The sequence below is a fragment of the Phacochoerus africanus genome, chromosome 3, assembly GCF_016906955.1.
Source record: "Phacochoerus africanus isolate WHEZ1 chromosome 3, ROS_Pafr_v1, whole genome shotgun sequence".
NCBI classification, from domain to species: Eukaryota; Metazoa; Chordata; class Mammalia; order Artiodactyla; family Suidae; genus Phacochoerus; species Phacochoerus africanus.
In genome coordinates this window covers 1,491,460-1,627,166 of record NC_062546.1, presented here as the reverse complement: position 1 = coordinate 1,627,166, position 135,707 = coordinate 1,491,460, and the positions used below count along the sequence as shown (strand labels likewise).

At 60.3% G+C, this 135,707-nt stretch overlaps 7 protein-coding genes across 18 annotated transcripts in view; 4 read left to right on the top strand and 3 right to left on the bottom strand.

Annotated features, from left to right (window-relative positions):
- Positions 1–24,479, bottom strand: part of TAF4 (TATA-box binding protein associated factor 4) — a 64,987-nt gene extending 40,508 nt beyond the window's left edge. Inside the window, 2 exon segments of the mRNA XM_047770729.1 lie at positions 23,114–23,735; positions 23,737–24,479. Coding sequence (XP_047626685.1) covers positions 23,114–23,735; positions 23,737–24,405 — 1,291 coding nt within the window. The 5' untranslated portion in view covers positions 24,406–24,479.
- A 15,540-nt stretch (positions 24,480–40,019) lies between these two features.
- Positions 40,020–48,150, top strand: LOC125122424 (uncharacterized). The gene is made up of 2 exons (XM_047770728.1): positions 40,020–41,097; positions 47,332–48,150. Exons 1-2 carry the CDS (start codon positions 40,696–40,698, stop codon positions 47,641–47,643), a joined length of 714 nt encoding a protein of 237 aa, XP_047626684.1. The 5' UTR covers positions 40,020–40,695; the 3' UTR covers positions 47,644–48,150.
- Positions 48,151–48,575: 425 nt separating this feature from the next.
- LSM14B (LSM family member 14B) lies at positions 48,576–59,062 on the top strand. Of its 8 annotated transcripts, XM_047770721.1 has the most exons (10): positions 48,629–48,830; positions 50,631–50,794; positions 51,772–51,907; positions 52,659–52,832; positions 54,545–54,712; positions 54,917–54,994; positions 55,184–55,345; positions 55,673–55,823; positions 57,338–57,523; positions 57,967–59,062. In XM_047770721.1, exons 1-9 carry the CDS (start codon positions 48,704–48,706, stop codon positions 57,507–57,509), a joined length of 1,332 nt encoding a protein of 443 aa, XP_047626677.1. In that variant the 5' UTR covers positions 48,629–48,703; the 3' UTR covers positions 57,510–57,523; positions 57,967–59,062. The 8 variants fall into 8 exon arrangements, with proteins under 8 accessions (XP_047626674.1, XP_047626676.1, XP_047626675.1 ...); XM_047770724.1 differs by lacking the exon at positions 52,659–52,832 and having other exon boundaries at positions 48,630–48,830; XM_047770718.1 differs by lacking the exon at positions 57,967–59,062 and having other exon boundaries at positions 48,576–48,830; positions 55,673–57,478.
- Positions 59,063–61,018: 1,956 nt separating this feature from the next.
- PSMA7 (proteasome 20S subunit alpha 7) lies at positions 61,019–66,159 on the bottom strand. The gene is made up of 7 exons (XM_047770717.1): positions 65,919–66,159; positions 64,104–64,230; positions 63,416–63,540; positions 62,734–62,856; positions 62,241–62,360; positions 61,820–61,882; positions 61,019–61,243 (listed from the first exon to the last, which is right to left on the bottom strand). The coding sequence occupies exons 1-7, from the start codon at positions 66,012–66,014 to the stop codon at positions 61,151–61,153; spliced, it is 747 nt and encodes a 248-aa protein (XP_047626673.1). The 5' UTR covers positions 66,015–66,159; the 3' UTR covers positions 61,019–61,150.
- A 181-nt stretch (positions 66,160–66,340) lies between these two features.
- SS18L1 (SS18L1 subunit of BAF chromatin remodeling complex) lies at positions 66,341–92,921 on the top strand. Of its 3 annotated transcripts, XM_047770716.1 has the most exons (11): positions 66,341–66,581; positions 74,865–74,941; positions 75,412–75,496; positions 76,165–76,309; positions 76,782–76,979; positions 77,748–77,909; positions 78,192–78,296; positions 79,185–79,277; positions 86,577–86,696; positions 87,875–88,002; positions 90,206–92,921. In XM_047770716.1, exons 1-11 carry the CDS (start codon positions 66,513–66,515, stop codon positions 90,230–90,232), a joined length of 1,209 nt encoding a protein of 402 aa, XP_047626672.1. In that variant the 5' UTR covers positions 66,341–66,512; the 3' UTR covers positions 90,233–92,921. The 3 variants fall into 3 exon arrangements, with proteins under 3 accessions (XP_047626672.1, XP_047626671.1, XP_047626670.1); XM_047770715.1 differs by lacking the exon at positions 90,206–92,921 and having other exon boundaries at positions 87,875–89,190; XM_047770714.1 differs by lacking the exons at positions 86,577–86,696; positions 87,875–88,002; positions 90,206–92,921 and adding an exon at positions 80,745–81,392.
- A 170-nt stretch (positions 92,922–93,091) lies between these two features.
- MTG2 (mitochondrial ribosome associated GTPase 2) lies at positions 93,092–110,149 on the top strand. 3 transcript variants are annotated; one of them, XM_047770710.1, is made up of 7 exons: positions 93,092–93,156; positions 103,778–103,987; positions 105,353–105,500; positions 106,875–106,990; positions 107,415–107,633; positions 107,798–107,936; positions 108,650–110,149. In XM_047770710.1, exons 2-7 carry the CDS (start codon positions 103,784–103,786, stop codon positions 109,042–109,044), a joined length of 1,221 nt encoding a protein of 406 aa, XP_047626666.1. In that variant the 5' UTR covers positions 93,092–93,156; positions 103,778–103,783; the 3' UTR covers positions 109,045–110,149. The 3 variants fall into 3 exon arrangements, with proteins under 3 accessions (XP_047626666.1, XP_047626668.1, XP_047626667.1); XM_047770711.1 differs by lacking the exon at positions 93,092–93,156 and adding an exon at positions 93,197–93,627; XM_047770712.1 differs by lacking the exon at positions 107,415–107,633 and having other exon boundaries at positions 93,096–93,156.
- Positions 110,150–118,534: 8,385 nt separating this feature from the next.
- HRH3 (histamine receptor H3) lies at positions 118,535–122,933 on the bottom strand. Its single transcript, XM_047770283.1, has 3 exons — positions 122,660–122,933; positions 121,471–121,637; positions 118,535–120,513 (listed from the first exon to the last, which is right to left on the bottom strand). Exons 1-3 carry the CDS (start codon positions 122,928–122,930, stop codon positions 119,587–119,589), a joined length of 1,365 nt encoding a protein of 454 aa, XP_047626239.1. The 5' UTR covers positions 122,931–122,933; the 3' UTR covers positions 118,535–119,586.
- Between the last annotated feature and the right edge of the window lie 12,774 nt (positions 122,934–135,707).

The following is a 135,707-nucleotide window of genomic DNA, read 5'->3' as shown; positions in this document are numbered from 1 at the left end:
GACGTGAGGGGATTAACAGAAAGAAATAACACAAAAGAAAACTGAGAATCCAGAAACACACCCCAATAATATGAAACGAAGTGCTACAGAAGGGGACAGTGCCAGGAAAACCATCGATGCCAAGGGTGGGGAGGAAACGGGAACTCGCGGCGCGGCGCCACCCGCGAGTCTGCGCCCGGGAGGAGTGAAGATGTGAAAATGGAAGCAAACACGAAAATTTTCGAAGAACATACAGGAGACAACCCCTACGACCTCGGAACTAGAAAGAACTTCTTAAACATGAATGAGAAAGGGATCTGCCATAAAGAAAAAGAGGCACCTGCTGCGGGGCAGTGGGTAAGAATTCGACCACAGCGGCTCGGGCGGCTGAGGGGGGCGCGGGTTTGATCCCTGGTCCCACACAGTGGGTTAAAGGGTCAGGTGTTGCTGCAGCTCTGGCTCGGATTCAACCCCTGGCCAGAGACCTTCCACGCGCCGCAGGTGTGGCCACCAAAAAAAAGAGAAGAAAAAGACAAAGAAAGAAAGAAGAGAAAAAGAAAAAAAACCGATGCAACTACAATAAAATCAAAACGTCCTACTCCTCAGAAGACACCTTTATAAAGCGAAGGCCCAGCCATGAGCGGAAAGAGCGCACTGGTCACACGCCTGACCCGCAAAGGACCTGTAAGCGGAACATGGACAGGAGTCCCACAAACGCATGAGAAAATTCAAGAGAACGCCAGGCGGAAAGACGTGAGCACCTCACGGGACACCGCGGGCAGCAGGAAGCGCGCTGCGGGATGCGGGCTTGCTCGGCGCCGGAGGAAGGGAAAGGAAAACGCCAACGACCCCTTGCTCGTCTTTCACACACACACGAGGTCTGAAGAATCGAGAGGCCTGACGACGCCACGTGCCGTCGGGGCTGAGGACAGCAGTGCTGGTGGAGGAGCAGGCGGGAAGATGGCAGCCTCGCCCACAGCCAAGGCCAGACAGCACCCACAAGAGACCACCGCCAACAGCCCTCGAAAGACGCCCACAGAACATTCAGCATCTCAAATGGAACAGACATGAAATGATACCGCTTCCTGGCCACGTGGGGTTTATCCTAGGAATGCACCACGGTTTAGCATTCAAAGTCAAATCCACGCAACACCTTGGTAACAGCCTGCACAGGAAAACCCAGGAGCATCGCGATACACAAAGAAGCACGTCTGACATGTCAAGACATCCATTCAAAAGCTCTCACCAGACCAGGAACAAGGGAACTCCTCAACCGAATAAAGAAGTCTATTGAATTCCCATCGTGGCTCAGCAGTTAATGAATCCGACTAGGAACCATGAGGTTGCGGGTTCAATCCCTGGCCTTGCTCCGTGGGTTAAGGATCCGGCATTGCCGTGAGCTGTGGTGTAGGTTACAGACGTAGCTCGGATCCCGTGTTGCTGTGGCTCTGGCGTAGGCCAGTGGCTACAGCTCCGATTGGACCCCTAGCCTGGGAACCTCCACATGCCACGGGAGCAACCCAAGAAATGGCAAAAAGACCCCCCCCCAAAAAAAAAAAGCTCTCACCAAACCAGGAACAGAAGGGAAGAAGGGAACTCCTCAGCTGAATAAAGAACATCTATCGAGTTCCCGTCGTGGCTCAGCGGTTAGCGAGCCCGACGAACATCCGTGAGGACGCAGGTTCAACCCCTGGCCTTGCTCAGTGGGTTACGGGTCCGGTGCTGCCGTGAGCTGTCGGGTACGTCGCAACGCAGCTCGGATCTGGCGTTGCTGTAGCTCTGGTCCTGGCCCTGGCGTAGGCTGGCAGTTACAGTTACATTTGGACCCCTAGCTTGGGATCCTCCATATGCCATAGGGTGTGGCCCTAAAAAGACAAAAAAGACCAAAAAAAAAGAAGAAGAAGAACATCTATAAAAAAATCCCACAGCTGATACACACTTAATGGAAAAAGTCTGAATCCAATCCCCCTGAAATCAGAAACAAGGCAAAAACTCCCCTCCCGCTGCTCCCATTTAGCACCGTACCGGAGGTTCCGCTGGTGCGACAGAGCAAAAAGAAAAAGAAAAGGTGCACAGATCAGAGAGAAAGAAGGAAGCCTCTCTACCTGCAGACAATACGGCTGTCTTTGTAGAAAAGCCTAAGGAATCTACAAAACTGCTACAAGAACTAATGTTTGAATTAATGAGCAAGATCGCAGGATATAAGGTCAATACTTAAAAAACGATTATATCTCTAAATACTAGCAAAAAATAATCGGAAGTTGTAAAAAAAAAAAAGTACCATTACATGGCATAAAAATATGAATACTTAAAGATACGTTTGTTTAACGAAATATGTTACGGACATAAACACTGAAAACTATAAAAACGACGCCGAGAGGAATGTTGAAAGACCTAAATAAACAGCAAGGCATACCATGTTCATAGATCGGAACCACCGTTAACATGTCGGTCACCACGAATCTGATTCGCAGAGTCCACATAACCCAGGCAAGATGCCAGAAGACTTTTTTGTAGAAAATGACAAGCTGACTCTAAAACTTAGATCGAAATGCAAAAGACCCAAGTAGCCCAAAACATTTTTGAGAAAGAGGAACAGTCAGAGTTCAAGACTTACGATCGATTAGCAATGAGATCCTGGGGAGCAGCGCAGGAACTACAACCAATCGCTTGCGACGGAACAGGATGGCGGGCAGGGCGAGGCAAAGAATGCACTGTGGGTGTGTGACTGGGTCACTCTGCTGCACAGCAGAGGCTGCCAGGACGCTGCCCGTCAGCCATAGCGGAAAACTTAAAACAAACCACTTCGACGGAGCTGCGCCAATCGAGCACTGCCCTGCTGCGTGAGGGACAGAAGGCAACACGCAAAGTCCATACACACGCGGCCAGTGGATTTCCACGAGAAGCAGCAGGATAACCAACAGAGAAAGGAAGATTTTTTTTTTTTAACTTTATGGCCGCACCCACGGCATACGGAAGTCCAGGACTGAATCCAAGCCACAGTGCACCGGGCCAGGGATCAAACCCACACCTCCCAGTGACACGAGCTGCTGCTGCAGTCAGGCTCTTAACCCAATGCATCACAGCAGGAACTCCAAGACATTTCCATCAGATGGGACTGTGACAACTGGATGGTCTATGAGGAAAAAATGAATCTCAACCCCCTACCTTACAATTATCCCAAAATTAACTTGAACCGGATCAAGAGCTACAACCACAAAAACTCTATAAGAATATATGGGAATGGAATTCCCGTCGTGGCGCAGTGGTTAACGAATCCGACTAGGAACCATGAGGTTGCGGGTTCGGTTCCTGCCCTTGCTCAGTGGGTGAAGGATCCGACGGTGCCATGAGCTGTGGTGTAGGTTGCAGACGCGGCTCGGATCTGCTGTTGCTGTGGCTGTGGTGTAGGCCAGAGGCGATAGCTCCGATTCGACCCCAAACCTGGGAACCTCCATATACCGATGGTGCAGCCCTAAAAAAACCAAAAAAAAAAAAGGACATAATGGGAACACTGAAAGAAAGAAATTGATAAGCTGGACTTCATTACAATTGAAAACCTGGAGTTCCCTGGTGGCTCAGTAGGTTAAGGACCCAGCATTGTTCACTGCTATGGCTCAGGTTCAATCCCTGGCCCAGGAACGTCCCCATGCCACAGGCACAGCCAAACAAACAAACCCAATTAAAAAAAAGCACACACACAGATGAGAGATTTGAACAGACACTACAGGAAAGCTATGCAAATGATAAATAAGCCCATGAAAGGATGCTTGACAACATTAGTCATCGGGAAACACAGATTAAAACCATAATGCGACAGCATTACACACCCATGGAAACAGCTACAATTTAAAACACTGACCATATTTACTTTTGGCAAGGATTTGAAACACCCGTCACACACACTGCTGCTGGGAATGTAAAGCAGCACAGCCACTTTGGCGACCAGCTCGGCAGATTAAAAAGTTAAACATTCACTCACACACCCAACAAGCCCACTCCTATAGGGACCTGTCCAAAAGCAATTAAACCTTAGGTCATACGGAGACTCACAGGGAAAGGCTTTAAAAGCACTATTCTATTTTTTTTTTTTTAATTTCACAATATTCTGTCAGTTTCAGTTATAAAGCTTCAGAGAAGTACTACTCTTAACAGTCAAAAGCTGGAAAACAACCCAAGTATCCATCAACTGGTAACCAGACGAATAAAAAGCGGCAAATGCTCACAGCGGGGAGCGCTGCTCTGCAAGGAAAAGGCACGGACGATACATGCAACGGCTACGAACATTTCAGAAGTATTCTGCTAAGTGAAAGAAGCCAGACAGCAAAGTCTACTATGGTATCGTTTCATTTCTGAAAAATTCTAGAAACGGCAGAAGCAGGGAGACAGGGCAGTTCACTGATGCGGGAGTGGGGGCGGGGCGAGAGGAAAGCTGCGGGCTCTGCAAGGACTGTATCTTGACTGCGGTGCATGTTTGCTAAACTCCCAGAATCATACGCTGAAAGAGGCACATTTCACTGTAGGAAAACTATGCATCGGTAAGAGAATTTTTTTAGCCGCCCGGTGGCACACAGAAGTTCCTGGGCCAGGGATGGAACCTGCACCACAGCAGTGACAATGCCGGATCCTTAACCACTTGGCCACCAGGGAACTCCAGAGAGACTCTAAAACATAAACGCAATGAAACACCCTGCACACCTGCTAGAATGGTTACAGCGAAGAAGCCGCCCACGATGAGTGCTGGCCGGGCCTCTGGGCCCTGGAGACTCGGAGCCGAGTCACCAAGCCCTCAGGACAGGCGGGTGGCTTCTGCCAAGCCAGAGCACACACCTGCCCTCCGAGCCGTCTCTGCCGCTCCTAACATCTCCCCGGGAGGAAAGGGTTCCACGCACCCTCCCAAAGCCACCTGCACTAACGGTCACAGCAACGCCAATCGTCACAGCAGAAATCAGGACACGAGCCACTGTCCACCCGCGGATGCAGAGACTAACGTGTGGCACGGACACAGTATCATCACTGGACGCGGCCCCTGGATGAACCTGACCTGGAGAGAATGCCAGACACCAGGACACACGCCGAGCAAGATCCCACACAGACGAAATCTCAGCAAGGCAACACCCGGAGTCGCCGCCGTGACGCAGCGGAGACGAGCCTGACTGCCATCCACGAGGACGCGGGTTCCATCCCTGGCCTCGCTCAGGGAGTCGGGGATCTGGCGTGGCTGTGAACTGTGGTGTAGGCAGGCAGCTGAAGCTCCCATTCAACCCCCAGCCTGGGAACCTCCATGTGCCGCAGGTGCGGCTCTAAAAAGACAACAAAAAGAAAGAAAAGGAAGGCGACACCCAGCCGCAGTGACAGAGCCCAGGGCCCAGGCAGCCTGGCTGTGGGGGGCGGGCAGGTGCCCACTTCTCAAAGCTCGATCTGGGGGAGCTCCCCAGGGGTCTCGTGGTTAGGATTCGGTGCTTCTGCTGATACAGCCTGGGTTCAATCCCTGGTCTGGGAACTGAGATCCTATGTGAAGCCACTACACGCCACGGCCAAAAATAAATAAAATATAATGCCACCAGGAAATGATCTCCAGCTCACGTCCTTAAAAAAATAATTTAAAAAACCAAGGTTCAAGTCAGTGCATGTGCCACATTTGGTGTAAGAAAAAAAGGGGAAAAAGAAGACACACACTTCTTTTCACAAAAAGGAGTACCTCGGAGTTCCCGGCGTGGCGCAGTGGTTAACGAATCCGACCGGGAACCATGAGGTCGCGGGTTCGGTCCCTGCCCTTGCTCAGTGGGTTGACGATCCGGCGTTGCTGTGAGCTATGGTGTAGGTTGCAGACGCGGCTCGGATCCCGCGTTGCTGTGGCTCTGGCATAGGCCGGTGGCTACAGCTCCGATTGGACCCCTAGCCTGGGAACCTCCATATGCCGCGGGAGCGGCCCTAGAAATGGCAAAAAGACAAAAAAAAAAAAAAAAAGACAAAAAGGAGTACTTGAACGGACGGCCCACAAACTAATAAAAATAAAAAGGTTTTAAATTCTCCCCAGGGGGAGGGAAGAGAGAAAAAGAACATGTAAAAAGTCCAGCTTTCGTACCATGGAGATATTTCACACATTCAAAATATGAAGTTAGGGAGTTCCCTTCATGGCGCAGCGGAAACGAATCTGACTAGGATCCATGAGGTTGCGGGTTCAATCCCTGGCCTCACTCAGTGAGTTAAGGAGCTGGCATTACCGTGAGCTGTGGTGTAGGTCGCAGACGAGGCTCGGATCCAGCATGGCTATGGCTGTGGTGTAGGCCAGCGGCTGCCGCTCCGATTAGACCCCTAGCCTGGGAACCTCCATATGCCATGGGTGTGGCCCTAAAAAGACAAAAAAAAAAAAGTTAAAACAGGAGTTCCCGTCATGGCTCAGTGGTTAACGAATCCAACTAGGAACCGCGAGGTTGTGGGTTCGATCCCTGGCCTCGCTCAGTGGGTTAAGGACCTGGCGTTGCCGTGAGCTGTGGGGTAGGTTGCAGACGCGGCTCGGATCCCGAGTTGCTGTGGCTGTGGTGTAGGCCGGTGGCTGCAGCTCCGATTCAACCCCTAGCCTGGGAACCTCCATATGCCGCAGGAATCAGCGCTAGAAAAGACCAAAAAAAAAAAAAGGTTAAAACAAATGAAAAAATAGAAACTAAAGTTGAAAACAAGTAAAACCGAAGAGAAAAGGCTAAACCATCTATCAAATTGGTAGCACAACACACACACACACAAAGAATTACTTCAAAGAAGTCTTGAACGCACAAAGAACAGCAAAGAAACATTCAGCTTTTCTCTACTTTTATTTATAATCTTGAAACTTTGTAACTATATGGTAGAATAAATCAAGTAATGAATGTTTGTTTACATAATCAGGATTTAAGATGCTCTGTGCAAAAGAGATACAAATATTATTTCAAAGAATTGGGGGGGGGAGGTCTGCTGTCAGAAACACGGACAGAAGCTCCCTGCACGCACAGAGCGGTGACAAGTGACAGCGGCCCTGGCCCCAGCCCTGGGCTTTTCCAGCCCTTTCTAAAGACCTCTCCTCTAGGCCTGGGCCCAGCGCACACAGTACACAGCAGAGCGCTACCTGCCAAGCAGGACAGCGGACAACCAGGCCACCGCCTCTGGAAACCTCACAGAGTTCCCTTGCCTTACGCTGCCCGCAGACCCGTCCCAGGTGCAGCCAAGACAGACACCCACCGTGGCACGTCCCCCCATCGCAGCACGGCTCTCCACCACCCACAGCAGGCCTGGAGCCCAGGCCTGGCACACGGCTGGCCCTAGACTCATCCCAAAGAACAGGTGCATGTCCATTAAAATCACCAGATCCTCACCAGAGAACAGCTAAGGATCCGGAATTCTGGAAATCAGGAGACAGCGTGTCGGAGGGCCTCACAATGACCTCTTGGGGACGGAGACACAGGTTATCATGTAGTTCTTCCCCAAGCGCCTGCGTCTTTACCGAATTTTCTATGATGGGCAAGTACTGACAGATCAGATGTCACTGGTTTGAAAGGACAGACTAATAAGTAAGCTATACCTTACAATGGCCACTTCTGAAACGGGCAGGCCCACAAGAAACCCCATCGGATCTGTGGGTCAAGTGCACGGCCAAAGGCCACGCCCTGACAGACCCTCAACATTCTCTTCCACTGGAACAGCAGCAAGACAGAAACACCCGGGGTGGTACCTCCAGCCTCTGACCCGCTGCTCACAGGGCTCCTGGGTCCAGGCGCCTCTAACACAGCGCGGCCAGGAAACGTCCCTGTAGCTCATGCAAAAGGCTACCAGGGCTCTCCCCGCTTCAAAAATAAGAAAAGTGAGGTTAAGCAGCCAGTGCCAGACTTAAGGGGCAATGGAGGGATGCAAGGGGCACTGAAGCCCAGTGCCAGCCGCCTCCTCGGCTGCACCCTGGCTCCAGGAGACGGCAGACAAATAAATGCGACCACAAACTGTAACTCCCCAACGGCGCTTCTCCCAAAGTGTCACGCAGCACCACGGCAGGAAGACGTTGTTTGCACAGCTTTACTGAAACACAGTTTACAAAGAACAGAACACATCCACTTTCTTTGGCGGGGAGGGCCCACACCCAAGGCATGCAGAAATTCCGGGGCCAGAGAGCAAACTCAAGCCACAGCAGGGACAACACGGGTCCTCGGCCTGCTGCGCCACCGCGGAGCTCCCCCGAGTCGCTCGCTTGACGTGCACAACCCGACGCGTCCGGACAGAAGCGCAGAGCTGTGTGACCACTGCCACCATCAAGCCTTAAACACTCCGCCAACTCGAAAAGTCTCCGGCATCACGGCGCCCGCACCCCTGCTCCAGGCGACGACTGTGTGATGGCTTAGCTTCGGCTAGAACTCCCATAAATGGATTCCGCCCACAGAAGGTCTCCTGCCTGGCTCTGCGCTCGAGGGCTGTTCTGAGACCCCCGCGGACCCGTGAGGCTCACGGAGCACAGGCCTGGGGGGCGACGTGCGGGGAGGAGCAGAGAAAGCGTCCCTCGGATGATGAACAGGGCCCTGCCCGGCGGCCGGGGCGCTGCTCGACAGGCCGGGGTAAACCGCCGTGGAGACGGTGTGAAGGGGGGTGCGACTGAGCCACTCTGCTGTCCGGCAGAACTAACGTCACTTTTTATTCCAACCCGCTTCAACGAACCTTGAGAAAAACACAAGACGGGGCAGCTGCTGACACGCCCAGCAGGGCCCGCGTGCACCTGCCGCGCTTCTCCCGGGGCCGCGGGGCTGTGAGGCCGCCCGCCTCCCGGCCACACCTTGGGGGCCGCCTGCCGGCCCTGCCTCGCCTCGCCCCGCCTGGGCCGCCGAGCCCCGGCCTCCTGCGCTCCCCGAAGCGCGCGCGCGGCCCTTCCGTCTCCCTCGCAGCGGGCGCCAACCCGCTCCCTCCACCCCAAGTCCCGGTTACTCCTCTCCTTGGATGGCCTGTGCCACTCGTGTCCCAGGAAATCTTCTCCTGACCCGCAGGCGCGAGGATCTCCCGCGCCTCCCGCCCCCTCTCTGGGTTTAGGACGCCGACCTCGGCGTGGACGCTGCGGCCAGGGTCTGCCGGGACCCGGCGGGCAGGGACCCCGACCCGGGACCCGGCGGCCTGCTCCACGGCCCAAGACGCCCTCTCCGGAGGAGGCTGCCGCGCGCCCGCAGAGGTGGGGCCCGAGAGGACTCTCACCAGCCTCAGGGGCCGTGTCCTCCGAGGGGTCTTGGTCTGAAACCACAGAGGCGCCGCTTCCGGGACGGAATCTGACTTGCTAGCAGGGGAGGGACGGCCGCCCCAGATGCTCAAAGACGGGCCCTGTCCTCTGCTGTCGGCGCGGCGCCCGCAGCCCCCCACGCCCAAGGCCGTCGCCCTGCAGCGGACCGGCTCGGGCGCTGCCGTGAGCAAGAGGGCCCGGCTCCCCGGGGTCCGCGCGGACAGGAACACCCGCCATCCAGTTCCCACCGCTCAGTGCGGCGCCGGATTCCTCAGCAGGACCTCCGACACGGGGCCTGCCCGACCGACACACGGCCCAGCACCCTGGGCCCGTCCCTCCTCCTCCTCCACACCCTCCACCAAGGCTGGCCCACCTCCTCTCCAGCCGCAGCGTTCGGGCCCCCGCCCACCCTCTCCCCGGAGCAGGGTGCCCCTCGTGCAAGCACCAAAACTCACCCCTGATCACCCCTCGCGTCCCAAGGCTCCTGGGGGGATTGGCAGGACCAGGTCCTCAGGCAGAGACCCTGGCACTGGTTCACCTGAACCCCAGGCCGAGGGAGGGGCTTGCCTTTCGGGAGCCCGGGGTTCCAAAACGCTTTTCTCAGAATGCTGGGCTCGCTGGGGACGGGGAAGAGCGACAGTCCCTCCGGAGACTGGATGGGGCAGGACCCGCCTCGGGCTTCCCTGCCTGGCTCTCTCCAGCCTCCCGGAGGCCGCTCCTGACAACTCTCCCCAAAATACCCCCACTCGTGCGAACAGCTGCCAGTAAAGAAACAGGTGCGCTTCCTCCACCTGATAATCGACAAACAAGCAACAGCCGAGCGCTTCCACTAAGATCTGCACAAGGACGCCCCTCCCCACTGCTTGTCAACTGCAAGCCCTGACCAGCACTGAAAAAGAAAAGGAAATAAAAGGTACGCAGACTGCAAAGGAGCAAGGAAACCTTTCTTTATTCACAGATCACATGCAGAAAATTCAAAAGAACGGACCAAAAAAAAAACCGACCACCCCGCACAACTCCCAGCACCAATACACGGTTACGGCAAGGTCGAAGGAGACGAGGTTGATACACAAAAGCCACCTGCTTTCCTATAAACCAGCGACGACCAGAGAGACTTTGAAAGTAAAAACACAACCCCATTTACACTAGCACCCAAAACTGCAACACTTAGATATAAATCTAACCCACACGCCATGTGTACGAACAGGCGTTGATGAAGGAAACGCAAGGGGAGCTAAACCAGGGACGAGGACGCCACAGACACGGTCCCGGCCGGGGACACAGCGCGGTCAGGATGCCGCTTCTTTCCAACTTGGTCTACGGGCGCATCGCCTTCCCAGTCAGCCCCGGAAAGTCGCTGGTCAATATCAACAAGCTGCCGCTGAGGTTCACGGCGAGAGGGGGCGAGGGACCCAGAAGAGCCGACTGACTACGACGGGAGCAGAGCAAAGAGGTCGGACCACCTGCCTGAAGACCTGGCGCGGAGCTGGCGGAGCAGAGGGACCCCAGGAGGGAGCCGCCGCCCCGCCGCCTAGAGCCGGCTGACCTGTGACAAAGCAGCCAACGCAACCCCATCGAGCAGGGACAGTCTCCGCGACAAACGGAGCTGGGACCCCTGGACGGCAGCCACGCCAAGGACGAGCCCAGACGCCGACCTCGGCCTCCGCGGAACGAACGCAAAATGGAGTACGACCTCAAAGCAAAGCACAAACGGTAACACCCTCAAGCATCACAACCCCGGGCCCAGACGGCTTGGCCCCGAAGACGCTCCGCCACCACACCCGAGGCGCGGTGGGCGAAGAGAAACCCATCAGCTGACCCGCAGGGAGATTAAAACATCTGCTCTGCAAGAGACAGCGACGGACAGGAGGAAACACCCGATAAAAGCCTGTCGTCCAGAACACACAGAGAGCTCCTAAGCTCAGCTCGAAAACAAACCACCCCATCAGAAGTGGGCCAAAGACGCAGCCGACACCTCGTCCAAGAAGAGACACAGGCGGCCCGTAAGCACAGGAAAGACGCTTTCCATCAGGCATCAGCGGGGAGGCAGAAGCGAAAGCAACGGGACGGCGTGGTGGGACTCTCGGCCAACACCCGCAGCCCCGGCAGCACGGCCGGGGAGGACGTGGAGCGCCAGGGACCCTCGGTCACGGCTGCTGGGGGCGCAAAGCGGTGCGGCCACTTGGAAGGCCGCTGGGCAGTCGCTTCCGAAACCAATCCCGCTCTCACCATACGACCCGGCCACTCCGCTCCATGGCGTCTACCCAAAGCAGCTGAAAATTTACGTCCACACAAGAACCGCACAAGGATGTTTACAGCATCTGTGGTCACAGCTGCCAAAACTCGGAAGCAACCAGGATGCCCTCCAGCAGGTGACGGGTAAACTGTGGAGCACCCAGACTGCGGAATGCTGTTCGGAGATAAAAAGACACGAACTACCAAGCCACGAAAAGACACGGTGGGGAGTGCCCTGGTGGCTCAACAGATTAAGGAGCCGCTGTGCTCACTGCTGCGGCTCAGGTGCGGCTATGGTGCAGGAACGTCCACATGCGGCAGGAGTGGCCAGAAAAAAGACACGGTAGAAAAACCACCAAACTGTACGCCTCCAGCTACATGATGTTCTGGAAAAGGCAAAACTACGGAGACGATGAAGAGGGGAGTGGTTGCCAGGGGCTGAGGAGGAAGGACAACCAGGAGCGCAGAGGACCCCCGGGGCGGGGAGGCCACGCCGGTGACACTGCCACGTGGACACGCACCCCTGCACCGCGTCCACACCCACAGCAGGTCCAGCACACGAGCGATCCCCCAGGGAGACTGGGGGCCCTGGGGACAATGGCATGCCGGTGCAGGTTCAGCCGTCACAACCGAGGCCCCACCTGGGGGGGTGGGGGGGTGCATGATGGGAGACTGTGGGTGGGTGGGCTCAGGGGGTATATGGGAAATCCCTGGGCTTCCCTCTTAATTTGCTGTGAACCTCAAACTGCTCTAAAAAGCAAGTTTCTTTTTTTTTTTGGCGGGGGCGGGGGGGGGGGCTTTTTAGCTCACACCCAAGGCATATGGAGGTTCTCAGGCTGGGGGTTGAATTGGAGCTACAGCTGCTGGCCTACACCACAGCCACAGCAATGCTGGATCCTGAACCCACTGAGCAAGGCCAGGGATCGAACCCCCGTCCTCATGGATGCTAGGGAGACTCGTTTCCACTGAGCCACAACGGAACTCTAAAATAAGCCCATTTCTTAAAACCCTGCGTTTGCTGGTACGTGGAGAGCGCAGGGAGGCGGCGCAAAGCCCCTGAGAAGCAGCTCCTGGGCGGCCGGCTGACCAGGGTCTCTGCCGAGACCACGCAGCCAAGCAAAGGCGCGAGAGAGGCTCCAGCCCCAAGAAGAGACGGCGCGGGACGCCTCGCCAGGTCAGGAGGGGACGAGGGCGGCAGGAGGGGAGCCAGAGGGGTCTGCCCAGCTCCGTCAGGGGCTCCGGGAGGGATGTGCCCGCACAGCGACCGCAGACAGGAACGGGAGGCCCTCTGGACGGCACCGTGCAGGGTGTGTCCAGGCTTTAGACGGAAGAACTAACGGCTAGAAGGTCCTTTCCCATGAACCTGAAGATGCTCTGGCAGCAAGAGGGCCCGTGTGGTCCCACGTGCCCTCCCAGGGACAAGGGGTGTCGGGGCCCCCCCGGCCCCCACCCCTGCCACGCCCTGCACAGGGGCCTGCACACCTACTGTGTGCTAAGTGCTGTGGGGCACCGAGCGTCAGGGGGCTTCCCTTCTCAGGAAGGACCACAAACCAGCAGGCACAAGGCAACACCCCTGCCAGACCAAAGAGGTTTCAGAGGGGTCAGAGGTGGACGCGCCAGGAGGGCCCCCACCATCCCACAGGAGGGGTCCTGAAACACGACTTGCACGGCCCGGGCACAGCTCTCCTGACATACTTACGCCAAATCTGACACTGTCAGCCACGTCCAGGAAGAGGCCACGAGCAGGGAGAAAAGGGGAGAGAGGTGGTGACCAGGTGGCAGGCGCCCCACTCTCCGGGAGGGGGCACAAGAGCTTATCAGCCCATCAATGACCACGTGCAGGGACGGAGACAACTTCAACGCTGCACCTGCAGGCTGCCCTCCTCCAGCCTCCACCTAACCAGGGCCTCCCCAAGGCTCGGCCGTCTGCGGAGCGGACAGGCCGCAGACATCTCCGGGACCTGACTCAGCCACGGCACCATGCCACCGAGCGCCACGCCGCCGTCCCCGTCAACGCCAGGGCAGCACGAGCCCTGCCCCCAACACAGGCGCCCTGCTTTGCTGGCAAAACCGACAGGTAACCCACAGGTAGCCCCACCTGTCCGGGCTGAGGACCCACGGAGAGGCCCGGGAGACACACAGTCCCGAAGAAAGCTGCCGGGCCTTGGGGCCCTCCTGGAACCACCTGGACGACGCACAGAAGTGTCAAGAGCGAGGCTCTCGGTGAAGGAAGGGATGCCTGACATAGGTGCTGGCTGCATGCACGTGCGGAGGCCAGAACGTGACCCCTGCGGGCAGGAGCCCAGGCGCTGTGTCCTAAAGCACAAGGAGCCCCTGGAGGCTTCAGCAGAGCAGAGGGAAGGAGGTGAAACAGGAGCAGCTGGGTGGCCGACGCCACGCCCGCCAGCATCCAGAGTGCCACCGGACGGCTCGCGACACCGCACTGAGCATCCACCTGTGGCTGCATCTAGAAGTCACCCTGAAAAGTCTCAAAACGCACCCCAAGGCAAGAACAAACGCCCAGGGGCCTGCCACCCAGACAGGCGAGGTTGGCAAGTGTGACGACGGCTCCGCGGCCCTTTATGACTAAACATTAGGGACAGAGGTGAAGGTCCCACCCCAGGCACAGACCCGGCCCCACCCCCAGCAGCCACGTCCAGGAAGCGCGAGTCCATCCTCTGGACGACCCCACACGACACGGGCAGGACACAGCGACCCCAGCCGTGCCCCTGGCTGAGGCTACCCCAGGACACAGCAGCTTCTCTAGGGCCACAAGTCCCCAGCAGAGCAGCCCCTGAGGCCACCAAGCCAACGCCATCCCCAAGCACAGCCTCGGAGCCCCACAGAGGAGCGTCTGGACTGTGAAGCCCCCACAGGCCCCGAACCAGGACCCTAGCACCAGGCAGTGGGTCTCAACTGCCCAGCATACAAGGAGGGCAGGGCTCAGGGCTCGGCCCCCGGGAGCCCAGGCCCAGGCCCTGGAGGTGGGAAGCCCCGCCTGGACCCTGCTGAGCTCTAGCTCAGGGCTCCTTCCCGCCTCCCTGCAGCCCCGCCAAAGGCTGTCTTTTCCGGGTGACCTGAGGGCTTTACGTGGACATTCTGAAAGGTGTTTCTTTTTGGGTTTGGGGTCTTTTTTTTTCGTCTTTTTAGGGCCGCACCTGTGGCATGTGAAGGTTCCCAGGCTAGGGGTGGAATCGGAGCTGTAGCCCCCGGCCTACGCCAGAGCCACAGCAACGCGGGATCCAAGCCGCGTCTGTGACCTACACCACAGCTCACGGCAACGCCGGATCCTCCACCCGCCGAGCAAGGCCAGGGATCGAACCCACAACCTCATGACTACTAGTCGGGTTCGCTTCCGCTGCGTCACGACGGGCGCGCCTGAAGGGAGTTTCTTAACTGCCAGACACACACTAGGCGACGCAGGCCTGACTTAGCTCATCAGCCCAGAGCAGCAGCGAACAGCCTGGAGGCCCAGCACCGCCTCGGCCAGACAGGCCGCCTGCGTGGAGAAGTCACGCCGTGCCGCCCGCTGCCACCCTCACGTGCCCCCCTGCTCGGTTTAGAAAGCCGTCCTTGGGACAGGACTGTCCCACTGCAGCACAGGGCCCGTCTCGAACCTGGTGCTCAGTTAACACTCGCTGACCCACAAGCGACCCGACCTCAAAACCAGGGCCCTGGCCTGAGCCACGCGGCCAGGCACAGCCCCGGGCACACCCTCCCGGGCACCGGGGTCCCGGGAGCTGGCAAAGCGCCAGCGGCGGGCCCAGGGGCTCCGGGAAGACGCGCCCCAAGCACCTCGCTCTGTGGATGTCCTCCCCCGAGGCCCGGTCCCCGGGTGGCGTGGCCGTGAGGGTCCCAGCCCCTTGGTAAATGGGAGAGGCCGCTGGGTCCTTGAAAAGCCACCCACCTCACAGGTCCCAGCATGTTCACCAAGCGAGGTCGCCTCTGAGGGACCTGCCCCGGTGGCAGGAAGTCAGGGACGTGCAGCCCGGGCCCCACACCGATTCTCAGCCATTTCCATAAACACGACGGCAGAGGGGCCGGCAACGTCCGTCCATGACAAACCCCACGTCACAAATCACTTACTTTCTGCCCCAAAGAGCCAGCGGCCTTCAGGGCGGCGCCCTCCTGGCACTCTGCCCGCCACGTGCCCTGACAGGGGCTTCCCCCACCCCACGTCCTCCCCCGAGGCAGCCCTCATGCGTGGGGGCCGCACAGAGCCTCCCTCAGGGCCTTAAGTCCCGTCAAAGGCCAGGATCCCCTCTCCCCAGGCTCCCGCCTGGCGTCAACCATCAAGCACCTCTGATGCTCCCTCTGGAAAACGCAGCTCGAACACTGTGTGCCCCACAAGCACGCGGGTCCCCACCCCCGCTGCCCACCGGGGGACGCTCCACCTTCCCCCGTGTCGCCACGCCCCCAATCTCAGCCACCCCCAGAGGCCCTGTCCTCACCCCGTGCCGGAGCCCATCAGCAAGTCCTGCTGTGTCCTCAGGCTCCACCTCCCGCCCCGTCCAGGCCCGCGCCCACCACCACCCACCCCGCGCCCATCCTGCTGCGGCCACCTCAGCCCCATTGCAGTCTGAACACAGGGCCCTGAACACCGCGCTGAGCCTTAGAGGCCCTCCCAGCACCTGGGATAAACCGGGGCCCTCTGCCCACTGGGCACAGTCTGGTCCAGCCCCGTGCCGGCTCCTTCTCTGCCAACCCAGGTCCCAGCCCACGCGGCCTGGTTCCACGGGCCACCCATCCCTCACGCCTGGGGTGAGAAACCGTGCCGAGTGCTGAGGTCTGCTCCGCCTGGTGCCCGGCCCAACGGAGCCCCCTGACGGCAGGTGCTCTGCCGACCGGGCAGCCAGGCTGCAGCCCAGCACCCCCGGCTGGCTCAGCGGCTCAGGACGCGCCTGGAAGGCGCAGTGCAGTGGGCCCTCGTCTCCATCAGCAGCCCCACCGCCGAGAGCTTCGCCCCAGCCGGGGAAGAAATGCAAGGTAAACCTGGACACGACCTTCCCAGGGCCGTCGTGAAGCCCGCCTCGCTTTCTACAAGTCGTATTTGGCCGTGTTTCTAAAAACCACGCTTTTAAAGGGGTCAATGGTGGAGCCCCTGGACGGCAACCAGTCCAGTACCAGAGCCTTGAAAACGCTGGGCCCAGCAGACACGCACAGAGGAAACACAAAGACAGCCACCTAAGAGTCACGGTGACAGACCCGAGGACGGCAGCACGGCAGCTGTCACAGGACCTGCGTCGGAGAGCTGGCTGGAGACTGGGGTGCAGGGGGTGCGCCTGAGACAAGGCTGGCCACACACGCCAGACCCCAAGACCCTGGTTCTGCCCAAGGCAGACGTCCTCCCGCACCCTCACAGGGGCAACGACACCCCCACCCGTGAACCATCAACGAGGTGGGGTCACGCCTCATCTCACCGTCCGCCTCAGTCTCCCCTTCTTTCCAAACGCCCCCAACGAACGAGACTAACTTCGCAGTCAGAGCAGGTGGGAGATGTCGTTTTCAAGTGACGAATGATTTTCATGACAGTTACGTTTAAAAACCAAAGGCTGCTTGCCTTTCCACGTCCCCCTGCATAAGCTTCATGAAGACGGCTCCTCTGAGAGGCGGAAAAGCTCCTTTAAACACCTTTCCTGAGCAGGTGTCCACATGCCTGAGTGCAAAGTCCGAGGGCGGAAGCACTGCCTTCGCCCTGCACCGCCTCCACCCCCGCGATGCTGGATGCGGGTGGCACGTACCCCCCCCCCAGAGCTGTCTCCCAGCTGTCCCCACGGGCCTTCCCTGCCATTCCAACAGTGGGGCACACGGCTGACAGGCCGCCCCAGCACTGGGGAGGAGGGCTGAGGACTGCTGGACTTAGTGCCCACTCCGTGCCCACTCAGACCAATGAGCCCCCAAAACACGTCACCTCGGAGGCACAGGCCCTTCTTACGGCTTTCCCGTAAGTTCTCAAGTCTGACCTCCAGTTTGATGTGGTCCTAAGAGCTGTTCCAGGATTTCTCCAACCTCAGAGCTGGCAAACATCCAGACACAGGGCCCCCGGGGCACGTTCCCTAGTGTCGGTGTGGAGGTCTCCACCCCTCCCCCTTCACCGGGTCGCAAGCCTCACACGTCTGGGGCTCAAAATCCGTGCACACGGGGTTCCCTCCCAGGCCACGGGGAGGAGGCAGCAAGGCTCCATCGAGGCCCCAACTTCGGGAGGGAAGACAAAAGGCCAAGTCAGGCTCCCGGGCCTGCAGAGCTGTGGGGGGCTGGGGGCTCGGGGAGGGCGGGGCGGGGGGGGGAGCAGCAGCGTGACTGGGGGGCAGCCAGAGCAGGAAGGAAGCCAGGGAACGGGGGCATCTACAACTCTTCAGATCAGGGCAGGGGAGGAGCCTGAATTGGAGACCCCTCTTCTATGGCTTTGCCGAAGCTTTCAATCTCTTGGTGGAACTGTTCAAGGATATGTAAAAGTCAAAACTTGTCATTCGAAGCACTCGTAGGCCTACCCTAAAAACAGCAAGTTTCTGAGGTTCACACCTAACCCCACTCACTCGCTCGGCTTCCCGGCGTTTCAGAGCAACCACCCTGAGGGAGCCGCTCAGAAGGGCGCTGCTGTGCGGCTTCCAGGCCGGGGCTCAGGCACCTCCGGCCCCGCAGGCAACGGCGCGGGTCCGTGGCCGCCGGGCACTCAGCACCCAGGACGGAGGATCCCGCCGCAAAGAGCCCCCAGCTCCGGCTTCTCCTCCTTAAACTGTTTTACGGCCACCAAAGGCCTGAGAGAGGAAGGGGCTGCCGGCCTCCTGCCCGGGACAGATTTCGGAGGCGAGAGCCCTAGACGGTGACGGACTCCCCGGACGATCCGGAGAAGCTGAGACCCCAGCTCTCAAGCGACGTGAGGACAAGGAAAAGGGCGTCCGGGAAGCAGGCGCATCACCCCAGAGCAGGGCGAGCTTCCCCAGAGCCCTTTCCAATCTCTGCTCCGAGACTTTCAACAACAGTTTTACCTACGTTCTGATCGACGCGCACACGCCCGGCGACGTCCAAGGAGGGGCCTTCTTCACCCTCGCGCCGCCCCCCGCCCGGCCCCGCTGCTGCCCCGACGCTGCCACGGGCCCGTCAGCAGCCGCCTTCCTCTGCCCGCAGCTGCGTGGGCACAGGTGCGCCCGCCGCTCCTCCTCGCGGCCGCCACCTTTCTAGGGCAGGGTCTGAACTGGGTCAGCCCTGCTCTGAGCGGGCACGGCTGCCGGGCCCCGCGCCCACCTGTCAGAACCGCGGGGCAGGTGCGTGGGGAGCCCTCCCCCCAGGCCCGCAGCCAGGAGGCCGCGTTCCTCAGCCAAGCCCTGTGCACAAGGCCCTAAAACCTTCTCTTCAAACGGTGCATGCCATCCTCGAGCACGACCCGCAGTGATGACCCGCAGTGAGGGGGCGCCCGCCCGGGAGGGTCTGAGGGACCCCTCCTGGTTGCGGCGAGCACGTGAGGAGCGTGGGGGTTCCCACGCGGGAGACGTCACCCCCGTCCACGTGGCCTAGACGGCTGGGTCCACCCGGGACGACGGGGCCAGCGCTGCTCACGGCCTGGGCCACCTCCAAGCCGGCGGGCAGCAAACTCTGTCCTAGGCGAAGTGGCGCCAGCTGGGCAGCGCCTGAAGAGTCTCTTTCTCTTCTCTGTCCAAACGCCACGGTTACCTCGTGTATCAAGAGGAAAACCCGGCCAAGACCTCGGCCTAAAGTGAGGTCCACCCTCCCTGCAGAGAGCTGCGCCCCCGTCCCCAGGTCTGCCACCCACCTGACGGCCTCAGCGACTTTCTCGAGTACAGACCAGGCTCCTCAGTCACTGAGAACCCATCCAATCTGGGGCTGGTTTTGTGGGTTTTTTGGATTTTTTTTTTTTTTCCTTTTTCACAGCTGCACCCACAGTACATGGAGGTTCCCAGGCCAGGGGTCAAATCCGAGCTGCAGCTGCCGGCCTATACCATAGCCACAGCCACGCCAGATCCTTAACCCGCTGAGTGAGACCAGGGATCAAACCTGTGTTCTCATGGATCCTAGTCAGGTTCTTAACCCACTGAGCCACAGCGGGAACTCCTGGGCATGGTTTTAATGGGAATAAAGCTGTCTTTTAAACTCTGCTCCTTCTACAGTGACACACTGGCTGAAAACAGGTAGAAACAGAATGGAACCCAAATGGCAGGTGAAGGAAGGCTACTTGAGAGCAGCGGGCACCCTCAATCCCAGCACAGCTTCCCAAACACCCAACCACCCTCCAGTGGGGAGACTGGGGCCCCAGGGAGCCAGGTACTCCGTCTGAGGCCACAAAGCTAGAGTAACCTCAAGAAACGAAACCCAGAGTCCTAGGAACACCCCTGTGCCAAAGCACCTGCTGCCAACACTGGCACGAGAACTTCCTGTGCCTGCCTCTGCCGCCGAGCGCTCCACCTGCGCCTCCCACCTCAGGGCCCACCCTCCCAGAACTCAACCCTGACCAAACAGCACGCTCAGCTCCCCCAGACTCTCTGTGGGCACCCCCCAGCAGATCCACCCAGGCCGGGAAGCCTGCCCTAGACTCCGTCCTCCCGAGCCCAGCGGGCTCAGGAGTATTCACTTCACGTCAGCCCCATGCAGTGGTTCCCGAAGCCCAGGCACCCGGGCAATGATGACGAAAGGCCTCCGGCCCTGGAATGAGGGCCAAAGCCGAGAGCCACAGGGGAACAGGTTCTCTGCAGAAGCAGAGCAGAGGCAGGCTCCTGAAAATGCAAACCTGCCAAAAGATAACCTTTAGAAATGAGCATCTCGAACGCTAACACCTATCTGAAAAGACCTCTTAAAACCATTTACGCACATGCTAATTTTGGTGTCATATCGCTTTCCTCTGCTTTCAACTACAATCATAATATTACCTTGATGTTAGGACTACTCTAAGCTGTAAAGAGCTAACTAGGGCTTTCCGGTGTTCCTGGGACCACTGCCTTTGCTGCAACACATCTCTCGAACACTTACGTGCTCGGGTGATCCCCAAAAGTAGATCAAATCGCGGCTCTGGTACCTCCAGACAAGCAAGTCAATGACAATAACATAAACCTCTCTTTACAAAACTGCCCTGACCAAGAACGTCAAGACTGAGTTTGCTGAAGCCAAACTCAACACGAGCTCGTGGCCGGCTGTGAGGGTGAAACACGCAGGCCAGACTGGCCCTCCGACACCTGGTGAAACCCCTGTCCCTGTCCCTCCCCCCTCGGACCCTGCCCTACAGGAAGGGAAGGCTCTAGAAGGGGCAGGCCGCGACCCCAACTGCCAACAATCCACTGTTACTCCACTTGACCCCTCTGTGTAGCTCTGAGAACCCTGCCTGCCCCAATCCCGGGTCGAAATAGGAATGAGCTCTCAGGCAAGCAGCAGTTACTTCCCTGAGTTACTTCCGCCTCCGCTTTATGCATCTTTACGACGAGAGGGTTCAACAAAGAGGAGACATCAGGTAGAATGTAACATTCTCTGGTCCATCAGCTATACGAATGTAACTAGAAAGTTCTCGATCTATCATTTACACAACAGAGTTAACGTGTACTAGTTGAAAGACAGTACCATGGGGCACTGGTACTAGTTTTAACTGCATCCTCCTCTGCTTCTGCTGTTCTTGAGAGAAGCAAGGTAATCAATCAAGCTCCGAATCAGCAGATCAACTGTGGGGGAGGGGCAGCATGAAATGAGGGATGTGAGCCTCATTTTCTGGAAAGCATTTGACCCCTTCAAGGCACAGCTCTCAGCATTTGTCACCCTAATGTCAACCTGTTCTCTGCTCTCACATACACAGAACTCCTGCAAAGACTCAAGGGAACTCGTGCCAAGTCACCGCTTTTCAACCTTTCCAAGGGGTCACCTACATGTCACACAGACCTCCCGAACACAGATGCTGGGACAGGAGGTGAAAGCGAGTCCAGGGTCAGTCACGACAAAGAGAGCAGAGGGGCCCTCCCCGCCCACGGCAGCCTCCCCGCAGAAGAAAGGCAGCGGGGGCTTCACCTGCGCAAAGGCTCAGACCAAGGGGATCCCGCCAACCCAAAGCACCCCGGGGACGGGCAGAGCAGCCCGGGGGCATCACAGCCCCACAAGCCAGGCAGGGCACCAGCCTGGGGCCCTTCACGGACAAGCTCACGCCAGTTTTCAATAACAAAAGGGCAGCATGGGGCACCACCGGGAGGGCGTCTTAATAAGCAGCTAAAAAGTATTTTGACACCTTACACAACACGCTACAACGACGAATTCCAGTTTTTTAAACATTACTAAAGATCAGCCATGTTTTCCACTAAAAGGTCAAAATACACATGATGAGCAAAACAGAACCTTGGATAAATCACTCCCACGAACTTGAGAACAAACGGAACGGAAGGGGCTCCCCACCCCGCCAGGTAACTTATTCGACGTGGTCTCCTCCTGGGGGGGGGGCGGCATGATCACCCCAGAAACTCAGTTCTCGGCTGCAGCCTTCCCTCCTCGTGCCCAACTTCCCCACCGCTCCGCACCTCGTGTCACTTTGATGGGGAAGCCTTCCCTCCTAAGACGCTGAAGTCCATGCAAGGTGACCATGGGCTCACTCCAGTGCACGAGGGGACACAGACAGAGGAGGTGCTGTTTCTACTACTTGCGCCACCGCAGCGGCCGCTACACCAGCACATGTTACTACACGCGGGGAGGAGCGCTCCAGAGTCCACGCAGGCGAGCCGGGGATGCAAGGGAAAACACGGAGCCGGGAATCCCGACACAGAGCAGCGTGACGCAGAGGGCCGGCGGGGACCTTTCGCGGGTGAACCTGAAGAGCCCCGAGGGAACACCGAGGTGACAGGAGATGGAGCGTGGGACGGAAGACGCTCCTTGTCCCCCTGCACCGGCTGCACCCCCGCGCCCCACTGATCACAGGGCCCGTGCCCCCCCCCCCCCCCGACTCCAAGGTGATGAGGACCGGGGTGACCTGATGACACGGTGGAGGAGGACACTGTGAAAAGTGACACTGGCTACGGGAAGTGCTGAAGCACGGCTGCAGACCAGACGTGAGGCAAAGGCTCCGACCAGAAAGGGCGTGAGCCCCAGGACTCCTCCAGGCTCCCCTGGGAACCCTGCCATCCCGGCATCCAGAGGGAAGCCAGAGCTTTCCAGGCAGACCTGCCCAGCCTCGTGGAGAGGGCATCTCTGCGCTGAGCTGAGCTCGCCAGGAAGGGGGGGTCCCTAGCCCATCATCAGGGGAGCCAATCACAGCCCAGAATGATAAAACACAGGAAGGTAGAGCAAGGACACAGACCAAATGCCTGACCCCAGGAACCAGGAGAGGCAAAGGCCCAGCGTGGGAAAGCCACGGGCCCGGTGAGACCCCAGCGAGTTGTCCCCGCAGCACCGGCTGCCACTGCTCCCCACTGTGGGGACTGGGCAGCGGCACACAGGGGCAGGGAAGCCGGGAAAAGTCCCACTGGCCAGGCCGGGAGCCTGGCAGAGAAGCTTGGCAGCCCTGCCCCAGGTCCCATCGCATGCACGCTCGCACTCTCTCTCTCACCCCGGGACTGTCCTGAGCCTGGACAGAGGTGCGCCTCCGCTCGCGGCAGGCCACTGCGAGACCCGTGCCCCCCGCGTCCCGCCGGCCCTGCAACTTCCTGGACTCCCGGCTGGGGCGGCACACACCCGCCGGCAGGCAACGCAGCCACTCACCTGGGGGCAGCTGGAAGTTCTGGACGTTGGTCGGGTTCTGCGGCGGCTGCGGCAGGCGTGGGGCTAGGACCGTGGGCGTCAGCGTGGCCCGGATCCCGCCGGTGGTGACCGAGGGCGTCCTGGGCAGGCTCTGGGTCACCGCGCTGGCCGAGCCCTTGGGCAGCCCGGTGGGAGTGCCGGGGGCCGGCGGCGGGAGGCCCGCGGCGGCGGCGGCGGCGGCGGCGGCGGGCAGCGCCCCTTGCATAGTTGGCCCGAGGATCATGCCGGCCCCCGCGCCGGCCGGGCAGCTGGCCGCCAGGGTCTGCGGCGGCGGGGGCGCCGGCTGCAGCGCGGTCTTGGGCGAGTCGGCCTTGGCCACCTGCGCGGGCGCGGCGGCGGGGCCGGGCTGACTGTTGGCGACGGGCGCCGGGGCGGGCGCGGGCGCGGGGGCCGGGGCGGGCGCGGGCGCGGGGGCCGGGGCGGGCGCGGCGCTGCCCCCGTTCTGCGCGGCCGCCGGGGGTCCGGCCGGGGGGCCGGGCGGCCGGGCCAGGCTGGCGGCGGCGGGCGGCGGCGGCGGCGGGGCGGCGGCGGGCGTGGGGGGCGCGGGGGGCACGGCGGGCGCGGGGGGCGAGGGGGGCGCGGGGCGCGGGCGCGGCGGGGGCGCCGAGGAAGGGCGGCGTCTGGATGACAGTGGCGGCGGCTGGCTTGGGCGGCGGCGGCGGCGCGGGCGCGGGCCCGTTGTGGAGCAGGCTGACAGCAGGTGCGGCGGCGGCGCGGAGCGAGTTCCCCAGCGCGGCGCTCCCATTCAAAGTTTGCGCGGCGCCGGGGCCGCCGGGCGGGCCGTTGCGGGCGGCGGGCTTGGCGGCGGGCTCGGGCGCGGCCGCGGCCCCCGGCGCGCAGGCCCCGGCCGCGGCGCCCGGCCCGGCCCCGGCCCCGGCCGCGGCGCCCGCGCCGGCCTCGAGCGTGTTCAGCTTCGCGGCGGGCCCTGCGGGAAGAAGCGGGGCAGCGCGGTGAGGACACAGGCCCGGCCGGCGGCCGCCCGCGCTCAGGCCGCGCCGCGCTCTACCTGCGGGGGGCGGCTCCGGCGCCGCTGCGGGCGCGCCCTCGGCCGGCACGGCTCCGGCTCCGACATGGTTCCCGAGCGCGCCGGCGGCCGCGGCCCGCGCCTCGGGCGCGCGGGGCGCGAGGTGGTGGTGGTGGGCCGCGCTGGCCGCCAGCTGCGACTCGAGCGAGCCCACCAGGTCGCTCACCACTTTCTCGTCCACCTCGCTGTTGAAGAAGACCTCGTCCAGCAGATCCGAGCCCGCCGCCATCTTTCCTCCTCGGCCCGCCGCCGCCGCCGCTCGGCCGGCGCTGGGCGGGGAGGAGGCTCCGCGCGGGCAGGCGGGCGGGCGGGCGGCCGCGGGGGCGGGCGGGGGGCGGCGCGCGCCGGGCGGGGCGGGGGCGGCGGTCGGGCGGGGGGCGCGGGCGTCCTGGCGGGGGGGAGGGCGGCGGCGGCGCGCTGCGCAGGCGCGGCGGCGCGCCCGCCCCCGCCCGCCGCCCGGCGCCTCGCCATTGGCCGCGGCGCCCCCCCGCCCGGCCGCTCGGCGCCCGGCGATTGGCCGCGGCGCGTGCTTAAAAGGCGCGGCCAATGGCTGCGAGCGGCAGAGGACGGGGCGCGGGGCGGGCTGTTGGGGTGCGGAGGGCGAGTGGGCGGCGGGCCCCGGCGCCGGTGGGCCGGTGGGGCTGTGGTGGTGGTCTCCGCCGCCAGGCGGGCCGCATGCTGACAGCCGGGAGGATGAAACGGGCGGGGACCGCGGCCGGGGCCTGGTGGGGCGGCGGCCGCGATGACTCGCTCTTTGTCTTCGCTCGCTCCAAAATGGCTGCGGTCGGAGCTGATGGGAGCTCCAGGCAGGCGAGGGAACGGGGACGTCGTGTTCCCCGGACCCCGGTGCCCCCTTAGCGCAGCCGCCGTGACGCGCAGGGGCAGGGCGCCTCGGGAGGGCACGGGCGAGGTCCGGGGCCCGGGGCCGCCGGGCGACCTGAGCGCCGGCGCCACTGCTGCGGGCCGGGCGCGGGCCCGTCCTCGGCTGGCGCCCAGGTCTGCCCGAGGCCCGGCGTCTCGCGCGGTGAGGCCGCTGCTCGGGCGGCGGGGCGGGGCGGGGGTCGGCGCCCAAGGCCGCCGGAGCCGCGCCAGGGTGACTCACTTCATCCGGCGGCGCGGCCCGGGACGCGAGTGCCCTAAATTACTGGGTGAGACGGCGGCGCCGGCTAGGACCCGCAGCTCGTGTAGGGAGCCGTCCGCCTGGAGCTGCTCCTCGGGTCCTTGTTTTCCGCTCTGTCCTTTTGACAAAGTAAGTTGTCGAAAAGAACCGTGCGAGCACCTTCTCTATAAAATGAGTTCAGGTAAAGTTCTCTCCTGTGTTTTTTGTGTTTTGTTTTCACCCGAAGATGGTATTCCGGGACATCCCTAGTGGTTTTCTTTGCTCCGCTTTTTTGGGGAAACCCAGAAAGGCCTCCCATCTCCGGCTCCTGCGGGCGAGGCCGCGCCGCGGTCGCCCAGACCTCCGCACAGTGAGGGACGCTGTTGACACAGAAGGGTTCTTTTCTGGCCGCCTGAACAAAGGAGCCCGCCGGCCCCCGCAGGCCCAGCTCGCGGGGCGGGTTCTAGACAATGAGCGTGGGGCGTGGAGCCTGGAGAGGGGCTTCCCCGGGGGACGCAGCAGGGGGAATCCCTGCAGAGGGAAAGTCGGGATGTTGCACCCCAGCTTGGGTACCCAAAGACGGGAAAGGAAAGGAGTGGAACAGACCTGGGGTTGGGACCTCGCGGCCCCACTGCGCCTTGAGCCCAGCGTGGGCGGACAGCCTGGTTTTCCAACCAGAGCTGAAATGTGCAAAATCTCCTAAATCATGCAATCGTCCAGTGTTGACAACCCCTTAAAAAAGGTTAAGGTAGGCCGAGCAAAAGCGTCAGCAGGCTGACTTCAGCCCCAGGCGCGACCTGCGTAGTGGGGAACAGTCTACGCGCTCAGATGGGAATCGGGGGTAGCGCCAGGCAGATGACTGGATGCCCGAGACGGCAGGGCCGTGAGACTGCGGACGAGGTGGCCCCTCACGTCCGCCCCTCCAGCCACTGAGCTTTTCAGCCAAGGGGGCTGGTGGTGCCATCTCCGGCCACGCCTGTTTCCCCACGGCCTTCTCCGAAGGCCTGCCAGGCCCCCCCCCGCCCCCGCCCCCGCCCGCCTCGCCCCGTGAGTGTGTCCCCCGCCACCGGCCTCCGCGGGCGGGGCTCAGCGTGCGCCACCCCGCGCGGCTGTGTGTGACATCACCCCCAGAGGCCTCCGGGGCACCCTCCAGGCCAGCAGGAAGTGTGGGAGGTGAGGCGACGGTGCGCCGCCGGTCCCCAGCGCCCCTTCCAGGGCTTCGGTGCCCCCCTCCCCCTCCTCAGGAAGGTGGGAGCTGCAGACAGCTGAGATGGCTCCCCTCGGGTGGCCGCAGCAAGGCCCGCCCTGGGGGGGGCGGGGGCGGAAGCCACGTGGCTCCTCCCCTCCTCCTGGTGGGGGGCGGGGACGTGCTGCCAAACTGTTAACCTTGGGTTCCCTGGGGACGTGGAGCATTTTCTTTGAACGTCTCCGAGTGGTTTTACTTGTTTCCACAAACAGCTGCGACTTCTGCCGCTTGAAACAAAAATCCCACCCAGCATGAAAAGAAAACAGGGACTCGAAATGAGCGTAAATATAAGCCCCGGGTTTTAACACAGAAAAATGTTTGCCGTACCGCGCGCAGAGAGCAGAACCCCGGACAGGGCCGCCTCGCCACCTGCAGCCGTGCGAATGTGCAGGACCGGGAGCGAAAAGGCAGCCTCCCGGGCCGGCAGCTGTGAGGGACGTTTAGGCTTATTAAGCAGTGTATGTTTTCAATAAAATAGAGACGGCATCAGACGCTCCCTTAAACATAAGCATAAACATAACCTGCTGTGTTCCTGCCGTGATGCAACGTGGATCCGCGGTGTCTGGGGAGCGCGCTGGGACGCCGTTTCCACTTCCCGGCCGAGCTCCGGGGGTTGAGGATCCGGCGTTGCCCACAACCTCGGCTTAGGTCTCGACTGTGGCTCCTATCAGTTCCCTGGCCCAGGAATTCCATGTGCTGCGGGGCGGCCGATAATAATAATAAAGAATAAGGATAAACCACGGGTCGATTTCAGTGTTGCTCTGGCTGTGTGAAAGCTACTCAATGTTTGTTATGTCACCGATGCTTTTGTTGTCTCCCAGAAATCTTCATAATAAAAGAATTTCCAAAAAAAGACTGTCAGCTGGTGGCCCTGCCCTGTTCCCAGTCTTATTCACCTGGCCCCCTGCCCCAGCGCTGCAGACTGAGCTGACTGTGTGTGCAGGGTCAAGTTTGGGTCCTCATCCCAGAGGGCAAGACCAGGAAGGCAGAACCGATCGTAAAGGCTGGTTCATTGGCTTGTTAGGCGGGTCAGAACATCACCACTAACGGGGGTTAAAATAACAGAAAGTGTATTGGCGGCAGTTCCCCTTTTGGCTCATCGGGAATCAATCTGACTAGAATCCATGAGGATGCACGTTCGATCCCTGGCCTTGATTAGTGGGTCGGGGATCCGGCATTGCCGTGAGCTGTGGTGTAGGTTGCAGACATGGCTCGGATCCTGCGTTGCTGTGGCTCTGGTGTAGGCGGGCAGCTCTAGCTTGGATTGGACCCCTAGCCTGACAGCTTCCTTATGCTGTGGGTGCGACCCTAAAAAGCAAAAAAAAAAAAAAAAAGTTATTGGCACAGTTCCAGAAACCAAAAGTCCACAATCAAGGTATTGGCACTGTTACACCCCTCTGGGGGCTCTAGGCGAGGAGCCGTTCCTGCCTCTTGCAGCATCTGGTGGCCCAGGCATGCCTCCCGACTCTGCCTCTGTAGTCACAGGGCCTCAGCCTGGGTCCTTTTGGATTTTGGGTAAACCCTAAATCCAAAGTGACTTAATCTCAAGTTGCTTAACTACCTACATGCACAAAGACTCTTTTTCCAAATAATGTCACGTGCGGGTCTAGGTGGACGTGAACCCCCACTACCCCACCTGCCCGGTTTGTCGGTGCTGTCATCTGCCCGGGTGGCACCAGTCATCACCAAACTGACCCACCGGGTGTTCCCCCTGCCCCCGCTGAGCCTGTGCTGCAGACGAGGGAACTGACGCTCGGGAAGAATACGTCCTCGGCCCAAAGTCTCTCCTACTGGAGACGAAAACCCAGGACTCCAACCCTAAAGCCGTAGGCCTGGTGCCGCTCTTTCCAGGCTGCTGTCCACGCAGCCCCCATCTACACCAGCCCTTGAGCACCACGGGTCAGATGTCCACTCCTAAGCTATAGTCAGAGTCAGGCCTGCCGCCTCTGCAGCTGGGCTGGATCTCGTGGAGGGGGCCTCTCCACCAACTCTCAACACTTTCCTTTAGAGCCCCGTCTTGGCCGACGCCCATGGAAGGCTAATTACAGCCATTGTGGATGGAGTCTACTCAACCCAGAGAGGAGACTGTATCAGAGTTCAGGCAGGAACTCCCCTCTCCAAAAATCCCTGGACAGGTCAGCCTTCCTGCGATGTCTGTCTGTCTCCTTTGCCAGCCAACCCTCCCTGCTAAAACGGTCTTACTGGAGTTCCCTCTGTGGCTCAGCAGTAATGAACCCGACTGGTATCCATGAGGGCGCAGGTTCAATTTCCTGGCCTTGCTCAGTGGGTTAAGGATCTGGCGTTGCTGTGAGCTTCAACGAGGCTCAGATCTGGCGTGGCTGTGGCTGTGGTGTAGGCCAGCAGCTGCCGCTCTGATCCAACCCCTAGCCTGGGAACTTCCATATGTCGCAGGTGCAGCCCTGCAAAGCAAAGGAAGTCTTGCCTTCACGTGACAGGAACCTGGGGGCGTCTTGAGTCCCCTTCCACCTGGAAACCCACGCACCACCAGGCTCTACTTCTAAACACGGGCACATCTGGGTGGGTTCTGAGAATTGCTTCTTTCTTTGGTTAATTAACCCCCAGCATACCTTGCCCCTCATTCAGCTCAAATGCTTGGTTTATAAAACCCAAGCCCCAACCCCTGAAAACCCACCTTCTTGAAAACCTTTAGCCGCATTGCAGGTGCTCTGGGAGAGGCAGCAAATTATAGGTTTTGCCATTGGTAACGTTCATTCGGTAAGCGGTGACTGATGGGATGTATATACAGCTATTAGGGCCCACTGAATGTCAGTTACCAATGAAAAAAATTCAACTTTTTCAATGACACCATTTATAAGAGCATTTAAACAAAAGCAAATACTGGAGTTCCCTAGTGGCTCAGCAGGTTAAAGGCCTGGCATTGTCACTGCTGTGACTCTGGTTACCACTATGGCTCAGGTTCCCCCCCTTACCTGGGAACTTTCACATGCCACGGGTGCAGCGAAAAAAAAAATGGGTTAGGAGACTCAATATTGTAAAAATGTCATTTCTCCTCAATGCAATCTACACATTCAATACCAATGGGTTTTAAGATCCCAGGCACGATTTTTTCACCGAAATGGACAAGCTAGGCTTCCGTTTCCAAGCTGTAAACTCCTATTGAACTAACCTCCCTTAGACGGTACTATGAACTCCGGACAAAATACAAAACAAGGCACTTAGAGTCATCAGTGTGAGCACAGGAAGATGCTGGAGAGGAGTGGGCACTTGGAAGAAGGGTTGCGATGGTGAGCTTCCTGCTGTCCCAGGTTCTAGCCAAAGGACAGGCCTGCAGTCGGACGAGCCCGGAGATGGAGTTGGGGCAATGACACCTGGAAAAAACTGGGGCATCCCAGAAGGGAAGCAGTGAGAGAATGGGAGACCCAAATTCTATTTATAACCTGGGCCTATGTCTCCCAGTGACATTGGAGCCCAGGCACAGGGCAGACTCCAAACAACTTGGTTAAGAATAAAAGAACAGAGGCGTTCCCACTGTGGTTCAACGGGTTATGACCCCCGACTAGTATCCATGAGGACTCAGTTTCAATCCCTGGCCTTTCTCAGTGGGTTAAGGATCTGGCATTGCCGCGAGCTGTGGCATAGTCTGGCAGCTGCAGTTCTGATTTGACCCCTAGCCTGGGAACCTCCATATGGCATGGGAGTGGCCCTAAAAAGCAAAAAAAAAAAAAAAAAAGAATAAAAGAACACTACTGTCCAAGGGATGGCGTTTGCCATCTGAGCCCTGGCAAGTCCTCTGCCAGGTGCCAGCACACGGAGGTGTTAAAATCAAAACTCAAAACTCCTAGCGTGGATGTAAGAGAACAACACAACACAAGTGTTCAGATGCCGTCCGAGACCCCTAAACAAACAACGAAAGGCGAGCTCTAGCCATTCTCCAAAATACGTAAATAAATAAAAAAGTAACGGCAACTGACCCCGGTATGACCCAGATGATGGAACAAGCAAAAAAGATTTTAAAGTAACCACCGTCAGTTTAATCACTCATGAAAAGAAAAATAAACCTTTTCCTGGCTTTTCAGGGCCGCACCTGCAGCATAGGGATATCACACAGGAGCTGCAGCCGCCGGCCCACACCACAGCCACAGCAACTCCAGTCCAAGCCGCATCTGCAACCTACGTCACAGCTCACGGCAATGCTGGATCCTTAACCCGCTAAGGGAGGCCAGAGATCCAAGCTGAGTGCTCATGGATGCCAGCTGGATTTGTTACTGCTGAGCCACAATGGGAACTCCCAGAAAAACATACTTTTAGGAGTTCCCGTCATGGCTCAGCGATTAACGGATCCGACTAGGAACCATGAGGTTGCGGGTTCGATCCCTGGCTTTGCTCAGTGGGTTGGGGATCCGGTGTTGCCATGAGCTATGGTGTAGGTCGCAGATGCGGCTCGGATCCCGCGTTGCTGTGGCTGTGGTGTGGGCCGGCAGCTACAGCTCCGACTGGACCCCTAGCCTGGGAACCTCCATATGCCGTGGGAGTGGCCCTCGAAAAGACAAAAAAAAAAAAAAAGAAAGAAAAAAACATACTTTTAACAAGTTGAAAGGTTGGAATTCCCATTGTGGCTCATCGGGTTAAGAACCCGACGGAGTGTCCATGAGGATGCGGGTTCAATTCCTGCCCTTGATCAGTAGGTTAAGGATCCGGTGTTGCCACAAGCTGCAGCATAGGTTGCAGATGTGACTCAGATCCCGAGTTGCTGTGGCTGTCGCGTAGGCCGGCAGCTGCAGCTCTGATTTGAGCTCTAGCTCGGGAACTGCCACATGCCGCAGGTGCAGCTGTAAAAAGGAAAAGAAAAAATGAAAGGGTTTTTTAAAAATTGCAGCAGACAAGTGCTCTGGTGGACTAGTGGGCTCACGCTCTGGTGTTAGTGCTGTGCCTCTGGTTCGATCCTTGGCCTGGAAACTTCCACAGGCCTCAGGTAGAAGCAAAAAAAAAAGTCACAGGCACAACGCTGTGGGACCTTACACTACCAGATATCATGACTGATAGATAGTAAATGGATATTGGGAAAAGAACAGATAAATGAGAGTCTGAAAAGACTCGGATACACACACGCAACTTATTTGTAACAAAACGGACAGTACCCTGCCGTGGGCGGAGAATGGTCTTTTGGGTCAACTGGCCACCCAAAGGGTGACACATAAATCTTGACCCAAACCTCACACCACACAGAAAACAAACTCCAGCTGATCGAAGACCTAAAAGTAAAAGATAAATTAATAAATGTGTAGAAAGAAACATGTTTATAATCTCGGCGCCGGTAAAGATTTTTTTAAACAAGCACAAAAACTGCTAAACCTTTCCATAAGGGAAAAAAATTGACAAACTGGACTACATTAAGAACTTGTCATTAAAAGACACCATTAAGGGAGTTCCTGTTATGGCTCAGCGGGTTACGAACCCGACTAGCATCCAGGAGGATGCAGGTTCGATCCCTGGTCTCACTCAGTGGGTTAAGGCTATGGCGTTGTGGTGAGCTGTGGTGTAGGTCGCAGATGCGGCTCAGATCTGGTGTTGCTTCGGCTGTGGTGTAGCTCCAATTCGACCCCTAGCCTGGGAACTTCCATATGCCTCAGGTGTGGCCCTAGAAAGCAAAAAAAAGGACACCGTTAGGAATTCTCTCTGAGGCGCAATGGGATCAGCAGTGTCTCTCCAGAGACAAAGGTTTGATCCCCAACCTGGCGCAGCAGCTTAAAGGATCTGGCGTTGCGGCAGCAGCAGCGTATGGCTCAGATCTAATCCCTGGCGCGGAAACTCCATGTGCCGTGGGGTGGCCAGAAAAGAAAAAAAAAGAATGGCAAGGAAAAACAGGTATATCACTGTGACGGATAGAGAGAACAGTCGGGGTGTGAAAGGCACCCAGCCTCATGGGTCACCAGGAAAACGCAAAGTGAACCACTGCAGACCCGCCGGAAAGACCAAATTCCAAAGGACCAACAGTCCCCAGTTGGCAAGGAGGAGGGGCAGCTGCTGTGAGAGTAGGAACTCGTTCACCCACCTTTTCATTCACCGGCATTAAGTGGTGTGTTTGGTTGGAGAGAGCGTGTTGTGTGTAGTTTTTGGTAAATGTCACACTGGAGGGAAAGTCGGAGAGGAAATAGGTCCGGCTCTGGGCATCCTCAGCTTTCTGAGCTGCAAAGCCCAAATCAGGGCCCTCATCCTCTAAGGTTAGGAAACTGGCGCCCAGTGACGCCAAATGACTTGCCTCCGGGACCGGACAGTGGGAGCGCACAGCCCATATGCCACGTTGCCCGACTTCCTGCCAGGGCTCCCCAGGAAAGCAAGCTCCTCTTGTCAAATCCTTTTTCTTTTTTTTTCTTTTCCTTTCTTTCTGTCTTTTTGTTTGTTTGTTTGTTTGTTTTGTTTTGTTTTGTTTTTGCTTTTTAGGGCCCGCACCTGCAGCATCTGGACATTCCCAGGCTAAGGGTCTTGCTACCAGCCTACACCACAGCCACAGCCAGCGGGATCCGAGCTGCATCTGCGACCTACACCACAGCTTACGGCAACACTAGATGCTTAACCCACTGAGCGAGGCCAGGGATTGAACCTGCAACCTCATGGTTCCTAGTCGGTTTCGTTAACCGCTGCGCCATGACGGGAACTCCAAAAAAATTTTAAATAAATAGAATTTGCTTGATACCTATTAAAATAATCGATAACAGTTATGGATTAAATACAGAAAGCAAAACCTCAGCAGATACAGAAAAGCAGAACAGGTGGCATTCCTGCTGTGGCACGACAGGCCGGCAGCTGCAGCTTTGATTAGATTGACCCCTGGCCTGGGAACTTCCATATGCCTCAGGGGATGCTGTAAAAAGAAAAAAAAAAAGACTCAACTCAATAATAACCATATAAATGCGATTTTCTGATGCCTTGTCATTGTTTATTTTGTATTGAAGTATAGTTGATTTGCAATGTCGTGTTAGTTTCATGTGTATAGCACAGGGGTTCAATTATATGTGTATGTTTATACATGTATATCTATATATATATACATAGATATACATAGATTCTTTTCCAGACTCTTTCCCCTTACAGGTTATCACAAAATTCTGAGTAGAGTTCCCTGTGCTATCCAGCAGGTCCTCGTTGGTTTTCTATCTGATACAGAGTCACGTGTAGATATTAATCCCAGCAAAACACACAAAAACCCTCAACGAGATAATAGCAAGTTGAATCCAACAATAGATTAAAAGGATCATACACCATTATCACGTGGGATGCAAGGATTTTGCAATATCCACAAATCAATCCGTGGGACACACCACATGAACAAATCGAAGAGTAAAACAGCATAATCATCTCAGCAGATGCAGGAAAATTTTTTTTTTTTTTGGTCTTTTCGGGGCCGCACCCACGGCATGTGGAGGTTCCCTGCCTAGGGGTTGAATCAGAGCTACAACTGCCAGCCCACACCACAGCTCACGGCAACGCCAGATCCTTAACCCACTGAGCATGGCCAGGGATCGAACCAGCGACCTCTTGGTTCCTAGTCAGATTTGTTTCCACTATGCCACGACGGGGCCTTGCTCAGTGGGTTAGGGATCCGGCGTTGCTGTGGCTGTGGTATAGGCCGGCAGGTGTGGCTCCAATTCGACCCCTAGTCTGAGAACCTCCGTTTGCCGCAGGTGTGGCCCTAGGACAGACAAAACAAACAAAGAAAAAACTCTCCAGAAAGGGGGCCTAGAGAGAACAGACCTCAGTGTATAAAAGCCACATATGAGAAACCAGCAGCTAAATGGTACCCAGTGGAGAAAAGCTGGGAGCATATTCCCTCTATGAGATGAGGCACGACACAGGGATGCCCACTCTCGCCCCTTTTATTCGACGTAGTTTTGGAATCCCAGCCACAGAGCAGAGAAAGAAGTGAAAGGAGGATGGCTCAGCGGCTTAAAACTAGTCTCCGTGAATATGCAGGTTCAGTCGCTGGCCTCGCTCAGTGGCTTAAGGACCTTGTGTTGTCACGAGCTGCTGCGGAGGTCTCCGACGTGGCTCGGATGCCACATGGCTGTGGCTGTGGTGCAGGCCGGCAGCTGCAGCTCCAGTGCAACCCCTGGCCTGGGAACCTCCGTGTGCCGCAGGTGCGGCCCTAAAAAGAAAAAGAAAAAGAAAACAGGGCTCGGCCTTGTCAGTCAGTTTGGGTCACGGCTGCGGCCTGGGTTCCATCCCTGGCCCAGGAACTCCCACAGGGTGGGGCCAACAAAACACAAAAGGGCAGAGTGGAATTGGCGTGTGGAGAGATTTGTAGAGAGCCCGGGAGTGACCCTGACACGTGTGGGCAAAGGATTTCTGAGACGGAGCCGTGATGATTCACTGGGGAAAGGAGAGTTTTTTGTTTTTTTGTTTTCCAACAAATGTGCGGGGAAACCTGGACACCTATTGGCAAAGGAATGAAGCAAGACCCTATCTCACACTAGACGCAAAGTCCACTCAGAACTGGTCAAAGACCTAAACATGAGGGGCAAAAACTGTAAAACTCTCAGAAGAAAACCTCATATAGACCTTGGACTGGGGATGACCTTTTTTTTATTTTTATTTTTTGGCCATGTCCTTGGCCTGTGGAAGTTCCCGGACCAGGGATCAAACCTACACCACAGCAGCAACCAGAACCACTTCAGTGCCAACACTGGATCCTTAACCAGCTGTGCCACAGGAGAACTCAGGTGATAGCTTTTTTGATATGACACCTAAATAAATCACAAACAACATCAGCAAAAAATACAAATTAGACATCATCAAAATTTAAAACTTCAGGAGTTCCCGTCGTGACTCAGTGGTTAACAAATCCGACTAGGAACCATGAGGTTGCGGGTTCGGTCCCTGCCCTTGCTCAGTGGGTTAAGGATCCGGCGTGGCCGTGAGCTGTGGTGAAGGTCGCTGACGCGGCTCGGATCCCACTTTGCTGTGACTCTGGTGTGGGCTGGCAGCTACGGCTCCAATTAGACTCCTAGCCTGGGAACCTCCATATGCCACAGGAGCAGCCCTAGAAAAGGCAAAAAGACCAAAAAAAAAAAAAATTTAAAACTTCTGTGAGTTCCCTGGTGGCCTAGTGGTTAAGGATCCAGTGTTGTCACTACTGTGGCACAAGTTCAATCCCTGGCCCGGGAACTTCTATATGCCTTGGGCTTGGCCAAAAGAAAAAAAATTAAAATTTCTATGCTCCAACAAGTAACATAATTTAAAGATGGGGAGAGGGGAGTTCCCGTTGTGGCTCAGGGGTTAAGAATCCGACTCGTATCCATGAGGAAGCAGGTGGATCCCTAGCCTCTTTCAGTGGGTTAAGGATCCGGCACTGCCACAGGCTATGGTCATAGATGTGGCTCGGATCTGGCGTGGCTGTGGCTGGGGTGCAGGCTGGCAGCTGCAGCTCTAATTCAACTCCCAGCCTGGGATCTTCCATAAGCCACAGGTGCAGCCCTAAAAAGAAAACAACAAAAAAAGAAATTTTAAAAATAACAACAATAACGGGCAAAGGGTTTGAATAGACATTCTCCAAAGGAGATAATACAAAAGACCAATAAGGACAGGACCGCTGCTCAGCGTCTGGGCGGGACCCAGGTGCTCAGAGGAGGCGGGAACCAGGCGAGAGTCTCCCAGAGGCGGGGTGTCACTCTGCCCAAATCGGCCGAAGTGAAGGTGCCGAGGGCTGTCCCAGAAGGGCAGGCTCCACAAGCACTGACCCTCTCTGCGCAGATGCAGGGGTGCGCCGCTGCCCAGCCGCAAGGAGCAGGGGGCCCAGGCAGCCTCCAGCTGGCGGCTTGGAGCCCAGCTGACACCCTCCTCCGGTGGACAGCAACCTCTTCTCCCTGTGGGACCCCTCCGAGAGTGGTGAGCGTGGAGCTGCCCACCAGGTGGGCATATTGCCATCCCTCCTACCCAGTCCTGTGGCCTCCTCTTTCCCTCCTGCAGGTGCTTCTCGGAGGAGCCTTTGCCTTCTGAGCTCCAGCTCAGCTTCTACTTCCTGGAGAAGAGTCGGCGGTGGAGGTGGGGGGGCGGGGGGCGAGAGAGGGGGAGGCTGGGCCAGGGAAGCAGGCAGTGAGGATTCGCAGACTGGATCACTCGCCACCACGTCAGGGAGGAGAAGGCCGTCCCTGGCCCGCGGCGCAACTGCCAGCACTTTCCCTGGGGGACTCTTGGAAGGAGCTGGTGGAAAGGCAGCTCTGGCCGGCAGCCCGCCCAGCAGGGCTGATTCCAGCGGATTCCCTTGTTTGCAAAGTGGAGGCGGGAGGAGATAATGGGGCCGGAGGGTTGTTAACTGCGTTGCATTGACTTAGAGATGCTAATGACAAGCTGAGAGCAATTAGACAATCGAAAACTAAGTGTGACAGCCAGCAAGTCTCATCAGCAGCTTCAAGGAAAGCCTCCGGTCTGGCAGAAGCGCAAGGAAAACTCAAGTTCAAATTCAGACTTGAGAGCCCGAATAGCTGAACGTCACAGACGCCTGAGCGCTCAGCTGGGGGCAGGACAGTGGCGGCAAGGACTCCTTCAGAGAACTTTCACCGCCTGAGCCTGCAGCAGGGAGAGCCAGCTTCCCCCCCCCCCCGCCCCCGCCCCAGGGAAGCCATACAGAATTCTGCCCCCAAGAGACAGCAGGTGTCTGTCCCCACACCGTCCCCTCCCCCTTACCAACCTCCATGCCTGTAACCAGAATTAAGTCACAACACAGCTGGGACAGTCCTGGAGGAAAGGGGCTGCCTCTCAGAGGAGCAGCGGGGCTCAGCGGGCATGGGCAGCAGAGGCGGGGAGGGGTGCCTGCGGGGTTGGTGCCCGGGTGCTCCCTGCATGGCTGTCGCCGTGACTGGACTGAGCAGCTCCCCTGGTCTAAGAAGGAACAACAACGGGGCTCAGACCTTCAGGACCGAGGGCGTGGGTCACACCCCCAGGAAGGCCCCTGGGACCTGCAGGTGACAGCTGAGGAGGGGAGCGGGCTGGACAGTGGAGGCCCGAGACCAGCGGCACCAACTGGGGAGGCACATCCGTGGACCTCCTTCTGCCTCCCCCAGGACGACGGGCTGGGATTCCCGCCCCCCATGCAAGGGAGGGGAACCGTGGGCACGGGGACAGGGCGTGTGTGTCCCAGGGAACTCCCTGCCAAAAGTGACTCCATGGGAGTTCCCTGGTAGGCTAGTTGTTAGGGTTCTGCGCCTTCACTGCTGTGGCCCAGGCTTAGCCCCTGGTCTGGGAATTGAGATCCCACATCAAGACGCTGTGGCCCAAAGTTAATTAATGAATGAATGAAAAAAAGAGAGACACTCTGCCCAACACAAGAGCTGGGCTGACAGCCCCCTGCCATTGGCTCTTGGGGTCCACCCCAGATCTCAGGGAGCTGCTGCAGTCAGCCGCCAAGCGAGGCTGTGGTCTGAGGCCTTGCGTGGCCCTCCCCCCGGATTCCAGAAGTCCCCTTGGAACCCTTTGGACCCTCACTCTTCAAAGCATCTGCTTCTTTGAGACCGTCCCACTTGGCTGCTCTGTGATGACAGGCAGGCAGGCAGGGAGGGTTGGTTTGTTCACTCTGCCAGTATTTGGGGAGGGTGCGCCACGGCCCGCTGGAGGCCAAGGCCACCCCATCCGGGTTTGCGCTTGGCTCTACTAGGATGCTGGGCATGGTTCTGAACTGGCAACGGGATCATGTAGCGCTCGCCCCAGAGGGCGGCAAACCACTCTTCGGTCCAATTTAAATGACTCCCAATTGTGAATCACTGCTCTGGACGGATAGAGAGCCAGGTGACAAAACGTTAGCAGCCCTCAAAGCACCAGACCCAGGTTTTAGAGGGAAATTCTGCCAGATATTTGAGAAACAATTAAAATGGTTATTTAAAACTTTCCAGAACATAGGGAGTTCCTGTTGTGGCACAGCAGAAAGGAATCCAACTAGGAACCATGAGGCTGCGGGTTCAATCCCTGGCCTTGCTCAGCGGGTTAAGGATCCGGGTTGCCATGAGCTGTGGTGTAGGTTGCAGATGCGGCTCAGATCCCGCTGGCTGTGGCTGTGGTGAAGGCCGGCAGCTGTAGCTCTGATTAGACCCTTAGACTGGGAACCTCCATATGCCGTGGGTGTGGCCCTAAAAAAAAAGAAAAAAACCAAAGTGCTTTTCAACCCCAAACGCAACATGTCGCATGAGGAGAAAGCGCTTGAAGCCCATCAGACGTGTGCGTGTAAACGGCTGAGCACGACGCCGCGCACACACTCGGCAGCTGTGAACTTCCGCTGCTGTCCTTTCTCCTCCGAGGGCTCCTTCAAGATGGTAGCTGATGGGCTTTGCTCTTCTCTGCAGAGATGAGAAGAGCAAACACACCTCGTTTCGCTACACTTCGTGGGACTCAGCTTCGCAGAAATTGCATGTTTCTGCACATGGACGTCCTGTGGCAGCCCCACGTTTGGCGAGACCATCAGCGCCATTTCCCCAACAGCATTATTTTATTTTTTTGTTTTGTTTTGTTGGTGGATTTTTTTTTGGGGGGGGGCGGGCTCACACCCATGGCATGTGGAAGTTCTCAGGCCAGGGATCAAACCCGAGCCATTGCAGAGACGATGCTGGATCCTTAATTTGCTGCACCGCAGAACTCCAGCAAGCGTAACTTTTATATACACTGCGAAACCAAAAACCGTCCCATGACCTGTGTGTCAGGACCTGGATGGTGAGGATGGGCCTGAAGATCTGGAGCAGTGAGATCTGGGGACCCCGGCTGCAGGCCTGTGTCTCACGAGCAACGCGGCTGAGAGGAGAAAAGCGGGGCCCCGTGCAGAGCAGCCCCCGCGAAGCTGCCAGGAGCCGGCGCCTGCTCCCCCCAAGGCCTGCCTCCTGCTCACCTGAGCTCCCTGGGTGACTGCAGATGGGGGCCTGGACTCCTGGGGCCGAGGCGGTCACCTGGGCAGAGCAGAGCCTCTCATTCCCGAACGAAGGGACAGCCCAGCTGGGACGCGGACGCCCTGTCCCCCAGAGAACATCGGTGAGGGCGGGGTCCCCTCGCACGCTGCCGTGGGCGCATAGGGAGGTACGGGCACTTTGGAAAACAGCCTGGTGGTTTCTCGGCGCTCAACACAGACTCACCATGTAAGCAAGCAGTTCTCTCTCTCTCTCTCCCTCTATAATTTTTTGGGGTCATGACTGCGGCATGTAGAAGTTCCCAGGCCAGGGATTAAACCCAGGCCACAGCGGTGACAACCGCTTAACCCCACTAGGCCAACCAGGGAACTCGCTGAGCAAGCAATTCTACTCCAAGGTATGCACGGGAGAAACGGCCGCATCCATCTACACAAAACCTTGTACACGGTGTCGGAGTTCCTGCTGCGGCGCAGCGGCATTGGCAGCCTCTTGGGACCCCGGTTCACTCCCCAGCCCGGCACAGTGGGTCAAGGATTTGGTGTTTCCGCAGCTGCGGCTTAGGTCGAAACTACGACTCAGATCTGATCCCTGGCCCGGGAACCCCATAAGATGTGGGGTGGCCAAAAAAGAAAGAAAGAAAAACCCCCAAACCTGGTACATGGCATTTGCAGCAGCTTTATTCAGAAGAGCTGACAAGTGGAAACAACCCAAATGTCCTCGGCTGGTAAGTAAGTAAGCGACATCACACGGCGGAGTATTATTCAGCTATAGAAATGAAGTCCTTGTCCAGGCTGCCGCCTGGATGCGCCCTGAAAACATTCAGAGGCGTTCCCGCTGTGGTGCAGGGGGTTGAGGCGTTGCCACAGCTGTGGCGGAGGTTGCAGCTGCGGCTTGCATTTGATCCTCGGCCCGGAACCTTGCATATGCCGCTTCCATGCGGCCACAAATGGGAAACATTTACAAATGCACACAGAGCGAAAGGAGCCAGGCTCGAACGACTCCACGGATGAGGAACATCCAGGAGGGGCAGGCCCGCAGCGGCTGCCCAGGGTTCAGAGGACAGGGCAGCAGGGAGTGCCCACCAATGCCTGCAGGGCTTGGGGGGCTGTGGGGAGAAGGCTCTGGAATGAAGCAGTGGTGACAGCTGCTAAACACCCTGAAATGAACACCTCAAGTGGGTGAGTTGATGGCATGTAACCATGGACCTTAACCATGTGGCTAATGCAACAGATAAACGAAGGGACAACACGAGTTTGGTCCAGCCCGGCGTGGAGAGAGACCGCACTCTGGCCCCGAGGTTCCAGCAGCTGAATGCCCTCTGTCAAGACACTGCCCCCACCGCAGCCAGACGCCCCAGGCGAGTGTGGTTTCCGCGTCCAGAGCTCGGGAAAAGCAAATATGTACTCACACAACTGTGCCCTCCACTATGAGCCACGAGCCGTGGGGATGTGTTTCTGGCGCCGTCCCCCACCCAGCTGCCGGAACCTCCTGGGAAAGCTGGAAGCAGCTCTGGACCCTTCTCAGCCCAGCCACACGCTGCTCCTCTGGCCACTCACGCCCCCGGCCACCCTGCATCCTGTGCCCTGTGGTCCGAGTGCACCGGGCTTCTTGCTACGGAGCCTTTGCGTCTGGAGGGTGAAGGCTGCCACAAAGGTTCACAGCGGTAGCGGTGACAAGCTGGACCTTCACATGAGGATGCGACACCCCAGCCAGGTGAGAACCTCTGTGTGACAGGGACCCTCAAGCTGGAAATTCTTGGGCAGTCACTACGGGTGATGAGATGCTGGGGGGGGGGGGCTGAACCATCCCTACTGCTTCTTCTTCTTCTTTTTTTTTTTTTAACTTTCTTGCTTTTTAGGGCAGCATATGGAGGTTCCTAGACTAGGAGCCCAATCAGAGCTGTAGCCGCCAGCCTACGCCGCAGCCACCACAATGCCGGATCCAAGCCACCTCTTTGACCTACACCACAGCTCACAGAAATGCTGGATCCTTAACCCACCAAGCAAGCCCAGGGATCGAACCCACGTCCTCATGGATTGGAGTTGGGTTTGTTTCTGCTAAGCCACAACAGAAGGTCCTCTACCCTTCTTTATTTTTTTAGAAATCTTTTTTTTTGGTCTTTTTTTTTTTTTTGCTATTTCTTTGGGCCGCTCCCACGGCATATGGAGGTTCCCAGGCTAGGGGTCGAATCAGAGCTGTAGCCACCGGCCTACGCCAGAGCCACAGCAACGCGGGATCTGAGCCACATCTGCAACCTACACCACAGCTCACGGCAACGCCGGATCGTTAACCCACTGAGCAAGGCCAGGGACCGAACCCGCAACCTCATGGTTCCTAGTCGGATTTCTTAACCACTGCGCCACGACGGGAACTCCCCCTTCTTTATTTTTTAAATTTTTATTTATTTATTTATTTATTTTTGGTCTTTTTGTCTTTTTAGGGCCACCCCTGTGGCATATGGAGCTTCCCAGGCTAGGGAATCAGAGCTGTAGCTGCTGGTCTATGTCACAGGCTCAGCCACGCCAGATCCAAGCTGCATCTGCAACCTACACCAGAGCTCACAGCTACACCAGATCCTCAGCCACCGAGCTAGGTCAGGGGTCGAACTCGCAACCTCATGGTTCCTAGTCTGAGTCGTTTCCGCTGTGCCACGACAGGAACGCCTCTACCGCTTCTTTATTTACATGACTTCATTCTCAGGGCTGTGGTTCTGCCAGGGCGGAAACTTGTGCTGTCAGGCGGGTGCAAACACAAGGGCCTGGCTTTGGAGCCAACCTGGAGTTCACATCCTAAGATGCTCCCCAGGGAAGCCTCTGGGTTCTATGGCACCTCCCTGCACCCTGCACCCTTTGGGTGGGGTCCAGACAGGACAGAAGGAAGTACCTTCCCCATGGCCGGGCTTCAGCCCCAGCTCAGCCTGCATCCCGGGCTCCTGGAGAGTGCGAGCTCCTTGGCTGAGAAAAGCACATCTGGTCTCTCCCAGGGCTGAGCAGGGAGGGCTCGGAGGCAGGTGTCCAGGTCAGCAGCCCAAAACTCAGACTGGAATCCCAACCAGGCCGCTTTCTGGCTGTGTGATCCTGGCCAAGCAGCTGGCCCAGCTCCTCACCATTAGGTCCCCGGCGACTGCAGAGAGGACAGGGCTTTGTCCCTGCCTCTCTTGCCCTGGTGGCCCTGTCTGTGTGGCCAGTCTGGTCTGTGCAATGCCCAGACCGGTCCAATCTCCTGCTGGCGGTCACGGGGTTCAGCTCTGCTGTGAAAACATTTCAGTGTGTGCTGGGTCTGTTGCCAAACAGATATGCATGTCACCATTGGGCTCTGAGAGCCATCTTGTATTGATAAGTAAAAACGATGGAGTTCCCACTGTGACGGGGTGGCTTAAGGACCCAGCGCTGCTGCAGCTGCATCACAGATCACAGATGTGGCTTGGATTTGGTTCCTAGCCTGGGGCCTTCCATGTGGGTGCAGCTGTGGGTGCGGCTGAAAAAGGAAAAAACAAGATGTGCTGCAGGAGTTCCCTGGTGGCCTAGCAGTTAAGGACTCGGCATTGTAGCTTCTACGGCTCAGGTTCAGTCCCTGGCTCAGGAACTCCCATAAGCCATAGGTATAGCAAAAAAAAAAAAAAAAGCTTCCACTATGGCACAATGGGATCATCAGAGTCTTAGGAGCACTGGGGTACAGGTTTGATCCCCCGCCCAGCACAGTGGGTTAAGGATCTAGCATCGCCGCAGCTGTGGCTTAGGTTGCAGTTGTGGCTGGGATCTGATCCTTGGCCTGGGAACTCCATGTGCCAAGGGATGGCCAAAAAAAAAAAAAAAAAAAAAAGTGGTCTATTTAAAATAATGGACCACTACTCAGCCATGAGAAGAATGAACTAATGCCATTCACAGCAACACAGAGATTATTAGATTATTAGATTAAGGGAAGCAACCAAATCTCTTTGCTGTACAGCAGAAATTAGCACAACCTTGTAAATCAGCTGCTCCTGAGCTCCTGAAGCCCTCGGTGTCCAGAGGCTTCATCCTCGCCAGGAGAAGAAAGCCCACGGGCCTGTCCACTTTCCCCTTTCCAGGATGTTCTCTAGGCACTTTCTGTTTCTGAGGGGCTGCCATGCTGCACTCTGACCCCAGGAACCTGGTGACGGGTCAGCCAGCCATCGACTCTGCTCCCCGCTCCCATCCAGCTGCACCTGGGAAGGGGGGCGGAGGCCCGGGGCCCTGGGCGGGAGAGGAGCAGCAGAGGTGAGGGAGGGAAAGAAGTGGAAGAGGGGGGTGTGGGGGAGGAGATGGAGGAGGAGGGACGGGGGAGAAGCCAGAGAAGGGGAAGGAGGGCCAAAGATGTGCAGCCTCAGCCCACCGTGCTTGGGAGAGCAGCTCCTCGGGCCCCGGGGCGGGGGCGCAGACCTCGGGCAGAACCCAGCTGGGCAGGACCAACCGTCCCCCCTCCTGCCCTTACTCCTAGCCCCTCAGCCCCTGAGCACACCTGCCTCGGGCCTCGCAGCCCCTTACCTGCCCGGAAGACCCCTCGTAAGTGTCCCTTCAGAGCCAGCCCTGCCCAAACTGCCCGCACTGGAGGAGAGGAGGGGACAGGGGAGGTCCTGCCTTGCTGGCATGTCCCCTGCTTTGGACCACAGACTCAACTGCCGCTTTATCTATGGACCACCGAGCTATTATTAGCATATTTTGAATTAAATCATCTTTTTTTTTTTCCTTTCTTTCTTTTCACGGCCCCACCTGCAGCATATGGAAGTTCCCAAACCAGGGCTGAATCGGACCTGCAGCTGGGGACCACGCTACAGCCATGGCAACACAGGATCCTCAACCCACTGATTGAGGTCAGGGATTGAACCTGCATCCTCACAGGGACAGCGTCGGGTTCTTAACCCGCTGAGTCATGACGGGAACTCCATCAACTCACCCGTCTTGTTTGGCTCCTCCTGAGCACTGATACCTGTGAAATCAGCGGCTGGGCTGGCGTTCCTTCTCGGGGGCACATCAGAGTCACGGAGTGACTTTCTGGGGAGCTGGGCCCCTCATCTGCCACAGGACACTAGAGGTGGTGGAACCCCAGGCAGAGTCCGGTGTCCAGCCCTGCATACCTGTCCATAGTAAGGGACACGCTCCCAACACTCAGCAGGGTCTTAGTAAGTGGCTCATGATTGCAGTGGGAATCTGGACAGCTGCTTCTGTCATCCTGCACACTGGCCGTCTCCCGTGGCCAGGCCCCCAGCCCCTCTCAAAATCCCATGGCCAGTGTCACTTTCTGGGTCCTCACAGCCACCGGTGAGACGGGCAGGACAGCTGCAATCTCCCTCTGGCAAAAGGAGACATGAGTTTCCGTCGTGGCTCCGCAGAAACAAACCTGACTGGCATCCATGAGGACCCAGGGTCGATCCCCGGCCTCGCTCAGTGGGTTAAGGATCCGGCGTTGCCCTGAGCTGTGGTGTAGGCCAGTGGCTACAGCTCCGATTCAGCCTCTCGCCTGGGAATCTCCTTGTTTCGCAGGTGAAGGAGAAACGAAGGCAGAGTCCAACTTGCCCGGGTTTTCCAGCTTCTCGGCTCCTCTCTCTGCACTCCCAGGCTCAGTGATGCCCAAGTGATGCCCAAGGTGGTAGTGCTAGAGGTGTGCGCCCTCGCCTGGAAAACAGACCACAGCAATGGACTCCCGGGCCACGCTCAGGTCCGCACACAAGCACCCCCCAGGCCTTTCGTCAGTGCCCTCCGCTTTGGGCAGGTCACCAAGGGATGACCAGCAGGGCCAGCGTTCCTGGACCAGTGCACCGTGTACATTTTTAGCCTCTGCCCCGCTTGGATGTTTGCACTGTGACTGACGCTCTCGGGGAACCACCCAGCTGCAGCCCTGGGAAGCTGGGGGGCTCAGAGGTCCTCAGGAATTGCCCGGTGCCCTGGGCCGGGAGCTCAGGCTCCTGCTCCCCTCCCAAACAGAACCAGCTCCTATCAGGGAATAAGGCATCCCCGTGCCTGGCACACAGAGGCTTGGGGCGGGAGGCGTAAGGTCCAGATCCCGTGATCTTGAGCAAGATCTAGACCAGGAAGCGGGGGCAGGGGAGGACCTCCGCTGGGCAGGGGAGGACCTGGCCAGGTGGCTGCTGAGGTGCTCAGGACTCCTGTCGGTGCGCCTGGGGAGGACTGTGCTAAGTGACAGTCCTAGCTCGCATCCAAGGACAGGGCCCCCCACCCAGGGGCTGGGCTCACCCAGGGGTGCTCCCCTCACCCGCACCATGTCCCAGGAGCAAAGAAGCAACTGGAGGAGGCCCAGGTAAAGCGTGGCAGAAAGGCTTTTCCATCTTGGGCTTCTTCTGTGCTCCCTTTTCTCAAACTCAATACCACTTCCTTACTGTTTTGGGGTGCTGGTGGGACCGCAGGGGTTCACAGAGGGCGGGAGTCTGGAGGGTGTGCAACTTGCCTGTGGGCGACTACCCTGTGCTGGGTGGGTTTCCTCTGCAGGATTTTGAGTCAGGAGCGTCGATGGGCCCCTGGGCTGAGAACAGCTGGGATCGGCTAAGCCGAGCCGATTGGGCCTGGCTTCTCCTTAACACTTGACGGAAAAAGTTAACGGTGGGAGCTGAGCTTGGCCCAAGTAGCGTGATAAGATGAGCACGCCAATCACTCCTGGGGTCAAGAAAACCCCTCCGCAGTTACACGTGCGCAGTAAGACGCCTGGGGTCAAACAGGGAGGGGCGCCAGGACCTGAGAAGTCTTCTTTATTTTTGCTTTTTAGGGCCACCGTCCTGGCATATGAAGGTTCCCAGGCACAGCGGTCTAATCAGAGCTGCAGATGCTGGCCTACGCCAGAGACGCAGCCACACGGGATCTAAGCAGCGTCTTCCACCTACACCACAGCTCACAGCAACGCCGCCGGATCCTTAACCCACTGAGCGAGGCCAGGGGTTGAATCCACAACCTCATGGTTCCTAGTCAGATTCGTTTCCTCCGAGCCACAGCAGGAACTTCCATAAGAAGCCTTGATACCGTCCCAGAACCCCTTGCTCTGAAAACCATCTTTGCCAAAGACCTGCATACATATCGGGGAAGGTCCGGTGTCTGGTCAGGTGTGAGAAATAAAACAAGATAATTGGCCAAAGAAAGACAAAGACCTGGTAGAAATGTCCTACACGAGGGATTTCCATCACTCCGTGCCCTCCTGCCCCTCTTTTCTCTAGAGTGTGTGCTACTGCTCTGCTTCTACTTTAAGTGCTTCTCTGTATGGAGACATTAACATAAACTTGAGACCAGTTTTCACAGTCTCTGCCTCCTGGAAACATTCTTGCTTTCAACAGGGGGCAAGAATCAGGGCAATTCTGCTACTAGCCTCTAGCTGTCTAGTGGCTGGGATTCCTGGTTTCCACCCAGGCGGCCCCAGGTTCAATTCCTGAGCAGAGAAGTACCATCTCACTGCGAGCCATCACCCACTGCTGTCTCTCCAGATCAAGACTCGGGGGGGGGGGGGGGGGTCAGAGGTCTGTGTGCGCAGCGCCACAACTTCTCTGCAGTGGCTTTTACTTTTTTTTTTTTTGGTCCTTTTAAGGCCACACCGTGGCATGTGGAAATTTTCAGAGCTACAGCTGCCAGCCTACGCCCCAGCCACAGCCACTTGGCATATGAGCGGCGCCTGGGATCTACACCACAGCGCATGGCAACGGCAGATCATTAACCCACTGAGTGAGGCCAGGGATCGAACCGCGTCCTCATAGACACTAGTCTGGTTCATTACCGCTGAGCCACGACGGGAACTCCCAGCTTCCACTATTTCCTCTGGCCCTTAAAGCAAGAACTACTTTACACCTTGATCAAGTACCCACTTTAACACATCTAAGTGAAATAAACGCTTCACAGAACAACGGCACTCTATGCGGTGAGCTCTCTGCTATTCCTCTCATTCCGGTTCATTTCTATAAAATGCTGGTCACCCTCCCTACGTGTTTTTCAGAACCCAATGCTGATCCCTGATCTGCTGTCAAGAGGGACAGACAGACAAAAAGCAAGCGCCCACGTAAGTGCTAATGGAGCAAAGGGCTGTGCGGGGCAGAAGACGGTCTGGCGAACAGGAAAGGGGCGGTCTGCTTCTCCGTTTTGCCGCGAGGCCTCTGGGCTGGAGGCAGCAGCAAGCCGGCCAGGTCAGGCGGCCCTTGGAAGCCCTGGTGGGGCGGCTGGGATTTATTTTAAGGGACAGGGAGCGCCACCGCCGTTTGGGGGAGGGGCGGGATTCAATGAGACGATGCGCTCAGCACATTATGTTTAGCGGCTGACGCGCCGGGAAGCGCTAGTTCTCCGCAGTTACTACTGCGCCCCACCGGCGGAGGAACCCCTTCCAGCCTTCACCACACCGGCAGTGACCCCCGGCCCCTGCCTCTGCCCCCCGGACTCCCGATCTTCATTCCACGGATGGTGACCTCGTGGGCAGGGAGTCTGACCCGCTGCCTTCACCCCCGCCCTGGGCAAGAGACCCCTGGGGCCTCATTTCCACCCCAGGCGCAGTGACCGAGGTCTCCGTGGGCAGGGACTTCGCTCCCCGGAGAAGGGACCAACCCCCAGCCTTCGCCCTTGGGGGAGGGGAGAATTGGGGCATACGCCCCAATGTCTCCAGCCAGGGCGGGGGAAAGCTGCCGGGCACACTTTCGTAGGGGGGAAACCTAAGACCCGGGAAAACCGTCTACAAGCTCCCGGAGCCTCGGTCCGGAGCAGACGGGCGCGTACGGCGCGCGGGGCTTTCCGTCCCCGCCCCTCTACACACACAGACACACACACACACACACACACACACACACACGTACACACACACGTACACACACACGTGCAGCCCCCCTCGCAGCCCCGTCCCCGCCCCGCGCACGCGCACTCCGCCCCAGTCGATTCCCACCCCTCCCCCCAGGCCCGCCCGCCAAGTCTCGTGCTCCCACCCCGCGCGGAGCCCGTCGGGAGCGGGCCGAGAAGTGGGGCGGAGAGCAGGGGAAAGCCCGCCCCGGCCGGCGGCGCTGGGTGCGCAGGCGCGGAGCGCGGACCCGCCCCCAAGCCGGCGGCGCGGCCATATTTAAAGGGAAGCCGGCGCGGCGAGCCAATGGGCGGCGAGCATGCGGGGGCGGGGCGTGGCGGCGCAGGCCCCGGATGTGGCTGCTGCGGCCCCTCCTCCCCCGCGCGTCTCTCACAGACCCCGGCCGCGCGCCGCCGCCGCCGCCGCCGCTCGCTCGTTCGCTGGTATCCGCGCAGGCCCTCGGGCGGCGGTGAGGCGGCGCCGAGGCACAGGGGCGGGCGGCGAGGCGACCGCGCGGAGGCGAGCGGGCCGGGCCCGGCTGGCCGCCGCCATGAGCGGCTCCTCGGGCACCCCGTACCTGGGTAGCAAGATCAGCCTCATCTCCAAGGCGCAGATCCGCTACGAGGGCATCCTCTACACCATCGACACGGACAACTCCACCGTGGCGCTCGCCAAAGGTAGCGGCCCCGCGGCCGCCCCAACCGCCTGGCCCCCGCCCCCCGCCCCCCGCCAACAGCCGGGCCTGCGCCGCCGTCCTCCCCGCCCCGGGCGCGCCCCCTCCCCCGCCCCGCTCCCCGGGCCTCCGCGCGGCGGCCGCCGCGGCCCCTCGGGGCTCGGCCTGCACAAAGGGCTCCCCGGCCGCCGGCGGCGGCGTTATTGTGCTCGGCCGGCCCGCCCAGCCCGGGGATGGGGTGGGGAGGTGGGGCGGGTCCAGCTCCCGCGGCGCCGCCTCCTCCGCGGCGTAGCCCACCTCTGCAGGTGGGGGGTCGGCGTTGCCCGGCCGCCGCCTCTCCACCTGCCCGAGGGCGGAGGGGCCAGCTGGCGCGGAGAACCCGGCCCCTGCGGGGGCGGGGCGAGGCGAGGGGGGCCCTGGGAGTCTCCCTGGGGCCTCCCCAGAAGCCTGGGGTTGAGAAAGCCCGACTCCTGCAAGCTTTCTGGAACCTATTAAGCGGCTGGGGCCTTGAGCCTGAACAAATACCACGTCTTAATGGATTCTCCTGCCAGGATAGGAGCGTCGGCTGGCGGCTAGGAGCTCCCATTTAAACCGCTTTCCTGCCCTTATTCAGACGTTCCGCCTGCGGATTTATCGTTTTGTGACCGACCCCTCCCTGCAGGGGCTGGTGGCCGCGCCGAAGTCCCTGGGAGACTAGAGGAAGATGGCTGTGTTGAGGCTTTCCCGGAGTCCAGTCTTTCTGAGGGTGTGGAGGCGGGAGGTGGCCTCAAACTTTCTTTGTCTTCCTTCTCCTGGGAAGGGGGCTGGTGTCATTCCCCGCCTTTTAGGAGCACCGAGGGCAGCCAGGTCTGCAGAAACCCTGTTTGTTTAACGGGGCTTGTCGGGCTCGAGACGCCGTGCTGGGCTTTTAAGGCTCAAGGCACAGCACACAGGCTTCTATGTCAGAGGGAGTCCCAGGCCTTCGGGTCGCAGTTCGTTGCCAGCTCTGGGAATAGCTCATCCTAAAGCCTACTGTTGAAGTTTGGATAGACTGCGTTGGTCCGGGAGAGTGTAGCTTTATGAGGGAACGTGGTCGTGTGTAGTCTTGCCTTTTGACTGCATTTGGCTTGAGATCCTGGCTGGAGAAACGGAGGCCCGGAGTAGCCCCCGGTCCTCAGCAGGAGCTGTGTTCAGACTAGGTAGAGGCTGCCTGGAGCCCAGCTCTGCCCCAGAGACCCGAGAAGGAGATGCTTGTTTGGGCTCCTTGAACCCTGCCGATTGGGTCGAGCCTGGCTACCGAGCCTGGAAACGCGCCCCCCACCCCCACATGGGCGCTGGCGCTGGTGCTGCGGGGCCCCGTTCCCAGCCCCTTCTCCCGCTGCTTCCGTCGCGGCTCCTCCCAGGCTGGTTGTGGGCAGGAGGGCAGGGATAGCACGACGTGCTGGCTCTTCTCAGAAGGAAGCAGACTCCTTGGGGGTGACGTGTGGTGAGGTTTCTGTCAAAAGGCAGCCCTGGGGCTGTTGAATCTGCACAGTCAGATGTGCACGGGGTCTGCAGAGCAGCTGTTGTCTGGCTGGGAGCGCTGGTGGCCTTCTGTGTTGGGCCGTGAGAACGTTGAGCTCCGTGCGACTGTCAGGCTCTGAGTTGCTCGTTGTCGTCTTTGTGACCCGGCACCTTTTGGAGCTCTGCCCGCCGGGGTCGCGTGGGGATCGTCCACTGGGCGGAGCCGCTGCGGGCGCACCGCCGGGTGGCGAAGCCGGTGCCTGGGGGCCAGGACCGGCTCCTGGAGGACAGCGACTTAGCCCTTTGTTTCTCAACTCCGAAGTGAGGTCCTTCGGCACTGAAGACCGGCCCACGGACAGGCCTGCCCCGCCGAGGGAGGAGGTCTACGAGTACATCATCTTCCGGGGAAGCGACATCAAGGACATCACGGTGTGTGAGCCCCCGAAAGCCCAGCACACGCTGCCCCAGGACCCCGCCATCGTTCAGGTGAGCGCAGCACCTCTTCTGTCTGTCCTGGGCCTGGTCTCGGAGACACGCTGGTTTCCAGGTGGCACCCCGTGTCGTCTGGCCAGAGGGCTCCCCTGGGGGAGCAGCTCTTCGTGAAAAGGGCTTAAGTTTTGTCTGGGCTGTTGGGCGAGGGGGGGCAGCGTCTTCAGTCGGGGCGGCACCCGCGCTGCCGGGACAGTGTTTGTCCTTTGGGGCTGGCTGAGCCTGAAGCCCCTGTGGCATGCTGTGAGCGGCAGAGATGCTAGCAGGGACTTGGGACAGCAGGGTTGGCTCTCCCAACTCCGTCCAGCTGTTAACTCGGCGTCGTGGGGACTGAATCTGCAGCTCCCACCACAGGCCTGCCTGCTGTGTTGCATGCTTGCCCAGGATCGCTCGGGAGTCCAGGTTCATGCTTTCATGACTTGGATATTTGGACATTCACTGGCTCCTTTGCGGTTCGCCCTGCAGGAGGCTCTTGGGCTGGGTGTCCCCCCCCCCGCCAGAAGGTGGGGGCTCGTGCTCTGGGGGCACCTGGAGGAGCCCCAGGCCAGATGAGAGGTTTGGAGTGAGGGTCCTTGGGAACTTGAGGAAAGTACCAGAGCCGGGGCTTGGGGGACAGGGGGGGCCTTTCTGTGCCTGAAGGCCGGGGGCCAGAGGCAAGGGGCGTGGGAGCAGTTCCCAGGCTGCACAGCCACGCCCCTGCGTGTCGGGGGCAGGGTCACCGTGAGGATGCCGTCTTCGTGTCCTCTTCAGAGCCTAGCCGACCTGATGAGAGATGGTGCGGAGCCACCGGAGGGACTGAGCTAGAAGTTGGAGCTGAATCACCGGGGCAGGTGGGGAGCGGGGGTGGAGTATAAAGACGGCGGCCTTGAGCGCCCGAAGCCATCCCGGAAGCTCCCGCGCCTGCAGTGCTGGCGGGTCGGGCAGGGGGACAGGAGGGCCTTGAGCTGCTCTCACGTGCATGTCTCGTTGCTCAGTCTTCCCTGGGCTCGGGCTCGGCCTCCTCCTTCCAGCCACACGTGCCCTACAGCCCCTTCCGAGGAATGCCGCCCTACGGCCAGCTGGCCGCCAGCTCCCTGCTCAGCCAGCAGTATGCTGCCTCCCTGGGTTTAGGTGAGTAACTGCCCCTCGCCGCCAAGCCGCCTGTGCGGTGACATCCAGGCGGTGCGCCCCAGGCCCCGAGGGTGGGGACAGGGCGCTCTTGTCCCGTTGGGCTTGAAGTGGGCTCAGCGCCTCATGCAGTGCACCTGGCTGGTCAGGGCGCTCAGTAATGACTCAGTGGAGGGCGAGAGGGGCAGCGGGCCGAGCTTCGGAACAGGTGCATCGAGTCGGAGTTCACTCACAGGGTCAGCTAGGGTCTGGGTGGAGGTTGTGGCACGTCTGCTTCTGAGGAGAGATGGTTGGTGTGCAGTTTCAGAGGGTCCTCGCCACCCGTGCTCTGCTGCGGACGTGGGAGTTCTGGCCCGCGGCCTCCTTTCCCATCCTTGGCTGTCCTCCCATCAGGGCCCGGCTCAGGAGTTGAGTCTCCCCGGGGTCGAGTGACCCTGGAGTAAGGTCCTCGCCGCCACGTGTGGATGCTCACCCTGGCCGGAGGTTTGCAGTGTGTCGAAACCTCGGAGGTGTAGGCAGCGCCCCCTTCGCTCACTCAGTCACGTGCTTCTAAAAAGCGCATCGTCTTGGTTGCTGCTCCTAGGCTGCAGGGCCCTGTCTCAGCCTGGCTCCCAGTTTCCGGAGTAGGAGTGGGTGAGCAGAGTGTCCTAAGAGAGGTCGCTTGGCTTTTTCCAAGCCTGCTGCGCACGAGACGAGTTTCTCACGACTCATCCGTATGCTTTCTTTTTGCTCTTTCTCCTTTATCTTCTTTTAGAGAAGTTGGTAAGCCCCCCAGCCTCGGCCGCGGCTTCCAGCCCTAGCTCTTCTCCGTCTCCACAGCCCGTTTCAGAGCTTGACTTGTCCTCAGAGCCACGCCAGCTCACTTCCAAGGGTAACAGCAGTTTTGGAGAACTGCATGCTGTCTCGCGAGGCCTCCTGAGAGCGAGGGGTAAACCAGTAGACCAGAGGGCCAGCAGCCGTAGCAGATAACTTGAGAAAACTTGTCGAGCCCGGGCCTCGATTAAGCTGCTTCTGTCTGGTTCTGCGTGTGTCCCTGACTGGCTCCCGCGGCGTAAGGAGGGTCAGAGAGAACCCGCAGTGGCTCTGGTCCCTCTTCCTGGGCCCAGGCTGTGCTCTGGCCTGTGCTGTGCCCATGCCACGTGGGCGACCGGCCTCTGCACGGAACGCCGTGTCGCGGGGCTTCTCCGGCTCACCGGGGGGGGGGGGGGGGGGGGGGAGCCACGCACGCTGCTCTGGGATCCGTGTGGCACGTTCCTCACCCATCCGGGGCACAGAATCGGGCACTTCGTGTCCTTGTAAGCAAGGCACCTTCTTCAAAGAGGGCAGACAGGCCTGAGCTGCTGACCCGGTGGACAGCGGGCCTGACTCCCGGCCTGTTAATGCGGCTGTGTCCAGCTGTCTGGAGAGCTCCCTGGTCTCCTCTCACCTTTGCAGAGACCGTCCCCGGGATCCCTGGGGCTTGGGTTGTGGCTGCCGTCAGTCTGCTCTGCACGTGTCGCTGTCCTGCCTGGAGGAAGAAGCAGTGAGGTCTCTCCCCCCGAAAGATCTAGGAGGAGAGCTTCGTGTTCTTAGGACTGTTTACGTAAAACCGCCTCCAGGGCAACAGAGTTTGTTTTAACTGGTCTGTTTTCACAACAAGCCGGTGAGCCCGCAGTCCCCGCCCTGCTCGCCCTGCTCAGTGTGGTGGGAGCAGGAAGCAGAAGCTGTGTCTGCGCAGGGAAGGCCCTGCCGAGTGAGGCGCTGGGCCAGGGACGTGCCCCGAGTTAATTAGCCCCCGTCGGAGGGACACTTCCGAGTACCTATCGGTGTGCAGACCCTGCCCCGGGGGTTTTTGATCTGGTTACGAGAAGGCTGCCAGTCTTTTCTCTGGCGTGTGTCCCGAGTGAGGAAACGGGTAGAATAGCCAGTCTCCTCTCGTGCCAGGAGGCCCCTTTAACAGCAGCTGCTCCACAGCCAGGGCTCGTCGCCAAGCTCTGGGCACCCCCACCCAGCGCCAGGTTAGACCGCGCACCCAGGTCCGGGAGCAAGGGAGACGGCTGCTGGGACGGTGCTCCCTCCGTCTCCGTGGCGGCTGCCCGCCGAGCGGGACGTCGGGCCCGGCCCGGCCTGGGCGCCTTCCTCGCCTGCGCGGCTGGGAGCCCGCCCTTGCTCTGTGCGGGAGTGCAGGCCGCTGCCTCTGGCCGGCTTTCGTCATCACGTCACCCTTTCGATTCTGTGGTGCCTGGAGCAAGAGACGGCGGGGTTCTAGATTTTAACCTGAGAGACTGACCACTGCGTTTTGTGGAAGGTGCCGGACGGGGGTGGTTCTTGTCCAGCACGGACCAGAGGGAAACGTGTTGTCAGACGGTGAATTGGCCAGCATCTTGGGACTGTCGAGCCCCGTCGGGGTTAGAGCTTCTGTGGCTTGGGGCGCTGTTTCCAGACAGCTGAGAGGGGCTCGTTGGGGCGGGGAGCCTGCCGGCCTTTTGCTGCTGGGCTCACGCAGAGGGCTGGCCTGGCATGGCGGGGGGCGCGCTAGCCTGGTCTGCTGGACCCTCTCCGGGCGCGGTGGCGTGTCTCCTGCCAGGCGCCCTCGGGGAGGGAAGGGGCGAGCCTTTCTCCTCTGCTCTGCTCTTCAACGCCTCCTTCTCCTCGACTCAGGGGCTGGTTTTCCGTCCGTCTCGGTTGGGAAGAGCCCCATGGTGGAGCAGGCTGTCCAGACTGGCTCTCTTGACAACCTGAACGCCAAGAAGCTGTTCCCCAGCAAGGGCCCGGCGGGGACTCAGCTCAGCGGGCGCGCGGCCCCGCCAAGCAGCAAGACGGCCAGCGGTACGGAGCGCTCGCTTCCTTGGGGTTTCCTCCGCGTTCTTGACGTGGCTCACCGCTTCCGGGGCTCCTTTTTCATTTGAAGTCCCCACCCCACCCCCCTGGGCCCTGGGCCAGCTGCAGCTGCCTGTCCCCACGGTGCCGCCTGCCCCCCTCGTTGGGCTCTGCTTTGGGGGCGCTGGCCTTACTCCCCCTTTTGCACCTTAGATGCAGTTCAGCCTCCAGCTGCGCAGACTTCAGGGCAGGTGAACGATGAGAACAGAAGACCTCAGAGGAGGCGATCGGGTGAGAGCTGCTCCCTGCGCCCCAGGGCACCGAGCACCACCCAGGCGCGCTCTGCCGGCCGGGGCTGCCCACCTCCCAGGCCGGCCGTGTCCGGGCCGGGCTCGGCGGCTGCTTCCACGTGCTCTGCCCCGCTTGTCTTCTGTCCCATGCGCGGTAACGGCCAGCCGTCGCTGTCCTTGCTGCTCACAGGGAACAGACGAACAAGGAATCGCTCCAGAGGGCAGAGCCGTCCCACTAACGTCAAGGAAAACACAATCAAGTTTGAAGGCGATTTCGACTTTGAGAGCGCCAACGCCCAGTTCAACCGGGAGGAGCTGGACAAAGAATTTAAGAAGAAACTGAATTTCAAAGGTCTGGAGTTTGTCCCCACCCGGCAGTGTCCACGGAGCGGAGCGGGTCAGGGAAAGACGGCGACGGCGGGGAGGCGGGCTGCTGGTCGGTGGGGAGGCCGCGCCGGCCCGGGGGGAGTCTCGGGTGCCGTGGGAACGGTGCTTGGGGCTGGGGAGCACGGCCCAGGGACGGGCTAGAGAGGTGTCCGCTGGCACAGGCCCCTCCGGGAGGTTCCCCTGCGGCCCGGGGGGCTGGGGGGGGGGGCTGCCGGGCGGGCCCCGCGAGGCCCTGTCCCGGCGGAGGTGCTTCGCGGGCCCCTGGCCTCTCAGCGCCTTCTCTTCCGCGCAGAGGACAAGGCGGAGAAGGGGGAGGAGAAGGACCTGGCCGTGGTGGCCCCGAGTGAGGAGGCCCCCGCCGAGGAGGACCACCTGGGGCCCAACTGCTACTACGACAAGTCCAAGTCCTTCTTCGACAACATCTCCTCCGAGCTCAAGACCAGGTCAGGCCGGGGCTGGGGACGCGCGCTCCCCTCAGAGCCCCGAGGCCGGGGCTGCGCTCTCGAAGACCGAAGCCAGATCCGACGCTCAAGGCCCACCGCTTGGGGTCCTGCTCGCGTCTTTTCCACAGCGGTTAGATCGGGCCCGGGTGCCAGCAGTCGGAGGTGGCGTGGGGAGCCCTGGCAGTCACGGGCTCTTCGTGCTCAGCGGCCCCTTCTGCGTGAAGGCTGCGCCCACGGCCCCCCGCGGCGCGGCCGCCTCCACATTCGGTTCTGTCGCGCCCGGCCCCGGCCTGCTGCTTGGTCTGAGCCTGGTGGCCTGAGGCCCTTGTTGCCTGCGGCGGCATGTCCGGGGCACCTGCTTGGTAGAGGCCGGGCTCCCTGTCATGGGCGCCCGACCTCTGGTGCCCACGTGCTGCCCCAGAACAAGCTGGACAGTAAGCAGGGTCTGTAGTGGGGTCTGCAGCACAGAAACTCGGAGCCGCTTGTTGTGCGAGGACAGAGGCAGGCCCAGTGTGCGGGACACGGAGGGCATAGCCGAAACAGCCAGGGTCCCCTCCGCCCTGCCCTCCATGGGCAAGAGGGCCGAGAAGATGCGTGCACAGGTGACAGTGTGTGAGGGAGAGCCGGGCCGGTGGGGGCGGGGTACGGAGAGTGGCCCTGAGGTCTCGGGCGGGTTCGGGGCCAGCCCGCGCAGAAGCGAGGGGCGGGGCGGAGGACGGGTCGGGCAGGGGCCTGACCGCGGGAGAGGTCCGCGCCGGGCTCTGTGGGTCGTGGTCCCTGCTGGCTTTCGTCCATGAGCCTTGGGGGCGTCGTGGCTTCTGCAGTTTCCTTGCTGGTAGTTGAGAACGCGCTGAGATGGGGCAGGCACGAAGGCCGAGGGGTCGCATCAGACGCTTTTGGGGGGGGTGCGGGGAGGAGGAGGGCTTGGCCTCGAACGTGTGTGCTGCAGGTGGGCTGCTGGTTTGCTGGTGGGATGTGAGCAGAGCCAGGCTGACCGAGGGCACGGTTGCTGCCACCTCAAGCCAGGAGGCCTGGGTGCGGCAGGGCAGGGGTGGGGCTGGGTGTGTTGCCTGAGAGTGGCTTGTGATCAGCCCCGGGACACCCAGCGCTGGCACAGGGGGGCTGCCACGCGGCACGGGGGTGGGTGGTGCCGAAGCATCATGTTCCTGGGGACCCTGTCTGTCTACCCCGCCCCTCCTCAGCTTCTAGAAACTTTTTGGAGGGGTCCCCCATCTGCTTCAGGTCCTGGAGCCTTCCCCGTCGCCGGGGCTGCCCTTGTGGCATGTGGGTGGCACATGCTGGCCTTAGATGACGTGGGTGTGAGAGTTGCACCCCAGCAGCCCCGTCCAGAGGGAGGCAGGCCTGGGTGGGAAACGGGGCTGGAGCCTCTGCAGTACCGGGTCCTGGCTGTGTGGCCCCCATCCGCGCACCTGTGCTGTCTTCCTCCCAGGCGTGTGGGAGGGTCTGGAGGGGGGTGGCTTCGGTCAGGTTCACGTGCTCTGTCTGTGGTTCAGTTCCAGGCGAACCACGTGGGCAGAGGAGAGGAAGCTCAACACGGAGACCTTTGGGGTGTCAGGAAGGTTGCTCCGGGGCCGTAGTTTCCGGGGTGGATTTCGAGGGGGCAGGGGCAACGGCACAGCCCGTCGTAACCCAACTTCCCACAGAGCTGGGACCGGCAGGGTGTAAGGAGGCGGCTGCTGGTGAGTGAGGGGCTTCCGGACCTCTGGGGAGGGCGTGGGGACGGGGAGGCCCCGGTCGGAGAAGCCGGGAGGTGTTGAGGCCAAACTGAGGTCCCTCGGGATCAGCCAGTGGGGGATGGGGGGCGGCGGGCTGTCCGAGTGAAGGTGCAGGTGCCAGGGGGCTGGGTGCTTCCTACTCGGGGAGGTGGTTACAGCCCCCCAGGGGCCCAGGCCTGACCCAGGGTCAGCATCTTAACCGGGTCCAGGGACACCCGTGTGCCCTTCAGGGTCTCCAGGGGTGGTAAGCGGGCTCCAGGGGTGCCCAGTGCTGCCCCGCCCCCTGCCAGGTGGTGGGACCTGGAGCTGCCTCCCCTGAACCACCGCGGTGCCTGCGGGTTGCGACGGGACGGTCCGCGAAGCCCTGGCCGGGCGGCAGCTGCTCACGGTGTTGGTCCCCCTCGCAGGTGCTTGGAGCAGCGCGTTCGCGGGCGGTGTCCGCGAGGACGACGAACGCTGCGCTTACGGGGCGACGTGCGGCGCTTGGTTTTCCGGGTTTGGAAGATTTTCATGCCACGACTTACGTTTTGGACAGAACTGAACTTGGATGTGGGCTGAGTGAGCACCACGTGTTTTGGGGAAAGCGTTCATAGGTAACCTCTTTGAGGTTTCTTGGCCTCTCTCCTTTTTAGTTGCGTACAGCCTGATTGTACGGTTTGGGTATTCTGCAGACAGGTTTCTAGAGTGAAAGTTTGGTCCTCGTTTTGTGACCTTTTTGGACAGCTTTGATTTTTAAAGTGGAACCAAATTTCATTTGGCAAATGCAGCAACCAAGCACATCTCTGTAACCCAATTGGCCGCTGGTGCCACAGGTGGGGCCCAGGAGCCAGGGCCTGGGCAGCGTGGGGGCGGGCGGGCCTGGGGCAGGGGAAGTGGGGAGCCCCGCGGATCATGTTGTACCAGCCGAGCTGGCGTCGAGGGAGGGGCTGGCGGGTGGGGCTCCTCCAAGGGTAGGAAGGGCCTGCAGCGGGAGCTGGGGGCTGTCACCTGGAGCCTGGCTTCCAGAGCAGTCAGGATTGAGGGTGAATGCCTAGGACCAGTGCCCCCGTGGCCTCCCTGCTCCCGCTGCCCACCCCCGGCCCAAGCCAGTCGCTGTTGGCCTCTGGCAGGACACTATTCAGTGTCCCATCCACTTGGAAGCGAGCCAGTCTTTTTTTGCAAGGTCGGTTGACCGAGAGCTTCTTTCCTCAGTTGTAAATAGTTGTGTGTTTTTGTTTGACTGGTGGGTGGCGGGAGGCGGGGAGTATAAATTCGCTGCATGAGTAACGGTCCGACTTAGTAGAAGCATGTGCCCTCAGGTGACAGGGCATCGCGGGTGAGAACACCTTGGTGACGAAATCCCTTCAGTAGCTGTAAAGGTTTTAGTTGTGCATTGATTAAGTTACCGTAAAAGCTTAGGTTTATTTTTGCAGCACTCAGTGGCTAAGCGTTAGAGCATAGCAGTGGGCTGCCCGGTTGGAGTCGTGTAAACTTGTAATTACAAATAAACATGCAAACCTTGGAGACTTTCTGCTTCGAAAGTGCCCGCATCACCTCCTGCCCGACACGCCCTCTCAAGGGGGGTGCTCTTCAGGCCTTGAGCTGGTGGTGTCCTGGAGCGAGGCCTCCAGGGGTGACTGCTGCTCTTCTCCAGGCTTTGGACATAAACTAGCTACAGAACCGGCTTCAGAAGTGGCCCCTTTGCTGCTTCAGTGCGGCGTCCATGCTCCCCAGAGCCCTCACGTTCCTGATGTCTCAGGACCCATTAGGGGCGGGCAGCAGGCCAGCATGGGCCAGCCTCGTGTCCCGGCCCGTCACCTGCTCCCCGCAGAGCCTGAGCAGCGGCAGTAGTTTCAGAGTTTGAGTGCATTCTCGGCAGCCTTTCACCTGGTGAGCTCTAACGTCCTGACCGAGTCAAAAGAAAAGCCTTCCAGAGTTTAGCTGCCAGATGCAGTTCGTCTTAGGTAGATGATGCGGCCGCTGAGCGAAGCGGCTGTTTCCCTGCTAGAGAGTCTGAATACGTTAACTCCTAGTTTACCTCCTGTGACTGACCTTGCTCTTGAGGATTCAAACCGATAGTCGTATGGACAGCTAGGCTTTAAAATGTGTGTGGCCTTTTTACTCCTCTCCAGAAGCCCGAAACCCAGAGCAGGAGGACCTGTGCGGGGAGCAGCAGGGCCCTGAGTCCTACCAGGGTGGTTGGAAGAGACAGGCAGCCCCAGGGCCCAGGAGCCAGAAAGCCGCACCATCTCCAGCCGCGGGGCCCCAGCTGTGCAGGGCAAGGGCCGGTTAGGGTTTTTCTGTAAAGGCAAAACGCTTACCCTGCCCCTGGGCTGGAAGCTAAAGGGTGATCTTGCTCATTTAAAAAGAAACGAGGGCAGGGAGTTCCCGTCATGGCTCAGTGGTTAACGAATCCGACTAGGAACCACAAGGTTGCGGGTTTGATCCCTGGCCTTGCTCAGTGGGTTAAGGATCCGGCATTGCCATGAGCTGCGGTATAGCTCGCAGATGTGGCTCGGATCCCGCGTTGCTGTGGCTCTGGCGTAGGCCAGTGGCTACAGCTCCAATTAGAGCCCTCGCCTGGGAACCTCCATATGCCGCGGGAGCAGCCCTAGAAAAGGCAAGAAGACCAAAAAAAACCCAAAAAACAAAAAAAACCAAACACACCCCAAAACTTAATGGAAACAAAGAGTCCACCTTGTCCAGCTTCCAGAGCCACGCAGAGAAGCTGCTAATGTGCTCTGTCCAGTGCAGTGGCCGCCGGCCGCAGGGGCCCGAGCACGTGAGATAATGGCTCACGGAGAGGAAGGGGACGCTTCCTAACTGCATCCCTTCCACTCAGGTGGCCCAGTGGCAGGTGCCGTCCATCCGCAAGAGTGGCCCCCAAAAAAGAAAAAAAAAAATGGTGGGAGTTCCCGCTGTGGCTTCTGTTCCTGCTGATGGGACTGGTGGTATTTCAGGAGCCCTGGGATGCAGGTTTGATCCCCAGCCCAACCTGGACAGCTTGCTGTAGCTGTGGCTCGGCCCTGACCTCTGACTTCCATGTGCCGTGGGGGCACAGCTAAAAAAAAAAAAAGAGGCAGAAACAGCATGAAATCTCAAGGCAAAGCGGTGTGTTGACCTGATCTGCTAAACCAGAAAATCGGGACTGGGCTGTGGCTGCTGCTCCGCACATGAATTCCAGGGTTTAAACCGAGTGCTGCTTGTCTGTGATGTCACATCTTCATTAAGGACATGAGCAAAGGCCCACGAAGCAGCATGCTGCTCTGGTCCTCAAGGAGGGACCCCAAGTTCCGGCATCCGCGGCGCCTCCGCCCGCAGCAGGCGGACCCCGTGACGCCCTCTCAGCCCCCAAGGAGGAGCCACGCTCGCCCTCCGCCGTCTAGAGCCTGGCAACGCGGGCCAGAAGGAAAGCGCCAGACCCCAAGGGAGTGCGCTTTCTAAAGGACTGTCAGCATCTCAGGGACTGGACGCCGGAAGAAAGGTTAAAAACGTGCAGGTTTATTGTAGGGCACACGTGGACAGTAAGACGGGAGGGGAGACGCCTGCGTGTCATTCTGAGAATCGCCCGTGGTGTAAATTTAAAAATCACCGCGCGCGAGCTTCCATTCATCACGACGCCTTCTTCTGCTTCTTCTTTTCGTTCTCTTCTTTCTCCTTTTCAATCTCAGCAACGTACTTCTCAATTTCCTCAGGATTTAAAATCTACCAAAAAATGGTTTATGGTTAGCTCCCCAGGCCACATGGGGGCCCAGAGAGGGAGCCTGGCTGCCCCTCTGGGAAAGTGAGGCCACCACACCTGACCCCGGGAGCAGCAGGCGCTGAATGCAGGTGTTTGTTTAAAGAGCAGAAGCGAAGGTGCACAGTGGAGGTTTCCGCCAAGAGGTGGACACGGGATGATTTTTGTTGTTGTTCTTTTGAGGCTGCACCCGCGGTATATGGAGCATCCCAGGCTAGGGGTCGAATCTGAACTGTAGCTGCCGGCCTACACCCCAGCCACAGCAACGCGGGATCCGAGCCGCGTCTGCGCTCTACACCACAGCACACGGCAACACCAGATCCTTAACCCCCTGAGCAAGGCCAGGGATCGAACCCGAAGCCTCATGGTTCCTGGGCGGGTTCGTTCCCACTGCGCCACAACACTGGGATGAGTTCTTCTGAACTCGTGTTTGTGGGGTTTCCTTGGAAAGAATCTTTTGGTGCAAAACGCCAGAGCAGGATGGCCTGTCCCCACCCCTGCCCCGAGCACAGGCACGCACAGCAAACCACGTCAGCAGTTACCTTGAGGGGCTGATCTCGCCGCATGACAGCAAGTTCAATGTTTTTGCCGCCTGACTGCACCACCTGGGACGGGAGCGAAGGGTGTGAGCAGCTCAAGGCCCAGTGGGCTAAGCCTGCCCTGAGACGCCCTGGGCAGCCCAGCCCCCCCCCCCCCCACAGCTTGTTTCCCAGCTGCACGTCCATGTGCCAAGTTCTCTGCGCTGCTGCGCCCGTCCTGCACGGCGGGGATGCTCTTGACCCTGCAGCCCGGACCCAGCCTGGCCTCCCAGGCACACCCCCGATGCTGCTTTGCCTTCACCCGCCAGCACCCCCAAGTCTAACCCAGCTGTCCCGTCCGGGCCGTCCCTCCGCCCAGCCCAGGTTCCACTGCCAGGGCACGGGCGTCCTCACCGTCCTGCCCAGAGCCCAGACGGGCACTTACTTCCAGCAGGGCCTTGATAACCAGCTTAATAGTCAGACCGTCCGTTTCAATGGCTTCGTCGGTGTAATTCTTCTCCAGAAACTCACGCACAGATTTGGCGCCCCGGCCTATAGCATTGGCCTGGAAGGGGGAGGTGCCATGCAGCGTGTGCCAGTCTGCAGCTGGCCCGAGAACATGCTGCCCACCCCGCGTGGGCCACTGCTGCCCTGCTCCCGCTCTGCTGCCATGGGCTGAGGTGAGGCAGCCTGGACGCCAGGCCCTGCCCTCTGGCTGCTTTTTGCAAAGGGCTCGTTGGGGCGGTTCTCCGTGAAGAATGAGCCGCTGCTGATGAAAGACGCGTACCTTGCACCGCGCGGTCCCTTTCTCCCAAGTAGCACGCCTGCTCACCGCAGCTCCCACGACAGCCAGCGTGTGTACACACTCACCTAGGCCAGCTCAGAGCTGCTGCTACCGGCAGGATGGCCCGAGGGCCCCTGCTGCGCCAGGGACTCACCTTCCAGGCGTGGTAGGTCCCTGAGGGGTCCGTCTGGTAGAGTCTGGGGGTGCCGTCGAAGTCAAAACCCACGATGAGGGCGGAGATCCCAAAGGGCCTGCGACCGTTGCTCTGTGTGTAGCGCTAGTGGACAGACAGACACAGGGACAGTTGTCTTGGCACAAACTCCCCAGACGACTGACCCAAGTAAAACACACATGGTGCTCCCAGACACTGGGTTCAGGAAAGGGGTGACCCTAAAGCAAGCCCACATGCGGGTTATTCGCAGTTCAGGTGAGACATGACATGGGCCAGCGGCTTTCAGCATTCCTCCACCCTGGCTGCACGTCCCCTCGGAGCACGGCCGGGGCGACCTGGGGCTCCTTTGCCGCGGACACACTCAGTTCACAGGTGACCAGAGTGTCACCAGGGTAGGGGGACTGTCAGCGCCTCCCAGCTGCCTGGTGACTGATCATTGGGAATGGCGTGACAAAAGCCACAGCGTTTCCCTCCAGAGGTGAGCCCACGTCACCTCGTAAGAGGGAAATTTCAGGTACCACTAGGCGAAGGGTGGGAAATTACACGGGGCAGGCGAGGACCACCCCGCGAGGCTGCTGCTGAACCCCCCGTGACGCACCCGCAGCAGGACACTAACTGGTGAGGGCCCCGTGCCGGGAGCCGAGCCAGGGCAGGCGACGCCTACCTGCTTCAGGCTGGCGATGTAGCGGGTGATGTACTCCACCGTGACCGGGTCCTCCACGGTCAGCCGGTGGCTCTGGCACTCCACCCGGGCCCTGTTGATGACTATCCGTGCGTCCGCGGTGAGGCCTGCGGTGACCAGAGAGCTAGCCTGAGCCCCACCTTCCGGTCGGTGGTCCAAACCAGCACGGCGTGGACAGCAGCCAACCTCTGGCAGCTTCTAAGACCGGCTCCCGGTCCCCAGCGCGGCGCCTGAGTGACTGGCGGCGGAAGCAGCAGCCCCCACGCGCTTCCCTGAGAAAGCCGGGCGGGCGACCAGCACGCGTCCCGCGACAAAGCAAGTCCACCTCTGGTTTGGGTAAACCGGGCGCTCCCTGCCGAGGAGGGAGATGAGCGGAACCACAGGAGCTGACCGCACCTGACAGCAGAGCGCTGGACAGCCCCACCTTTCCCACGGCGACCGTGATCCGGTGACATGCCGCTGAGAGCACGGGGGCCGCCGCACAGCCCCTCACCCCGGGGCGTTTGCTGAGACCCTGTGCTTCAGCCACCTGAGAGGGACCCTCCCTCCCAAGAAGCGGGCCGCACCTGTTTCTTTGAAATGACCTGTTCCCCGGCGTGGGCGTCCCCGGCAGCGCTTCCCCGGGTGGCCCTCCGAGGAGGCAGGAGGAGAGCCCCGGCCCCAGGCTCACCCGCGAACGCCATGCAGACGTTGTCGTCCAGGGCGCAGATCTTCCGCACGGTTCTCTCATCCTGCAGCCTGGCCACCGACTTCTTCTCCACACCGAGGACGACGATGTCCCTTCCTCGGACGCCAACCTTCAACGGACATCACCGTGGCACTTACAAGTGTGACGTGATCCCAGGCCCAGGGCACGAAGAGCAGCTGTTGCTGTGGCCCTATGACCACTGGGGCAGGGGGCACGCACAGCCTGCAAACCGTGGGGCTGGATCCGCTTGTGCACAGCTACCTCAGGTGTCGCCAGCCAGGTGCCCACTCTTGGGCCTTAGGCTTCAGTTTCAGTTCAACTGAAAACAACCACTGTGTGTGACCCACGGGTATGTGCCACTTCAACCCCATGCTTCGGAATTCAGCGTAAAGCCTTTAGGCCTGAGTCCTTAACACGGAAATAGCCGTCCTGAAAGCACTGTTGCGTGGCTGTGAAATTACACCCAAACCCTCCCCGCTCCCGCACTTCGGTAATCTGTGCGCACGGCAGCCTGATGTGACCAGGTGGACATGTCCGCTACCCCTGGGAGGCCACTGGCTGTTTCTGGCTGTCGCTTCGCAGGTAGAAGGATGTCTTAAGCACATGGGGAAAAAAATCACGATTGCCTGTCGACAGCCCTCAATGGAAACAGCAGCCGCCGCGCATGAAACGGTCACTGGGCAGAGCGACATCCTCCCGAGTCCAGAGCAGGGCTTCTGAGCCTCAGGACTGGGGCACCGGGCCCGCCAATTCTTGGATGTGAGGGCGGCCCTGCTCACTGAAGGATGCTTACCGTCCACCCGGCCTCTGCCTCTAGAAGTCTCCTGGCCATTGCCAAACGCCCCCTGGGCTGCAGAGAAGCCCTGGTCGGCTGTGTTTCCAAGTTTCAAGCAACTTTCCTACAAACTGACCTGGTCTTTAAAGCTCCCAAAGACAAGAAGGCCCTGCTCAGAGGCGCTGGTTAAAGAAAGGTAGCCTGCCGGCGGGCCCCAAATGCAGTGGGGGCAGGGGGAGACAGGTGTCAGGCGACTCCCCCACTAGTCTTTAAGCTGAAATAGGTCACAAGGTGGATTTGGGGCCCCCATTGCAGAAGAGATTCAAGAGATGAAAATACTTCCAAGATTCACAGAATCGGGTGTTTTCTCTCTGGCCAAACCTCTGACACCAAATAATAAAATAAAAACCATCGTACAGTTTAACCAATAAGCAAACTGCCAAGCGTACTGAAGGCACCATTGCATTTACGTTTCAAACCGCGGCCTAAACGACAGCCGCGCTCAGGTGCGAGGGGACGAGGGGGGCGGTCACACACCCTGGAGGAGCCTGCCAGCTGCGCCGGGCTGCCCGGGGACGGCAGGGCTGCTGCTGAGCCCGGCGGCCGCCCTTTGTCCTCGAAGCCGGCCCACTGCTTTCCGGGTCGGGGAAGCCCCCTCACTGGGAGCGGTCCGCATGCCGTTCGCCCAAGTCATTTGGTGCCTTAAGGCGCGTTCCGGGTAAGGGGCTGGCCCGCTACTCGGAGCCCCCACCCCGCCCAGCCGCGGCCCCCGAACCCCCAAAATGGCGCCGCCGGCAGGCGCGCTCGGCTCCGGACACCGGAGGAGCCCCAAGGCCTGCGGTCTGCAGGCCACGGCCCGCAGCGCCCCTTCCCGAAGCGAGGCCCACATGACGGCTGCCGTGCGCCCCCCCGCCCCTGTGCTACCCGAGCCCGAAGCATTCGGCGCCGGTCAGCGCGGCCTCCCCAGCCGCCCCGGCCCTGCCCATCCCCGGACGTGCAGGCCCCGCGGGGCCGCCGCTCACCGCAGTCGAGCCCTTCTTCACGGCCTCCTGCGCGTACTCCACTTGGAAGAGGTGGCCGTCGGGCGAAAAGACGGTGATGGCGCGGTCGTAGCTCATGCCGGCAGGGCGACGCGGCCGGGCCCGGGAAAAGCGCACACTCACGGCTCGCGCAGCCCGCGATTCACGACGTCGCTGCGCCCGCGCCCGCGCCGCGCGCCCGTCCGCCCCCGGCGCTGCCGACTGCGCTGCTGGCGTAAGGCGGGCGTAAGGCGGCGTCGGGCGACGTGCGCGCGCCGGGGCGGGGCCGGGCCGAACCACCGACGGCCGGGCGCGGGGGGCGGTGCGGCGGCGGCGGCGGCGGCGGGCCCGGCGCGGAGCGCGAGGCGGCCGCCCGGGGGCGCCGCGCGGAGCTCGGTCTCAGGCTGCGGCGGCGCGCGGAGCGGCGAGGCGGCGGGTCCGGAGGCAACGCGGCGACGGCGGGGCGGGCGAGTCCACGGCGCAGCACCCCCCGCGCCCCCCGCCCCCCAGCGACTGCGGAGAATGAGCGCCTCTGGCCGCCGAGCGCAGCCGGAGAATAAACCCCGATGATCTCGGGCTGATCCTGCGCCCGCGACCATGTCGGTGGCCTTCGCGTCCGCCCGGCCGAGAGGCAAAGGGGAGGTCACGCAGCAAACCATCCAGAAGGTGGGCTGGGGGCCGCGGTCCCGGGCTGTGGGCCACGGGGTGCGGGCGGGCGCTGGGCCGGGTCGAGGGCAGCCGGCGGGCGCGGGGCGCGAACAAAGCCGGGGCGCAGCCGACCGCCGCGACCCCGCTGGGGCCCCGCGCGCGCTCTGTGGCCAGCGTGCGCCAATGTGGGCGGGGGTGCGCGGGGGCGGTGGGTTGGGGCGCAAGGCGGCGCGTGGGGTGGTGTCCTCGGAGCCCAGCCCGGAACGACCCCGGGCCTCACCGGGCACAGTGGGGACGCGCCGTCTTCTGGGCCCGGGGCCGCGGGGCAGGAGCGCAGGGCGGCAGGACCGGTGCCCGCAGGGTGGTGTCCAAGGGATGTTGTCTGCAGGGTGATGTCCGCAGAGCCAAGCCGGGGACGACCCCGGGCCCCGCCGGGGACAGTGGAGACCTGTCGCCTTCGGGGCCGGGGTGCGGGTGCACGGCGTCCGGATCGGGCGTCCGCAGGGTGGTGTCTGCGAGCCGCTGGGTGCGCCGAGGGGACCCTCCTGACTGAGAAAGTGGTGACGCTGCGCCGTGGGCGGCCCCCCGCCCCCGCGCGCAGTTTGGCTGGTGGAGGGCGCACGGGGCACATGGGGCGCCGGGGATCCGTCCCAGCCGCCGGCCCCGCCTGCCATTTAGGTGCTGGCATTACGAGGCACAAAGAGGTGCATCCAGAGTGAGGGCGCCGGTCTTGCAGCCCCGCAGCTCTTTAAGGAGCGCTCCACGCCTCGGGGCCGGCTGGCCGGCCGCTCTTATTGGAGTGTCACGCTGCTTTTCAGCCTTGACACTTCGCCAGCCTCTTCACCTAACAAAACTTTACAGACTGGTTTTACAGCCTTGCCTGCGTGCTGTAAGTTTGGCCTCTTGGTTTCCTAGACATAACCTTCACGTGGGTTTGGGGACATTTTAATACAAGTCTTAGGTTTTGAAATGGAAATTAAAAATTTTTACTGCTTCTGTTTAGAAGATAAAGCTCAGGAGAAAGTGGCTCTCGACTCTTCAGCTTTGAGTTCCTCGATGTCGGGTAGCCAGGTTGCTCTCTTTTCTAAGCTGGGTTCTCCGAAGAATCCCTGGGTTTCCGGGACCCTTTTATGTCCCTCTGGGATTCACCTTCTCCCGTGATGATGTCTCAGGGCTTGTGGCTTGTCCTCAGCCTCCGCTATTTTGAGACTCTTTTTGCTGTGACTGGTTTTGACGAATGAGGCGCCTCTGTAAACTCTAAATAAAAAGCAGTAGCAACACGAGGGAAAACGTGGGGCGTGTTCACTTGTTTAGTCCACGCTTAAGCGGTACTCGCTCAGTAGGGGCCCGATTCTCTGGGCCGGGCCCATCTTGACGCGCGTCACCGCTTGCAGTGGTCACTCTCATCCGCGGCTGGTGGAGAAGGAGAGCGGCAGAAGGAGGCCGAGTGCCTGCGGGTAAGTGCTGGAGCCAGGAGGCCAACCCAGACAGTGGCTCTCGGCTCGGGTGGGCAGCCCGGAGCTCCTCTGGGGACCCTGGATTTTTAGGGGAGCATCGTCCCTGTTCCCAAAGCCACCTTGGCATCAGTACTCATCCACGGAGCTGCACTTGGCGCTCGCTCCCTGTTGAAGTTCCCCAGATTCTCTGGGCCAGAGTGTGTGTGGCCACGCTGGTCCCAAGCATCCGAAAGCCTGTGTCCCAGGGCAGAAGATCTGCCAGCTGGCCAGTGGAGAGGAGTCTTCAGCTTAGGCTGTCGTCTCACGTGCTCTGAGAGGGCTGGTCTGGGTACTCACTTCGATGTTTGGAAGCGTTCTCTTACTGGTGTTCTGAGAGGGCGTGAGAAATGTGTTCTGTGCTCGTGGGAGCTGTGTCCACAGCCTGTGCTTATGCTCAGAGCATTGAGAAAAGCCAGGGGTTCTACAGCAGCCTACTTGGTAGTGGCACAGCAGAAAGTATACACTTGTCCTGAGAGTACATTTGGATGGGAGCCTGTCAGGCAAACTCCTACTCAGCCTTCAAGGCCCCACTGAAATGTCCCCTCCTCATGCCCCCATGGCAGTCACGTGAGGAATGCTGTGCTTTGACATGTCCCTTGGGCTCCCAAGTGTTTGGGTCATGGACCTGTTCTTGTGTTGCCAGGCTGGCACGGTATCTGGCATAGTTAGTGCTTCGTACGTGCTGGAGCATCTGTAACCCTGGTTCCATCAGTGGAAATTTTGGGTTAGGCAGGCGTATTTGTCTCCTGTGGCTACCGTAACAGATGACCTCAAACGGAGTAGTTTGGAGCAGCAGAAATTAATTTTCTTGCAGTTGGGAGGGCCTAGAAGTCCAAAGTCAAGGTGTTGGCAGGGTTGGTTCCTTTCTAGGGTCCTGAGGGAGAGTCTGTGTTTCTCTCAGATTTGGGGGGTGGCTGGCCATCCTTAAAGCCCCTCTGCTTGTTGGCTTGTAGACGTGTCACCCCAGCCTCTGCCTCCGTCTTAACGAGGCTTCTCTCTGTCCAGTTTCCCTCTTCTCCCAAGGACACCGGTCAGAGGATTTAGGGCCCACTCTAATCCAGTATGACTTCAGTTTCACTCGGTTACACGTGCAAAGACCTTGTGTCCAGATGAGGCCGTGATCACAGATGGCGGCTTAGGACTTGAACTTGTCATGGTGAGAGACACAGTTCAACTTGTGAAAGAGGACGTGGGGGGGAGGGGTTCTGCAGATAAGGAGAACCAGGGCGGGGGGCTGGGGGGTGGGAAGGGGCTCAGAGATTGAGGACATCATGGGTGGTCCTGCAGGGAGCTGGTACAGGCACCCAAATTGGCAGGGCCCCGAAGCCAGCCGGAACTGGGGGGCCTGGGCCACGTGTGAGAAGTTTTGCTTTTGGGGACGGAGCACAGCGCTGGTGCAGGTGACACAAGGGTCTGGTGGGAACCCCAGGGGATGTGAATTTGCCAGCGGTCCTGACGTGGAGGTGGGCAACGTCCCAGCAACTCTCCCTGCTTTGGGGCCGGGGCCTGAGCCCCCGCGCTGCCGGTGGAGCTGGGGTTGCCGCCGTCTTCTGGGCTGCGGGGCTGGGCCGAGGCCCGTCGGAGAGGCCCCTGGGTGCCCAGCCTCTGCTGGCAGGCAGGTGCCTCCCTCGCACCGTAGTTGCTTAATAAAGTAGTAGTTTCGGCGTCACCGATGGTGTTGCTTTCGTCAGCTGGAGGGTGGGATGCTCTCGTCCTTGGCCGGGGAGGTGGCCCAGGGGGCTGATAGGCAGGTGGGCAGCGGCGTGTGTGCTGGCGTGGCTCTGGCGCTGGAGGTTGAGACCAGCAGGCGGCTGTCCCGTCCCCGTGTGCTGCGTGCCCAGGGGTTGAGGTGGGGGGCCCAGGTGAGGGGTGACCATCTGGGTTGGGGGTGGCCTGTGTGTAGTCAGACCTGAAACTTGTCTTAGGGAAGGTGGCTGGGGGTTCCCGTCGTGACGCATCGGTAACAAAGCCAACTAGGATCCGTGACTATTCGGGTTCAGTCCCTGGCCTCGCTCCGTGTATCAAGGACCCGGCGTTGCCGTGAGCTGTGGCGAAGGTCGCAGACCCCGCTCGGATCCTGCGTGGCTGTGGCTGTGGTGCAGGCCAGCAGCTGCAGCTCTGATTCAACCCCCAGCCTGGGAACCTCCATACGCCACAGGCACGGCCCTAAAAAGCAAAAAAAAAAAAAAAAAAAACCAACTGGCCAGAAGGTCCCGCTGTGTCACTGTGGGGTTGGAGGCATTTTGGGAGCGCTGGGCCGCAGGTTCGGTCACCAGCCGTGCACAGTGAGTTGAGGGTCCGGTGTTGCTACAGGTCCTGCCTAGGTTGTGCCTGCAGCTCCGACCCAATCCTGGCCCGGGAACGGCATGTGCCACAGGGCGGCGAATAAAACCCAAGTCGGTGGCTCATTTGTCAGGGGGATGAGGGGCCGTTTTGAAAACTGGAGCTGTCCTCACAAGCGGGGACGGCCTGGGGACTCCGAGCCTCCCCTGGCCTGGCGGGCAGTGGTTCCTGGAAGCGCTCTCCCTGGGAACAGAGGCCTGGAAGGTTCTCCTGGTGGCCTCGCGCTCCGGTCCTCAGGCCCGCCCTGGGGCGGGGGTGGGGGGTGATGGGACCCCATGGAGCGTCGGGGGGACCCGGGCCAGGGTGCCGCCCCTGAGAGCACTTGAAGCTGAGTCCTGGAGGCTCTGAGTGCAGGCCCCCTGGGGTAGGGAGGGAACAGCCCCTGCCAGGCCTCCTGCAGGACGCTGCTCCAGAACTGGTGGCGTCCTGGGAGCCCTCTGGTGGAGAATGGAAGCATCTGGATCAGCACTGCCCCTCTCCTGCTCTGTGAGGGCAGGAGCCCCAGGCTTGTAGGGACGCTGTCCTCTGACCCCAGCACACAGGCCCGTGCTCAGGCCCTGAACCACCGGCGCCACGGAACAGGCTGGGGGCCTTGAGAGCACTGGTGGGGACACCTGCAAGTGAGCATCACGGGGCAGGAGCCTGCCCCCATCCCCCCCGCCTCCAGACCCCATACACAGCTACCACGTGGGCACGGAGCAGATGTGCCCACGGCCACCTCCCCCCTACTCCCGCACCCTCGTGCTGTTTTCATGGCTAAACCAAGTAGCTACATTTTTTTAAATTAAGGAATAGTTGACTTGTGCTGTGGTGCCACTTTCTGCTGTACAGCACGGTGACCCCATCACATGGGCGCGCCCGTTCCTTTTTCTGCAGCGTCTCCCGTCGTGCTCCCTCCCAGGAGACGGGGTGTGGCTCCCAGGGCTGTGCGGCGGGGCCCCGTCGCGCCTCTGTGCTAAAGGCGCCCCTTAACCCCAGACTCCCTCTCCTCCCCACGCCCCTCGTACTCTTCTTTCTTTGTTTATTTCTTGGCTGCCCCAAGGCTCATGGCGTTCCTAGGCCAGGGATGGAACCCCAGCCACCCAGTGACACCGCCAGATCCTAAACCTGCTGAGCCCCAGGGAACTCCAATCTCCTTCTCTTCCTAATCGCGTCTCACCCCCGTTCCTCGCAGCCTTTCTTCTGGCGGCAGGAGCCTCCTCAGCTCAGGTGTCGCGGCGTCAGGGCTGCTGTTCTCGGGCCTCCGTGGGCTCCCCCCACCACGTCCCGGATTCTTCAGGCTTCTGCGCTGCTCTGAGGCCTTCCCTTCCCCCTTTGGCATCTGCTGCCTTGTTCGGGGACCAGTGCTGTGGGGGATCCTGAGAAGAGGTGTGAGAGGCACGGACGTTTGGAAGAATCCTCTTCCCTTCCCCGGGTCCCCAGGTTCCCACGGCGCCTCGGTGGCTCCTGGCGCCTCTGGCCTGTGTGTAAGGGCTGGTTTTGCCGGCGTCGTTTGCGATTAAGTTGCGGGCATGATACACCTTCACTCCCCACGTCTAAAGATCGCTTTCCTGAAAACGAAGGCGTAACCACGGCACGAGCGCGGGGTGCGGGGCCGTGATCTGACCCGCAGGCCTCCCTGCTGCCCCGTCCGCCCCGTCTGCGCTTCATGGCAGAAGGCCCGTCACTCGCTCCCTCTAGAAGCTCATGGTTCAGCTGGTGACCCCCTTGGGTGGGAGTTGCGTTTCCCGGTCTGTGTTGAGAAAGCGTGTTGATTCCCGAGTTCCCGCGGCAGCACAGCGGCATCGGTGGTGGCGTCCTGGCAGCGGTGGGACACAGGTACGCAGGTTCGATCCCCAGCCCGGCGCAGTGGGTTAAAGGATCCAGTCGGTGTTGCCGCAGCTGCAAGCGAAGGTTGCAGGTCCGGCTGGGATCTGCTCCCGGGCCTGGGGACTCCATCTGCCGCGGGGCAGCCGAAAAAGACCAAGTATGTTCGTTCCACCTTCACACCACCGCTTGGGGTCGGGGGGCGGGGGGGTCCTCGCCCAGCGTGTCTCCGCGGGATGTCACACAGGCCCCGGCGTCACTCCCGCGGGTCCTCCCGTGTGGCTGCTCGGGGACTGGTGGCTCTCCTCCCACACTCCCAGGACCTTTCTGGGCCCCGGTGTGTTTGTCAAGCTGGGCCTTCCCTCCTGGAAATGCGCGTTCTTCACGGTCTGAGCCGTCTCCGTAGTTCCTTTGGGGCGCTTTGCCTGCTCGCTGACGCTCCCCAAGTCCTGGAGGGGTGGGTTGTGGCCGCAGGGATTTGTCTTCTGGTCTCACCACCCTGTTTTCTATCGGTCTTTGCTCTGCTGTCGGGAACTTTTCTGCCACTTCATCAGCCCTTTTTTGCCATGGTCACTGTATTTTAAACACCCCAGGGTTTTTTGTTTTTTCTGCTGTGTTTAATAGTGTCTTTTTTTCTCCCCCCACCGCCCCCTGCCCTGGCACTCACAGCATGAGGAAGTTCCCTGGCCAGGGATCAAAGCCATGCCGCTTCGGCAGCCTAAGCTGTTGCAGCGACAGCGTGGATCCTTAACCTGGTGAGCCACCAGGGAACTCCAAAGGCATCTTTTTTCGTTTTAGTTTTTTTTAATGGCTGCACCTGCAGAAGTTCCCAGGCCAGGGATTGAATCTGAGCTGCAGCTGTGGCAACGCTGGATCTTTTAACGCACCTCACCTGGTTGGGGATTGAACCCTCCACAGCAGCCCGAGCTGCTGCAGTCAGGTTCTTAATCCACTGAGCCACAGCAGGAACTCTGCATTTTTTTTTCAGACAAGTCCAATAACTTCTTTTATTTTTGAGGGTATTAATAGTACTTATGGTTTTCTCTCTTTTTGTATTTTAAGGGTTCTTCTTGTGTAATCATTTCCCCAGCTTTTGGCTGCTTTTGCTTGCTCCGATTCACAGGCTTCCTGGGTGGGCTGGTGTGGGGCCCTTTTGAGGACCAGGGCGCTAGTAAGAGGGCACTGAGGTCTCGACTGCCCACGTGTCTGGCACTTGCCTCCCAGGCCGGTTACGGTCCTTGAATCCCCTCCCGGGGGCTCCACCTTCTGAGCCTGGTGGGTCCCCAGGGTGGCCTGTGTCACAGCTGGTGCCGTGGGCACTGCCCAGTTACTGTTCTGACATTTGATTTTGCTTCTTGAACCCGCTGCCTGGGTCCTGTCTCTGTTCTCTTGTCCCTCGAGGGGTTTCTGTTCCCAATGCTCGCCCCTTAGGTGTATCTGGAGCTCCGCGGGTGCCCAGTCCGCCTCTTTCACCCCACGTGTCCTGGCCTTTTCACTCCACTTTACTGACCTAGGACTTTGCTTAAAAACCCCTAACAGAGTAGCAGTTTCTCCTGCTTATAAGGACTACACAGATGTCCACGATGGCTGGTCAGCACCTTGTCCCAGGGAGATGCCAGCCTGTTTGCATCACCCCGACATTAGCATCTGGCTTCCCCCTGTTTTGAACTGTTAACGGGTGATGCCAACATGAAAGTCCTGTGCTGGAGCCGTCTGCATACCTCCGTGTGCCCTTTGGGGAGAATCCCTGCCAGCCCCTGGAAGTTCCCTGGCCAGGAACAGTGGTGACCTGGGCCACAGAGGGACACCACCAGGTCCTTAACCTACCTCGCCTCCAGGGAGCTCCGAGAGGGAGCGGGCACGGTCTGTTGTGGTGCCTTCCTTTCTGAACCTGGACGAGTCCTCCCGTGGTTTTCATCAGCTGCTGCAGGTGGACTCTGCAGGCTGCTCCAGGCCCGCAGCGCCCCCGGCGGTTCTCCGTCTGGGGCTGGCTCCTTGGCCGGGCTGGGCATTGCTGGACTTAGGGCATCGGCTCCGCGTTGCAGAGAAAACGGTAAAGCGAAGCGTTCAAAGTTGTAACTGAGAAGTCACAGAACAAGAGAAACCAACTCTGGAGGCTCAGGGGCCGAGGGGAAGATGCGAGGCTGGCGGGGGCTGCGCTTCCATCTCCCTGCGGTCAGGTTGGGCCCCGGGCTCCGTAGGCGCAGGATCTGAGGTCAGAGCGCGGGAGGACCGAGAAGGAGAGTCTCTGGGCAAAGGCCCTCTGTGGACAGCAGCGCGGCCATCAGGGCTCTCCATCTCCGTGGCGCGTGCCCCACGGTCTCCGCGGGCCTGCCAGGTGCCGCCCCCCAGTGGCTGTCCGGAAGAGGTGCCTTCGTGGTCTTGGAGCTCCCTGGGGGTGCAGGCTGCCTCCCCCAGGACCCCCCCCCCACTCCCTGTGGCAGTGACGGAGGGTCTCGCTCTCCACACGGGCTCCGGGGTTCACGGGGGTGGGGGTGGGGGGGGTGGAAGGTGCCTGGTCCTGCTGGCTGGGGCTGAGAGCCGCCCGGCGCTGATGGCCGGCCCTGCCGGAGGGATGAGCAGCAAGCCAGGGCCTTCCTGCCGGGCAGGCCGCCTGCAGACCGGGTCCCGGCACTCACGCCCGCTTCTCCTTCAGATGCTGGATGAGAACCACCACCTGATCCAGTGCATCCTGGACTACCAGAGCAAGGGCAAGACGGCCGAGTGCACCCAGTGAGTGTCCTCCTGCCGCCCGCACCCCCGACCTCCCCTGGGCTGGGTGGCCTGAGCCGTTGGGCCGCGGGGCCAGCTGAGTGGCCATGCTCCCCCTGGGTCACCCCCAAGGAGCAGTGGGCAAGTTTGTGGGAAGCCCAGGCCGGCCACACCAGGGACAGCAGACCCCTCTAGGTGTGACCTTGGGCGACTCCAGGGCTGGACACAGAGTGGGCGCACGAATGGCCGTTGTAGCCGCCAGCGTGTTCCTCCACTGAGCTGAGCCTTCCTGCGTCCTCTCAGTGCCTCTTCAGAGGCTGAGGCTCAAGGTGGCCCAGTGCCCAGGCCTGGAGGAAGCTCAAACCCTGGCAGCCCCTCCTGGGCCCCAACCCCACCTCCCGTCTCTGAACAGACCCTGTGTTAGCGTCGCCCCCCCAGCCCTGGCCTGTCCTGGGTGCCTTACCTCACCTCACCTGCACCCTCGCCCGCAGGTACCAGCAGATTCTGCACCGGAACCTGGTCTACCTGGCCACGATCGCGGATTCCAACCAGAACATGCAGTCCCTGCTGCCCGCCGTGAGTGGCCACCAAGCCAGGGGCGGTGGGGGGGGGGCAGAAGTGTAGAAGCATCGGGGCGGGGGGGCAGAGGTGTAGAAGCATCGGGGGGGGGGGGGCAGAGGTGTAGAAGCATCGTGCCACACCTTCGGAGCTGCTGTTTGGTCCAGATCTGGGAGGGGGTCCTGTAAGCTGCTTCCCCCTCTACATCCCGTGGCCAGAGGTGGGCCTGCGGGGGAGGGGGAGGAGGAGGGCCCCCCGCCCCAGGAACGTGGTGCTAATGCACAGCACAGCTGTGCAAGGGCCCTAGGACCCCAGGGGTGGGAGGAACAGAGACCACCGGCCTGCTGAGACCAGGAGGGTGGGAGGTCTGTGCCGCAAGCCCAGGACACAGCTGGTCGCCAGCAGAGCAGTCCCGAGCTTCAGGAAAGGGGGCCCAGCTTCAAACCTCCGCACATGTGTTGACAAGCTTGGTGAACACGTGGCGTGTCCCTTCCATCCTGGCCGGAGGTGTTCCGGCTGGTCACTGGTGGTCCGGCTAAGCATGAAAGTGGGTCCATCTTAGAGGCGTTTGCCAGGTGCCCATGAAGTGTGTGGCTGCAGGTCTTGGGGCGCCTGAGCCCCGGAGTGGCTTCTGGTGGCGGTTCTCCGAGTTAACCACCCGCTCAGCAACCTTCCCTTTGCCACAGCCGCCAACACAGAGCATGACGCTGGGCCCCGGGGGGCTGTCGCAGAGCGGCTCCAGCCAGGGCCTGCACGCCCAGGGCAGCCTCGGCGACGCCATCGGCGCGGGCTTGCCGCCCTCCTCCCTCATGCAGGCCCAGATCGGCAACGGTGAGAGGCCTGGGTGCAGTGGGTCGGGGCTGGCTCCGGGGAGCAGGGTCACTGCCAAGGGTGACAGTGGCCGGCTGCCGCCATCCATGGGGGACCTCGGCCCCCTGGACGTCCTGCTGCAGGTGCATGCGTGCAGTGAAACATGGGGGCACAAAGCCGTCATTCCAGGTCCTCTGCTGGCACGGCAGGGCGGGGGCACGTGCGGGCCCCTGACAGGAACGGAAGTGTTCTGTCCTTGGCTTAAGAACCATTAACAGGCGTCAGGAGCTATTAGCAGCAGCATCGTGGGGAGCAGGCAGCTGCCCCCCTCCTGTCCCCGTCGCAGTCACGTGCCGGATTCCCAGCGCCCTTGACCGTGGTCAGCCTCCCTCCCACGGTGGCCGAAGGGAAGCGAGCGTGAGCGGAGGCAGGGCCGCCGTCAGAGGGTTCAGATGGGTCTCCCCCGCCCGCCCCCCCCCCTGCCGTCCCGCAGGCCCGAACCACGTGTCGCTGCAGCAGACGGCGCCGAGCACGTTGCCCACCACCTCCATGAGCATGTCCGGCAGCAGCCACGGCTCGGGGCCCGGCTACAGCCACTCGGGACCGGCCTCGCAGAGCGTGCCCCTGCAGGGCCAGGGCACCATCAGCAACTACGTGTCTCGGGCCAACATCAGCATGCAGTCCAACCCAGGTACCGCCCTGCCCGGCCCCACTACCCTCCCGCAGGTGTGCAGGCAGCTGCCCCGGGGACAGAGCCGGGGGGCGCCGGCCAGGCGGGTGGGGGGCTAGGTGGCTGCCCGTGGCGGCTTCAGGGAAGGCTCTGGGGAGGGGTGGCATGTGCCCCACTGGGAGGACAGTCTGGGGCTCCCATGGGTGGGGAGCCGGCGTGGCCAGAGTGCAGGAGCGGGAAGCAGGCAGGGCCAGCTGAGGGGCCAGAGGGAGCCGTGGCAGTGGCTTGGGACCTTGGGCATTTGGGAAGCATCAGGTCCAAACGGAGATGGCCCCCGAGTGTCAGACATGGTGCGGAGAGGGTCTGAGGTGCCTCCTTGGTTTATTGAAAGCGATCTACTTTGGATACGTTGAGTTGAATAAAATATGTTGCTGCACTAGCTTCCACCTGTTTCTTTTGGCTTCTCTTTGTGGCTCCTCTCCCGTTGTGCTGGTCGGCCCTGCTCTAGAGGGTCCTGAGCAGGGGTGACAGGAAAGGACAGGCAGAGACAGGGCCCCTGCCAGGGGCCTTCGAGGCCCGGCTCTGGGGGTGGGAGTGACACACTCCTCGGGGACCAGCCTGGGGGAGTGAGGGCTGGCATTTCACGTTTTATGAGTCGCCCAGAGGTGCACTGGCCGGAAGGGTGCTGTGGCCTCGAGGGGCTGGCCTTGGTGGGGGGGCCCAGGCCGGGGAGGGAGGCGCCGCCCCGGGAGCTTCTCGGGGTTATTCGGGGTCTGTCGTGTCGCCCAGTGTCCATGATGCACCAGCAGGCGGCCTCGTCCCACTACAGCGCGGCGCAGGGCGGGGCCCAGCACTACCAGGGCCAGTCCATGGCCATGATGGGCCAGAGCGGGCAGGGGAGCGGCATGATAGGGCAGCGGCCCATGGCCCCCTACCGGCCCTCCCAGCAAGGTAAGGCCCGCCCTCGGCGCCTCTGTCTCCGTGGGAACCGGTGGGGGGTGGCACAGAGCCCTGGGCTGTGACGAGAAGCCGGTGCCGTCCCCGGGGTGGGTCAGGTGCGAGCCCCCGTTGGGGGCGTGTCCATGGGGGAGCGGGGCCGGGATGTGAAGTCTGGGGTACCAGGGGCTGGATGGGTGGCAGAGGGCTGGGGTCCCCTGGGCGGGCATCCCCCAACTGGTGGCCCGCTGGGGAGATTCTCGGGTTCAGGAGTTAACACCCAGTGCTGTCCCCCAGGCTCGTCCCAGCAGTACCTGGGCCAGGAGGAGTACTACGGCGGCGAGCAGTACGGCCACAGCCAGGCCGCGTCGGAGCCCCTGAGCCAGCAGTACTACCCCGATGGTGAGCTGCGGTGGTCCCAGTCCAGACCCCGTCGCCCCAACACCCGCTGGCGGAGATCACAGAGCCCCCTTTGGGGCTGGGGTGGGGGCGGCCACCCTGGGCTGGGGGGTGAGGTCCTCTGAGTGGACGGATGGAAATGCCTTAAAAAGTGGACATAAAAGTTTGAGTTCCCTGGGGTGCAGCGGCATCTGCAGTGTCTTGGGAGTGCTGGGACGTAGGTTCGACCCCCGGCCCGGCACAGCGGCTTAAGGATCAGGCATTGCTGCAGCGGTGGCCTAGGCCATGTCTGCGGCTCGGATCTGATCCCTGGCCCGAGAACTCCACAGGCTGCGGGGCGGCCAAGAAAAATTGTGCAGCGCCTTCGGGACGGTGACAAGCCTGAGCTGACTGTCCCGTGTCCCTCACCTCCCAGCTGCTGGGTCAGTCTCGGCAGGCTCTTTGCCTTTTCTGGGTCACCGTTCAGGCATCTTTAAGTAGCCTCAGGTTTTGTGGAGGTGCCATTTAAAGTGGCCGTAGAGGCTGGGTGGGATCTGGGGAGGACCCCAGGCAGGGAACGGTGTGAGCTGACCGGCTCACGGTGTGGGTGGTAGGGAGGTGGCTGAGGCCAGTGCCAGGCAAGCCGTGAGCCCTCCGTGTAGCAGTGACCAGGCCTCGTGGGGGTCGTGTGCTCCTGATGGGATCCCACAGAGCAGTGTGGGACAGTGACCACGTAGTGACGTTAAGAGCTGCGGACGCCGCCCTCATCCAGCTTCACGCGGCCCCGGGAGCAGGGGGGCCGCGTCCAGCTGCGGCTCTCCTGACCCCAGCGGCTGTGTTCCTGGCTGTCCCTGCCGGGTCTGGGTGGTCAGGGCCCTCCGCTGACTGCAGGGTGTCCCCGTCTGCCCGCAGGACACGGCGATTACGCCTACCAGCCGTCGTCCTACACAGAGCAGAGCTACGACCGGTCCTTTGAGGAGTCCACGCAGCACTACTACGAGGGCGGTAAGGCGGCCGCGGGCTCCTACCGGGTGTGCCTGGGGTCGGGGGCGGTGTCCGCCAGTGCCTACGTGTTTCTGAAGAAGGAGGGGCCTCGGGGTCCAATCCACCACCTGGTCCAGGCTCAGTCTCCTCAGTCAAGGCCATCCGTTGTTCTAAACTCGGGTGGGTGGCCGGCAGGGACCCAGGCGCCCTGCCCCCTCTGGACCCGAGCCGCTGGCACGTGTGGGGGGGTGTTGCTGCAGTGGGTGTGGCCTGGGCATTTCTTCAAACACCTGCTGGCCAGATAAGGCGCATCTGGGGGTGGGGGTCGTCCGGTGCAGGGTCAGATGGAGGGTGAGGCCACGACATGTTGGCCGTGGCCGCCTGGACAGACAGCGCTGGTCGGTCGTGCTCGCCCATTTCTCTGCCGTAAGCGCTCCCAGCCCCACTGACTTAAAGCCGTCCAGGTGACGTCCCTAAACACAGATTTGGGAAGAAACAGGCACAGGTGATTCACAGCGGGTGCCAGCTGGCCCGTCGGGTGGAGGGACTTCCCAGCGTCCTCAGGAGGCCCCCGAGAAGAGGGCATGAGCGCCCAGGGTGACGTGATGTCCAGGTACCCACCTGGGTGTCAGGAGCGGGGAGAATGGAGGGGCTGCCGGGGGTCCTGGAGAAAGAGGACAAATGGTCCATGTGGGACGGGTGGCTTGAAAAGTCGCATTTGACTTCCGGGGTGATGTTTTCCTAGCGGTAAAATCGCAGAACAAAACCGACCGTCTTAACCATTTTAAGTGCACGGTGCAGGGGCGTTAAGTGCGTTCCCATTGTTGTGTCCGCATCCCTGCCGTGGTCTCCGGAACCTTCTCAGACCCTGGGCCCCGCCTCGCCCCCAGCCCCCGCACTCCTCTGGGTCCCTCGGGGGAGGTGGGGGGGGGGTCACACAGGGTTCATCCTTCCCCTCAGCCACACCTCTCCAAGGTTCATCCGTGTGGGAGCAGGAGTCAGAACTGCCTTCCTTTCTGAGGCAGATGGACCACATTCAACTTATCCCTTCATCTGGTGATGGGCCCTTGGGTTGCTTCTCCTTTTGGCGATTGTGAGTCATGTTCTAGGAATGTGGGTCTACAAACATCTCTTCCAGGTCCCGCTTTTAATTCTTTGGGGTGCAGGCAGACCTCTCAGATACTTGGTTCGAGACCATCAGGATAAATCAGAAGTTGCAATAGAGAAAGTCACCTGAGTTCTTTGGTTTCACAGTATATACAAAACTAAAAAAACCCCAATGTATTTAACTTAATTTAAAGATAAAAACCCTGGGAGGTCCCATTGTGGCTCAGCGGTAGCGAACCTGACGGGCGTCCATGAGCATGTGGGCTCGACCCCTGGCTCTGCTGAGTGGGTTAAGGATCCAGGGTTACTGTGAGCTGTGGTGTAGGCCGGTAGCTGCAGCTCCGGTTCAACCCTGAGCCTGGGACCTCTCATGTGCTGTAGGTAAGGCCGTAAAAAGAGAAAAAGTAAGAAGCGAGAGTTCTCGAGAGGCCGGGGTGCTGGAGGTGCTCTGCCGCGACCCTCTGCACCCCTGCGGACGTGGCGCTGCGAGCGGCTCGGTGTCTGCGGGCTGCGCTCTCCCACCTGCGCGCTGTCTCTGCGTCCACAGCGCCCCCTGCCTGCCGCGGCCGCGGGGGCTGCAGGCGGGTGCTGTCCGGTGGCTGCACCCCGGCCCCGCTCTGCTCTGCGAAAATCCACAGACAAAGCTGAACGGAGAACAGCGGAAAACGGCACTGGAACAGGGCAATGAGCAGTTTTGCACAGGAAGCTTTGGGAGGTGCTGCCTGCAGTCCGCCTGAAGCCGGGACAACGCCGAGCCAGCAAGGGGAGTTTGGCGCCTTGGGACGTGTGAAGGCTGCTAGTGAAGGCTCTTCCCCTCTCTCCGGAGAAGCAACTGAAATGAATGAAGCTCTAGCAGAAGCTCCAGGACTTGTCAACACATCTTGCTGTGAAGATGGGTGGCGGGTCTAGACGCCACGCAGTAACCCTTCAGAACTGGATGAATGAAGGGGTGGAGACGCGTAGGAGAAACACACAAGCTCTCTCGGGAGTGAAAGGGGAGCCCTGAATAAACAGTTTGAAACAACTTAATCTGGCATAACTGTCTTCAGTTAGTGGTGGATAGATTTTTTAAAAAGCAGCTTTTGGCAAAAGAAACTACTTACAAGGTTACCAGGAAAAAAGACCCTTGACTTCCTAATGGCCTCAGGTAGACCCTGTGCACCCTTTGCACAGCCCCCTGTGAGGTTTAGGCTCGGCTCCGGTCACAGTGTTCAGAATTCTTGAAACTATCTGGGGTAAAACTACTCAGGAAATGAGGTACCTCGAGGATGCCACTGTTACCTCAAGCCTTATGTATGTAACATGGTAACTTGCTCACAGCCGTCCCCCTGGACCTGGGGCAAAGCTCTTCATGAGCTTCCCGCCGGAAATAACGGGCTGTGGAGAAGAGTTTGTGTTCGTTGCACGGTGTCGATAAAGAGTGTTACTGCCTTCGTTTCGCACCATGCTGTGTTTCTGCTGCTACGTTTATACAGTGAGGCAACAGCCTTGCAGATAAACAAGGAAAAGTTTAGTAACAAAATACTCAACTTAGTTTTAAAAAAACCCAAAAAACGAGAGTTCTCTTGTGGTGCAGTGTGTTAAGGACCTGACGTTGTCCCTGCTGCGGCTCAGGCTGCTGCTGTGGCTCGAGTTCCGTTCCTGACCTGGAAACGTCTCCGTGCCACAGGCATGGCCAGCAAACGCACGAAAATGAAAACTAACTAAAAATCATTACAATGGTCACATCAGCGGTCACAGGTCACCATCACAAATACAATGAAAAAGGTGAGATGGTGCCAGAGGCACCAAAATGTGACTCAGAGACACGACATGAACAAAAATGCTGCTAGAAGAATGGCCTCGGCGGGCTCGCTGCAGACCCTCGACTGTTGAAAGACGCCGTGTCTGCGCAGCCCGGTGAGGCGCGCTGTGCCCCTTAAACCCAGAAGCGGAGCGGCCGGCTCGCGGGGTGACCCACTGTTAGTGTTTTCAGGAGCTGCCGTGTCGTTTTCCACAGCATAACGGACGTTTCGGGACGCGTGATGGGAGATCACGGACAACTCCGAAGCCCAAGGGACGCGGCCCCGGCGAAGCGGCGTCTTCCCGCGTGCGTGGATGGAGACCTGGGCTCGGACCCGGGCTTCTCGTGCGGGGGAGCCCGCCTGCCTGGGTGGCTCTGCGGGGCTGGGGTGTTGCAGCGGCCGTGGCCCGGCGTCACCCTGGATGCATGAGAGACGTCATGACGGATGTAAGCCAGGGAACCGAGACGGCGCAGGCTTCCCAAGGTAGACTCGCCCGCAGGCGGCTCGAGGGTCCCCGTTACCTTTGCACACTGACTGTCCATCCTGGCATCGGCTGAGCTGCGTGAACGGGTGGGGCTTCTTCCCAGCCTTTTCATGCCCCGCGACGTAGGCGTCGTCTGTGTGACAGTCGGTCTTGCTTTTCTTAGGACCGAAACGGACACACCTGTGGTCACCTGGGGCTTATCTACCCCTTAGTCCTCACGGTTGGAAACAGGAGTCAGTGAGGGAGCCTTCTCTGCATGTCACCTGCCTGTGGCCTTGGACGCCTCTCCAGAACAGTCCCTGAGACAGGACCCGGCGCCACGGCAGCTTTGTGGGCTCAGGAGGTGGCACTGGGGCATTTGTGAGGCTTGAGGGATCGGTGGCCCATCGGGAAGAGAGGCAGCCACCCCTCAGCCAGCTTGACCGGGCGGCACCTGGACGAGGGCAGGACACCGTGCAGCGCGGCTCCGGACGGCGGGGCTGCCCTGAGGCGGGGGCAGCGGGAGGCTCAGCAGGTGCCCACACAGGCGCACCCTGCAGGGCCAAGAGTCTGCTTGTTTGGGCCATTTTCAGAAGGGTTGCACATTTGAAAATCAGAGTCTGCTGCCAGGGGCGTTTGCGCTCCTGCGTGTCCGTGCTGTGAAGAGAAAGCGCCCCGGGGACCGGTGGCCAGCGGGGCTCGTCCCCTCCAGGATCGTGGGCCCCCCCCGGCCTGCCCCCCACGCTGCTCTGCTGCAGGGAGCCCTGCGGAGCGCGTTTGGCAGAAACGCTCACCCAGACAAGCTTTTTGAAGTCTGAAGTGTGTGTTTTGTACCCTCGTTGTGGGTGACGCAGTCTTGCCTTCCATAATTGATGAGAAGTTTGCTAAAACATTTAGTGGCTTCTTTCAAGGCAAGCGTGGCAGATGGCGCGGTTTCCTCCTGGAGCTGGCAGTGCTTTGTTCCACCTTCTTGTTAATGACGCCTACCCGGGACCACACCTGTGTGACATGGCACCAGTCACCCCTCAGCGGGTGGCCTGCCAGGTCTTGTTTGGGGCGGGGCTGGGCGGGGCGTGCGTGCCCTGCGGCAGGGACCAGGGACGTTGGGTGGGAGCAGTCAGGGGCGGGCTGTAGCCAACAGAAAGACTCGTCCCCCAGGGGATGGGGAACCTTGTGGGGCACGGCTGGCTGGTGCTGGGGTTGTTCACAGGCGGTGGCACCCGTGGGGTCTGTGGAATGACAGGGTGCTGGCGTAGAGGCCCAGGGCCAGGAAGGGGCCGGGCAGGACGAAGGGCCATGGGGGCCGCCCCAGCGAGTGGGACCCGGTCGTCGGGGGGTCCTGGGTGCGGAGCGCTCCGAGGCAGCCCGATCGTCCCGATGGCACTTCCCTTCCTCTCCGTGGGGTTTGCGGGAGCCAAGGCTGGACTGAGCCGGTGACCAGTGTGACATGTCCAGGGCACTAACATGGCAGGTCCCCCAGGTTGTTACCAAACCAAAGCCGGGGCTGCTGACCCGCAATCGGTAAAGCCAGTTTCCCGACACAGGGTCGTGGGGAAGGAAAGGGCAGTGTTTAGATCGGGGACAAGCGAGCGGTCCAGGCGGCGGGTGCTTAAAAGGCCGAACTCCTCGAAGGCTTTCGGGAAGGGTTTTTACAGACGGGGTGGAGGCGCCGTGGGTGCGAGATCAGCGCAGGGCCCTTCCGATTGGCTGGTGGCCAGGGAATCAGGACAGCGTTCCTGGTTCCAGCCTGTCCGGCTCCTCCGGGCGGGCAGCATATGCAGGCAGCTTCTCCCCCTGGCGGGGGTCTCGGTATCTGCAAAATGCCTCAAGGACATGGTTCAGAATATTCTCCGTAGCCCTTGGCTTTGCTTAATGGCTAAACTGTAATGTCTTGCTTGACTGTTTTGCTCTCTTCGTTTTCTCCCTTCTCTGAACGTGTTCTTTGACGAAGGATCTTCTGTGGACAAAAGGCAGGAGGAGGACATGGGGGAGGGGGTTCTGGGAAGGCCCCCAGGTCCTGCTCGGCTGCAGGGTCCTGCCAAGGGTGTGGGACCGGCGTGTCTGGGTGCTGCCTTCTGTGTAAGAGCAGAGGGTGCCCAGGGGGCGTTCACACGCACGCTGGGAACAGACGGGAGAGATGCCCAGGACAGCACTGGAGATGCCGTGGGGGCGATGAAGCTGGGCTGGCGGGCCGGGCACGAGGGAGGCCCTCCCCCAGACCTCTCCAAGGTGGGCTTGCCCTGTTTTTTATTTTTTAATCTTTTTTTGTGTGGGGGGTTGCACCCATGGCACGCAGAAGTTCCCGGGCCAGGGATTGAACCCACGCCACAGGAGAGACAGTGCCGAATCTTTAGGCTGCTGCGCCACCAGGAAACTCCAGTTTTCACCTTTTCAGATCTCCTCAATGTATCTGGGAATTTAGAAGTCAAACTTGAAAATGTTAAATATCATTGGGTATCATTGAAAATCAAAGCCCAGACCCTTCCACACCCCTGTGGTTGCAGCCTGTGGTTGCAGCACCGCTGTTGGGGGCGGGGCGGGGGGGAGTCCGCCTTTCTCTGGACAACGAATGGCAGCCGCCTGGGGGCGGGCACTCGGGACAGCGGAGGTGGTTCCACCTGAAACGGCCACCCCGCGGGTCCCTGAGGCCCATCCTTGCTCGAAAACTAGTTTCTATAGATGAGTCTTTTGTGCATTTGCCCCTGACTGTTTTGCAGCCGTGTTCCTGCCAAGTTTAAATAAGCAGAGCATTTAATGACAACATCAGCCTCTTTCACAAACAAGTGGTTCCTTTTTTCATGGCTTCGATTCTTTCTTTTTTTCTTCTTTTTTTTGCGAGCTACACCTCAGCTGTAGCAATGCTGGATCCTTAACCCACTGCGCTGGGCCGAGGATTGAACTGGCGCCTCCACAGAGACAGTCTGAATCATTAACCCACTATGCCACAGTGGGAACTGCACAGCCACGAATCTTTTTTTTTCTTTTTTTGTCTTTTTAGGGCCGTACCCATGGCATATGGAGGTTCCCAGGCTAGGGGTCTAATCAAAGCTACAGCTGCCAGCCTACACCACAGCCACAGCAATGCCAGATCCAAGCTGTGTCTGCAACCTACACCACAGCTTATGGCAACGCTGGATCCTTAACCCACTGAGCAAGGCCAGGGATCGAACCCGCAACATCATGGTTCCTAGTCAGATTCGTTAACCACTGAGCCACGATGGGAACTCCGCTCCGACTTTGTTCTTTTCCTTCACAACCAAAACCGCAGTTGACCAGCTGCTCGGATGCCCTCACTGGGAGGCAGGTGCTTCAAGCCTGGTCCTGTCCTGAGGCCTCGTAACAAAGTCCCCAGACAGGCAGCTTGGAGCAACCGAGATGGATCCTTTCGAGGTCCTGGGGCCAGAACCAAGATCAAAGCGTTGGCAGGGCTGGCCCCTTCTGGGGGCTCTGAGGGAGGGCCTGTCCCAGGCCTCTGTCCAGCTGTGGGAGATGCTGGTGGTCCCTGTGCCGGGGGCATGCACACTGGGCCCCATCTCTGCCTCCGTCATCACACGGCCTTTGCCTGCGTCTGTGTCTAGATCTTCTTCTCATAAGGACGCAAGTCCTTGGATTGGGCCCAGGACGGCCTCCTCTTAACTGATCACATCTGCAAAGACCCTATTTCCAAATGGGGCCACGTTCCCAGGTTCCTGGGGTTGGGACCTCAACATATCTTGTGCGAGTGCGGGCACTCACTTTACCAAAGCTGGTATTGGTCCTTGTCTTAACTGCATTAACCTTTTCATTTTGGCTCTATGTTTGTATTCCTGTAAGGTGGTAAGAGAAAGTGTAATAAAATTTTGAATGGTGAAAAGAAGAGGTAGTGAAGCAGCGGGCTCAGTCGATCCCAAAGTGGCCCATGCCTCGCGGCACGTCCGAGCTGCCATTGCTCCCTGGAAACGAACTCGTGTCTCCTTCCCTCTGCAGGAAACTCGCAGTACAGCCAGCAGCAGGCGGGGTACCAGCAGGGCACGGCTCAGCAGCAGACATACTCCCAGCAGCAGTACCCCAACCAGCAGGGCTACCCTGGGCAGCAGCAGGGCTACGGTAAGGGGGCCTCCCCGTGCAGACCGTGCAGTGACCCCGGCACTCCGTAGGTGCAGTCGCGGATGTCCAGAAAAGTTGCCTGGAGGGTTGAGGGTTCCCCCGTTGTTGACCTCGTCCATTTTCGGGCTCCCATGGTCACAGCTAAGCAGCCAGTGGTGGTGTGTGGCCATGGCCGTGGCAGTTTCTTCGGATCTCACTGGTTTGCTGCAGGTCCAGGACCCTGTGTAATGTTGGCCCCGCAACTCCCGGGGCTGCTACAGTTCCTCGGACTTCCCTGGTCTTTCTTGACCTTGGCACTTTTTTTTCTGGCTGCACCTGCGGCATGTGGAAATTCCTGGGCTAGGGATCAAACCTGCACCGTAGCAGTGACAATGCAGGATCCTTAACCTGCTGCGCCACCAGGGAACTCCCCGGCCTTAGCACTTTTGTGCAGGGCTAGCAGGCACTTTGAGGACCCTGCCGTGGTTTGGGTTCACCTGGCCTGGGGTCTGGGTTTGCAGAAGAAGCCCACGGCCCTGCACTGCCTTGTGGGCGTGACTTGCCTCTGCTGAGGCTGAGCTGGCTCGCGCAGTCAGGGGTGTCTGCCTGGCCCCCGCTGTCAGCCTCGCCGCCTTCTCCAGACTAAGAGTCACCAGTCCAGCCCCACCCAGGGGGCTGTGTCCACTTGGACTCTCTGGTCCTGTGGGGAGGGTGGGGCCCTCCTTGCCCCGTCACGTAGTCATCGTTTGCTTGTGCCCGGGGCGGGGGGGCGGGGGGGCTCGTGGGTGTTATTTTCGTCCTCCGTTGCAGTGCAGCTCGCCTTTATCTTGCTCGGGCCGGCTCAGTCCTCCTCTTGGGAGCTCAGTGGGGGCCTGTGCCCCTGGGCACACCCCGTCCTTTTAGTTTTAAGAACTTTCTTATTTTGGGGACTGCAGTGTTTTCCCAGCCGCAGCCCTCAGAGCAGCCGTTTCTGGAGAATGACTCGGCCTTTGTCAGTTCTCCCCCTTCCCCATGAGGTGGTTGCTGTCTGCAGTGACCGCTGTGACTGGTGCACCCTGGTCCCAGGAATCGGGCGCGCAGAGAGTGTCCCCCAGCCCCGTGCCGGTGGGGCGGGGCCCTCCCCTCACGGGTGCCAGGGTCTCAGGGACTCAGGAGGACGGGGCCATCAAGGGGGCTCAGGGCTCCCGTGTGTGTTCCAGGGCCTGCCCAGGGCGCCCCCTCGCAGTACCCCAGCTACCAGCAGGGACAAGGCCAGCAGTATGGAAGCTACAGAGCATCTCAGACGGGCCCGTCCGCCCAGCAGCAGCGGCCGTACGGCTACGAGCAGGCAAGCCTTCTGCATGTTCCCAGACTCGCCGTGTGTGTCACACGTGACCAGGGTGGCCTCTCTGGTCACAAGCAGTAATGAGACGGGCGAACTGGCACCCAGGGCCCTTCCAGAACGTCGATGCTCGGCGCTTGTAAGGTTTTCAGAAATTACCCGTGTGTGCATGCTCCCGTTGGCCACTCACAGCTGGCACTTTGTGTCCTCAGCTTTTGCCGCTGGAGCCTCGTCCTTTGACTTCAGGGGTTCCCCACGTGCCCGGTGGCATTGTGGTCCACTGTGGGCTTGGAGGACAGTGACCAGACAGAGCTTGGGGTGTGCGTTTCGCCCAACAGAGCCTGCGAGCCAGGAGGGAGCCGCAGCCAGCGGTTCTGGGAGGAGGCCTCAGGAGGCAGAGGGACAGGGCAGCGGGTGGCATGGCTGGCTTAGACCTGCGGCCCTCCCTCAGTTGACAGTGAGCAGGCCTGGCATCACTGACAGGGACGGGGCAGCAAGGGCGTCTGACCTGCGCGGAGCTGTTCCTCTGCCAGGACGGCCTGGCCTCGCCCACCCCAGGACCCTGGTGCCGGCAGCGGTGCCTTCAGCGAGATCCGCTGGTGACTGGATGTGTGGTGGGCGGGAGAGACGGGTGGGGTGGCCCCCAGGATTTCAGCCTGGGTGGCCGGAGACAGTCTGGGTGCAGAGGAGAGAATCAGGGAGGCAGAGGGTCAGATGCCTCTCAGACACCCACCGGGGGCGCTCAGAAGGGCCCCAGAGCGGGAGTGTCGCCCTCCTGGTGGGAGAACCCACGGGGGGCAGAGGGGGGAATGAGTGCCGGGGGCGCCTCAGGGGAGGTGACGTGGGGCCAGAAACGGAGGAGGAGGGTGACCCAGGGCAGGAGGAGGCTGTGCAAAGGCCCTGAGGCAGCTGGCCTGGTCAGGGTCAAGTGCCGGGTCAGGGTGGGGCCTGTGGGGAGGCCCCATGGGCCGAGAATTCCCCTGGGTGTCTTGGGAGCGTCCTTTGCAAGAGGTGGTTGTCCACTGGTGGCCTCCTGTGCTGGGTCAGTGGCACTGAGCACAGTTTACAGGCCAGTGAAACGTCCAGGCACCGCGTGGACTGTGGCTGCTTTTCTCAGGTAACTCAGTAGGTAAGGTCCGGGATTTATTCATTTACGTATTTATTTATTTTTATTTTTTATGTTTGTTTTTTTGCTTTTGAGGGCTGCACTGTTGGCACACGGAATCTCCCAGGCTGGGGGTTGCATTGGAGCTACAGCCGCTGGCCTACACCACAGCCACAGCAGCATGGGATCTGAGCCCCATCTGACCTACCCTGCAGTTCACAGCAACGCCAGATCCTTGACCCACTGAGTGAGGCCAGGGATCGAACCTGCATCCTCACGGATCATAGTTAGGTTCTTAACCCGCTGAGCCACAACAGGAACTCCTGGTATTTTTATTTATTTATTTATTTATTTATTTGGTTTTTAGGGCCGCAGCCGCTGCATATGGAGGTTCCCAGGCTAGGGACCAAATTGGAGCTGTAGCTGCCGGCCTACGCCAGAGCCACAGCAACGCAGGATCCCAGCCATGTCTTTGACCGACACCACAGCTCATGGCAATGCTGGATCCTTAACCCACTGAGCGAGGCCAGGGATCAAACCTGCATCCTCATGGTTCCCAGTCGGATTCATTTCCGCTGCACCACAACGGGAACTCCTGGTATTTTATTTTTAAATGCTTCTCATCCTGTCCCCTAGAGGGAAAGGATGGCCAGTTATACTCAGAGACTGAGTTTTCAGCACAGAGACCCAGGCCCAGGGAAGGGGGGTCTGAGAAGCAGAACTTCTTGGCCTTTGAGAAGGCGGATTGGAACATTCGCAGGACACCGGGCTTTTGGCAGCAGTGCCGAGGTCGTTTGTGACGGGGCAAGGCCCTGGCAGACCTCGCCGTTCACGGCAGGGCCAGGCTGGGCTGCAGTGCCGCACACAGTGAGCCGCCGGGTGACGGTGTGACCTCTGACCCCCTCTGACCCAAGCCAGTAGCCGAAGCTTGGATGGAGGCTTCCAGAAGGCCTGGTGGAAACGGGCAGGAGCTGTTTCCTTGCCCGTCCACTGCCATCTCATCCTGGGTGTTGGCTGGCGGGGTGGGGGGTCCGTCTTACTTGGGGGCGTGGACCCTCTCCCGCAGGACTGTGGAGGTGCAACCTGTGTCTTGTTCTCTTGCAGGGCCAGTATGGAAATTACCAGCAGTAAGGGACAAGCGTCCGTGTGGAGCCTCGCGGTGGCATGTCTGTCCGGGGACGGACAGGCTGGTGACAGTTCTGACGAGCTGTGACCCGTGGGTTGCGCCTTCGCCCCACACAGCGTCTGCATGTGAGGCGTGCACATTTCACGCTGGGTGTGACCGTGAGCGTGCACCGCGGGTGCCAGAGGCGCTTTGATGGTGTGACGCATTTGGTGCTGTGTATAGTATTGTATGTCCGTACAACGGAGACGTCCTCCCTTTTTGTCCCCCCGCCCCGGTGTTTCTAGCTAGCTTTAGGGGTCCTTTGGTCACCAGAGTATTCGGTGCCCAGTGGTGGACGCACCCACACGATGCCACGGGCCACGTCCTCATAGAAACAGCCCCTGTCGGACCGTGGGTCGTGAGCGTGTCTGTCACTGGCCGCGCCGCAGCTGGGCACGTGTGCACAGCCCCGGGGTGGGTGGCAGCCCCTTCTGTGCCTCGATGGGGAGGGAGCGGGAGGCATCCTCTGTGAGTCGAGTCAGTTCCTGGCACACGACGGAAGGATTAACAGGCTTCATTTGAAGAGGCTCTAGACGGCTGTTTCCAGAGCGCCCGCGTTCCCTGTGTCTCTCACCGATCCCGTTTCTCCGAAAGGTGACGTGTTTTTGTACGAAAAAGTAAAGCGGGGTCTGAGACTGTGGTCCAAACGCGTGTGAATCCGTGACGGCAGAGCGGGACGAGCCTGAGCCGGGGGGAGGCTCTCTGAGGGCAAGAGAGGGCAGGTCACTGGAACTTCCTCGGCTTGGGCCCTTGTTTGACTAACGGTCACTTCTGGGATTTTAGTATTTAATATGCCCAGTTCTAAATTTACAATTTAAAACGTAGACACCAAGTTTTCCAGGCAGTTGGCAAGCGTCTGTTTCGCACCCTCTCATCCAGGACGGCCGCGTTCCCACCTGCAAGCAAGCGCTCTTTTTCTTGTAGGGATGTCTGAGAGTCACATCTCATTTGTAAACAGAACAGCGCCGAGTTTTACAGTGTTCTTCCTTGAGAAGGAAAGGTCTTTGATCAAGAAATTCGAGTCATTTTTTACATTCCTAGGACATTACATCCCATTTAAATTCTGTGCAAACATTGAAGACAGCTCACGTGGAAAAGTCAGGTCAAAGAAAAATTCTGCGTTTCACTAGTAAGTCACATGGACATTTCATCACCCTGCACTTGGGCAATAATATCCCTGTTTACTGTGACGCCGTCAAAACGTGTTGGGTAAATGCTGACCTATTTCCAAGACAACCAAGAAAATACAAGAACTCTCCACTTCTTGGTATATCAGCTCTACTGAAGGTGATGGTTTTAATCATTTTGTTTTACGTTTTAAAATTTTAAAGTCGTTCTTTATCCAGAGTTGAATGCTTTATGGTTAATAAGACGTTTTTCATGTGTTTTTACTGGAGTGATTTCTGACAGTCCACCTGGGAATGTGGAGGCAACTATGGTTGCCATTCTACAGCTGAAGAACCGAGGCTCAGAGGACAAGGACAGCCCAGCCCGTGTCGCCTACAAGTCCTGCTCTAGGACCTTCTCCCCGCTTCTGTGGAGACAGAATCACACAGACATGGGGATAGAAGTGGTTATTTTGTAGACATACGGGTTTTAGAAAAACCCTTAATACTGCTAAGGGCTTAAAAATACATGTCTAGATTAAATTACTGCAATGAGAGAGTCCTTAATTGCTAAATGACACAGACATTAGCAGTTTCATTTGGGGAGTCATTTCCCCTGATTTTGTTATGTTCTTTCCTGACAATTTTCATAGAACTAATTTGCAAGTTCAATGGGGATTAAAATTTCCCCTTGAAAATGTTAAACATTTCAGGTAACTGAAAGTAGTTTATTTGTATTCCTTGCCAATCTGGGAATATGCCTTTTATTTTTTTTAAGTGCTGTATTAATACTTTTTGAAGGAAAAGGACGCTTAAAATTTTACCCCAAAACTTCAATCTGAAATGTCTTACATTAAGAATTTCTTGAATGTTGTGTATATATTTTTAAAAAAGCACTTTGTGAAATAGTTTGTACATTTATTTCCTAATTTATACATGATTTTTGGTGTTAATATATTTAATGATTAATAACAAAATGTTTATTTAGTGTGTTGTCCATTCTTATGTAATATTGTGGGGAAAGTGATGCCAGCAGCTCCCTTTCGTTCTCTGTATTATATCTTCTCTTCTGTAACGCGAGCGTCTGCAACGCTTAGGCTGCAGTGAGTTGTCTGTGCAGTGTGCTTGGTGGTGCTCGTTTCGCGACTGCTTCGGCAGAAGGCCGGGAAGGTGGGAGCAAAGCCTGCAGACGGCGCTCCTACTTCCTGCGCTTGTCCGGAGTCTGACAGTGGCCCGCCAGTGTGCAGAAGGGCTGACCTGTCCACGGGGCGGGCGTGCCGAGGACCGGGCATCCGGGCGGGAGCGGGGCCGGAGCCGGTCCCAGGTTCGCACGCGGCGCGGCCGTGGGGCGTCCGCACAGACCCGCACAGAGGGCGGCCTGACTTTCGGCCGTGGCGGCACCTCTGTGCGGAGTAGGTCAGACGGGCTCATTCGTGAGCGCGGTAAAAACCATCCTTACTGGTTCGTTTCTTTTTTCCGTCGGAGTTTGGCGTCGAAACCGTTTATGCTTTTGGTGTAATCTGTCAATAAACCGGTTCTTCGAAAACCACCCTGGAGACTGTTCCGTTCGGCAACGCGGGGAGCCGGGAGCCTACTCTCCGCGTGGACGAGGACCTGAAAGGGTCCCCGCGCGCTCTTGCGCGAGGCCCCGCCCACCGGGCCAGGTCCCGCCCCCGCGGGCCCGGACGCGGCGGCGGTCCCGCCCCTCGCGCATGCGCGCTGGGGACCGCCCCCGGAAGTGGTGTCCGGCGGCGGCCCGGGCCCCGGAAGTGACATGCCCTCAGGTGGGTGCTCGCGGGCCGTGAACCCCGGGACCTGGGGATCTTAAGGAGGGAGGCGGGGTGGAGGAGAGGCGCAGGGCTGAGCGAGAGCCCCGGCTTCCTGCCTCCTCTCAGCCGTCGTGGACGCGCGTCCAGGGGGCCCCGAGACTTCCCCGGCGAGGGCCGAGTGTTACTTCCTCCCGGAGGTTGCTTTACACTCACGAGTGGTGCGCGGTTGCACGGAGCAGCGTGCCCCTGGGGGCGCAGCTCCGGCCGGGCTGGCCGTCCCCCGACGGGTCCTGGTCCGCGGCGGGCTTCGCGGGCTGAGACCCGCTCGGTACCCGTCTGCGTCGCTGCGGCTGCGGACGCAGCGGGGTGTCCTGCTCCCGGGGCTGCAGGGAGGGGAAGGCCTGTCCTTAGGGCCACGTCACTGGGTGTAAAGGAGAGGTCCTCTTAAGAGAAGATGCTTTGAAGTGCAAGTTAGTTCTCGGGCAGGTATGTTCTAGCAGAGTCAACATGTCAGAGGTTAAGGAGCACAAAATGGGTTCTTGTAAAATGATGCTTGTCTTGGTTCTCTTGGATGGTGGTCCCGTGTACATACGTCAGTTTGAAGACATTTGGTGTAAAATACAGCGATGCCCAGGGGGCACTGTGTGACAGCCTTTCTGAGCCTCAGCCTCCACTGCTTTAAAGTGGGCATAAAAAGATGTAAGGGTCAGGAGTTCCCGCTGTGGTGCAGCAGCTAAGGATGTGGCCTTGCTGCAGCTGAGGCATAGGTCACAGCTGCGGCTCAGGCTCGCCCCCTCCCCCAGGGAATCGCCCTATCCTCTCAAAAAGGCATATGGAAAATGTGTGGCTAAAAAAAAAAAAGGGGGTCAGAAATCGCGGCACTCTCACTTTAGGATAATTTAAGGAGGGCTTGTAAAGGCCCTGCTTAAAAGGGAGCGTGTAGTTCGTGTTTTATCCTGGAGCTCCTTGACGGTGGAGTTGCTTCTACCCCTGGACCAGGAGAGCGCTGTGTCCGTGGCTTCTAGGAATCTGAGGGGAGCAGGGAGCTCAGCATCTGGCCCTCCTGCTCCTCACCAGACTCTGCCTGAGGGCAGGGTAGCTGAGGGCAGTCTCACAGGGCAGGCTCTTGACACTGAGCAGGGTGGAAAGTGGGTCTAGAGAAGCAAATGAAAAAAACAGCGAGCAGCATCGCCCGCACAGGCTTGTTGTAAGGAATACATTTTGTTTTTTTTTTGGTCTTTTGTCTTTTTGTTGTTGTTGTTGTTGTTGCTATTTCTTGGGCCGCTCCCGTGGCATATGGAGGTTCCCAGGCTAGGGGTCGAATCGGAGCTGCAGCCACCGGCCTACGCCAGAGCCACAGCAACGCGGGATCCGAGCCGCGTCTGCAACCTACACCACAGCTCACGGCAACGCCGGATCGTTAACCCACTGAGCAAGGGCAGGGACCGAACCCGCAACCTCATGGTTCCTAGTCGGATTCGTTAACCACTGCGCCACGACAGGAACTCCAGGAATACATTTTTAAACTTGCATAGTAGGATATGGCTCCAGGCAGGGAGTAATGAGTATGACCAGCAGAACTGAGCTTAGCACTTTCCTGAACAGATTGGCGCCTGTGCCATGCACTGAGCACCTTCCCAGCATTTCTTAAAGTCCTCGTCCTGTGATGGTGAAGTCTGTCTGACTCTGAACCCCGGGCTTTCACCACTGTCCTGCTTTTTATTTATTTTTTATTTTTTTTTTTTTTAATTTTTGTCTTGCCATTTCTTGGGCCGCACCCGCGGCATATGGAGGTTCCCAGGCTAGGGGTCGAATCGGAGCTATAGCTGCCTGCCTACACCAGAGCCACAGCAACTCGGGATCCGAGCCACGTCTGCAACCTACACCACAACTCACGGCAACGCCGGATCCTTAACCCACTGAGTGAGGCCAGGGATCGAACCCGCAACCTCATGGTTCCTGGTCGGATTTGTTAACCACTGCGCCACGAGGGGAACTCCTGTCCTGCTTTTTATACTCTGTTAAACTGGGCCCAGGAAACGGATGCTCGTGCGAAGAGTTTGAGTTCGCTTCTCTGAGATCCCACTGCACAGGGCAAACCAGCACTGACCAGTAGAACCTTGTACATAAGTTGCACCCTCTACACAGGGGTGCAAATCTGTGCTCTTCAGTGTCGTACCCATTGGCCATGTGTGACCATGAGCACTTCAAATGTGTCTTGTGTGATTGAGGGACTGAATTTTTACATTTAACAAGTTTTTAGGGAGTTCCCGTTGTGGCACAGTGGTTAACAAATCCACCTAGGAACCGTGAGATTGCAGGTTCAGTCCCTGGCCTTGCTCAGTGAGTTAGGGATCTGGCGTTGCCGTGAGCTGTGGTGTAGGTCGAAGACGTGGCTCGGATCCCACATTGCTGTGGCTCTGGCATAGGCTGGTGGCTAAAGCTCCGATTCGACCCCTAGCCTGGGAACCTCCATATGCTGCGGAGTGGCCCTAGAAAAGGCAAAAAGACAAAAAAAAAAAAAGCACCAAAAAAAAACCCTACAAGTTTTTAAACTCAATCCTGTGACTATTGGTTACCTTACTGCACAGTGAAAGTAAAGCATTAGAAGGAAAACAAAGACCAGGAGTTCTCGTCATGGCTCAGTGGTTAACAAATCCGACTAGGAACCATGAGGTTGCAGGTTCGATCCCTGGCCTTGATCAGTGAGTTAAGGATCCAGCATTGCTGTGAGCTGTGGTGTAGGTCTCAGAGGCAGCTCGGATCCCACATTGCTGTGTCTCTGGAAAAGACAAAAAAAAAAAGACCAAATAGTGTGAAACACAATTGAACTTGTCCACCTGGCAAGGAAGAGCCACTGCACATGTTCAGCAGGGTTTGTTTTTTGTTTGTTTTTTTGTCTTATTAGGGCTGCACCTGTGGCATATGGAGGTTCCCAGGCTAGGGATCAAAGCTGAGCTGTGGCTGCCCGCCTACCCCACAGCCACAGCCATGTGGGATCCAAGCTGCATCTGCAACCTACATCACAGCTCAGGCCAACACCAGATCCTTAACCCACTGAATGAGGCCAGGGGTTGAATCCATGTCCTCATAAATACTAGTCGGGTTTGTTAACCACTGAGCCACAACGGGAACTCCGAGTTCAGCAGGTTTTCATGAACAGAAACTGAAAATATGGAAGTTCCTGTTGTGGCTCAGTAGGTTAAGAATCTGACTAGTATCCAGGAGGACGCAGGTTCACTCCCTGGCCTCACTCAGTGGGTTAAGGATCTGGCGTTACCATGAGTTGCGGTGTAGGTCGCGGATGCAAATCAGATCTGGTGTTGGTGTGGCTGTGGCTGTGGTGTAGGCTGGCAGCTGCAGCTCCAATTCTACCCCTAGCCTGGGAACCTCCGTATGCTGCACCTGCGGCCCTAAAAAGGCAAAAAAAAAGAAAAGGGGAAAAGGGGGAAGTACTCCACGTTAGGCAGCTTCAGGGTTCAGCCTCCGGTTGGCTTTGCCGTGGATCCTGTTCATTTGCGTTCCAGGTTTCCTGTTGCCAGTGTCCGAAGCCTAGTTTTGAGCACAGCAGGGCCGGATGGCGTGACTGCAGCGGGCTCAGCTCCGGGTGGGCTTGTTTGCCGGTGGGACGGTGGGTCTTTCCCTTCGACCCCCTGCGGTTATGCGCCCCCCGCCCCTCCCGTCTGAGCTGTGCGACCTTGGGTCCGTCGCATCGCCTCTCTGCCTCGGTGTCTGCACCTTTCTCTACAGAGTTGTTGTGAGAAGTAAACGCATTAATCCCTTGGAAATAGTTGGAGCAGTATCTTGCCAGTAGTGAGGTAGAGGTCTTAAGTGTTCCTTGCTAACCTTATTTCTAGATGCTTCTTGTAATCGGCATCACCGGAAACGGGGTTGTTCCCTTAATTTCATTTTGTTTGCTGCTCGTAGAGAAGGACACAATTGATTTTTTTTTTTTTTTTGGCTGAGCCCACGGCGTGTGGAAGCTCCCTGCTGCAGTGACAACCTGGATCCTTAACCCGCTGGATCCTTTTTTTTTTTTTTTTTTGCTTTTCAGGGCCACACCCATGGCATATAGAGGTTCCCAGGCTCGGGGTCCAGTCAGAGCTGTAGCCACCAGCCTAAAACCACAGCCACAGCAATGCAGGATCTGAGCTGCATCTGCGACCTATTCCACAGCTCATGGCAGCGCTGGATCCTTAACCCCCTGAGCGAGGCCAGGGATGGAACCCATGTCCTCATGGATGCTAGTCGGGTTCGTTAACCACGGAGGCACGACGGGAACTCCAGGATCCTTAATTCTTAACAGGCCTCCCCACAGTGGACTTTAGTGTATTAACCTTGTAACATGCAGGCCGCCTCCTTCCTGTACTAATCCTAATCTCTGGCAGATTTCCCTGGGATTTGCTGTGGAGACAGTCGTATCTTCTGCAGTTGCATGTCTCCTTTTAAAAACGTGTCTAAAAGGCAGTGTTCCGTGGCTGTGGGGGCACCCCTGCCTTCTTTAGGCCTTCGCTGGATGCCCTTTCTCAGGTCGGGGACCTTCCCCCCGCTGCCCCGGCCCCCAGTCTGCTGGGCGGGTTCCTTCCCCGGCCCCAGGCGGGGGTGGGTGCTGCCCTGCGGTGGGGGTGGGGCCGGGGGTGCCCACTGCGGGCGAAGCCTTGTGCTCGGCCTGGCGTGTGACCCTCCCCACCGCCGGGCTCGGGTGGGGGCTCGTTGAGGACTGTGCGCCTTGTTGAGGGATGTGGGGCCGTTGTTTCTCGTTTCATGTTGTCAGGTTGCGGCGCTGGGCTTTCACGGGCCTCAGAGGGCGAGGTGGGTATAGGGATCTCACGCCTGGAGTCCCTGGGACGTTTTGCGTGAGGTTTTGCCCTGGTTTCTGCCTTGAATGTTGGGTAGAATTTACCAGCAAGCAGTCTGAGTCTGGAGTCTTCCTTCTGGAATGTTCTTTCAAAACAAATTCAACTTCTTTAGTAAATGCAGCGCTTTTGAGATTTTCTGTTTCTTCGTGTGTTTCTTTGGTACTAGTGGTTTTCAAGAAATTTGTCCTTGGGCGCTCCTGTTGTGGTGCAGTGGAAACGAATCTGACTAGGAACCATGAGGTTGTGGGTTCGATCCCTGGCCTCGCTCAGTGCGTTAAGGATCCGGCGTTGCTGTGGCTGTGGCGTAGGCCAGCAGCTGTAGCTCCTATTTGACCCCTATCCTGGGAACCTCCATATGCCCTGGGTGCAGCCCTAAAAAGCAAAAAAATATTTTTTTCTACTTTTAGCAATTGGATTATTTAGAAGGGTGTTTAATTTTCAGATAGTTGGTTTTTTCTAGGTATTTTATTTTATTTCATTTTTTGGCTTTTTAAGTCTAGGGGTCCCCACTGAGCCACAGTGGGAGCTCCCCTTAGGTATTTTGTTGGTTGACTTCATCTCTGTTGCGGTCAGTGCATACACTCGCGTGGCATTTATTAAGGCTGGTTCATGACCCGCGGTCTGGTCTGTCTTGGTGAATGTCGCACACGCACCTGCAGATGTGTGCGCCCCGCAGCTGCTGGGTGGACTCTTCTGGAAACGGTTAGACCGGCAGCGCCGGTAGCACTGTTGAGATAGTCTGTGTCTTTACTGACGGGGATGGTTTTGTTTTTCAGCTTCTTGTTTGGTCACTTCCCGAGAGAGCGGCATCAAAATTTCCCGCTCTCGTTATGGAATGGTCTGTTTCTCCCTTTACTTCTGTCACGTCTGCTTTCTGATTTTGAATTTCTTCTTAGGCTCACGCACATTTTTATCTGTCAGGCCTTCCTGGTGAGTGGTCCCTGTTGTCACTGTCACGTGTCTGGTAACGCCCTTTTTCTGGAAGGCCGTTTTGTCAAGTTCCGTGTGCGGTTAGGCTCAGGGACACCATTCTTTGTTTGTTTTCTGTGTGTCCCTCTTTTTTGTCGCCTTTCCTTTGAATTGTTGGGAGGTTTTCAGCGTTCTGTGTCACCCATCCATTGGCTCTTGGGGTACGTCTCTGAGTCCTGTTTTACTTGGCCTCGCGGCAATGCGCGTAGACCCAGCCTTTCAAGGCCGCTTCCGTGTAAGATGGTGCCATTTCGCAGAAATGCGGAATTGTTAGGTTGTCACCTGAAGCGGGCGACCCATGGACAGTGGTGTAGACAGTCTCTTCTTCCCACAGTCGTACACGTTTTAGGACGAACAAGGGAGGAAGCCGCCTTTTCTATTTACCATTTCTGCTGCTCTCCTCTCTTTCCTAACGATCAGGGCTTCCCGCTGGTGGCCTTTTCGTTCAAGCCGAGGGGCTTCTTGAGCCCTGCTCTAGAGACAGGCCCCTCGTCTTCCTCCGGCCAAGCGGCTCTTACTTGCCCTTCCGTCCTGAGGGATATTTTCACTGGCCGTGTGATGCTGGGTGGACTTTCTTCCTTTAGCACTTTAAAAATATCTTTTCAGGAGTTCCCATCGTGTCACAGTGGAAACGAATCCGACTGGGAACCATGAGGTGGCGGGTTCCATCCCTGGCCTCTCTCAGTGGGTTAAGGATCCGGCATTGCCATGAGCTGAGGTTTAGGTCACAGACGCAGCTCGGATCCTGCCTTGCCGTGGCTGTGGTGGAGGCCGGCAGCTGTAGCTCCGATTGGACCCCTAGCCTAGGAACCTGGAGCAGCCCTAAAATAGCAAAAATAAATAAATAAAAAATAATAAAAATATCTTTTCAAGATGGCTTAATGCAGTGTGGGGTCCTGGAACAGAGGAAGGGTATTCACGGGGAAACGAAAAATCCAGACGCCACCTCTTGTTTAGTTAATTTCCCAGCAGTGTTGGTTTCCTGGCACGGAAGATGCTCGTATCGGTGGAACCGAACATGATGTGTGTGGTAACATGGCCCTTTCTGTAAACCTAAAGTCATTCCAAAGTAAAGGTTTGTTTAAAGAATGCATTTACAGGAAGAGGACAAGAGGAAGGTGCCTCCCTGGCAGGGCGGCTTAGCTGGAGGGGAGAGCCCCCGTGGGAGGAGGCGGATGAGCAGAGGTGTCGAGGATACAGGAGCTGGATCCTGACAGTCTGAGCATGGAGTTGCAAAGACGGACAACATTAGACAGGCCGTGTGGTGCTGCACTGGAATCGGACAGTGGGGGTGAACTCACAGTGTGTAGAACAGGCTGCTCCGTGCCGTCGGTGAACCGATCGGTGCAGCCGTGACTGCAGAGGTGCATGCTGGGCATGTGCGGGCACTCACCTGCGCCCGTGCCCGGCTCTGTCCACGGAGGGACCTGGGGTGTCTAGACACCACTCCTCTGAAAGAAGTAAAGGAGTGGAGGCTGGTTTCAAGGTCCGAGCAGAAAGTACTGGGTGAGCCTGGACGCTTCATGCCTGGAAGCAGGGGCCTGCTCAGAGGTGACTGGCACTTGTCTGAAGGACACCGATGGGCCTCCGCTGGCCACACCGGAGAGAGCTTGAGTGTCACACTAAAGGATAGTAGCGGAGTGCAGCTCACTGAATCAAATCGGAAACCGAGCTGGTGACACGAGGAAAGGGATGGTTTATGGCGAGCGGAGCTTGCTGGGTCTCAGGGCGCGTCCCGCGAGGTCCTCATAGCTGCCCGGGGAGGGAGCGCCCTGACGGTGATGGCGGGAAGCCGGGCAGGGACCCCCTGGGCAGGGACCCCCTGAGCCGGGACCCCTGCTAAAAATGCATCGCCTGCGTCTCGGCCCCAGGGGCCGGCGGGCGGGGAAAGTGAGGCTGCGCTGCAGAAGGCCTGGCCCGTGACCTTCCCGGCGTCAAGGGCACGCGGGTCAGGGAGCGGCTGCAGAGGCGCCGCAGGCAGGTGCAGCGGGTGATCCTGAGCAGCGGCCTTTGCGTGGAGCCGCTGGGGGACAGTCAGCCACAGCCGGGCTCGGAGTGTGGCCGCTGGCCGCGGACGGGGTGGGGGGAGGGGGGCGGTCCGTAGGGGACGCCCCTGTCCGCAGGGAGGCAACTGCACTGTCCCGGGGGGTGGGGGGGGGGGGGCGTCGTGTCGGCCGCTCAGCCTCCAGATGCAGGGAGACTTCCCTCTGTGGTGGTCTTCCCACGTTGCGCCAGCTGTGACTATTTCCGAAGGACAAGCGGAGCTTCTGAGTGCGGCACCGGCACCAAGGGAAGAGCTCCCACCAGGGGGGCATTTCGGGGGGGGGGGGGGTCCGGAGCAGGCGCTCACACCCGGGCCTGGAAAGGGAAGGCGAGCTCTGCTTCCTCACCTGCTGTGACGCTCATGGTGGCTGTTTGACTGTTTTTTAAACAATGCGTGTGTGTGTGCGTGTGTGTGTGTGTGTGTATCTTTCTATACATCTAACTTAGACCTAAAAATGGGCGGGAAGCCTCACTAGTTTCCTCGTGTGTGGCACACGTGTGCCCCCGGGAGGGACATCTGGAAGTGGGTGCGTGTTCGGTACAGAGGAAGGGCTGTGGTTTTCTGCAGGGCGGGGTCCTAGGCGCCCCTTGTTGACCCCCCCACCCCACCCCTGCACCTGAAAGATGCTTAATTGTCACCCACTGTTTAGGGAACGAGTGATAGTGTAAACTTTTTTTTTTTTTTTTTTTTGCTGCATCCGAGGCATGGGAAAGTTCCTGGGCCAGGGATTGAACCCGGGCCGCAATAGTGATGCCAGGTCCATAACTGCTAGGCCACCAGGGAACTCCTAAATGATTTTTTTTTTGGGGGGGGGTCTTTTTGCCTTTTCTAGGGCCGCTCCTATGGCATATGGAGGTTCCCTGGCGAGGGGGTCTAATCAGAGCTATAGCCACTGGTCTACGCCAGAACCACAGCAACGCTGGATCCGAGCCACAGTCTGTGACCAGCACCACAGCTCTCAGCAACGCCAGGTCCTTAACCCACTGAGCGAGGCCAGGGATCAAACCCGAAACCTCATGGTTCCTAGTTGGATTCGTTAACCACTGAGCCACGACGGGAACTCCCTAAATGATTCTTTTTTTTTTTAATTTTTTTAATTTTCCCACTGTACAGCAAGGGGGTCAGGTTATCCTTACATGTAAATTATTTAATTTTTTTTTTTTTTGCCTTTTCTAGGGCCGCACCCATGGCATGTGGAGGTTCCCAGGCTAGGGGTCCGATCAGAGCCTATGCCACAACTCACAGCGACGTGGGATCCAAGCCTCGTCTGCAACCTACACCACAGCTCACGGCAACGCCGGATCCTTAACCCACTGAGCGAGGCCAGGGATCGAACCCGCAACCTCATGGCTCCTAGTCGGATTCGTTAACCACTGAGCCACCATGGGAACTCCCCTAAATGATTCTTAATCAGTGAGAAACAGTTCATGCTTAGTGATCGCGTGGGCCAGGCACCGCTGTTGTGTGCTCATCCTCCCTGCCCCGTCCGTCTACAGAGGAACTTTCTAGGTCACAGTGGGGAGAAGGGGCAGAGGTGGGAGCCTGCTTGCAGAGCCTGGGGGCTTCCCCACTGCACTCTGTCCATAACACCTCACTGTGTTCCAGCTGGACCACTTCAGGCTGCACAGGATCACATGACAGCGTCTGAGTAGATGGGTGTTTTTATTTTTAGGATTTTTGTGTGTGTGTGTGTCTTTTTCTGTCTTTTTAGGGCCGCACTCATGTCACATGGAGGTTCCCAGGCTAGGGATCGGATCGAAGCTGTAGCCGCCAGCCTGTGCCACAGCCACAGCAACACAGGATCCAGGTAATGCCAGATCCTTAACCCACTGAGCAAGGCCAGAGATTGAAGCTGCAAGGATACTAGTCAGGTTCATTTCCGCTGAGCCACAACAGGAACTCCCTAAAATGTATACACTTTCAAGTAGACACGTTTCCAGGGTGGAAACGGTGCACCACGATGGAACTCCAATTTTTAGGAAATTGTGATTTGAGGTTCAGATTTCTTTTTTATTTTATCTTATTTATTTTTTTCAACCGCACCCGTGGCATGTGGAAGTTCCAGGGCCTGGGATCGAACCAGCACCACAGCAGCGATTGAAGCCACAGCCATAACAACGCCGATCCCCAATCCACTGTGCCATGAGAGAACGCCCCTCTTTATTTTTTATTTTATTTTATTTTAATTTTTGGCAGTAGCCTGCAGTGGTTTGATACGGGATCTCAGGTCCCAGACCAGGGATTGAAGCCAGGCCGCGGTGGTGAGAGCACCAAATCCTGACCACAGACCGCCAGGGGCTCCCTCAGATTTCCTTTGTAGTATCTTCATTTAACGGAAATGTGATATTCTGTGGGGCATACCCAGAGTGGTGGGAGTTACTCTGTGGCTCAACAGGTTAAGGATCCAGTGTTTTCACCACAGGGACCCCAGCTGCTGTGGCAGCAGGTTTGGTCCCTGGTCCAGGAACTCCCATGTGCCGGGGTGTGGCCAAAGAAAAGAGGAAGGGAAAACAGCTGCAGGTTTATTGACTTCCCTCCTTGGTGCACAGATCTTGCCCCCGGCAGCCTAGAGGCTGACTGGGCAGAGGGCGCTCAGTGACTCGGGGCGGGAAGTGGTGGGTGACACAGGGAAGTCATTTGTTGGCGCCTGTGTTTGTTCCAAAACCACCCATTAAGGTCCTCGGGTGCCGGGTACGCCCACTTCCTTAGCCTCAGGTTCAGGTTTAAACCCCATGTCTGATTTTGCCAATTTGATTTTTATTAGGGAGCCATGATCCCTCCGAGGCTTTTCTCAGCAAGATCCTGGGCCGCGTTGGAGGGCGTGGGGCGCTGGACTCCGTGGGCACGAGTGGTCCCTGGGCCCGGCCGGCTGTTTCCACTGCATGCTCCTTCCAGGCTGCTCTTGGTCGGCTGTGCCCACCGCACCAAGCACCAGGAGCCCTCCGGAAAGAAACTGCTCTCTGAGAAGAAACTGGTGAGCCACTGCCGTGGAAGGGATGTGCCCCTCAGGAGGCAGGGGGCGGTGCCACCTGGTCCTCCTTGTCCTGACTCTGTTGTAAGGAAGCGCCAGCACCCTGGCAGTGAGTGAGATGAAGGCTTGTGGGTTCCGAGTGCTGTGCCAGCCCACACGCAGCGGGCCTGGCGGGGCCCAGTGCGCCCAGACAGGCGACTAGGTCTTCCTTTACAGCGTGGGCAGGGGCGGGGGCGTGGGGCAGGGGGCAGACCTTTAGGTTTACGGCTCTGAGAGCCTTATGCACGTTTTTGTTCTGTTTCCCAAAACCGATGGAAAACATGAATGATCTTTAATTAAATTCAAGGAAGTGCCTGTTTACGACCCACTTTGCTGCCTCCCGAGTAGGGTCCGAACAAGGCTCGGTGGGGTGCAGCGCTCCCTGCGGGAACGTGACTTTGCCATCCGTGGGCACTGCTGGTCCTGTCTCGCTCCTGACTGGGAGGATTGAACCTAGGTGTCACCTGGGGGACAGTGCCCATCCGCTTGGCTCTTCCGTCCCGTTGACTTTGATCGTATTCGTCGTGACTCGTCCTTGAAATGGTCATTTGTGGTTTTCCGTGAGGTGGTGCCGGGGAATCTCAAAAACGTGTGTATTTTCCTTTAAAAGAAAAATCTGGTCACGGAGTAGTGGAGGGAAATGCAGGTGCCCAAGTCTCCTCGGAGTGGCTGTGTGGGTGGCACACTGCCCGCGCAAGAAGCAGGCAGGCTCCTCGGGATGGGCAACCTGGGAAGCTGGGGGGTCCCCGACCCTGCGCCCTGGCCTCAGGCAGCTGAGCACCATGTGTGTGTGTGTGTGTGTGTGTGTGTGTGAGTGTGTGAATGTTTGTGAAACACTAACCTCGCTGTAGCTCCTTAGGGGTTCGTGCGGCCCTTCGTGCTCTCAGATCCGGCACTGCTCGCAGTGCCAGTCAGAGGATGAGCCTGCCCAGTGCTGGAGGAAGCCTGGGACCGCCGTGCCCACTCGTCGCCCCCCGCCAGGCGGGGGTGCAGAGTCCCCGTTGGTGAAGACCTGTTGTTTCAGCGCTGTGTTTGCGTGTGGAAAAGGCTGGGAGGACGCTTTACTCAAGCACCGTCTCTCTAGGTTGCGGGGTCGGTTCCGTGCTGACCGCTGCTGGCCCTGCTTTGCTGATGAACGTTTGCCTCCACGTCCCAGTGATGGGGGGGGGGATGCTCACATGTGCCTTTGGGGACAGAGGAGCGACACTGATACCGCGAGCTTCTAATCGTACAGCCTGTAGAAGAAAAGGTGGAAAAGGCCCATTGAAATGGCCGCTCGGTCCCCAGAGGGACCTGGGTTCTCAAGGACGGGCGCCCTGCTCTCTGCAGAAACGGCATTTTGTGGACCAGCGCCGGGTGCTTGTCCGGGGCGGCCGCGGAGGCGACGGCGCGAGCTGCTTCCACAGTGAGCCGCGGAAGGAGTTTGGAGGCCCCGACGGGGGCGACGGCGGCAGCGGCGGCCACGTCATCCTGAAAGGTGCCCGGGGCGGCTCGGGGAGACGCGGCGTCTGTCCGCTGTCTGGGTGGGAGGGTTTCACCTTCGGACCCAAACGGGAACTTGAATTCAGAAATTGCTGTGTGGGGGAGTTCCCGTCCTGGCGCAGTGGTTAACGAATCCGACCAGGAACCATGAGGTGGCGGGTTCGATCCCTGGCCTTGCTCAGTGGGTGAAGGATCCGGCGTGGCCATGAGCTGTGGTGTAGGCCAGTGGCTACAGCTCCGATTCGACCCCTAGCCTGGGAACCTCCATATGCTGCAGGAGCGGCCCTAGAAAAAGCAAAAAAAAAAAAAAAAAAGAAAGAAAAAGAAAAAGAAATTGCTGTGTGGGAAGTTCCCTGATGGCCTAGTGGTTCAGGACCCGGTGTTGTCACTGCTGTGGCTTGGGTTCGATCCCTGGCCTGGGCACGTCCATATGCCAAGAGCACAGCCCCCCAAACCAACAAAACAGTGATGTGTGGAGACCGTTTTATTAAACTATGTGGATGTCCGCATTTATATAATCCACCAAAACCCAACTTTGCTGGTTTGTTGGGGTTTGCTTTTTGGGGTTTTTTGGCCGTGCCTGCAGCATATGAAAGTTCCCAGGCCAGCAATCAAACCTGCACCACAGCAGTGACTACACCAGGTCCTTAACCCACTGTGCTGCCAGGGAGTTCCACAGGTGTTGGCTTTCATTTTCTAATTTTAGGAATGCAGGGAATGGGATATTCTCGTACCGTGTGTCAAAGGGTTAAATCCGTTACACTCTCGGTAAAGTGCTGAAAGAGGATGGCTTGCATTCAACATACATTGAACACAAACGCTTAGCAAACTGGTAAACTGAGTAACCACTCACAGCATAATAAAGTACAGCTGTTTTCAGCTTGGTCATGCCATTACGGGTAATTTTGAATTTTTTAGAAATTGTGTTTTTTGAAAGCAAATAAGAATTGAACTTTTTCAAAAAATCACTGCTAGTTTAGTAACTTTTGTTACAACCTCATTCCATGTTCCACGTTCCCGTGCGCTTGCATTTATTTTGCTTTTTAGGGCCGCACCCGCAGCATGTGGAAGTTCCCAGGCTGGGGGTCCAATCAGAGCTGCAGCTGCCGGGCTACACCACAGCCACAGCCACTCAGGATCTGAGCCGCGTCTGTGACCTACAGCACAGTTTACGACAACGCCAGATCCTTAACCTACTGAGCAGAGCCAGGGATGGAACCCGTGTCCTCATGGATGCCAGCCTGTTCACTCCTGCTGAGCCACTCCCGGAACTCCCCGTGCTCTTCACCTGGAAAGCAGACATGGAACGACACGAAACGGGCCTGCTCTCAGCACAGAGGCAGGTGACGCTTCTCGCTCTGACTCCTAGTTGACCGGCAAGTCAAGTCCCTCTCCTCGGTCCTGTCTCAGTATCAGGGATGCGACGGAGAAGACGGCGGCAGGAAGAACTGCTCTGGGCGAAACGGCGCCCTCCTCTACGTCCGGGTAGGCCTGGCGGCTCAGCCCCGTCCCCGTCTGGACCTTGGAGCTCCAGGCCCGCCGGGTGGGCCCCGTGGCTGGGGACGCGCCTCGTCCCCCAGGAAGGCACCGGGATGAGGACCCCGTGCTGACCTGATGCGTGTGCCCGGCTGACCCCTTCCGATAGCAGGAGATGATCGTCCCTTGTAGAGGGGGCACCCAGGGCGGCTCCTCCTCTGTCCCCAGAGCCCCGTGGGGGGGGGGGGTTCCCTCAGCATCCCCCTCCTCCTCTGGCTGCTTTAGCGGCACCGTTTGGAAAAGCCATGTGTGCAGTTTGCCCGGAGCGTCATCGGCCCCCAGAAGCCCTCTGGGGCCGGGGCCTCTCCCCGGACGCTGTGCCTGAGGGAGGCGGCGCCGTCGTGGTTTCCCCTCAAGGCCTCCTTCTCTCCAGGTCCCCGTGGGCACGTTGGTGAAGGAGGGCGGCCAAGTCCTGGCTGACCTCTCGCACCCGGGCGCCGAGTACGTCGCCGCTCTGGGCGGGGCCGGAGGGAAGGGCAACCGCTTCTTCCTGGCCAACGACAACCGGGCGCCGGTGACCTGTACCCCCGGGCAGCCCGGGCAGGAGCGAGTCCTCCTCCTGGAGCTCAAGACGGTGGCCCACGCTGGGATGGTGGGTGTCGCCTGAAGGCCCAGGCGGGGAGGGGGAGGCCTGCTGTCCCTGTGGGGGGACCGGTCGCTCTCGCGGGTCCCCGCCCAGCCCGAGCCCCGCGCCTCGGTCATCACACACGGCGGCGGCGGCGGCGGCGGTGGTGGCGCGTTCCCATGCTCTTCCAGGTTGGATTTCCCAACGCGGGGAAGTCGTCGCTTCTCCGGGCCATCTCGAACGCCAGGCCTGCTGTGGCTTCGTACCCGTTCACGACCCTGAACCCCCACGTCGGGGTGGTTCACTACGAGGACCACCAGCAGGTAGCAGGTGGGCACGGGCTCCCGGGGTCGGGCTGATGGGGGGGTCGGAGCCCTGCTTCCGTAACTCTCACACACGGCGCTCTTCTTACTTTAAAAAGCGTGGCTCTCCGTCAAAGTCGGGGTTCAGACCTGCTCCCTCCCTCCCCCAGGCTTCTGTTGGTGGCAGTTCAGGAGTTTGAGTGTAAGTTTCAAACCCGAGGAAGTTACTCCTTTCTCACCGCCTCTATTCTTCTCTCATCCGCGGGGAACTCGGCAGCATCAGTCATGTGGACAACATGTGATTTAAAAAGCTTTCCCTGTACCATTTTGAGAGAAGAAAACTTTTTCCAGAAGATAATGTACCCATTAAAAATAGTAAGCCTGCTGGCGATGCGGTTTGTATAGCACTTTATATTTCCAGAGGACACTGTAACAATTTCTATCGGTAATCAAATTATTAATAGATTACAGAAAGCCATTTCCCCTTTTTTGAATCATTTTTGAAGCCAGCGAGGCTGGAATGTGTTAAATGGTTCTTATTAGACTGATCTGTCACCGTGCCTGTCACCCAAATATTTCACAGCATTAGCACAACCGAAAGCTGGAATGCCTGGGATGGCAGTCGGCCTGACGAATCACCCCGGCGGTAACCAGAGCCCCTTCGGTTGCAGGGAGTTCCTTGGAAGGAAAGTCTGAGAACTGAGTCCCGGTCCCCCCCCCCGTGCTCTGTCCCCTCTGCAGTGGCCGACATCCCCGGCATCATCCGCGGCGCCCACCAGAACAGGGGCCTGGGCCTCGCCTTCCTCCGCCACATCGAGCGCTGCCCCTTCCTCTTGTTCGTGGTGGACCTTTCGGTGCCAGAGCCGTGGGTGCAGCTGGACGACCTGAAGGCGGAGCTGGAGATGTACGAGCCAGGCCTGTCCCGGAGGCCCCACGCCGTCGTGGCCAACAAGGTCGACCTCCCTCAGGCCAGAGCCAGGCTGCCCCAGCTGCAGGCCCGCCTGGGCCAGGCGCCCATCGCCCTGTCGGCTGTCACTGGGGAGAACCTGGAGGGGCTGCTGCAGCGTCTCAAGGAGCTGCACGACGACCACGTGGCCGTGGAGCTGGAGCACGGCCGCCAGCCGCTGCGGTGGTAGCGCTGGGAGGTGGGGGCCGGGCCGCAGCGACCGAGGGGGCCAAGCAGGAAGCTTCAGAGACGTGCGAGGAGGCGTTGCTGCGTCTGCCTCTCTGCCAGCCCCCTGCCCTCCCTCGGCCTCAGCCGTTTTGGTGGCAGACATCCTCATCCGGGGGCGCCCGACAGCCTGGGACCGATGCCCCAGACGGGCTGGGCCGCGTTCACTGGCCCTAATTAGCAGGGACCACGTGGCTGGCTGACGTCACCAAAGGCTAGAGCGCACAGATGACAGCACGCGGACGGGACGGGAGCCAGCGTTCCCAGCGCTGACCCGCGGGTGGTGGCAGCTGTCCCAGGGGTGGGCGGCTTTGCAGGGAAGCGCTGTCTGCTGCGGGGGGGCGGGGGATGGGAGCGTTTGCAGGCGCCACCCTCTTCCCAAGCTGCTGCGTCTGAAGGAAGCAGCCAGTGTGACCCCCGATTGTCCCAGACAGCACCCGGCTCTGTGGGCGTCGAGCTCCACGACCGAATGCTCCCAATATCCGACCCGGGGACGCTTGGCCTCGGGCCCTCGCCGAACATGCCTGGTTATTAACTGCGGGCTGCGGGCGGGGGCCTGGCAGCACCGTCCCCGAGGTGGGCCCTGGTCCGGTCTGTGCTTGCAGGCGTTGGTGGAGCCGCACCCACTCCCGGCTGCCCCCGGCCACTCCTGCAGCAACATGGTCTGGAACCTTTGTTTCCTGCAGACAGTCTGACCGTGTGAGAGACATGTCCCTGAGGGCGAGGTGGCAGCGACAGAAGGCTGTGAGGAGGGGGGCCCTGGACCCTTTGAGGGTCGGCTCAGGGTCCCCAGGCGCTGGGAGCCCTGGGCGGCGGCTTTTCTGTGCGGGGGCTGGGCATTGCTCGAGTGATAAGCTGGCGCCTGAGCTCTCCGCAGCAATTCGGTTCTGATCTGACATCCGATCAGCAGCTCCAACAAGAGTCCTTCACCCGAAGCTTTTTTTAATGTCTTGTAATTTCAGAGGTCCTTGTGTTCTGGAAACCAGAGATGGGTTTTGCATCTGTTTGTTCTCCCTCTCAGGCCACCACAAAGGGTTTCATAGAGTAAAGCCAGGTCTGAGTAGCATTAATTATCCGTGGCCTTTCATCTTGGTCGCTGGGCCCCCACCGCATGCGCCCAGGGGGGCGGGGGGCACTCACGCTGCCTCCCCGCGGCTGGCCCGCCACGGGCACTGGTGAGGAGGCAGGAGAGCCGGGCGCAGGGTGTGAGCCCCAGCAGCTTCAGGACTGACCCAGAGAGGCACCGATGAGCATCTGTGGGCAGGACGTGTGAGTGGCGGCTGGTGTCTGGGACGCTTAGGTTTCTTTCAATTGGAAGACGGGTTTAAAAGGCCAGGGGCAGGTGCTGGAACACCTGCGTGGGAGCCGCCCCGTCCCGCCTCCCTCCAGCCAGGCCGGCCTCTTGCGGCCGTTTCCACAAGAAAGTGTCTGCTCTTGGATCTGAGCAGCCGATGGATCGGATCCCATCAGCCCGGGCACCACCTCCCCACCCCCGCGATGGGGACTCGCCTTCTCCCGCCTCCGAGCTCCCGGGCTCTGCCTGTGGCCATGCCCACACCCACACCAGGTGGCCGGGTCTGTGAGGCCGATGGGACCAGGGCTCGGCCATCTAGACAGGTTCATGAAGCTGGCATGGCCCTGGGTCCACCCGCCTCGCTCTCTGCCTCTGGACAGTGTTTCTGAGGCGGCGGCGTCCCCCCCCCCACCATTGGTTCCACTTCTGGGATGATCCAGGCGCTGGCCTTGCCCTGAGGTGGCCCCTGCAGTGTCCTCGGCCCACTGTTCCCGGTGGCTCCCTGCTCTCCCCTCCCGCCTGCTTCACTCTCCTGATGGAGTCGCCCCCTCTGAGCCGCTCCTCAGGCCATCACTGCCTGCTCCCCGCCTTTCTGGAAGCCTTCATGTCAGGACGTAGAATTTCCCCAGGTCCCCAGTTTGCAACCCCCTGAGGCCTGGCGTTCCTGGTTCCAGGGCTCCCCGGACCCCGCCCTTCCTCCGCCGGCGGTGGGGTTTGGGCAGCAACACACTAAGGACCCAAGGCTGGTCCCTCGGCGGCGGAAATCAGACTTGGCGCTCGGGCGCCTGCTCAGCAAGCCCAGCCCGTCCCTGCAGGTGCCCAGCTCCGAGCCGCCCCTCCCTGGCCGCCCTACCGCTCGGGCGCCTGCTCAGCAAGCCCAGCCCGTCCCTGCAGGTGCCCAGCTCCGAGCCGCCCCTCCCTGGCCTTCAACCCTGGCCGCCCTACCTGTCCTGACCTGGAAGGTGCAGGGAAAGGGGCTGCGTGTCCCACCAAAGGCCCCGGGACCACACAGCTTCCCTCTGCGCCCTCGGACCCAGCTGGCACCCAGCATGTGATCCAGCCAGGCTGCCCTGCTGGCAGGCGACAGGCCCCACCGAGGCGAAGATAAGCCGTCCGCACCACCTACCGCAGGGTCCGAGCCGCCCGTGGGAGGGGCTGGTGGGGCTGGAGCTCACGTGGCCGGGGTGCACAATGGGCCCTGGGCAGGGCTGCTCCGTCCAGGTGCCTCATTCACGGACACCCCCAGGCCTGGTCAGGACTCCTGGGCTCAGCTCAGCCGTCCCTGGGCTTCGTGGCTCTGCCCCTGGCAAGCAGCCCCCCGAGGCCCTGCGGCCCTGGGGTGGGGCTGCTTCTCTGCCCGGACACGTGCGCTCTCCGCAAGCCCAGCTTCGCCTGCGGTGGGAGGAGCGCTGCGTCCGCTCCCACCTGTTTCGTCGGATCTGTTCTCTGCTCTGCAGAACAAGTCCCACCGTTTCTTGGCCGCCTGGAGGGCCTTCCCAGACACCAGGTTTCGCGTTGCCAGTCCCTGTGGCGCAAACGCCCATCCTCAGACACCCCATGGAATGCCCCCAACTGGGGGCTTCCCTGCCCACCTGATCAAAGGCAGCCCCCCAACGAGGCCCTGCCCCAGGCCTCGCCAGCCCGTCTGTGGCACGTGGCTTCCCGGCCTCGTGCATTCGCACCCCCCCACCCCGTGGTCCTCGAGACAGCTTGCTGCTGGGGTGTGAGGACACACGTGAGCGTGGTGCAGTAATACACGTGTGTGGGCACATGCACGCCCAAGTGTGTACTGATGGGGCACATTCAAAGACCACAGACCGCTGGTCCATGTGGCTGCACTCAAGGTGGCCTGTGGATCCTGGTCAGACTTGGTGGTCGGGCTCGGGGGTGGGAGGTGGCTGTGCTTCGGGGCCTGGTGGTGTCGTGACTGTGGGCCGTGCGGATCTGCACCCATGATGAAACGCGCTGGACCAAGGGTTTAATGGGTGGGCTTCCCATCTGGGAAGAGGAGAAGGTTCGGGGAGGGGGGGGGGGGCGCTGGCCGCACAGCAGCGGGTGTGCGCTCGATACCCTGAACCGAGCCCTCGAAGGCAGTTGAAGGGTCGATTTTCTGTTCTTTGACCACAGTAGAAACACTGCACAAAGCTAAGCGTGGGCACTGGCACACGTGCACACGCAGCACCGTCCCACATGCGTGCAGGGGCGCGTGTGCAGTCCTCATGTTCTCCTTTCCAGGCCTGGCCGGTGCTCGGGCCCAGCCAAGGCCGGCGTCCCCTCTTCTGAGAGGGCAAGGGGCCGGGAGAGCAGAGGGGACCTGTGCGCAGGGCCAGGACTGCCTGAGGGGCGGCGTGCAGGAAGGGCACCTGACGGCCTCTGTCCGCCGTACAAGCCTGTGATTCCTTAGAAGACAAATCTCCTTGCCGAAGAATCGACGGGTCGATGTCTTCCCAGCACCAGGAAATCACCCCAGGTTCTGCTGTGTCCGGGGCGGGGGGCAGGATTTGGGGTGGGGACAGCAGGCCCAGCAGAGCAGGGCATCAGTGGCCTGGCCCGGGGGTCTTCAACCTGCTCACTTGAGCCCCACCCAGGCCGTGCGGCCCTTCTCTGTGTACCCCCGGGAGCCCCCTGGGAGCCACAGCCAAGGACAGAGCAAGCCTCAGGGTCCAGGGGGCCATGCTGCCAGGATGCCAGCACACCCCCCAGGGGTCCGGGCCGCAGCCAGCCACCCCTGGTCCCTGCCTGTCCCTTACGAAGAGCTGGATGGCGCTTTAGTGCCCAGCCCCTCCCCCGCAGTGTCTGTGAACAACAGGGAGGGTCACCGAATCTGTTGGATTTGAATCTCAGATTTGTGACAAAGAATGCTGCGCTTAGCTAAAAGATTGAAACTGCAGATTGCACCGAGCTTCTCTGTCTTATCTGATGGCCCAAGGGAGGGGCGAGGCCTTGCGGGGAGGAGGGGGGGAGGTCAGTTGCCAATGTGGGCTGAAGCACTGGGCGAGTCAGGGGCGCTCTGTCTGTACAAGGGGCCCTGCCTTCTTCCCCGTCCCTAGGGGGGAACCTTGGGTGCAGAGGTTGCTCTGCTGGCTGTGCCAGGACACCCCACAGCAGCCCCTGCGGGCCGCTTCCCACCAGCTGCCCCCCAGTGGACCTGAAAGGGTGGACACCTGTCGGTGTGCCTGCCTTCCCCGAGACTGAGGGGTGCCAGCTGGCTCAGGGACCTCGGGGTAGCGTCTGGGGTCCAGAGCCACTGGCCCACTGGGGGTCCAACCAGGAGCTCAGCCCTCCCAGCTGGATAGATCTGGAGTCCTGCGTGCAGTCAGCCTAGCTCAGCCCAGCAGTTAGCAGCGGCTCAAGGAAGTGTGCTGACACCTTCCACCCCCAGCCCTTCACCTACCCACGACGCCTTCCCATCTGAAATAGCTGCATTAGCATTTGACTCCTTTGGATTTCAGGATTGCCCTCTGCTAAAAGGCAAATCTCCACCTCCCCCTGGAGTAGTCAGTCCATCACACTTTAGTATGAATTAATGGATTGGAGGGACTGGGGCGACAGGCAGATGGTTCCCAGGACAGAGCAGGGCCTTGACTGACCACTGACAAAGGAAGGCCCTGGCCCTGAGGGACGCCGGGGAGGGGCCCGCGAGGAGAGGGTGTGCACATCACCCTGGCTTCTCAGGACTCGGGCTCTGCGCGGGGGAGGAGGGGGGCGGCAGCGGTTCCCCACCCGCCCCCCCATCCCCCGAGCTGCCCCGGCTCTTACACCTCTGCTCAGAACCAGGGTGCGCTGGGCCTTTAAAGATCACCCAGCATTTAAAGTGGAAGCATTTGAAGATCGTCACATCTGTCATGTTTGAATTTGGAAGCTGGTGGCTTTGGAATGTCACAGTCGCTTTTTTAGCCCAGCGCAGCTCTCACGGCATCACCGCTCCCCGCCTCTCCTTACATCCCAAAGCCCTCTCCTCGCTCCCTCCTCTCTTTTCTTCTTTCTCTTTTGAAGGTTATTTTTGTGCCCCTCTGGGATTTGTGTCCGCCAAACTTCAGAGCAGAGGGAGGCGCCTCCTCCGGACACCCAGGGGCAGGCGGCCGTGTGCTGTCTGGGTGCCCTGTTTAATGGGGAAGGAGCCAAGGCCAAGGCAGAGGGCCTGGTCGAGGTCCTCTGCTCGGCGGCCCATGGACGGGAAGACAGACTGTCACGGGCAAATGGCCTGGCATGCTGGCATGTCTACCCTTAGAGCGTGTGCGGTACTTTTTTCTTTTTCTTTCGTCATTTTAGGGCCGCGCCCACAGCATACGGAGGTTTCCAGGCTAGCGGTCGAATCAAAGCTGTAGCCTCCAGCCCAGGCCACAGCTGCAGCAACACAGGATCTGAGCCACGTCTGCGACCTACACCACAGCTCACAGCATTGCTTAAACTTTTGATCCCTTTGCCAGGGATCAAAACCGCGTCCTCATGGATGCTAGTCAGATTCATTACCGCTGAGCCACAGCAGGAGCTCCAGAGCGGGTATGTTACTTTTAACATACCTACAATCATTACTTTCCTACCAGCGATCATTACAAATTATTTACTAAATAACTCCCTTCCCCGTTTTTTATGAAAGTCACAGACCTCCCATATCAGGAATGTTCCGCTCCCCTCCCCAACCCAAGACAGAGGAAGGCCAATCCTGGCCATCACATTACAAAATCTCATTTCGTGCCCATTGTAGGAAGGAAGGGCTATTTGGCAACTCATGAAACCTAAAGGTCCAACAGACAGCTTCAGGCCAGGCTGGATCCAGGTGCTCAGACAACAGCACAGGGAATCCGTCTCCATCCGGCCCTTTGTGTGGCTTTCCTCTGCTGTAGCTGTACCAGGTGCTCTCTCTCCATGGGGTGGCCTCTGTGAGGACAGTGTTAGAGGCCACCAGGCCAGCAGCCCCAGCTGGAGGAGAACACTGGCCTCCTGGGGGCCCAGCCAGGTCCCAAGACTGCTGGTCTCTCACCACACTGGAGACACATGCCACCCCACCCTCTCCCAGTGATTCTGACCAGCCTGGGACCCACGCTCGTCCTGGTGCCCAGGTGGGATCGGCCCCCCAGACCCACTGGAGTACAGGGGGATGGTCCCAAGGGAAAACAAGGGCTACTGTCACCAGAAGAAGGGGTTCAGCGAGAGGCCTCAGGCATACTCAGGAGTGTGGGTGCGTCCTCAGAGCCTGGGACCCCACCCATCAGGTGCCCTGGGGGTGCCACTCTGCAAAGAGAAGGTGGTGCTGAGAGCCAATGGCATTGGGAAAACAGTCCTAAAGAAAAGTCATTGACTGTGACCTTGAGCAGGTGCATCTGTTTCCTCATCTGTAAAATGGGAGTGATTTTACATTTTAGCATCCACTCTGTTTGGCTCAGAACCGTGCTGGACCACAGTAAGTGCTGTCCAGCTTAACAGTCTAAGCACGTTTCCTGCGCCAGGCGCCACGGCTGTTCTTCCTGGGTGGGCACAAAGGGCCCCCAGCCTCAGGCTCTCCCACTCTCCCATCCACCTCCTGGGTGGCCTGCCCCTGTGTGTCCTCAAGAGGAAACTCAGGCCTTCTGGGGCTTGACACTGACCCTCTCGGCTCCCAGACCCCGGACGGCCCCACCCAGTGCTGGTCACCAGGGGACCACGAGGGCCAGGAAAGGTCAGGCCCAAGGCAGCAGGTAGAAGATGCCCCTTTGTTCTCCCCAGCTCCGGCCATGGTCTGTCCCCCACCAACTGCCGCGTGTGGGCCGTGGGGCGAATCACCAGCTCTCAGGGCCCCACAGAACGGGGAGCTGAGTGCTGCTTGTGGGGTGGCCTCGGGGATACAGGGCTCCAGGAAGTGTTAGCGGAAAGGTTCTTTGCGCCCTGAGCCCAGCACCAGGGCCGGGGTGGGGGGAGGCAGTGGCCAGACAGCAAGTGGCCTCCCCCATCTCAGGCCTCTGGAAGCCCTGCCTCCCCAGAAGTGGTGTTGGGTAACCTGGCCTTTTATAGAAGCACAGGGATTGCCTGGCGGCGCCTGAGAGCATAGGGTCCTCACCCCAGGCTGGCAGGCCCCTCACCCAGCAGGTGCCCAGAGCCTCTTCCCAGAGGGCTCCCCCAGAGCCAGCACCAGGCAGGAGAGGGGCTGGACGTACAGAGCCAGTGCCAGCTTGGGGGCCCTGTCGAGAGGACCCGCCTGGATGGGAGCCAGGCCACACGCACCCAGGCCAGAAGCCTGTGTTAGGCCATTGCCCAGCCCCTCAGTGCCCCCTGGCCAGCCTCCTGCCCCCACCGGCCTGCACTGTTCCTCGCACAGTCCCGCAGTGCCTATTCTCAGGACACTTACAGGGCAGGCCACCCAGGCCAGACCCTCCCAGGCCCCAGGCTCTTTCTCTGGACTCCTCACTGCCCTCAGCAGCACAGCCGTACTCACCCCGGCCTCCAGCCCCGAGGGCCGCTGCTGCCCCCCCGGCCCCTCTGCCCCCTTCACTGCTGGCTTCCTGCGGCCATCAGCTTGGCCTCTAATGCCTCTCCAGGCGCCCACTCCTGGGCACAATGAATGTTTGTGGAGTGAATGAGTGAAATGTCACCTCCGCAGACTGGCCCCCGTCCACCTGGCTTGCAAGCCACCCCCTCCTCTGGGCCCCCCACGTCCTCAGCCCCCATGGGAGTGGCCCTGCGCCCTTGTTTACCTGCCTCCTGGCACCCCATTGCCCGGGCGCAGTGCCTGGCGCACAGTAGGTGCTCCACGAATGGCGGCTGCCAGCGTGGGTGGCACGTGCAGGGGCGCCACTCCCACCCAGGCTCAGCTTTGTCTCTCCTCCCAGATCCAAGCAGAAGGGCCCCGTGCGTGTTTGTTTGCTGCAGGAGGCGGCCCCTCGGACGCAGCGTCTTTCTTCTCTCCTCCTCCATCCCTGTGCCCGAGCCTGGGGAGCGGCGGTTTCCAGAGATTGAAGGCAAAATTGCTTGAAAGCCTGCACTTTTATCCTCCAATTTGTAGCCATTTAGCAGGGCTGGGCGGAGGGGCGGCCAGGGCTCTGGCTGTGTGGGTGGCACAGAGGCCCCTCGCTGCAGAGAAAGGCAGCCCTGGGGGCCAGAGGGGAGGCCACTGGCCAGCTGACCAGCCTCCCCATGTGGCCTCGGGGGCTGTGAGGGCTTCCCCAAGCTCCGGGCCCACAGATGGTGACATCTGGTGTCCCTGCCACCACCTTCCCCGGCCGCTCCTGCCCCAAGCTCTGCTCATGGCAGCGTTCAGCCCCCCTGGAGGAGATACCAGGCTCGCCAGCCACCCAGGAGGGGGCCCAGGAGGACGTCCTGCCTTGAGCAGAGGCGTTCCTTTCAGTGGAGTGGAAGGGGTGCTAGCTCAGGAATCCGGAGGAAGTCTTCCTGGCATCTGGCTGCAGTGTGACAGTCACAGCCAACGAGAGCAGGGGACCCGAGGCCCCCGGCGTGCGGCCAGCGGGAGCTCTCTGCCGGGGTCAGGACTCGGCAGATGCCATGGGGGGAGAACAAGAGGCTGTGCCCGTGAGGTCGGGGAGGGAGGGCCCTGGAGGCTGGAAAGGGGAAGGAGGTGGCATCTGATCCACCCAAGTTCGTAACCCCCCTAAGTTGGGCTGGACTTGCCCCCTTTCCGAGTTGACTCTGGGCACCTGGGGGAGGGCCGGTGTCTGCCCCCCACCCCGCGGAGCCCACGGGTCCCGTCCCCGCCGGCACTGTCCTCCTCCCGGCACTGTCCTCCTCCCGGCACTGTCCTCCCGGCACTGTCCTCCTCCCGGCACTGTCCTCCCGGCACTGTCCTCCTCCCGGGCCCCACCCCCCTGGCCCTGGCCTCAGTGCAGGAAGTTCCTTGGCCCATCCCCCCAGCTCAGCTCCAGCCCCCACGCCCCTGGAGGCGGGGTGGGGAGGGCGGGGGGAGAGAATCACAGCTGTCCTGGGGATGGGGGCTGGGGCCGATACTCTCAAGCCTAGAGTGAGTCCTGCACAGTGCCATGCCATGCTACCAAAGGGGTTCCCCCCCCAGGGGGGCACTGCCAGGCACGCATATCCCTAGTTAGGACTAAACCTGTTAACCACTGCCCCCGCCTCTGCCCCCCACCACAGGTTCCCCTCCCCAGGTCCCTGACTGAGGTACGGGGGCTCAGCCACCCCCACGAAGTCCTCGGGAATCAGCACCAATAAAAAAATACACTTTACTGTGGACTCTGGGGTCTGCAGGGCAGCACAGCAGGTATGGGAGCTGGGCATGCAGGGTGCCCACTGGATGTGTGGGATATGGTGAAGCAACCCCTCTGCTGGACCCCGGCCCCTGTCCCCTCCCCTGACAGCCCCAGGGGACTCTGACAGCAGATGGGGCGGGAGGGGCAGCCTTCCCGACGACCAGGCGGCCGGGCTCCAGCCGCTCTCAGAGCCTCCAGTCCGGCCCCGCACCCGGAGCTGGGGGCGGGGTGGGCAGAGACAGCTGGCACTGCTCGGCCGGAAGCAGCAGCACGAGGAAGGAGGGCGTGGGAGCCCACACCTGCCAGTCCAGCCCTGAGCTCCTCAGCAATTTTCTCTCTCTTGATTAAACATCCAAGGAACATCAAGTTCACGGACGCGTTTTCTTCTTCTCCGTCTTCCCTGAAACTCCCAGGATGGAGAAGCAGAGACGTGCCAGAGGCTCCTTGGTGGGCATCTGGCACTTTGGGTCACAGAAAGTTGGCAGAAAGAGGGATGAAGGGGCCTGGCCCCGGACTTAAGCAGGAGACAGCAGCGAAGCTAGCGTCCGGGGCTCGTCTGGGACGAGGCGGGTGTGCGGGGGTGTGCACGTGCGGGGCCAGGGCACCAGCTCTGGAGGCTTGGGGCACACACCAAACGCTTGCTCTGGGAAGATCACCAAGCAGTGACTGCGAAGGGTGGACCCCACTGGCCATCGCACTGTCCGTGGGGGGTGGACAGAGTGCCTGGGACCCCTGGGTTGGCCCCTCTGGGGCAGAGCAGGATGGGGGCGGCCACATCCTGGTTCGGGCAGCGAGGGCCCTTCCAGCCGGCCCACCAGGCTGCCTCAACTGCCAGAGGGAGGGATGAGAGAGGCTGCCATGGCCTTGAGGGTGGGCCGGAGACAAGGCATGGCTCAGCCCTGGGGGCGGCCAGGGGGAGAGGGGCGAGGCCCGGCTGCTTGGGAAGCCAGGACCTGGAGGGGGGGCGGCAAGGGAGGGCCTGTCCCCCCCCACAGCCCAGGTGCCCAGGGAGGCCGGCTCACTTCCAGCAGTGCTCCAGGGAGCTGTGGGGCTGGAGCTTGAGCTTCTGGGGGCAGAGCAGCTTGGCGAAGGCTCGGCGGAAGCTGTAGTGGCACAGCGGGTAGAGGACGGGGTTGACGGCCGAGTTGGCCCACAGCAGCCAGAAGGACGTCTCGTACCAGTAGTCGGGGACGCAGCGGCCGTGGCAGGCCGCCCGGATGATCATCAGGAGCGTGTAGGGGGCCCAGCAGAGGCCGAAGATGCTCACGATGACGGCCAGCGACTTGGCCACCTTCTTGTCCCGCGAGAGCCGGAAGCGCTGGGTGGCGCTCTGGGACACCATCTTCATACGCTTCTCCAGGGACGCCGAGGACGCGGACGGCTTGGAGCCCCTCTTCAGCGAGCGCGGCCGCTCCGTGCCCCTCGAGGAGCTGCCGGAGCTGGAGGTGGGCGAGGCCGCGGCGCCCCCTCCGCCGCCGCCGAGGGCCGCCTCCCTGGCCTCGGTGCCCGGGGCCCCCTCGCCGACCCCGACCCCACACCTGTGCAGCGGCACAGCCTCCCCGCACCCCTTCTGCCAGCAGCCCCAGCAGCTGGGCACGGCCGCGGGCGGGGACGGCTGGGCCTCGGGCGGGAGCTCCGGGGCGGCCGCCTCGCGCGCCCCGTCCAGCCGGACGCGGGTGCGCCTCTGGATGTTCAGGTAGATGCTGAGGTTGAAGAAGGTGACGCTGAGGAAGGGCGTGAAGAACTCGAGGGTGGAGGCCGTGATGAGGAAGTACCAGTTGTAGAAGAACTCGGCGTAGCAGTGGCCCTCGGGGATGGAGCTGCCGCCTGACAGGTACTCCCAGCTGAGGATGGCCGGGCCGTACAGCAGGAAGGCCAGCACCCACACCAGCAGCATCTTCCTCACTGCCCGCCGCGTGTCACCCTGCTGGGCCCGGTACGAGACCTGTGGTGGGACGCGCTGGGTCAGGAGGGAGGGGACTGAGCCCGGGGCAGCGGCTGCCGCCACCCGCAGCAGGAATGTTGGACCAGGAGCCCCCGGCAGCCTCTAGCCCTCTGTGCCCGTCGCCCCTCTGGGGTCCGTCCACCCCCTGCCCCCCCCCCCCCGCCTCTCCCAGTGCTGCATCGGAATCTGCACTTTGTGCCTGGCTGGCTGTTACCGTCTCCCCGCCAGCTGCGTGCTTCCTGCAGTATCATCGTCCCTGTCTATTGAGTACCCGCCTTGAGCCAGGCTCTGTGCTGGGCACCTTTTGACACCGTCTCACTTAATCTTCACGGCCGCTCCCCCATTATCCCCGTTCTCCTGATGGCTCAGCGGGGAGGGAGAGACCCCAGGCAGACCCGCTTCGGGGGCAGAGCTGGGGTGGAGCTGACTCCAAACCCATACTCCTCGCACTCTGCCCCACTGCCTCTCTAGGGCAGGGCCCCTGGCAGAGGGCCAGGGGTGCCTGATAATGCCGTCAGGGAGAAGATGAGTGGGCATCTGAGCGGCCCTGTGCCCACAGCCTACCACCACGGGCAGTCCGGGCAGTCTACGGCCCCCAGCTCCCGGTGGCCACGCACGCCCGGGGCAGCTTGTGGAGCACACACCTGCGGGGAGGTACCGCCACGGGCCTGAGCCACATCCTCCCTCATTTCCGAGGACTTGGGACCTGCTCCAGGTGAGGGCTGCAATGACCCCTGCCTTCAGGTCCAGACTCTGCCTCCCGCCTGAACCAGAACCAGGTCTACCGGCAGCAAAGGGCTACCGAGTAGGCAGCGGGCCATGCCAGAGTCCCCGGTGTGTCCGGTCGGAGGCTAGTGGGGACGGAGCCCACCCCCGCACCGCCCGCCCCTCAGAAGTGCCTGGGGCTCCCGGAGATGCTCCCGAGCCCCCCCGGGAGTGAAAGTGGCCCAGACTCACGGCTCGGGTGACCGACAGGAAGCGGTCGTAGCTGATGAGCACGATGTTGAAGACGGACGAGGTGCAGAGAAGGTAGTCCACCACCAGCCACAGTTTGCAGAGGCCCCGCCCGAAGGGCCAGCGGCCAGTCAGCACATAGGGCACGTACAGCGGGATGCAGAACGCTCCTGGGGGGAGAGGAGGACCGCGGTGGGCCGAGGCTGGCCAGTGCGGTGGGACAGACCCATTACGGCAGAGACAGACAGGGCCTGGGGTCACAAGGGGGGGCTCCTCTCTGGGGCCAGCAACCCTCCCTCCAGCTCACTCCCAGACACACTCTCTGCTCTGCACCTGGCCCCCAGACCCGCGGGTGTCCCCTGGACTTGGGGACAAGAGGGTGATCCAGGCGTGGGGACCACTGGGCACGACAACACCCCCAGCCTCTGCTAGGTCATTCCCCTGGCTTCTGCCCAGCCCCCCAGCGCCCAAAGCAAAGATTGCCTCCCTCTCCTCGGGCCCCGCCGGGTCCCAGCTCCCATCCCGGCCTTCGGACAGCTCCTCCGCACCAGCCCAGAAACCGAGAAAGCCTTTCTCTGGACTCAAATGGCACTTGGCCGCTGCCACGTGGGTGGGCGGCTCCCACAGCCGAGCCCGGCTCTGCGCGTCTGGCCGACGCACCTCGCAGCCCCAACAGGTGTCTGGCGCTCGGCCCCCTCCTTGCGCCCCGCCCCCCCCCCCCCCCCCCCGCCGGCAGCAGCGCACAGACACGTGAGAGCGCGCTCCTCGGAGCACCTCCCCCAGCCTCCGCCTTCCCCACCGCCTCCTCCCCCAGCACAGCTCTCAAAATCCCCCTTCCGCGTCCCCTCCCCCAAACCTCCCCCCAGCGCCCTCCCCACGTCCTGAGTCCGCTGCAGCCTTTGTTTGGCTCCGGCGCAGGAGCCAGCGCTGCAGCGCCTTGCGCCTCGCCGAGCGCCCGCCGGCTCGGGCCCTTCCCCGGGGACATCTTTGCCCAGCCAGCGTCCCGTGGCCGGGGAAGCAAGGAACTTCGCCGGCGCCCACCTCCCCACGAGTGCCGGACGCCCCCTCCGCAGGCCGGACCCCCTAGCGAGGCATGTCCCCGAGGAAAAGGCACCCTAGGTCCGCGCTCCAATCCCCGCTGGCCCGACCCGACTGGGCGCCCCTGGGCTCGGGCGGGGGCTGGGGGCTTTACCCACGAGGAAGTCAGAGATGGCGAGGTTGAGCAGAAAGAAGTTGTTCTGCGTGCGGAGGCTCGAGTCGGCCACGAAAGCGAGCATGACCAGCGCGTTGCCCAGCACCGTGGCCACGATGAGCAGCGCCATGAGCGCCGCCAGCACCGCGGTCCAGGCGGCGGAGAAGCCGCGCGCCCCGCCCGCCGCCGCGGCCGCCGCCGCCGCCGCCGCCGCCTCGCCCGCCAGCGCCCCCGACGCGTTCAGCGGCCCGTCGGGCGGCGAGCGCTCCATGGCCCCGCAGGCTCACGCGGCGCCGGGGCGCGGGGCAGGGCGCGGACAGCCGACCGGGCGGCCAGGAGGAGCCCCGGCCCGGGAGCCTGGTTTTTGCGGGCTCTCGGCCCGGCCGGGTTCCCCGGGGGGTGCCCGGCGCATGGTCCGCGGGAGCCGAGGCCGGGGCGGCGCTGAGGGGGCCCGGCCCGGAATCTGAGCCGAATCAGGCCAGTGGCACGCCTGCTGCAGCCCGAGCGGACCCGGAGCGGAGCTGGAGCGCGTGCAGCTGCCGGAGCGTCCGTGCGCCCCGAGTGCCGCGCGCAGCGGAGTGCGCCCCGCGCCCAGCCCGCGGCCCCCCGCGCCCCGCGCAGCGCCCCCGCCATTGGCTGCCGCCCTCGCCCCGCCCCCGCCCCGCCCGGCGCCGGCAGCACCACGGACAGCGCCGCGTGCCCGCCCGGCCGCCGGAGCCCCAGCCGAGTGCGCACGGCGGCTGGCTGCGAGCCCGGCGCGGCGGGCGCCGGAGCTGGGGGCTCGCCTGCGATCAGCCGGCCCGCCCACCCAGGAGACAGTCTCCGGGTCGCTCGGCCTGCCCGGTGCCCGCGGCCCCGGTGACCCCTGGCCGGCCCTTGTCTGGAGCCAGGACGCCAGTGGGGGGCTGGAGCGGGCGTGAGGGGAAACAGCCGCCCCCGCGCTCAAGGGAACTTGCCCACTGGACCCCTCCTCGCTTTGGGCTTGGGGCGAGCAGGTCTCAGAGGAAGGGACCTCCCAAGGAGAAAGGGTGGGAGGGGTCTCCCTGACCCCTGCCCTGGTCAGAGGTTCGCTCCACCCCTCTTAGGCCAGCAACTCTGGGTCTCAGTCTCCCCGTGGGCAGGGCCCAGCGCAGGGTCCAGGGTGACCTGCCAGGCGCAGACAGATGTGGAGTTACATAAGGGAAGATGGGGAACCCGGGGACCCAGCCGGGAGGGGAGCGGGCCCACCCCGGGCTCGGGCAGCCCCAGGGTGTGAGGGGAGCGACCATCCCCTCTGCAGGGAGCCCAGCCACAGCCCCCCCCCCCCCGCCCCGCCCCGGACAGTGCAGTGGGGTGGTCACTGCTGCAGGGACAGACGAGGTCACTGCGCTCAGGCGCAGCCAAGGTGGTAGCGCTGCGTTAGCGCCGCCAGGAGGGGGTGGGGGAAGAGAGGAGCGGGAGGGAGCGCCCCCGCCCCGGACATCAGCTCCGGAGAGACTGGGTCAAGGACGAGACACACACAGCGAGACACACAGACCCCCACAGACCAGGGGAGCAGCCACCCAGCGTCAGGATGGGGACCCACGAATGGCAGTTAGACACACAGCAGGCAGCAGACAGCAAAGGAACAGCGCCCGAGGGAGAGAGAAGCAGCCACTCTGCTCTGTCGCCGGCGGCGCACTACTCCCGAAGCCTCAGAGAGGACAGAAATGCGTGTGTCTGTGTGTGGGGGTGGGGGCCGGAGGCTGGGGGGAGGGGCTGCAGAGGGGCCCCGGGCGCTGGCCCAAGGCACCCCCATGCTTACCGCAGCTCCCCGACCATGCTGGGAGCCTCCCCGCCCCCTCGCCGGGAGGTGCTTTAGAAACTTTGGGTGGGGGGGGGGGCGCTGGGCTCCCTGTTCCTCTCCTCAGAGCTGGTCGAGGGAGGAGACCCCAGCCCCTCAGTCCCAGCCCCAGCGATGCACGAGTCTGTGGCTTCTTGCAGCTGGGCTGGGACGGGGTGTAGGGCGCCTGAGGACCTGCGGTAGCCCTCCCTTCTCCCTTCCGCCAGCGAGCCCTGCTCCTCTCGCAGGCTCGCTGCACCCCAACTTGCAAGGTGGGCGGGGCCGCGCCAGGGCCAGGTGCTAGTCGGTTAGGCAAAGCCCAGGTTGAGGCTCCCTGGCGTGGGCAGCACGGTGCTGCTGGACCCCAGGGCTCCCGCCATCCAAGCCTTCTGCAGCTCTCGGGCTGAAGAAGGACTCCCTGGGCTTAGCCCGCAGCTCCGCGCTGAGCAGGCCCCAGAGGTCCCCGCTCCTCCACAGCCCTCCCGAGGCTGCGAGGTCTCTCCCCACCTCCCAGGCCTCTGGACAAGGAGTTGGGTGGGGGTGGCTGAAGGGCCAGGGGCGGGGTCTGGCTGGCTCTCTCCTCGCTGGCTGGGAGCCCCCTCCCCAGCCTCAGCATGGGGAATTCGTGTTGCTCACTGGGAGGGCTGGGTCGAGGGGAAGCCTGAGCCGAGGGCAGCCCCTTTCAAGTCTCAGTCGAGCTGGTGGTCCTTGTGGCTCTGAGTAGCCTCGAGCTTTCTTTGGTGGTCTCACCCCACAGCAGCGGGGATGGACTCCATTCAGACCCAGCCCTGGGGGCCCAGCTGTGCGACCTGGGGAGGTACCACGTTTCTCCGCGCGTGGAGAGCTTCCTCTCTAAGTTGAGGTGGCAGGAGAAGGAGGGCTGGAGTTGGCCCAGAGGTTGGAGGATGGCCCAGGCCGGGGGTGGTGAGCGCCCCCTATCGGCGCTCGACCTCGTTGCCTGCCGCGGGCTCCCTGTACGGTGGGTAGGACCAGCAGCCTGCACCTAGCGACGGAAGGAAGCCACCTGCCTTAGGTCCCACAAAGCCTGAGGCTCTGCTCTTAACGGCCACACTCTGGACCAAGCCTGAGTGAGGTCAAGGCCCCTGAGGCCAGCAAATATACCAACTCTTGGGGCCTTGACCTTGGCTGGGCAGGAGCCTGGACTCCTCTGGGCTGGGCCCAACTCGACCAGGGCAACTTGCCGTGCATGAGGCGGGTCCCCATGTGGCGGCCCACAGGGCATTTTCTCTGAGGTCTCTGTCATAAGGAGTAGGCATTCAGGCCCCAGGTTGGCAGGGAACCCTCCAAGACCCTGGGAAAGCCTGGCTGAGGGTCGGGGGACAAGGGGCGGCCCCTATTCTCAGTTCACCCAGACAGACACCCTCATGAAGAACGGCCTGGGGCTAGAGTTTCTCCATTTGCCCAAACAGCCAGCATTTGGGGTTGAAAATGCCCAGTCCAACAAGGAGACCGTTGGGCAAATGCCCCAATCACATAAGCCCTAGATCACTGGAATCAGATTCCCTGCAAACCCCTCATGCAGGGGCAGCTCCCCCACTGACTGACGGATCCATCCTTTCATTCGTCTGCCCAGCAAGGTTTTCCTGGGCTCCCAGGGTCAGCTCTACGCTAAGCCCTTCCGGGGGGAGGGGGGCGGGCACAGCGCAGTAAGTCAAGTGCGTGTCTCCTGGTTCAGTTCCGGAAGAGAAACCAAGCCGGGCTGGGGAGGCAGAGCATCAGGGCACGGGGCGGGGGCCACGGCTGCCTCCCTGGCATTTTGAGCCCCTTGGGCCCGGGGAGCAGGGAAAGGAGGCGGAGGTTAGCTGGGGCTAACTGGTTCCCATCAGCTGGAGGAAGTGGGGCTGCTCTGCACCAAGTGACAGGTGGGATTAGGGCCCTCCTGGTGCCTTGGCGCCCCTGTGCGACTCTTACTTTGAATGGACAGAGCAGCTACCCCAGCCTGAGGAGGAGCAGTAACTGGGCCTCAGCCCCTCAGGAGCCTGGTTGCCCCCCAGGACCCGCAGAGGTGACAGCTGAGGAGGGGAGCGGGCTGGACCGTGGAGGAGGGAGGCCGGCTGCAGCAGCAGGACTGTCTGCTCCCTCCCTCTGCCTGTACGGGGCACTTGCCGGGAGGAGAGCGGGTGACCTCCCCCAGCGGCATGTCACAGCCTTTTCCTCCGCAGCATCTCCCCAGCGGCCTTTGCTGGGAACTCCTCGGTGGGCAAACTCTGCCCTGGGGCGCCCGTGGGACTGGCTAAGCCTTCTCCGAGGGGCCCCTCCCGGGCCCTGGAGTCTGAGGCTTGGCCCAGCTGTAGCCCACCTGCCCCTTCTGGATCTGGGGCCAGAGGAGCTCCCGGCCGCCGTGGCGGAGTGGGTGTTGCCAGGGTCAGAGCCGAGGGTCGCCATCCTGCTCATCCTGTGCTGTCCCGGGGCAGCAGGCTCTGCCTCCAGCTGCCTCACTGCACTAGAAAAACCTTTGTGCTTCAGCGGACTGCATGCCCTGTGCCGGCGCCCACAGCGCTGTACCCTGCTGCGTGGGGACACAGCCCACTAATGAGAACTAATGAGGGGAGCGTTGCTGCCCAGGGCCGGCTGCAGGCACTTGTCCTGCTGCTTGCGGCCAAGGCGCCTTTGCTGGAGCACTTGTCAGGATTCTGGGTCCCGCGCGGTGACACCTCCTTAGTGGAACTGGAACTGCTCTTTGCTTTCTCTCTTTCTGCAGGAGCTCATTTGAATATGGGAATGCAGATTTTTCTTTTTTTGTGCCTTATCTTCTTTTTTTTTCTCCCCCCAGTGACATTCTCAGCCAGCTCCGGGTGCGTCCTGATGAGCTCAGGGCCCGGGTGTGATCAGAACGGCTCCCAAGGCCACAGATTTGGATGAAAAGCTGAGTCTGATTTTCCTTCCCTTAGGGACAAGGCTGAATTGGATCCAGGGCCCAGGTGGCAGGAAGGACAGAGGGGACAGGAGAACCAGGGATATCGTTGCTGCAGTTTGGCTGCAAATGACAAAAAAGCCTAATTCAAAAAAGCCTAAGGAAAAAAGGAGCATTTATTGTTCCCCATGACTGAAAAGTCTGGGGGCGAGGGGATTTCAGACACAGCTGTATCCAGGAGCTCAAAGAAGAACCTCTATCCATCTGTCTTTTCCCTGTGTTCATCTCATTCCCAGCAGGCATTTCCCCCTATGGTCTCTTCCTTGCAGCTTCAGGCTGCTCTCCTGTCAACTCCCCAGCAGGAAGACGGGGCTGCCAACAGAACCCCAGAATTAGCTCCCTTGGCCTGGCTGGGACAGTCGTGGTGGCCAGCTGGGGCAGCATGGGGACGCCCAGGGGACGGCTGACTGGGATGAGATTCAGGTGACATTGCCTATATTGCTGGAAGCTCGAGCAACGCTGCCTTTGGTGGCAGTGCCCCGGGCCTCCACCCCCCACGGACCTGGGGGGACAGTGCCTGGGCATCGAGACCTTGGGGGGCCCGGGGATGATGCTCACAGATGAGGGTCAGTGGGGGCGGCTGGGACTGGGGGCTGCATGGTGGCCTCCCCCTGCCCGGGTGTGTGTGCCTGCTGCTACCTGGCTGCCCTGAGCACAGGGCGCAGTGGAGAGGGAGGATGAGAGAGTGAGCGAGAGCCTGCGGGCTGAGGGCGCTGCGGGGCAGATGCGGCCGCAGGGCCTGGGCAAGACGGCTCCCAAGGCCTCTCCAGCTCGGCCCGCAGGAGGGAGGCTGGCAGCCCGCCCCGCCTGGCCTGTGCCTGGCTCTCCTAGGACCCAGCTGCCAGCTTAGAGCAGGGTCACCCCCATCCCACCGCCTGGGGCCTTGGTCCTCATGTGGTGGGCGGGGAGGCTGGGGCGGGGGCTCAGAGGCTGGAGGGAGCCCAGACTTTGGTGAGGGGATGGAGGGGGCTTGGCCCTGGGTCAGAAATCGCCCCCTTGCTGCCCGTCCCTCCTGAGGACATGCTGATGGCGGTACTAAGCATGAGAGAGGGGCCTCCCAGGAGGGCGTCCTGGAGGAGGGCTGATCTAGGGGCCTGCAAACAGCTGCTGGGGAGGCGGTGCAGGGTCAATGGTGGGGGGGTGGGGGGAGCCGAGGTAATGAATGCTCTTCTCCAGGGAGGGAGGCCCCTGCACCCCTGGGGGGCCCTCTGCCAACCGAGGCTGAGGCTCTGGATGTGCCCACTTCCCCGCGCTGGCCGGGAAGTATTGGCTGAATGAATGCGTGAAACCAGTTGCATCTATGCCGGTGCTTTCCGTGTGCTAACGATGCATGAGCTGTGGAGGTAACAGGAGGCTGGGTGGAGGGGAGGTTCCTCCGTGGTGCCTTCTCCAGAGGCCTGGCTGGGGCTGGGTGTCGGCTGGCCTGGGGCCTCGGGAGGGCCCCCAGATCCAGCTGTGGGGGGCCGGCCCCAGCCTGGGAACCTCCACTGCAGCCCCAAGAGTGTTCAGTAGAGTTGCCCACGGCTGTGACCCAGCAATGGCCCGTGAGGGAGGCAGCGGAACTGAGCCAAGCTGGCACACAGCCTAGTCCTGCTCCAGGACCGCTCCAGGGCCTCTGGACCAGGGATCACCCTGGATGGGAAGCAGCCAACCCTGGGGGTCCTTGAGCTGGGCCAGGGGTGGACACTGGCTGCTCTGTCCAGGGCCTAGCCCCGGGGCTTGTGGCAGTGGGTGGGCAGGTGGTGGGGAGGGTTCCCAGCTGTGCCCCACCCAGCCCCAGGGCAGCTGAGCTGCAGCCGCCCCCCCACCCCCAGCCCCAGAGCTTCCTGCTGTGGACTTGGCCCCTTGGCCTTGCTTGTGGGGTGGCGGGGTGTGGGGTGGCGGGGTGAGGGCTGAGCCACTGCTTTGTCTGGACTCCCAGCCTGCCGCTGGCTGCCATCTGCCTGCCCGGGAAGGTCTGCCCTCTCCAGAGCCCGGCCTCTCTGTGCCCTCCAGGAGCGCCACCCTTGCAGCAGGTGGGAGCCTGAACGCATCGCCCCACCGGACCTTGCCCTGGCCTCGTCCACCCCTCAGGGCTCCTGTCCCCTGCTGGGCTTCTCCTGTGGTCACTAGGTGGGGTGGCCTGGTGACAAGGCTGGTGAGGCGTCTCCCAGTCCACTGTGCAGACCCCAGGCCTGGGGTTTGAGAGCTGCACGGGCCAGGTTGGGGGCAGTGCTCGCGCGTGCGTGTGCGTGCGCGCGCGCGCGCACACACACACACACACACACACAGGCCAGCGGGGACCTCCCTGTGGATGGTGCCGCCAAGGTCACAGCGTGGGTAGGGCCGTCTGTCTGGGGAAGGGAACAGGGTGGCCACTGGACTGGGCCTGCTGGGTGACACCCTGGGGCTCTGGCTGCTGTGATGCTCTGTTGGGGGGTGAGGCCGAGACCCCGTCAGGGCCCCCAAGGCCCAGCTCTGGCCCTGGAACTGCAGCCCACCTCCTCTCCCCAGCACCTGCGCCCCTGTCCCCTCAGCCCCCAGGCCACCTTCTCCTGCAGGAAGCCCTCGGGGGCCCTCCAGTTCGCCCGATCTCGCCCGGCCTGGTCTGTGCTGGGACCCAGAGCGTGTGTGTCACACGTGCATGCTGCCAGCCCCTGGTGTGCAGTGCCTTGACCGTGCCTGGGCGCCTGGGCCCCCTTCCCTGCCTGCAGCCTTCGCCGGGGCCGGAGGGCCCGCCCTGGGAGCTGCTTCCTGCAGGAGACGGAGCCCAGCCCAGAACCACGCCTCTTTAGCCCCCAGTCCCTGGGCTCTGGCAGCTCTGGGGAGCCTGTGCCTGTCAGGAGGGAGCCAGCTGGCCGCCTCGGGGCCGGGGCGCCGGGTCCAGTTGACGAAGGCGTCCCTCGAGTCCTTGAGGAGGAAGCAGGGGCCTGGGGTGGCGCCCAAGGAGCATCTGGGTACACACGTGTCTATGTGTAAGTACATACGTGAATGCCTGTGTCTGTGACTATGCGTCTATACATGTGTGTCTGTGTGTGTTTTAAGTGTGTCTGTGTGTGTGCACACATGGCCCCAGTGTGGGTGTCTGGTGTTCTTATATCTGAGTCTTTGTGTGTGTCCGTGTGTCTGTGTGCTCTGGGGGCTCCTGGAGGGAGCTGGGACTGGTGGGCCTCCCACCGTGGAGGGCAGGGCAGGTCAGAGACAGGTCCCCTCCCTGCAGGTCCTGGGCCAGGGCAGGGGTCAAGGGATTGCTCTAGAGGCGGCCCCCTCCCCTAGTCCGGGCACAGACCTCTGTCACTTGGCTGCGTGAAAACACGCACTTCTGCGCTCCATGCGCGCGCACACACACACACACACACACACACACACACACACACACACACACACAGTTAGAAAACAACCCGGAAACAAGTGGGCAATGCCAGGCCCAGGTGGGGCAGCAGGCGCAGCACATGGAGGGGCTGGGGGGCAGCAGCTGGGACCCCGGAGCCACACCCCCTTGGCCTTGCCCTCAGGGCTGAGGCAGCTTTGCCTGGGCCCCGCCCAGCCTGGTGTGTGCTGTTCCCACCTCCAGCTGGGAAATGGGCTTGACCTTGGCCACAAGCACAAAGTGGCAGTGCAGGGCTTTGACTCAGAAGGATGAAGTCTCAGCCTGAGTCCAAGAGCCCTGCCTCCTGCAGGGGCACAGCTGGGCCACCGGGGTTGTCCCCACGGCCCTGGGTACTTGTTACTCCAGTGAGACCCCTGTCCACTTCCCCAGCGCCTGCCCACTTGCCCACCCCCGCCCACTCCCTCGCACCCGGCACGCTCCCCAGCCTCCTCCTCCGCCCCTGCCCACGCCCCTTGCCCCTGCCAGACCTCAGTCTGGTCCACCTTTTCCTGGCATTGCATAATCCTCTCACATTTTCTAAGCAGCCCAGCTGATTCATGCAGAGCTGGAGACACTCAGGTGCCAGGTAAGGAGACTCACTGGAAGGCTCTCCACTGGGAAGCCTTGACGCAGAGAAAAAGTCCTGAGGCCTGTCCTGACAGGCAGCTGTCCTCCCCATGTGTGGAGAACTGGGCGTGGAAATCTTAGCTCAACAGGGCAGCAGATATTTGACAGGTCACTGGTGGTGAACCTCTTTCAGGCGTGGCTGGATCCAGGAGCCCCTGTCTCCCAACCCTGCTCTCCTCTCAGGCAGCTGATAGGTTCCCAGGAGAATGGAGACAGACACCCCACCTCATAAATGTGACTGTTGACCTTGGCGACCTGCTGTGGACATGGGCACCACCCAGCACAAGATCTGACCCCTTCCTGGAATGTGGAGCACAGATTAACCATCTATAGGGATTCACTGTCTCTGTCACGGGACTCGAACACCTACCCGTCCCTTGACCTTCCCTTCCTCCTTCTTCATTGTTCCCGCCAAGTTTCGGCCACATCCCTTGGTGTGGTACCTCCAGCCTGACATCCCACAGCCCACAGACCTGGCAGCAAGCCCACGGCCTGACCATCTCAAAGTGAGGGACTGATGTTTCAGGTTCCAGTTACCTGTCACCGACTAGGGCCAGAGGTGGCATCAGCCTCTGGCCTCACAGGAGGATCTGGGTTCCGGTGAAGCCGGACAGAGCCGTGGATGCTTGTCACGGGGCCACGTGCCTGTGCTCTCCTGCCCCCTCTGGACCTTAGACGCCCTGGGGAGACTGAGGCTCGGAGAGGTCCTCTGTTAGCAGGTGGCAGAGCCAGGGCTGGCGTGGGGCTGCAGGTACCATCCCCCACTCCCTCCCCACACTGCCGTCCGCCCCCCCCGCCCCCCCTCCCAGCCCCCTCCCGCTTGCCTCCAGGGATTTTACAGAGTACCTACGATGTGTGCAGCTTGGCTGGGAGCCCAGAAGGCAGCGGAGGCTGGTGAGTGGCTGGAGGTGCCAGGCTTGCCTTGTCTCCAGGGGTGCCTCAGAGAGGCCCCCAGCCCTCAGGGCCAGAGCCCTGGGCCGTGGCACTCCCGGCCAGCCTTCCCCCTGCCTGGAGGGGATGGAGTCACCTGGCCGGCTGCACGCGACTCCTGCGGCCCTGGAAGTGGGCAGGCAACACCCTGCGGGCCCCAGTTCCTGCACTGAGCCCTTCTCGGGGTGGCTCAGCATTTGTGGGCCCCAGTGCCAAATGAAATTGTGGGCCCCCGCCTCAGAGATTAAGAATTTCCAGATGACAATAGGAGAGCCATAAACTGAGCACAGAGACCCACTCAGCAGCAGGCAGCAGGATTCAGGCTGCACCGCTGCTCTCCCACCCGTGCCCCTGGGAACCCCACGGGCTGCCCCCACCAGCTAGGACTGCTGGGCACAGACTGCTCCCAGTCCCCCCTCTCCCTCACTGCCCTCCTCTCCTGGGATAGAATCGGGGAGCCCGCCTGTCCTCCAAAAGGCCCCGAGGGCCTGCTCGCCTACCTAAGGCCCCCAGCCCCACCCCCAGCATCAAGCAAGGGTGCCCAGAACGAGGTGGGGTCGCTGCCACCGGCCCCCTCCCCGTTGGCCTTGGCTGCGCCCCAGAAGATGAGTGAATCACACTGCCTTGGGCCACCCCCATCCTGCTCCCTGGGCATGTTTAAACTTTGCCCCCTCCCACCCCCATGCCTGGCAACTCCCCTGGCCGGGCCAGCAGCTCTGACGAGTTAAATTTAGCCCAGCCCAAGCTGCCTCTCCCCGCAGCTTCCACCCGCCCTGCTGGTCCCCTGCGCACAGATGCGCCCACACCCCTCCCGCTCCACGTGAGCCCCCTGGGAAGGCGGGGGAGAGAAGGACCGGGCCACCCCCTGCTGCTCTGGGGTCCCCTGGGTTCTACTTGTGTTGGCAACTGGCACCCAGAGCAGGGCCAGCAGGGCCCCAGGTGCTTAGCAGTCAGGGCACAGCCAGAAAGAGAAACTGAGGCTCCTTGTCCGGGGACCAGGCTGAGGCTCTCTGCCTGCCACCACGCTGGGCACACAGTAGGCACACAGGCTGTGGGTGGCTGGCACGTCAGGGACTGTGAGTTGAGAGCTCTGCTTTGCACCTGGCATTGCCCCTTCTTTCCGGGCAGCTGTTGTGAGCCCACACCTCCCTGCGAGTCCACGAGGGTGCTGGGGGCCTCGGCCGGGCCTGCGTGGTCTCAGGGCCCTCCCCCAGGGGAGGCCAGCAGGCAGGTCCTCTGACAAGTGGCCGCACGTAATCTTCTTCCCTGGGCTGTTTTATTCAGGCTGCCAGTGCACTCAGCTGAAATGCTACTGTCCCACCAAGCATGACATGGGATAAAGTTCTGGCTAGTGAGATGCGAACAGAAGTGCCTGGGGTGTCTTGAGGGACAGATCCTCAAAGGGAGCTGATTCTCCGGGCGGGGCAGCACTTCTGCCTTTGTTCTTTCCCTCACTCCTTCTTCCTGGTCAAGTATGCATGCGATGACTGGAGCAGCAGCAGCCGTCTTGGGTCATGAAGAATGGCAGCTGGCATTAGAAGAGAGATATAATAGGGGAGGAACTGGGTACCCTACCAGCCCTGGAAAGCCTGGGCTTGTGTCATGTGAGAAAGAAGTGTACTTCTACTTTGTGGAAGCCACTGTTTTCTCTTCTATGCAGCTCTAACTCATCCTAAAAAGCGGGCAGCCGAGCAGGGCCCAAATGCCTTGCAAGGTAGGAGGCCGCTTGGGAGTTACATAAGAACTTCCACAGGGGAAAAGCTTCCCAGTGCCCAATTTCAATACATCCTGGGTCTTTCTGTGTCCTGGAGGGGCCCATACACACCAGTATAGGAACGGCCCTGGGAAGGGGGGCACTTGTCGGCTTTGTTTAAATAGCATTCCCAGGAGTTCCCGTCATGGCACAGCAGAAACGAATCCTGCTAGAATCCATGAGGGTGTGGCTTCGGTCTCTGGCATCGCTCACTGGGTTGGGGATCCTGCCTTGCCGTGAGCTGTGGTGTAGGTCACAGACCAGACTCGGATCCCCGAGTTGCTGTGGCTGTGGTGTAGGCTGGTAGCTGCAGCGCTCATTCAACCCCGAGCCTGGGAACCTCCACATGCTGCAGGTGCAGCTCTAAAAAGAAAAAAAATTTTTTAAATTAAAAAAATAGCATCGATGGTACCTTGTTCGAAAAACTCTCAAGAGGGTGATTGGGGCATTTGACTGAGACAGCGCGCTCAAAGGAACTCAGCCAGTGCCGGGCACAGAGTAAGTGCCCAATAAGTGTTACTGAAGCTGGAAGTGGGGCCCACATCAATTCTGAGCGTGGAAGTTGCCCCCCCCCCTCTCTCCTGCCTGTCCCTGGGCTGTGCAGCCTCAGCCCTGCATTCCCCTGGGCTCCCCAGGGTCAGCTTGCTCCTGCCCGGCCCTTCCCAGGGGGCAGTGGTCTCTGTGCCCCCTTTCCTCCTGCAGAGGCCAGGGGGCTGGGGGGGTTGCGCTGAGAATTCGGTGGGGTTCCCCGGGGAAGAGTTGGTTGGCAAAGCTGCCGCAGTGAGGAAGGCGTTAGGTAAAAAGTTTATGAGAGGAATACATTTTTTCTCTTTTGGCAGAAACTTAACGGGTGCAGATCTTGCTCAGGTCCCAAAGCCACGGGGAAAAAAAAGAAAAAGCCCTTTGCCGCTGCTGTTGATAACTCGTCTCTCTCCACGTGGTGGGTTCAAAACTAAAAATACTCTTCTCCGACGGCAGGGAACGGAGCACTGTCACGTTGCAGAGGAAATTGGAAAGCTGTGTGGGGAGGGATGGGCTTGGGCCACGTGAAGGCCGGGGCCAGGTCCCAGTGGCCAGCCGCCCTCTGGCCACTCAGGTTGTCTCCAGATGGAAGATTCCCCAGCATTCCATGGAAGCGAGTGGGAAAACATCCTTTCCGTGGACGGGGGCGGTGGGGGGGCAGGAGAGGAGTAAAGCCTCAGGCTGGGCCTCCCCCGGGACAGAGGCCAGGTCAGCAATGCCGGTGCCCAGCAGCCTCGGATGCCCACTCTGCCACAACTCTGTTGGCAGACTGTGATCAAGAGATCCGCCCAGGCACAGACACCTGCGGGGGATGGAGAGAGGGGTCAGCAAAGAGCAGGGGCCGTGGGCGAGGCTGCCCGCTCTGCAGCACCGCCCTGGCCAGCTCCTCTGCTCGGGCCTCCATCTTGCCGGGATGGGGGTTGGGGAGCCGGGGAGCAGGGGTCCCTGTTCTGCCTCCTTGAGACATGATGGCAAGAAGGAGGCTGATGCCAGGAAAACGCCTCTCGAGGGTCAAGTTCGGGTAGGTGCTCCTGGGCGGCCGGCACCTCCCCACCCCGGGACGCCACACTCATTCCAGCGGGGCCAACTGGCCCCCAGGGAGGCTCGTGGACCCCTGGCAGCCCCGATCCT

Bases quoted from the DNA above. Each gene is read 5' to 3' on its own strand.
- HRH3 (XM_047770283.1), bottom strand. From the start codon at position 122,930: ATGGAGCGCTCGCCGCCCGACGGGCCGCTGAACGCGTCGGGGGCGCTG. The intron at 121,638-122,659 runs GTAAAGCCCCCA...CTCTCCCCCCAG, and splicing joins CATCTCTGACTTCCTCGTGG to GAGCGTTCTGCATCCCGCTG. The intron at 120,514-121,470 runs GTGAGTCTGGGC...GTCCCACCACAG, and splicing joins TCCTGTCGGTCACCCGAGCC to GTCTCGTACCGGGCCCAGCA.
- PSMA7 (XM_047770717.1), bottom strand. From the start codon at position 66,014: ATGAGCTACGACCGCGCCATCACCGTCTTTTCGCCCGACGGCCACCTC. The intron at 64,231-65,918 runs GTGAGCGGCGGC...TGTCCGTTGAAG, and splicing joins TGAAGAAGGGCTCGACTGCG to GTTGGCGTCCGAGGAAGGGA. The intron at 62,857-63,415 runs GTAGGCGTCGCC...TCTGTCCACTAG, and splicing joins ACATCGCCAGCCTGAAGCAG to CGCTACACACAGAGCAACGG.
- MTG2 (XM_047770710.1), top strand. From the start codon at position 103,784: ATGATCCCTCCGAGGCTTTTCTCAGCAAGATCCTGGGCCGCGTTGGAG. The intron at 103,988-105,352 runs GTGAGCCACTGC...TGCTCTCTGCAG, and splicing joins TGCTCTCTGAGAAGAAACTG to AAACGGCATTTTGTGGACCA. The intron at 107,937-108,649 runs GTGGGCACGGGC...TCCCCTCTGCAG, and splicing joins GGACCACCAGCAGGTAGCAG to TGGCCGACATCCCCGGCATC.
- SS18L1 (XM_047770714.1), top strand. From the start codon at position 66,513: ATGTCGGTGGCCTTCGCGTCCGCCCGGCCGAGAGGCAAAGGGGAGGTC. The intron at 66,582-74,864 runs GTGGGCTGGGGG...CTTCTCCTTCAG, and splicing joins CGCAGCAAACCATCCAGAAG to ATGCTGGATGAGAACCACCA. The intron at 76,310-76,781 runs GTGAGAGGCCTG...GCCGTCCCGCAG, and splicing joins GCAGGCCCAGATCGGCAACG to GCCCGAACCACGTGTCGCTG.
- LSM14B (XM_047770718.1), top strand. From the start codon at position 48,704: ATGAGCGGCTCCTCGGGCACCCCGTACCTGGGTAGCAAGATCAGCCTC. The intron at 48,831-50,630 runs GTAGCGGCCCCG...TCAACTCCGAAG, and splicing joins CACCGTGGCGCTCGCCAAAG to TGAGGTCCTTCGGCACTGAA. The intron at 54,713-54,916 runs GTACGGAGCGCT...TTTGCACCTTAG, and splicing joins AAGCAGCAAGACGGCCAGCG to ATGCAGTTCAGCCTCCAGCT.
- LOC125122424 (XM_047770728.1), top strand. From the start codon at position 40,696: ATGCCCTCTGTCAAGACACTGCCCCCACCGCAGCCAGACGCCCCAGGC. The intron at 41,098-47,331 runs GTGAGAACCTCT...CGTGTTTTTCAG, and splicing joins GGATGCGACACCCCAGCCAG to AACCCAATGCTGATCCCTGA.